This window comes from Hemibagrus wyckioides, linkage group LG03 (genome assembly GCF_019097595.1).
Source record: "Hemibagrus wyckioides isolate EC202008001 linkage group LG03, SWU_Hwy_1.0, whole genome shotgun sequence".
Lineage (NCBI taxonomy): Eukaryota > Metazoa > Chordata > Actinopteri > Siluriformes > Bagridae > Hemibagrus > Hemibagrus wyckioides.
The window spans coordinates 22,062,156-22,183,876 of record NC_080712.1 but is presented as its reverse complement, the minus strand read 5'-3'; the positions used below and the strand labels follow the sequence as shown (position 1 = coordinate 22,183,876).

The 121,721-nt window shown below is 38.3% G+C and overlaps 8 protein-coding genes and 1 long non-coding RNA gene across 16 annotated transcripts in view; 4 read left to right on the top strand and 5 right to left on the bottom strand.

Moving 5' to 3' along the window:
• Nucleotides 1-5,378: 5,378 nt before the first annotated feature.
• LOC131350929 (uncharacterized) lies at nt 5,379-7,444 on the bottom strand. Its single transcript, XR_009204319.1, has 3 exons — nt 7,325-7,444; nt 5,860-5,957; nt 5,379-5,606 (listed from the first exon to the last, which is right to left on the bottom strand). It is a non-coding gene; the product is annotated as an uncharacterized LOC131350929 (long non-coding RNA).
• Nucleotides 6,658-20,164, top strand: sufu (suppressor of fused homolog (Drosophila)). Of its 4 annotated transcripts, none has more exons than XM_058385942.1 (13): nt 6,658-7,024; nt 7,346-7,480; nt 7,711-7,847; nt 8,522-8,664; nt 9,743-9,828; nt 10,156-10,228; nt 13,099-13,252; nt 13,434-13,536; nt 16,561-16,599; nt 17,700-17,834; nt 18,291-18,429; nt 18,513-18,581; nt 18,681-20,164. In XM_058385942.1, exons 1-13 carry the CDS (start codon nt 6,873-6,875, stop codon nt 18,768-18,770), a joined length of 1,455 nt encoding a protein of 484 aa, XP_058241925.1. In that variant the 5' UTR covers nt 6,658-6,872; the 3' UTR covers nt 18,771-20,164. The 4 variants fall into 4 exon arrangements, with proteins under 4 accessions (XP_058241925.1, XP_058241928.1, XP_058241924.1 ...); XM_058385941.1 differs by having other exon boundaries at nt 6,659-7,024; nt 13,096-13,252; XM_058385945.1 differs by lacking the exon at nt 16,561-16,599.
• A 2,635-nt stretch (nt 20,165-22,799) lies between these two features.
• On the top strand, nt 22,800-35,457 carry trim8a (tripartite motif containing 8a). Its single transcript, XM_058385940.1, has 6 exons — nt 22,800-25,196; nt 31,949-32,044; nt 33,430-33,663; nt 33,967-33,998; nt 34,091-34,206; nt 34,290-35,457. The coding sequence occupies exons 1-6, from the start codon at nt 24,600-24,602 to the stop codon at nt 34,922-34,924; spliced, it is 1,710 nt and encodes a 569-aa protein (XP_058241923.1). The 5' UTR covers nt 22,800-24,599; the 3' UTR covers nt 34,925-35,457.
• Nucleotides 35,458-42,758: 7,301 nt separating this feature from the next.
• Nucleotides 42,759-48,241, bottom strand: arl3a (ADP ribosylation factor like GTPase 3a). The gene is made up of 6 exons (XM_058386227.1): nt 48,089-48,241; nt 46,864-47,007; nt 44,866-44,982; nt 44,634-44,684; nt 44,210-44,395; nt 42,759-44,092 (listed from the first exon to the last, which is right to left on the bottom strand). The coding sequence occupies exons 1-6, from the start codon at nt 48,089-48,091 to the stop codon at nt 44,045-44,047; spliced, it is 549 nt and encodes a 182-aa protein (XP_058242210.1). The 5' UTR covers nt 48,092-48,241; the 3' UTR covers nt 42,759-44,044.
• Nucleotides 48,242-49,257: 1,016 nt separating this feature from the next.
• Nucleotides 49,258-55,491, bottom strand: npm3 (nucleophosmin/nucleoplasmin, 3). The gene is made up of 5 exons (XM_058386228.1): nt 55,316-55,491; nt 54,852-54,937; nt 54,622-54,741; nt 54,146-54,239; nt 49,258-49,974 (listed from the first exon to the last, which is right to left on the bottom strand). The coding sequence occupies exons 1-5, from the start codon at nt 55,386-55,388 to the stop codon at nt 49,877-49,879; spliced, it is 471 nt and encodes a 156-aa protein (XP_058242211.1). The 5' UTR covers nt 55,389-55,491; the 3' UTR covers nt 49,258-49,876.
• Nucleotides 55,492-56,192: 701 nt separating this feature from the next.
• On the bottom strand, nt 56,193-67,750 carry oga (O-GlcNAcase). 4 transcript variants are annotated; one of them, XM_058386226.1, is made up of 17 exons: nt 67,034-67,750; nt 66,769-66,820; nt 66,029-66,126; nt 65,785-65,915; nt 65,506-65,677; nt 65,300-65,398; nt 64,904-65,188; nt 64,290-64,448; nt 63,529-64,163; nt 62,887-63,061; nt 61,276-61,329; nt 59,815-59,900; nt 58,712-58,816; nt 58,331-58,422; nt 58,014-58,134; nt 57,687-57,846; nt 56,193-57,501 (listed from the first exon to the last, which is right to left on the bottom strand). In XM_058386226.1, exons 1-17 carry the CDS (start codon nt 67,194-67,196, stop codon nt 57,365-57,367), a joined length of 2,724 nt encoding a protein of 907 aa, XP_058242209.1. In that variant the 5' UTR covers nt 67,197-67,750; the 3' UTR covers nt 56,193-57,364. The 4 variants fall into 4 exon arrangements, with proteins under 4 accessions (XP_058242209.1, XP_058242206.1, XP_058242205.1 ...); XM_058386223.1 differs by having other exon boundaries at nt 57,942-58,134; nt 64,290-64,445; XM_058386222.1 differs by having other exon boundaries at nt 57,942-58,134; nt 67,034-67,749.
• A 1,651-nt stretch (nt 67,751-69,401) lies between these two features.
• pprc1 (PPARG related coactivator 1) lies at nt 69,402-79,224 on the bottom strand. The gene is made up of 13 exons (XM_058386495.1): nt 79,074-79,224; nt 76,277-76,408; nt 76,008-76,169; nt 73,684-75,472; nt 73,532-73,585; nt 72,736-72,796; nt 72,400-72,467; nt 71,422-72,049; nt 71,117-71,299; nt 70,820-70,898; nt 70,615-70,736; nt 70,362-70,513; nt 69,402-69,874 (listed from the first exon to the last, which is right to left on the bottom strand). The coding sequence occupies exons 1-13, from the start codon at nt 79,152-79,154 to the stop codon at nt 69,783-69,785; spliced, it is 3,603 nt and encodes a 1,200-aa protein (XP_058242478.1). The 5' UTR covers nt 79,155-79,224; the 3' UTR covers nt 69,402-69,782.
• Nucleotides 79,225-85,844: 6,620 nt separating this feature from the next.
• On the top strand, nt 85,845-97,119 carry gng2 (guanine nucleotide binding protein (G protein), gamma 2). Of its 2 annotated transcripts, none has more exons than XM_058386719.1 (4): nt 85,845-86,064; nt 95,151-95,242; nt 96,032-96,152; nt 96,262-97,119. In XM_058386719.1, the coding sequence occupies exons 3-4, from the start codon at nt 96,066-96,068 to the stop codon at nt 96,388-96,390; spliced, it is 216 nt and encodes a 71-aa protein (XP_058242702.1). In that variant the 5' UTR covers nt 85,845-86,064; nt 95,151-95,242; nt 96,032-96,065; the 3' UTR covers nt 96,391-97,119. The 2 variants fall into 2 exon arrangements, with proteins under 2 accessions (XP_058242702.1, XP_058242701.1); XM_058386718.1 differs by lacking the exon at nt 85,845-86,064 and adding an exon at nt 86,197-86,382.
• Nucleotides 97,120-111,517: 14,398 nt separating this feature from the next.
• The window catches only part of gabra2a (gamma-aminobutyric acid type A receptor subunit alpha2a), a 14,919-nt gene continuing 4,715 nt past the window's right edge, over nt 111,518-121,721 (top strand). The window contains exons 1-5 of the mRNA XM_058379060.1: nt 111,518-111,677; nt 112,183-112,266; nt 112,643-112,734; nt 116,547-116,614; nt 121,498-121,718. Of these exons, the coding sequence (XP_058235043.1) occupies nt 112,196-112,266; nt 112,643-112,734; nt 116,547-116,614; nt 121,498-121,718 (452 nt within the window). The 5' untranslated portion in view covers nt 111,518-111,677; nt 112,183-112,195. The remainder of the gene's footprint in view (nt 111,678-112,182; nt 112,267-112,642; nt 112,735-116,546; nt 116,615-121,497; nt 121,719-121,721) is intronic.

Sequence of the window (121,721 nt, the reverse complement as noted above, 5' to 3'; positions counted from 1 at the left end):
AAGGAAATTTTGTCACAGACTCAAATAATTTTTTACATTAAAAATGTGTATAGCTTAGTGGTTAAGGTGTTAGACTACTGATTGGAAAGTTGTGAGTTTGAGTCCCAGGTCCACCAAGCTGCCCATGTTGGGCCCCTGAGCAAGGCCCTTAACCCTCAATTGTACAAAAAATAAATTGTATGTCACTCTTTGTAAGGTCGTCTGGTAAATGTGTATGTTCTAACCTTATTCTGTTTTCATACAATATATTTTAGTCCTGTTTTACCTGTTTCACCCTCTTACTATTTGTAAAAGCAGCCTACACCTGACATTAACACTAATCTTTAATCTACCCTCTTCTTGCTGTTACGCAGTAACTGTTCTAATACATCTGAGTCATCTGACCTGTTTAATTTTAGCCCTAAAATGAATCTGGAACGCTGAAAAACAAGCAAAGGAGAAACACGAGAGCGAATATGTATATGAAAGATAAGGCTATAATAAATCATGCTGACATTGCCTACACAAACTTGTGACCAAAAACTTGTGACCACAGATTACATTGAGAAATATCTATTTCCCCTAGAACTCTGAACAGAAATGAAGTCCACATGCTTGGCAACATTATGTCAGTAAGTTCAATAACTCAATCAAAGCACATTGTTATGGTACACCTTACTGCCACCAGCCTTTTACTCTCATAATATTTCATTATGAGAGTAATTATTTTCGGTGGTATGGACCTTCCATATTCCAGTATGTTCCATGTGGTAGACTGAGAGCCTGGGAAAGCTTGTTTAGTATCGGTAAAAAATAATCTTCCTGTTCTGTACTGGTCAGTTTCACACTGCTGGTGTTTTTTTTTTTTTACCTGAAATGATGGGAATTCATCTGAGCAACAGGAAGAGCATAGACTATTGAACAATTCAAATTTTTCAATACTGGAAATGTAAAGAATTGTCCCAAACATTGTAATAAACCTGTTATTTTTTATGTACTTGTTGAAAAGTATTTTGTTTAGAGTTATACTGTTGGCCTAGGTCTGTTTATGAGACTGTACTGTTCTTTTGCTTACTTTTTAAGAAATATGAGTAAAAAGTGTAATAACTACATATAACCTAATAAACAAACAGGCACAAAATACTTGTGTATGTGTATGGACCAGAAGTAACTCTACAACAGTGTAGTTGATGTGGTTGTGTAGGTTAAGGTTTATTAGTGTCTAATTTCTTCAACAATAAACTTTAATGCTTGCAGTCTAATTGTTTTAATGTTAAAGCATGAGCTAACCATGGTTGGTTTAAAAACAAAAGGGAGATTTTTTTTAAAGCTTAGTCATCCTTCTCAAAGCAAAAATCAAGGTTTTGGGAACGAGACTGATACCACAGAGGTCAGCTTAACAAACGAGCAAGGAAAATCCTTTTGTAACCCACACCCTTATGGACATATAGAGCATTTGAATATGGTGACTATTGGTTAAAGTGCACGTTAAAAAAAAAAAAGAATGGGTGCTGTAAAGGTCTATCTCAGCGAGCATAGGGGAAAGGAAATGGGCTCAGTGACCTTTGCAGCCAATTTCCCCCGTGTTCAAACAGCAGCATGAAAGCCGTTTCTGTTTCTGAAGTCCTGTTCAAAATGTCAGTTGCAACTTATCCTACCAGCAGAAGGATTTTCTCTGAAAGTAGATTCCCTTATTGTTGCCCTGGGCTTTTAAGTCACTGCACATGGATAGCTTGACCCCCAGCTTCTTCTAATACTCTGCACTTTCTAAGAACTGGGTAGAGGTTTCAGCTTCACCAAGCAAAAGTCAAAGTATGTAGCAAGATATATGACGAAATTGTCTACACTTATTGCCATGACAAACTTGCATGTCTTCCAGGATGACCAAACGGATATTGAGAAATTGCAATTTTCATGAATTTCTATCGACTTCTTGTTAGAATGGCGAAGTCGGTAATAACTGTAAATTACATGACATCTGAATGTAAAAAAAAAAAAAATTACACTGTGATTTATACTCATATTTTTAATTGTATCAGCAGCTTAGAGAAATATAAAAGCTGTAGTTATATGATATAAAAGAACAAAACCCATGCTGAGACTAAGAATGAAGAACCTCAGTTTGGTTAACAAAACGTTTTAATTTAATCATTTGGGACATTTCCTTATTTATTTACTTCTTTATTTGGAAACAGCTATCAGATTACCATTCTCAAAAAGCATGAAATCTCTCTGGTTTCTGCTTGTTGTGGTATAATAATGATCTTTTTCAAAACACACATATGACCTTAAATATCATGAGTAAGAGGCATTCTCAATTTGAGTATAGATGTCGTATGACTGAAATTAATCATATTCCACATTGCAATATCGGATTTATTTCGAGAACAGGGGAGTGTACACCACTCATATCTCTAATGCAATTTGAAAGGCAAACCATTTTTATAAATCGTAATTTTGTAGGTTGAATTTGCGAATTCTCCATGACTTCACCTTACAGTAAGTGTTAACATGGAAGTAGAGTGGGAAGGTGGAAGAACTGTATTCACGCTTTTAATACCACACCTCAGTATGATGCAACTTACATGTATTAATCAGCAGAAACTTCCATATGAGGAAACTTGAACTGATCGTTTCTTTTTGTTTTTTCTACCGAAGCACTAACAGTAAACATGACTCTAAAAATGAGTGTTCAACATGTAGGATTTCCATTTCCTTTTTGGAAATGTAAAAACAAACTTTCAGACAGTTAGTTTCTCTATGTATGTGCTGTGTCACCTATCCTCGCATGGAACCATGTTTTTGCAATAGGGGAATTCCTGGTTCCTACAGAGACAAGTATTTTTTTCCCTCCCTCTCCCCTTTTCCCTTTTTTTGTTTTATGGGAACTGAGGGCTGAACCAGTGAGATATTTTTCCTCGGAAGCGCTGTGTATTGATTCATTACGAGGGGGCGGGAGACTCCCTCCCACTGCTTCCTTCTTACTGGGAAGTGACTGCCAGGCTTACCGTACCATAAGTGAGTGAGTGTGTCCATGAGTGAGGCAGTAACACAGACGTACATAGGTATTTAAGCTGAAGATTTTACAGTTTATATATAAGTCCTCACAACTCTAATGGAGAGGATGGATGTGTGCTGCCTCTGGAAATTCATCACCTATGAGAAGATGGTGGATACTGAAGCAGGAACTTTCTTCAGGAATGAGACATGTTAAGAGTTGTATGTCAAACTGGGATAATTTTTTTCCCTCTCTCATAGGTGAGTATCAGGTACACAAAATTATTACTTGGAAACAGGTAAGGTAATAAAATATTAACAGGTTTTGTGTATTTAAGAGCTAAAGGAACAAGAGTGTATTGGAATTAATAGAGAATAAAGATTTGGCTAGAATTTAAATATAATATAGTTTTAGTTGATTTTTATTCATTTTTATGAATTGAGCCTTAAATTCTTTATGTGTAAATAATTTTTGGGATTTTTTTTTGGCAGTATTTCATGAATGGCATTTTATTTCATTAAGAAACATGTCATATAGTGTGCTCTGTACAATCTGTTGTAACATATACAATATATCATGTTTGGATTTGTATAGAGGCTTTTGACTGTGCGATCATTAAGGCCGTTTAACTGGTTTTGGTCCGATTTAATGGAAAGTAAATTTCCTGAAACTCTTCAGGTGTGGCCAGAACTGAGGACATGAAGTGCAATGTGCCTGTCTCAGGAATTCAGTAATGATCAAACATTAAACAAATATGAGAATGAGATAACATTGAGAAAATAAACGTAGCTAAGTCCTTTCACTTGTTTGGGCAGGTAGACCTTTATAAGGTTAAGCAGGAATTATTAACAGGTTGACATGGCTTTACTTAGTGCTGATGAGCCCTTGTGCTTTAAAACTGTTGAACTGTATTTGCCTGAACTCTTATAATATCTTATTTCAGCGAATGTGGTTCCGCTAATGGCTCTATCGAGCTGTGTCTTGGTGGAGCAGCCTCAATCTCATCGGCCATGTAAGCAGTCTCAGCATCCAGTTTCTTATAGAATAAGAAAAGTATATGGCTTTTCTGAGCACTTGGCCCTGAGAACTGAATTCCATAGATGGTGGTCATGAGGAGCTCATCTATGGACTCAGTTCTTTTGGCAATGTGTTCTTTATCAGCATTACAACCCAATCACTCTATAGATGGTGTATTGTTTTATTAATGGTTGAAATAAAGAAATCTTTTTTCCCCCAGTAATTTAATTCTTTTAAATGAAATTCAAATATTTTTTATAAATCAAGAGCGAACTATTCAGGTACTGTTTCTTTTTTTAATCTTATATGCACTGCATGTGAGATATATTCTCTTTGTGTTTATTTAGCAGCATGAGTGGGTGAACTAATTAAAAGGCTTTAGAAACATTTTCCCCTTGACTTGTATCACACCTTTTTATTTATCTATTTAGTGTTCACATTTAATTAGAAACTTCTTAAAGGTTTATTTGAAATACATACAGAGAATCATTCATACTATTTTATATGCTAGACTGTATGATGATGCTTTCACATGTGTGTTGAATTGTACTGTATGAACATGCTATGTATCTAGGATGTGTGACATATATGATTGTACAATAAGTCTACAGCGATGATGTGTGAGTTAAAGTATAAAAATGTGTGTCCACCCACACACTGACCACAAATATGCCTTATCTCCTGCTCCTGGTAAATGACTCAGGATCATTCCATGGAAACTGAAAGTCATGGACACCCTACCAAGAACAATTACCAAGCACAACCACAGCTGATATCCATTTCATTCTTTTAAAAGTTGTCTACAATAAAATACACTGCAAACATATAATGGGATAACACATTATTATATAAGTTGTAGTAGATTAAAATGGTTATGATTTCTCTGTTCAATGAAAGCCAAGTGCAGGCTGCTGTTAAAATGCTTGTATGTTAAAATGCATGCTGTATGGCTTAAAAAAGACATTAAAACAAGTACACACTTAGTATACACTGATCTTTCATTCCAGGTGTGCATTAGTGACTATGATGGCAAAATACAAATCATCAAACGAAATCCAATCACTTTTTTTTCTTTGTTTTCGTCTTTCCATTTTCTGTTTTGTCCTCAACGTGACAACCCTCAGTTTTTCGAACAAGCCTCCTCTCTATTCGATACTCCTGCTCCCCAACCCGTGGTTCTCCATGCACCAAAATTCCCCTCTGTGATAAGTGATGTTCACAGCAGTGCTTGGGTAGGTTCCATACACTCGGCGCAAATCTACATTAACAAAATCAGGAAGCTCCTGGCTGGCACCAAACACCCGCTCTAGCTTGCCCCAGCGTAGCTCACCTCTCAGGGTGAATCCTTCTGGCCATGAGCCACTACTGGGTTCAGAGTCGCTACGTGAAGGGTTTACCAGAGGGTCCGAAAGGGGTTGTGTATATAGATGGTGGTAATACCAGTCCCAAGGCGTAGCTAGAAGAAAAGGCAGAGAATGATAGTAGTGGTGGATCTCTGGCTGGATAGTTTGGTTCTGAAAGCTTGTATGTTGTGGAGAACAGTAGATGGGATATAAAAGGTGGACATACTCTCCCAGGCAGATCTGACAGTCTGGACATGAAGCAGGATTTGCTTGAAAGGAACGCAATCAAGATTAGAAATGTAAGCATGCATATGTGGAATAATATGCAAATTTCCAACAGCAGGCAGTATATAAGAGATGCCATCACTGATTTGATTACAACAGGCCAAGCCCAGCTGCTTTAAATCACTCAACATCTAAACCACTCAACAGATTCACAGCTAGATTTCAATGTATCACCATTAAACTCATGAATGAGTCACCAAAAAATAAAAAAAATAAACAAAATGCCAATGCAGTTACCCATTTCCATGTTATGTTTCCAAAGAACTTGTGTTTCATGTGTCTGTAGGCAGAATGTCCAAGCATGTCTCTTGTATCCAAGCACCAGGTAAACAAGCCTGTTAGTGATAAGATGAATGAGTTGCACCTCAAACTGCACACTAGTATTCTAAATATTAGGTCAACTGATTTCACTGACTAATGTCAGTAACAGGCAACATAAGCCTATGACTTATGATGTCTTGCACATTTGACTGTTTTCCCCAGAGCTAACGTGTGTTTTAGTCAGGTAATTAAATTAATAGCCCTTCCTGAGTTGAAGTAGGTTTATTAGAACAGAAATTTTTTATTTTTTTTATTTTTAAAGAAAAACCCTGTATGACAGAGGTAAGTCTAGCCCAGGACCGAAGCTGGGAACATGTGTGTTAGACAGGTTTATATGAATATAATGATATGTATATATACAGGTTTATATAAATAATAAGATATATACAGGTATATATAAATACTATATTAATATCCTGCACAGTTCATTACATTGTATTAATAAACAACAGGTGGCGCCTATCTGTGTCAAAGATAACCAGCTATCCTGTCAAACTCAAGAATGTTTAAAGTACAGCAATTGTTACTATTTCATTGCTTAAGGTGTAGTTAGTTTTAAACAGTTTAGCATTTCGTCACTCATTAAGAGACCTAAAAAGTCTAGGAAATTTTATATAATAGCTGAAAACTAGTCCGCCCACCCCATATAACTCTGTCCAATCACAGTGCATCCATTTCAAACAACGCTGCTCTGATTGAACAAAACACTTGTCAGTCAAAGTAAGAAGCCACGCCTCCCGCTGACCCCGCAAACCCTGGGGGAGACGAGTGTTCAGGGTTTTTAAAAGATAAATACGCTGGAAGTAAATTAACCTCTGGAGCGAGTTTTATCACTTTAGAGAGTCGTTCGCATTTTTGTGAAGAGGGCTTCGGGATTTCGGGATTTTTGGAGGACTTTTCCATTCTTTTTTTGGGTGTCGTAGTGAAGGATGGATAAAATGCGGCCTAGCGGCGGAGCGGCTGGCCACCTCGGGCTCGCCTCGCTCTTTCCGCCGGGTCTGCAAGCCATTTATGCGGAGTGTCGGCGCCTGTACCCCGATCAACCAAACCCGCTTCAAGTCACTGCCATCGTTAAGTACTGGTAAGACATGCAGATTTTACTGTCTACGGAAACATGCTTCAAAATAGAGTGTAATAAAAAAAATAAATATTCAAGCAGCAGCGTGATGTGGAAATCTTTCGACTCCTGATTAATAAAGTATTGATGTAGCTAAAGCGCTAAAGCAGGGCGAGCTCAGTCGAGAAGTTCAGTCGAGTTGGATTAAAAAAAAGTTGTTTATCTGCTTGTACAAGTGTAAGGAAAGCTCTGTGCTGTTCAGAACATTGTTACTGGATGTAACTAGCATTAAATACACGGCTGTTTGGTTAGCTTTGTTTTTACCCTTTCATTATGTAAACACAGGTTAGGGGGCCCAGATCCTCTAGACTACATAAGTATGTACAGAAACGTGGGATGTCCTGCTCTGGATGTTCAGGAACACTGGCATTATGTGAGTCTCGGCCTGAGTGATCTGTACGGAGACAACAGAGTTCATGAGTAAGTGTAGCTTCATCTTCTGAGCATGTATATTGAAAAGAAAAAAAAAACTACATTAAAGTTTCAGGGTCATCATACAGTCTGTATGTTGGCCCCCAGATAATGATCCATAAACATGTTTCAGTATAATAATAATAATAATAATAATAATAGTGTAAAAGTATACAGATACATTATCTTCTGTTCTGTGTCATTTTATTGCAAAACCACAAATGTTTTCATTTTCATAGATTCACTGGTCAAGATGGTCCAAGTGGATTTGGATTTGAGCTTACATTTCGGTTAAAGAGGGAGCCCGGGGAGACGGCTCCCCCCACCTGGCCAGCTGAGCTTATGCAAGGTTTGGCTCGATACGTCTTTCAATCAGGTATGAAACAGGTTTAGTATATAGGGCTTAGCACTGATTGCCTCACTTTCTTTGAAATGCTACCACTTCCAACTAATTGCACCGAATCTGGGGGATTGAGGGCTAAATCATAATGTTTGCTGCAACACATGTAGCCAATAACCTTTTGAAGGATAGCTGAAAGAGAAATTCCTATCCAGTCTAAACCTTGACTGTATTTGCTTCATTGCAAGTCATTCACAATGTTTTAATGGAAAAATGCATCATACTAGAGTGAGATTTCTTTAGAGATTTTCTTTTTGAATCCTTTGGAAGAACAGGCAGAGAAATCAAGTGTCCTTCAAACCTTTAAAATCTACCTAGAAGATATCAACAAAAACGAGCTGTGAAGGGAAATTAAGCAGACGAATTTCATATTCATGTGAGCTCGATTCACATCTGTGTAAATTATAGACTTCTTGTGTTCTGTTATTTAGGACTGGCCACTGAATTACTTTTTTTATATTAATATTTAATAAAAAAGCAGTTTTGTTGCCTTTAAACACGCTGTTGAAGTCAGTAATTTTGACCCTTATATACAAGATCGATTGTGTGTATTGTTCTTTTTGAAATCTTTTCTGAGGATGGTGTGATCTTCAGACACATTCGAGACAAATCCAGACCATTTATTGTGTTGTCCTTATTTTGGGATACAGAAAACACATTCTGCAGTGGTGACCACATTTCATGGCACAGCCCACTAGACAACAGTGAGTCCCGAATCCAGCACATGCTGCTCACAGAGGATCCCCAGATGCAACCTGTACAAACCCCATTTGGTCTGGTCAGCTTCCTTCAAGTAAGGCACAACAAATTAACATTGTCCCCTCATTGTTCTTACAGACTAGTGATATTGTGTTATGTTCAGTGCAAGAATATCATGCTTGATTTTATTTTCACTGGCTTGGTAAAATCTGATGGTTTAGTTTTGTATGTGTGTAAATTAATGTGGTTAGTTTTAACTAATACTATATAATCTGTTTACAGTACCTTTGATATCTACCTTCTGTGAAATTGAGTATGGGATTAATAAAGGAACTAATCTTGCATTAAGCCTAACATGACAGATGACCATGAAGATGTTTATTATATTCAAACAACCAACTTTATGACTATGGCTGTAGATTTATTTGATGTGCCACATTTTATTTATTCATTCATCTTTTGTAAACTTTTTATCCTGGCCAAGGACATGGTCAGTCCAGAGCTTATCGTAGTGCATAAGGAAGGAGTATATACACTACCAGTCAAAAGTTTGGACACACCTTTTAATTCAATGTTTTTTGTTTAGGGATTTATTTTCTACATTCTAGAACAATACTGGAGATTTCAAAACTATGAAATAACACACATGGACTTAAGTAATCCATATGTAATGACAACAAAAAACAGTCAGTTGTTATTTTAAGACATGAAGGTCAGGTGTTCTGCAATAGTTCTTGCAAGAACAGTATTGTCAAGTGCATTTGCAAAACCCATCAAGCACCATGATGAAACTGGCTCACATGAAGACCATCCCAGTAAAGCAAGACCAAAACTTACCTCTGCTGCAGAGGAGAAGTTCATTTAGAGTTACCAGCCTCAGAAATCACCAATTAACAGCACCTCAGATTAGAGCCGTTATGAAGGCTTTACAGAGCATCAGTAGCAGACATATCTCAATATCAACCGTTCAAAGGACGTTATTGTGTATTTCGGCCGCCTTCAGCATTGTTTTACAATGTAGAAAGAAATAAACATGGAATTAGAAGATGTCCAAACTTTTGACTGGTAGTGTATCCTGAAATGAAATGACACCAGTCAATGTACCTGTATGTTTAATGTAAATGTTTTGGTGTAGAAATATTAATTGTGTTTCCTTCTTTTGTGTTTTGAAGATTGTCGGGGTGTGCACCGAAGAGCTGCAGGCAGCACAGCAATGGAATGGTCAGGGCATTTTGGACCTGCTGCGTGGAGTGCATGTGTGAGTATTGTCGGGGGGGGGAAACAGACTCTGTGTAAAGTTAGGACAAACCTTGTTTTGGCATGTGTACCGGATTAGTGTTCGTAGGAGAAATGTGACTTCATCCCCTGAAATGTTGTTCAAGGCACTGTTATACCTGGTGGACAAGTGTTGCAAGTATTTTAGTTGTTGCTGGGTTGTTTTCAGACTTCAGTGTAGTGTTTAAAATGTTTGTTTAGTTTTTTCTCGGGTTAAATGGGTCACTGACCCTGAGAAATTTGGTTTGACCCTACGTTTTCATTAACCGTGTTTAAAATGGGCTTCTCCTGCCTCCTGCTCTGTTTGCAGTGCTGGAGGTCCGTGGTTAATCACTGACATGAGGAGAGGGGAGACTATATTTGACATTGATCCTCACTTACAAGTAAGGCTTTATTATTTATTTCTTCTTCTTCTGTGTTGTGTATAATTTGTTAGATTTTACATGTGGAATATTCTTCTGGAAAGAAAACACTTCACTGGCAATATAGTAAGATGATTTAGCAGCCTTTAAGAGCTTTTCTACTTTTCCATGCTGGTTAATTATAGTCAGGTATAAAACCTTGTTAAAACATAAATAACAGCGTGTTTATTTGCTTTGTGTGCAGTCTTTCAGAAAATTCCTTATTAAAATGAATAAAATATTATAATTTATGTGATGGTAAATAAGACTTTTTTTTTTTTTTTTCATTGGGCCATGAAAGGGGGGGTTTAAGGTCCAATCCTTGCTGCTTATGACCACATGGACCTGGATCAGCTAGGCTGCAAGATGAAATAAATTGTGGAATGCAACCTTAGTAATAATAAAGCAAACCATTTCACTCTGGTTGAATATAAAATGGACTTGACAAAAATTGGTTCTTACAGTGGCAGTACATCCAGATAGTGCCCTCAGGACAGGCTCTAAACATACTTCTAATATTTTGCCAACATACGATAACAGAAAAAAATACTATTTAAAACTCGTATTACATTAAAATGATTCTATTCAATCAACGAACACATCATCTGCATCTCCTTTGTAGCCACTCAGTTAATAGGGATATGTCACATTTGGGTGATTTGTAGGGATTGTGACACATCGGCACTGCCAGCAAGCATGACCTAAACAGTGCTATTAGTGTCTCAGTATGGCTTTTCGGTTCTAGTTGGTGTTGGGAGTACTCTCTGTATTCTGGCTATGACTAAACATTATTCTGAAAATTGTTTTATTTGTTGTTTTTCCCCTGATATCTTGCTTATTTATATATATATATATATTTTTAGCAGTATATATTACTACACAGCCCTTTAATTAAATAACAGGTCATTAACCCCAATATCATGCTATTCTGTGTTTTCTGGTGTGTCCTGCATTTGTTCCTTTACAAGTAGTCAAATTCAGTGTATTAACCAATGTCTATGTACAAGCAGCGATATCTGGAACATGTAACTGACAGGTATTTCTTGTTGCCCAATTGTGCCATGTTAGACTAATAGTTTAAACAATTAATATCTGTAAATGTCTTTGCCTGGATTGGGACCTGGTTTTAATCTGTGAGGACTGCATCTGTTGTTAAAAAGGATAAATCCACATGAAGACCAGGAAGCTATCTATTGGAGGAAAGTAAACTATTTTGAGCAATTGCACAAGCACTGGATAAAGCCATTTAAAAAACGTCCTGAAAAAGAACAAAACACTGGTGTGCTAACAACCAAACATCGAACAGGTCAGCCAAGAAAAACAACAGCAGTTGATGACGAACGTTGTGAAAGCTGTGAAGAAAAACAAGCATCAGTGACATCACCAGCAACCTGAACAGGTCAGGGGTTAAGGTATCACAATCCAACAACAGAAAAAGACTTTGAGAGCAGAAAGATAGAGGCTATACCACAAAATGCAAACCACTTACCAGAATTAATCAGAAAGCCAGATTGGAATTCACACAGAGATGAGCCACAACAGTTGTGAAACCAAGATTACCAAAGTAAGGGAAAGACTAAAATGTGGGGAAACAAAGGATCTGCTCCTGATCCAACACATAAAAGCTCATCAGTCAAGCACGGTGGAGGTAGCATTATGGATTAGGATTGCATGGCTGCTTCTGTTACAGACTCACAAATCTTTATTGATGATGTAACTCATGATAGGAGCAGAAGAATGAATTCAGAAGTCTACAGAAACATTCTGTCTGCCATTTTACAGAGAAATGCAACTAATCTAAATATGATCATGCAGCAAGATCATGCATGGCCCGGAACACATTGCCAACACAACAAAGCACTTTATCAGAGGAGTTTTAGACTGGCCATGTAAATCAGCAGACCTTAGCATTTCACGTCCTGAAGAGAATACACCCCCACCCTTAAACACACACAAAAAAATAACATACAACAATTAAAAAAGCAGAACTTTGTTTTGCAGTGTAAAATTTTGTTCTGATACTTCCTCAATTAAACCTCGTTGATTTACCACCAACGTACCATCCTGAGATTCTCTGATAATCTTTTGAGCTCAAACCCAAATGTCCTCACTCTATAGCAAAAAACAAAAATAATTGCTCTTCAAGTACTTGTGGAGGAGGAGGCCGTATTGTGTAGGTTAAGCAATGTTGTGTTTATCAACACAACTGGCTCGAAAGACAGGTTCAACTACTTGTTACTGGCTTAAATAAATTATTCAAATACATTTGCTTGTGGCAACACTACTGCTTGACATTGCCATAATAAACATTCTAATCCACATAAATGCATTAATATAGTATATTAATTAAGAATAAAATATGCAAAAACTAAATAAAAGAAACGGCCTAAATGACTTAAAATCATTCATTTTGGTCTTTTCAATTTCATTGGCCAAAGTAGCACAAGATAATGCTTTTCTAATAGCGAAGGTTTCATAAATGTCTGTTAAAGTTGGACAACTGAATAATATGGTTCAACTTTAGACACACCTTTCTTAAATTCCGCACATCAAAACACAAGATTTGTCATGACGCCAACTCTGAAGTCTAATGTAAAGTGTTTCTTTAACGTGCTCCTCAATTTTCCATCATTTTTTTCAATATAAATAAAGAGGCAGCTTGCAGCTCTACATTACAGTAGACCAAATTGTTGAATTAGAAAATTAATAACTACCTCAGTTTGAGTTGCTTTGAGGCTGAGTTGCTTTTCTTCAGTAGTCTATGTGTGTCAGTGTAGCCGTACACTTTTGCCCACGCATCTATGTTTGGTGTGTTGTTTTATGTGTACGTGTATTATTTTCGATCCAAGCAGGAGAGGGTGGATAAAGGCATCGAAACAGACGGCTCTAACCTGAGCGGAGTCAGTGCCAAGTGTGCATGGGATGACCTGAGCCGACCTCCTGAGGATGAGGACGACAGTCGCAGCATCTGCATTGGATCACAGCCACGCAGGCTGTCCGAGAAAGGTGAGCCATTTAATTTGGGGAATTAATGATCAAAATCTGATGATCGTCAAAAACCTTTTGTAATTGTAATATAATTTTTTTTTATTACTTCTAATGCATTGCTTCTTTTTTGTATTTGACTCTGTGACATCACACTTTTAAGAACGGTTAACAGATTTGTTTTTTCGTATTTCATCTGCAGACACTGAACAGATCAGGGAAGCCCTGAGGAAAGGACTGGAGATTAACAGCAAGTCAGTCTTACCTCCCATTAACAGTCAGAAACACAACCAAGACCGGCCACTGTAAGTATACTCTGGAATTTTTAACAGTGAATTCTGAGAAATTGGTACCAAATTGAGAAGCATTATGTATCTGCTGATTGAGGGGTGTGTGTGGGAGGGGGTTGTTTGTGTTCCATCAGTTAAGATATCAGATTGATGTAAAGCGAAGAAGTTGGTCTTGGGGTAGATGTACAGTGAAATTGTCAGGGGACTTTGCCCAGAGGTGACATGGATTGTATTTTAATACGAAAACATAATTGCATAATTTTATATTCAATGAAATATTTTCAGTTATTTACTAAAATTGTGCCCTGAAATGGAGATTTTAATGTAACTATTTAATTTAATTTTCTCCTTATGCCCAAATTGCTATTGATTACTGTATTATTCCTAAAGGTGCCTTTTTAGTGCAATGTTTGCATTTGCTAAAATCTATAACTATACAATTATAAGAAAACACATTTCAAACCAAATATTTGAACATAAAACAGATGTATCAATGCTAAAATGAGATGTTTAGCCCACATTGACAACAAATATCAGGAAAAATGAACATTCTGGAAGCAAACTGTGTTAGAGCCATTACTGGGTGCTAGTATTAGAATGAGCAAAAAAATAAATAAAATCAGTTTTGGCTCTTTGCCATTGCTGTTATCTCAAAACGGCTAATAGTCATAAAACTTGTCCTCAAGTTAATTAAAATCCTTGTATTATAATTAATGGGCAGCTTGACAGCATGGCTGGTGGCGTTTACATTTTGATTTAAAGCGAACCGGTGTGATGCAAGTTTGAACCTGTTTAGCATTTTCCAAGATAATATAGCTTCCTTATAGATTTACAGCAGTGTTAGCTAGCTGTTGTCATATGCTGAGTAAAGTATAAAGACTTTTGACGTTAAAAGAGAAGCCGCAAGAATACCTCCAGGTCCGTTTATGGCTTTGCGCAAAAACACCCTTCGTAGTATTCAGACATCGCTGCTTTCCATGGTGTATGCTTGCTTATTTAGTAATTTTGAATACTACAAAACTATTCATTGTTTAGTGTTAGCAGTTAAATCTGTTACTTTTTTGAAACACACATAATATACATTAGCGAATTCACAAAAATGGAGATGGCACAGGCCTGTGACACTGACTGCAGTTACATTTATATCTACAGGTGTTTCGTTGATATCAGAATCAATCTTTATCTGTATTGAAATTTGGACCATTTTCTTAACTAGAAAGTTTGCTTTTCAGTAAAGGTACTGATCGAGATGGTTTGAACTCAGGTCAGAAAGTGAATTGTAATAAAAATGATAAAGAGTGAATAGATTCAAGATGCTATAACTCACCAAGAGGTCCCTTTAACAGTATGCAGTTAAATGACATCTTGGTAAGTTATACCATCTTGAATCTATTTACTTTTACTATTTTATTATAAGATTAAACCAAGGTTATAAATACTATTTCTATGAACAGTTTAGTAGTTCTTATTTTCTTATGAATGCGTAAAACGAGCAAAAGAATCTGCCAACTGAACAACACAATTTTAAGCTTATAAATAGCAAAAATACACCTAGAAATGGGTTTCTTGGATTTTGTTTCTTGTAATTTTTTAATGGAAAATTTATATAATCAGAATGATCTAGCAAGTGTATGTTCACTGTCCTTTGTCTTAAAAAATATTAAACAATGCCAGTAACTTGGAAATACCTGATAAATTGAAAGAAGAGTATATATGAAGTATATAAGTGAATATTAGGTGCAGATTTTGGTTTTGAGTCTTTAGGAATGAGGGAATAGCTGCATGATAGAAAGGTTAATTATGCAAGGTTTCTTTATTTTTATAATTTATCCTTCCTTGTTTGGTGTAGTGCTAGCAGCGTTGTTAGTTCTGACCTTTTTCTGAGTTTTTCTGGTAAGCATTCACTTCTGGCTGTTACTCCGAAGGCTGTTATGAATATTTCTTCAAACCTTTTTCTAATATCTGTTTGTTCTGTGTGTTGATTCTCCTTGTGGGTGAGCTGAGGTGTTTGACAGTCTATTCTCATCTCATTGATCTCAATGCAGTCGTTCAATGCTCTGTTCAACACCCTACACAGCAGGGGGTTGGGGTAATCTCAGCCTCCTTTTGTGTCCTCCCCATCTCGTCCTGCTCACCTTGCCCCCTGGCCATAAGCAGAGATTCTGCTGTGTCTTTCATTAGCCATTCCAAGCAAACACGTCCTGCAGCTCACTGTTATTACTTAGCATTTAAAAAGAAGAGTAGCTAGAAGGATTTTTTTAGTCAGTATTGCCAGCAGGAACTTAAAAAAAAAAAAATCTAATACATACCCCATAGGGCTGTTATGGCATCTGTAATATACATATACAGAATCTATAATACCATGTAAAAAAAAAATACAAATACTTCTACATTTACTGTTTAGACATTTTGGATTATACTAGAGCTTTTGGTGGTGCTTGCACTAATCTGGCTTCGACACTGTTGATATTTTGGGGAGCTCTATATATTTATATAGAGGAGGTCTGCGGTAGTTGGCAGTTCCGGATAGACTGACATTTATTGTCTATCATAATAACCGGAAAAAATGCCTATGTAAGTTCTGCTGTTTCTTGCAGCAAGAATCATCAAGAAAACTGATGACTGAATGTTTAGGAGATTTTGAAATGCAGCAAAACTAACTCAAGAGTGTTCAGTGCCTGATGGCAAAAAGCAACTTTAGGGGAAAGCATCAGAGACCTGCAGTAGGTAGAGTGTTTTCCCCTTTAAAATTCATTCAGAAAGCATTACCTTGTTCACTGACTGACCAGATGTGACCCCTAAAGTATTATAATTTAATATTATAATGGTTTGTGAGGTGTTGAAAGCATTTGTTCCCCTGAAAGCAAAATATAGGGGATTGGTTGTCTGTTCTTAGTAGCTTTTTTCTTTCTTTCTCTCTTTCTTCTTTTTTTCTTTAAAAAAAATAAATAAGGGAAATTGATTTTCCTCACGACAGTAATGGTAAATGCATTAATTTCTCTTCGCTGTGGTACAAATTTACCCCTAATTTCTCTTTAGACAATCAGTCGGACATTTGCAGAGCAAGCAGAACTCAAGGTAAGAGGCAAACAATAGAGAGAGTAAAAAAAAATGCACTACTGAACAACATGTTCCTTAGTGGAGTTTTTCATTAATAAACGGTGATAAAATAAATGGTCAATATGCGCAGATTACTTTTTGTTCCAAAAAACCAAGGTACACACACTGTAGTGGTCTGTGACACAGTAGTCTTTACCTTTGCTGGTTGCCATGAACAAATATTTGAAATGCTAAAAGAGCAGTTCTATAGCAAGGCAGCAGTTCCCTTTGATTCCGCCTACCCTAAATCTGAATAATTAAACTCTTCTCTGCGCTAAAGACTATGTCTGAATTACTTAGGATAATGAATGTGCTACTATGGAACTGACTATGGAACTGGTTTCCCTACACCATGACACCTGAGGTGCTCTGAAGCTAGGTTTGCTTGGCTAACTGATGTTTATAAAGCAGTAAGGACAAAAAGTGATGTCCAAGCAGTAGAAATGATTCACTATTTCAAATGTAAAGTATATATATATGTGTATATATATATATATATATATATATATATATATATATATATATATATATATATATATATATATATATATATATATATATATATATATATATATATATATATATATATATAAATAAAATGTGTATATATAAAATGTATATATGTTGCTTTGTAGCCATTGTGATATTAGGGTTGTGTCACACACCTTATATATATATATATGGCATTTAATTTAACCTGAAAAGAACTTGGATCTTTGAAGTAACCTTGATTTTATAATGAAATTAAAGCTGTTTACATGAGCTGGGCTGCTTCTAATGTGGTGCCAAATATGCAGCTATTTTAATAATCTGCAGAATAAATGTGTGCATTCTGGCATGCTGGCAGATGATTGACTTGCTTCCATGCAAATATGTGAGTATTAATCAGTTTATCTTCTGGGTAAGTGGAAAAAAAGGGACTGTTGCTTTATGTCTAGGGATCTTTGGAGCAGTCTATCTTTGTGACAGCAGAAAATAGGAGCAAATTAAATATGCAAAATTATTCATTCCTTCTCCCTTCATCTCTCTTCCTCTCCCTGCTTTGCCCCCGCGCATGCCCCTCTTTCCACCCTCATCAGAAGCCGTAAGGACAGTCTGGAAAGTGAGAGCTCATCTGCTATTGTTCCCCATGAGCTGGTGAGGACACGACAGCTGGAGAGTGTGCACCTCAAGTTCAATCAGGAGTCTGGAACTCTGCTCCCACTGTGCCTTAGGTAATGTACAGACTTTCCAGTCTCTCTTGCTGGCATGCTTTCTTTCCAACCTCACACACCCAATGTGTTTGCTGCAGTCCAGTAAATTTGGGCCTTTCCTCCTTGGGAATGACTGATGTGTAAGGAAATGCACTACTTTATTTAATGTCCTGTTATTTTAAGAACAGATGTTCCTTTACCCCTACAGTGCTATTCTAAAAATAGCATAGCTGTTAACATGTTACTGCTGTCCTTAGCCAGCAAATCTTTTAGGCCGGTTCCAACAAGCCCAAGTGCTGGCATTACAAGGTTTTAGTATAAGATCAGAGGTTGAAGTGTAATCTCATTTTGTTTAGATGAAATCAAAGTCCTTTTTTTCTTTTAAAGCCTTAAAGGCAATCCATGAGCATTTCATCTCTAGACACTAGTGGCTCTCATTACTAAATGATATTTTTCATTCTTCTCTGTCTTTCATAGAGGTCGTCTCCTTCATGGGCGGCACTTCACATATAAAAGTATCAATGGTGACACGGCAATCACTTTTGTATCCACTGGAGTAGAGGGTGCCTTTGCAACAGAAGAGCACCCCTACGCTGCTCATGGGCCATGGCTACAGGTGATGTATAACCAGTACTACGGTACATATCCAAATGGCATGTTCACTGAACTGGTATAACGATGTCTGCTTCTTTTATTTAGATCCTTCTCACTGAAGAGTTTGTGGAGCACATGCTAGGTGACATTCAGGATCTAAGTATTCGTGACGAGGTAGGTGAGCCCCGAATGCCCAATGACCTGTTTTAAAAGGAATTCATGAACCGCTGTTCTTAAACGCATTCCTGCCCCCCCTCCCTTTTCTTTCTTTAGTTCAAGCTACCAAAGGAATACAGCTGGCCTGATAAGAAGCTAAAGATTTCCATCCTGCCAGATACAGTGTTTGACAGCCCGCTGCAATAAGACTGAGAAGCTGAATCTCCCCACACGTCTCTAGAGGAGTGCTGAGCCGCCGGGGCTCCATAGAGACTCGTGCTTATACACAGTTGGAGGAAATGGACACGTAGACACTTGACTCCCTCTCAGACAGCTGTTGGCACAAGACACTGAATATGCCTTTTTCACCAAGTATTAACTCCATCATAGCATTTAACCTTCAAATGTTTCTGTTGAATGCAATTTGCCAAAATTCCCTTATATAATATTCATTTTCAAAAGTCTGTGTGCCTACAGCCTGTACAGAAAGGGTTTTTGAATCCTTTTTTTGAATATTCAAGATGGGTTTTACTGTAAAAGGGCTTTCTGTAAAGCTATGATGTGCATTAACCAGACTGAGATTTGCATCAGGTTGAAGAATGACTTTTCCTAAATCTAAACAATGCCTGTTGAGTTTATGGGAGAACAAACATGGAAGAGCTACAAAAATTTTTATTATAATTATTGTTATTGGGGTCAGAGAATGATCATTTTGTATAAGAGGTTGGCTGAAACCATGTTTACACGTTTTAAAGGTTGGGCATAGCAAATTCATAGCCTTGCCAAATATCCCCAAACGCTTTCTCTGCCACAAGGAAGTACTGATGTAAATCTGCTTAACGGTTGCTTTGAGTATGAAAGCATTATTTGAAATGTTCATTGTGTACAAAAAGATTGATTATACCAAAGGTGTATTTCCTGGAAAAATCAAATCTTTTTTTTTTTTTTTAAGCTCTAGAAAGCTATACTGCCAATCTTAACATGATGAATGCCTTGTGAGTTATTAGTACTGCATTATAAAAAATGTGCACAGTCTTGTCAGGAAATCTTTAGTAGCTAGAGGAAACTTTTGACCAGCAAAACTATAACAAACTGCTTCTCATGCAGTCAACCTGGAACGAATCCACCTTTTGTATCATGAGCTAATGAAGTGTTTAGATAGCTCGCAAATTAAATACACTAGTGCCTGTTTAAAACTGTGATCAACACTATCTTTAGCAAGTTGCTAATGTATACCAAAGCCAGTATTTAATTTGCATTCTCGTGTATTGGATGTAGGAGATCAAAAGCCCATTTTATGTCCTCCTCCCCCTTGATTTCTTTAACCATTAAAGTGCAATGGTTAACACATTTCACTTGTTCCTGTTACACTCCATGTTATTTTATGGCTGTAAGTTAAAAGGTGTTTGTGAGAACAGAAGTATGTTAACAAACTGCATTAGTTCCCTTTTTTAATACCCAAATGCATAGTTTGTGTTTGTTTGTTTGTTGTTTTTTTGGAAGAGGTCTTTATGTAGTGTATTGTCTTTTTATATTCTTTCAAATCACTAAACTGCCTGTTTTTCTTACCATTAAAGTGCATTAAAGTTTATTTACATAAATATTGCACTGTATATTCCTCCTGCCATTTTAAACTGTATTTAAAACAATTCAGTGCAGCATAAAGAATTTTGTAATATTTTTGTGTGCTTAACAAATTTGATGATGTGATATTTATCAAGCCCTCATTTGTAAGCCAGACCTTTCCTTTTCGTTCCATTCTCTAGGACTCATGAACTTTTGTGGGTTTTTTTTTTTTTTTTTGTAACCAATCCATGTTTCAGTACATGTGGTGTTTGAACACAGACATACACTTCTATGCAAGATTGTAGTATATTTACATGAAAAATCTTCAGGACGATTGTCTCGGATATGTTGACTATGTTGAAATATCATCTTGGTAATAACTTCAAATGCAAAGCCTTCAACAGGATCTCGTAACTTTTATCTGACTTTGGGTGACAATTTCATTGATTGTCAAAAGCACCCATTTAAATAATGAAATATAACCCTTGGTAGGCAAGTTTATAGGGTACACTATAAAGCACAGATGTCCACTTAACAAGGGAGCACAGCGTCACTGATGCAAAACACCACTTACAGAGTAGCCTGTGCTTTCCCATAGCCCGGCTGCAGTCCACAGCCTTCGGTGATTATTAGCTAACTTGCCTAAAATATTTCCAGATTTAAATTATTCTCAGATATAAGTTGTAACATTAATAAAAGTTTAGTTGCAATAAAATAGTAACTTTCCCATTGGGATGAATAAAGTATCTATCTATCTATCTATCTATCTATCTATCTATCTATAGCAAGTTGATTAAATAAAGCCACTGATCTGTTTATAGATTATTGACAGTTCTACATCTAGAATGTGAAAAAAAGAAACCTAGTGTTTTGTTAAACAGGCCATTTGAACTGAAAAAAAATGAATATTCCAAAGATTTGGGCCCAGTCTTCAATACATAAGTATATAGTCAAATGTCTTTATCGTAAACCCTTGCACAGAGTGAGTGTGAGTGGCTTGACCGAAGCAGAATTGAATGCAGTATTTAACTGATGTGAGCTTTATGCCTTGTAGTTACACTCACTGGCCATTTTGGCAAGTACACCTACCATATAGCGGCACTTTGTAGGGGCACAAATTACTGACTGTCGCCTCTCTGCTGCTATGTATAATTTGTCAGGCCCTCTACCTTTCAATTCTAACCTTCTGGCAGGGGCAATCAGGTTTTAGGCAGGTTTTTGTTTATTTTAAATAGTCAATAATTTTGTCCCCTGTGTTTTAAAAGAAAATTGGTCCATTTGAAAATTATTTTTAGATGTAATTGTAATGAGTTTCTTCAATTTAGAGCAAACTGTAATTACGATATATTACTAATATGTAATTAATATGTACACTCATTGTCCACTTTATTTGTTTAATAGGCTTTATTATTTTATAGACCACCTCAATAGACCACTTGCTCATTTGAGTAGTTTTCAATCAGCTAATCATGTGGCAAAGCACAATGCACACAATCATGCAGATACTGGTCCAGAGCTTTAGTTAATGTTCGAACAAACATCAGAATGAAGAAAAAGCGTGATCTCTGAGACTTTATCCATGGCATGATGGTTAGTACCAGATGGGCTAGTGTGAGTATTTCAGAAACTACTGATCTGGGATTTTCACAGACTCTAGTTTACAGAGAATGATGAAATTAATAATATAAAAAAAACATGAAGTGAGTGAGAGTTCTGTGGGTGGAAACACTTTGTTTATAAAAGATGTCAGAGGAAAATGTCCAGATTAGTTTGAGCTGTCAGGAAGGATAAAGTCACTCAAACACTCTTTATAACCATGGTAAACAGAAAATCACAGGATGTACAAAACATCAAACCTTGAGGTGGTGGTCTACGACAGCAAAAAGACCACAGTGGGTTCTATACCAGTCACCAATAATAGAAACTAGAGACTATCATAGGTACAGACTCCCAAACTGGACAGTTGGACCAATGCTTTTCTGCTCCCCGTGGTTGTAAAGACTGCATATAAACAGTCAGCTCAGACCAGTCTGGTCATTTTCTTCTGACCAAAAAGATGTTCCTTCCAGTTTTTTACACCATCCTCTGTAAAATTCCCAGGAGATCAGCAGTTTATGAAATACTCAAACTGGGCCAGCTGGCACCAACAACAATGCCATGTTTAAAGTCACAGAAATCACACTTTGTCTTTATTCTGATGCCCAGTGTTCTGAAGCTCTATACTTTATCACGCATTGTGCTGCTGCCACTTGATTGACTGATCGGATAACTACATAACGTAGGGTTCCTATTAAAATGGACGGTATGTGTACATACACAAAGCTCCGTCAAAGCTGTTCAGCTGTGGTGGGGCCCACAGACAGTTTACAGCCACCATGGAATTTCCCCTTTATTTGACACCGTCCTTGTTATCGTTGCCAATGTTTTATGAAAGAGTTCAATGCCATCAGCTGAAAAATCTAAACACTAACTATTAGCAGGCGCGGAATTTAAAATAACTACTTCACAGTGTCCGTTTGCTGTGTCTACGACTTTTAATTCTTGAAAGGCCGGATGTTTGGGAACGGTCCGTAAAGTTATCAAGAGAAGGTTGCCCTTTTAAATAAGACTCCGCCTACCATTCGTTCGCCCCTCCCCTTTCTATGAATCAAGTCCGTGATGGGTCACGTGGCCACGGAAAGGAGGGGGTGTAAATGTGAACTGTATCCTGAGTTGCAGTCCTGTCCCTGCATTCCTCTCATCAAGGATTTGCTTGAAAGAAAAAAAAATCATAAATAATAACATGGACACAGACTGGAATACGGCGGAAATCCAGCGGATCGCTCACGGACTACTACTTTAAAGGCTGATTATGTTGTTTGCAGACCATCGCTGAATAATTGGGGTATTTCTGGTTTGGACGGCTTCAGCTTAATAAAGGAGTATACACATGAGAAGAAAAATAAACAGATACGCCGCTTTAAATGCGCTTTAAAAGCAGGAAAACAAGATGGCTGGTGACAGTAAACGATAACAAGGGCAAAACGCTATTGTCCCCTTTAAGAACAAGAACTGTATCTGTCTAAAATACATAAATATTTAAGCGAGATAGCTTGAACAAATAATGCTTGACGTTACGCTGTTCGCGATTTTTTAAGTAAAATGATCGCGAGACGCCGCAATCAACCACGAGAAGGTGAACGCTGTGACTAAACATGGACAGGCAGTACATTTCGGAAAACCCTTTAACATTTAACGACTATAGATAGCAAGAGAATAGCTTTACAGAGGCTCGAGAGCGGAGTTTGATCAAGAGATTTGCGCGCGCGCGCGCGCGCGTGAGCGAGAGACAGAGCGCGAGAGAGAGCGAGCGAGAGCGCACTAGCTCCATGGAAATGTTTCATAACGCACATTAATGTACTTAAACGCTTTTTTGTTGCTTGCTGTAAATTGTTACGTTTCGGAGCACGGAGGCGGTTTGTTCTCGCTTCACCGACCGACTTGTTCAAAATCACACACACACACCATACCCACACGACTGCTACTGTATTAGACAGAGTTAGATTTAAAAAGAAAGAAAAAAAACATTTTGCTTCTCGTTCTGATTTGTAAAAAGTGTTTCTCGACACCTTGTGCGACATTGACACTGTAGAGAGGCCTGTCCTGCTGCCAAGGTAAGTGTCATACACCGCAAATTAAATCTATAATTTATACTCGATTCACCGCACAGGACACAACCGGTGCCGCTTCGGGACTGGAGATATTTTGAGCTAGCTCGACTCACGTGTGGTTTAAACTTTGTCGATGATTGGATGCATGGCTTACATTTAAAGACCTGTTTTTAGAGAAACGTATTTATGGACTATGCAGCTATTTATCATCCGACTTTAACTTCCAGCGCACATCCGTGTGTACAACTCACACACCAGAGATGCAGCTTCTTCTCCCTGCGTCCTGAAGCGTAGTTCACTTAAAAGGTACAGGCTTCAGAGTGGTCTAGTGCGCTTTTAACAACTTTTAACTGTCTCTTTTTTTTGTAATTGAATGCAATCAGTGGACTAATCTGTGCACCTCCTCATTCTCACAAAACAAGCACTCGCATAGCCGAAATAATGTTTCTCGTTAGGACAGGGGCGTCTCAGACTATAGGACAGCTATAGGACTCCGGTTTGGTTTCTTATAATAAAGCCACCGCAGGTTTTCAGTAACATGTCCGTCGCGATCCGATTGCAACATTCAGATCCCTGATTTCTGGCTCAACTGCGGAATCTGACTGCTGACAACTTGAAGAGGGGCGGAAGAGGCGCTCCCTGGACCGTGCATGGAGACTTATCAACAGCTGTTTATGCAGACTTGTACGCCTGTGTGGACAAGCAGAGTCACACGCTTATTTTTATAAGAGGGGCACGAGAATGCCTGAAACGGCGCGTCGACTCACTGGCGACTTATTTTAAATAGTTTTAATAGGCTGTCAACTTAAAACTGGCCTGCATGTCTTCTGCCCAAGCAGCTGAGATGGCCGAGGCCTGGAAGAACTGTTTCGAGGAGGAGCTCATCTGCCCCATATGCCTGCATGTGTTCGTGGACCCCGTGCAGCTTCCGTGCAAGCACAACTTCTGCCACGGCTGCATCAGCGAGGCGTGGGCCAAAGACGTGGGCATTCTGCGGTGCCCGGAGTGCAATCAGCCCTACAAACAGAAGCCCAGCCTCGACAAGAACATCAAGCTAATCAACATCGTGGAGAAGTTCAACGCCCTGAACACAGAGAAGGAACCGGCCGTGCTGCAATGCATACTGTGCAGACGGGGACCCGCGCTTCCGGCGCAGAAAGTTTGCCTACGCTGCAACGCGCCCTGCTGCCAGTCGCACATTCAGACACACCTTCAGCAACCTTCTTCAAATGCCGGGCATCTGCTGGTAGATGTCGAAGACGTGCGGGCCTGGAGCTGCCCCCAACATGATGAATACAGACTTTATCACTGCGAGACCGAGCAGGTGGCCGTGTGTCGTTACTGCTGCTTCTCTAGATGTGCAGTCGGCCATGGACATGGCGTCTGCGACGTGGAACTGCGTCAGAATGATATACGGGTGAGTGGAAGTTGTCCGTCTCTCTTGTCTGAATAAGGTTTGGCTTAACACGCAGATATTTCCAAAATAGCTCAGTCAAACTGTTGGGTTGAGCTGTGAGTTCACGGGAAAAAAGGGCACATTTTCTGATTAAGCACCGCCAAGGCAAACACTTTCCTGCTTCTTTAGTCTTCTGAGAAATAAAAGAGAGAGAACTGTTTTAAAGTAAGCCAGGACAGTAGCTGTGCCTAGATCACGCGAGAACATGAGAACACCCAGAATAGGATGCCTATCCATCACAGGCCTTCATACACACACCCATTCACACTTTAGGGCAATTTAGTGTAGCCAATACACTTACTGTATTGGCTACACTAAATTGCAGGAGAAAAAAAAAACAGGAAGTACCAGGAAGAAACCTTTGTGGACACAGGTAGAGCATATACAGAAATTTACAGTTTTGGATTGAGTTGGGAAAACCTGGAGCTGTGAGGTAGCAAGTATAACCATTGCATTATGGTGGCACATGTGCAGTAATCTTTGATCCATTTTTATAATAATAAGAGAAATATAGTCCTTACACTTAAGCACAGGTATTTTTAAAACCTAAAAACATTGATGATCTAGTTGATCATAATCATTGTTGGCTTAATGTGACCTTCCATGCATTCTCTTTTTCAGCATGTCATCATTAACAACAACAACAACAACAACATTTAATGTTTCTATTTATGTCTGGATCTCCAATTACTCCTTACTCTATACCACCGTAGTGGCTCATATACCCTGTATATTGCATGGGCCTGCTTCTACTAATGTATTAAAAAAACAAGCATGAACACTGCTCTACATGCTAGCCCTATCTATCTCAGTGTTTTACAGTGAGTTACTGTTTTAGTGAATACTGAATAAGCTGGAGCTGACAAGCCAGTATCCTATGTAATGATACTCCTATACTGAATTGTGCCTTCAGTTGTCTAATCATATAGATCTAATTAAAATTTAAGTGTGGCCAAACATATGAAACTTCCCAGTGTTCACTTATCCAGTCATGTGACAGATGTGTAGTGGAGAAAAGTAGCTAAGACACACTAAGGTGTATGAGGAAGACTTCATGGTGGTTCAGCAGCTGCTTTACAAAGAATAATGAGCTATTGTGAGGTGAGCTGCTGCCGGACTTGGCAGGCGTGACTCCTGGATGTGTGGAGGAATGCTTTTCAGATGGGCAATGTGTCATGCGTCCTAAGGCAGCCAAGACTCAGCAAATTGGGGTGGGGTGAGTAGGGGGGCGAGCTTGTGCTACTCACAGCTGCTGTTGGAAGGCACACACATCCCTCTGTTCTGTCTTCAACAACCACACACAAACACACACACACATTATCTATCTATCTATCTATCTATCTATCTATCTATCTATCTATCTATCTATCTATCTATCTATCTATCTATCTATCTATCTATCTATCTATCTATCTATCTATCTATCTATCTATCTCTATCTATCTATCTATCTATCTATCTATCTATCTATCTATCTATCTATCTATCTATCTATCTCTATCTACCTATCTATCTATCTATCTATCTATCTATCTATCTATCTATCTATACATACATACATACATACATACATACATACAGTGTGTGTGTGTATAAGGAGAGAGAAACCCAAGTAGTTGTACAGTTGTGGGGGAAAAGAGTGTGAGTTCCAGTCATAGGCAGGAAGTTCCTCCCTCAAACACAAGTGCCTTCTCATTCCTGTTAAGGATGACATCACATGAGAGCCCCTGGAGGAAGTGGGGTTTATGTTGCTGAACCCTTGCCCTTGTCATATTTCTTTGTGCCCCATCTTCTTGTTTTTCACTTCTCCTTGTTTTGCATGTGGCTGCAGTAGGAAGTCTGCCAGGATAACAGGAAAAATGATTTGTGGAAGGTGTTGACTTTTTGCTTTTAACATAGGCAATTGAAGTACATGGTACTGTAAAACATTCCTAATACTGGGTGTGTAGCTAGTTTGGCATAAATTTGATCATTTGTCAACTGAGTCATTATCATATTTTAATAGGATTTCCAATAGCTTGAGAAACATGATTTATGCTTCACAGGATTGTTTCAGTGGAATTAATGAAATCTGCAGACAAACAAGTCCAAACAGCATTGTACTTGTCTTGGTAAGCACTATGCAATAATGAATAGATTTCAAATATCTCAAAATGTAAGATTCACAACTATTTAAGGAAGGGGCAACTGTGATTTAAAAATGAAAAGGTAGCGCTGAGGTGGTGGAGGTGTGAAGGTAGAGCATGCTGCACTTCCTTGCATTTCTTTGGTTGCTTTGCTGGAGTTTTTTGTGAATGTTTTGCATGCATGTTCACAGGTTCTTGGTAAAGTTTAACAATTCATTTGTTCAGCCATTTTAGAAATAACTATTGTACTTTTATTGCATGTTATGATTTTGAATCTATATTATACATGGATAAGCGTCATTCATTATCATTATATGTGGATAAGGATCAAGATTAAATTGCTTCCTTCTGTCATGTTTAATATAAACAACATTAGACCCAAAATGTCTAATGTTCAGGAAACCTGAAACCTTAGGCCATCATTATTGTAATTGATTATATTTAATTCATTGATGGTTCTAAAATTTCATCATGATTAAATACAACATGCATGCTATGAACCCCATTTGATTTGATTTACTGATAATATGCAGATTTTAGGGTCTTCATCATACCTAAGGGCAAGTGAGCTTTGTTGCTGAAAGTAATATGAATTCCTTCACCTTTGTATGAAATGTAAAACACAGAAGAAATAAGGATGATGCAGGAGAAATGAACATACACACACACAGGAAGTCTGAGTATGCAAGCTCATCAGCCATCAATATTTGTACAATGACAGTGACAAGTTATTGTCACACTGTCTACTGCAGGACATAGGAGTTGACCACTTTTTTAACGGATCAAAAGTAACTTGACAAAATAACAATCATAAGTCATTTTTAATACTTGGTTACTGATGATGACTAAAATCTGGAACCCATAGACATCACCAGATGCTGGGTTCTGCCCTGGTTGAAGCTCTGCTGGGAACTGCCTTCTGTTCCTGCTTGTTCTTGGGTCGTTTTTCCTTCAGCAGCTGAAATGCATGCTCAATTGGATTCAGTTGCTCAGGTGATTGACTTGCCATCACAGAACATTCCACTTCTTTGCCTTAAAATGTGTTTTTCCTTTTGAGGTATGCTTCAGCTCATTGTCCATCTGCACTGTCATGTACCTCCCAGTGAGTTTTGAAGCATTTGGCTGAATCTGAGTGCAGTTCAGACTATATCCTACTGTTTTTCTCTATCTGGTTTCCCTGTTTTTGAGGCATACCAATGGTCCACATTTTGGGATAAACCCCCTGTAATTACTCATGTAAAGCTTTCTCTTCACATGATCGTTGACTCTAACACAGATACACCTACTTCTGTTGTAAAAGGTGTTCACCATTGTTCTATCATCTATTTTTGTTGTTTTCCATGTTTCTGAGCTCACCAGTGCATCCTTTCTTTTAATATGTACCAAATAGTTGATTTGACCACACCTAATGTCTTTGCTATCTCTCTGATGGGATTTGTTTTGATTGTTCAGTCTAATGATGGTTTGCTTCACTGGCACTAACAGCTCTTTGGACTTCATATTTAACAGCAACAGATTCTAATTGCAGATACCACATTTGAAATCAGCTCTAGACCTTTCATCTGTGTACTTGTAAGTGAAATGAGGCAATGACACGTATCTGGCCTTGAAAAAGCTGAACAGTGAATTATCGAATTACTTTTGGTCCTTTTAAAAGGGTAAGACCAAGTATAAAAACTGCTATAATTCCTACAGCATTCACCTGATTCAGAAGTGAATACCTCAGAGCTAAGATTTTGAGCTCAGATTAATTATATTATACATATATGCTGTGGTAGACACTTAAAATAACAGTAACTTTGTCCAAATATGCATGGACCTGACTGTATATTTATGGTCTACACAACGGGACAGTAAGTGAAGAGAGCTTAGATATTCGTTGCTTAATCTACTCATTGGGCACATCCATTCTAATCTTATAAGAGTGTCAATCAGCGCTAAATGCAATGCCGTATTTTTAGCATGACCTATATTTTGTGGTTTAATTCATGTGGTCAGTTCTTTTGCCTGTTATCATGTCAAATTCATCTCAGTAGCCACATGTTGGTTCAGTTGCTTCAGTGTGATCTCATGGACAGGAACAACCTGATTGAAAATCCAATCAGTGATGATATAGTAGAACTTTCCATTTTGATTCTGCTCTAAAAGCTTTTGTAAAGCAATGAATACACAGCATGCCTGTCAGAGAATGTAGTCAGTTGAGCTCACTGATCGATGGGATTCTTCCCACAGGCCTGCTGTGAGGAGGAAGAGCCTGAAATGTGTTGACCTTTCCTTTAATTCTGCACTGGGCTCTGGACATGTTTTGAGCAGGGAGTCATGGTTACTATTCATTAGAGAACAGTCATGAAGTATCTAATTTTTCATGTCCAGAAACATCTTGTTATGACTGAATACAATATAGAGTGTACATTTACAGTGTTGGTTCCTACGGTAAAGTCGCACTCCTTCTTCAGAGCTTTGCATTGTATTGATGCATGACCTTTTGTCTTTGCCTGCAATGTAAGGGGGCTGTTTTGAGTCACAGGGCACTCTCTGACAAATTGCAGAAATAAATCAACTCTCTCTCTCTTTCTCTCTCTCTCTTTCTCTCTCTCTCTCTCTCTCTCTCTCTCTCTCTCTCAGCATTTAGCTGTGAAATTCACAGGCACCCCTCAAACACTCATAGCAACCAGATTATTCTGGTCTGTGCCTGAATTCCCATGTACTTCAGCTTTAAGAGCTTAAAAACACTACAAAAAGCCTTTTCATTGCATCACTGCAATTAAAAAGCTTATCTTTATCATAAAAAAAACGGCTTTTACTGTTGGTTGCGTTAAATAGTCTTTAGATGTTACCTTCAGCCCTGTGAACAAAAAGAGGGCATAGAGCATGTCTGCACATCTGTTAGGTTTTGAAACGGGAGAAAGTGGGACAGATGGAAATATGGTATATGGATACACTCATCTCAATACTCACAGCCTATTCTAACTGTAGAATAATATTCAGACTTCTTTTAGAAACACGCTGCTATGTGTGTTAGCAGGAGAGCAGTAATTTGCTGTACTTCCCGTCACAATCAGAGTGTATTTGTCATGTTCTGGGGTTTGGCCTTTGTTGAACTCTTGATATATGATTTCCTGTGCTCTTTTTATGGTTTTTGAGTAACCCTGTTGACTAATTCTAGTTCTGATACCATAGTCGGCACTAGGCTCAGCATGAGTGAAAGGACTACAGAGGTATAGTTTACAAAACGTTAAAATAATAAAATCATCAATAAAATGCTGCCTCATTTTCTTAAAAATATTTTTGTGATTGTTTTTGTGAAAAGTCTTTCTTAAGGACTGCTGAGGTTTTCACAGGCTCAGTTGCTGGAGGCCCCAAGAATTTGTGTTCTCTCACACTGCCTGGAAAAGCAGTGACCCTACAGCTATCACACACACACTATAGCACAGGGCCTGTACAGTCTGCACAACCAACAGTCTGTTACTGACACTGAGATGAGCCCAAACAAAAGACAACCTTTCTTTCTTTCTTTCTTTCTTTCTTTCTTTCTTTCTTTCTTTCTTTCTTTCTTTCTTTCTTTCTTTCTTTCTTTCTTTCTTTCTTTCTTTCTTTCTTTCTTTCTCTCTCTCTCTCTCTCTCTCTCGCTTTCTCTCTCGCTTTCTCTCTTGCTTTCTCTGTCTCTTTTTCTCTCTTTCTTTCTCTCTCTCTCTTTCTCTCTCTCTCTCTCTTTCTTTCTTTCTTTCTTTCTTTCTTTCTCTCTCTTTCTCTCTCTCTGTTCATGCTGATTAATGTAAACACACGTGAGCACAAGATTTGTTGTCATGACGGCTATCTTCCATTTTCTTGGCCATGGCTGCACAACTCCTGTACGGCGTATACTGTTATCAGATTAAAACTGAACTGAACATTTTGTGTAGTATATTGTGGATATTCTGTGTGGTTTTTAGGTGCTGTGTTTTCTCCCTCACTCATGCTGGCAAGAATGGAGAATGGAGGGGATTATAAAAGCCAGGCTTTGACATGCTTTGATTTGGCTGGGGGGATGGGGAATGTTTGGGGGTTAGTGCCTTCTTCCAGATCCAATTTAGAACTCGTCCAGACACCTAATGATAAGAGGCAGAATCTGATGGGCAAATGTGCTTGCATGCTCAAAAAACAGAGTATTTTGGCTTAATTAGTCTCATTGTTGGCAGCTTTTGTTTTCCTCATTTGCTTTAATATGCTTGCTTGGATTGGTTGTCATAGAGATGCTGAAATAGGCAGTAGGATATTGGAGGTTGCTCTGCAGAGGTGACTGAAAATACTGTGTTTATGTTTGGTTCATTCGGCAGGCCTTCTCTCGAGACCTGACCCTTATACACATTCTTATTTCCCTGCATGTTATTTCCACTTTAGATTCTACCCCATTAAAATGCCTTCAGACTTTATTATTAACCTAGACTAAATATGCTGTTTACCTCATCCCATATGAAGTCGTTTGCATCTTCTGGATGTAAATTGTAAATAAAATACTTTGAAATATAAGTGTTTGTTAATAATAACAGTTATCCAGGCTCTGTGTGACAGAGGAAGTAAAATGTTGGTTTTCTCATTGTCTTTCAGCACATGCTGATGAAGCAGCAGGATCGAATTGATGATCGAGTGCAGGACATCGAAGAGCTGTTGTACAAGCTGGAGTCAGACAAACGGCAGGTGGAGGTAATGATATAAAATATATATTTACACCCACACACAGTCTCTCTTTCCTTCTCCTTTTGTCCCCTCACATCTCACATATGTCTCATGCTATTCATTTTCTGTATATCATGGTCAGCTGGTGGTAAAGCTTGCTCCCTTTTGGGATTTGTCGTGTTTGTCTGTCGAGCTTCGGGAAAAAAATATCAGTATGTGCATGCTGCTTTTTTCTGATTTCAAATTCAAGTTCTAAATCTAACTACCTGTGCACACGAGAGGTATGACCATATCTGCATGTTTAAACAATGCCTTAGAACATGGCACCTATGTTGACAGACCACTAATTTTCTGTACTGGAACAGATAGTTTTACAGTAAATAACATTTTAATATTCAGTTATTTTTTTTATATATCCCTAACTGCATGGAGTTAGCGACCCACTGATATCACCATACTGTTGCATTCTTTTTTTTTGTGATGCTTGTACTGCAGCTTCTTGGCCAGTCTAAACATTTCCATTTTTTTCCTCCTGATAAAGTGCTGTCTTGTGTTGGCAGTGTGTTTTGGGTCATTGTCTTGCTGCACGTTGAGGTTGCTCCTGCAGTAATTAGATGGTCTAGAAGTCGTCAGACAGAATGTTTCTGAATTCATTCTGCTGCTACCATTGTGAGTTACATCATCAATAATATTAGAGTCTGTTCCAGAAGCACACATGCAAGCCCAAACCATGACGGTACTTTCACCATTTTCCACAGATGAGCTTGTATGTTTTGGATCATGAGCAAATCCTTTCTACGTATTTTTTTGGCCTTTCATCACTTTTCACCCTTCCATGATGTTGATGATGTCACTGACTGTTGGTTTTTCTTCAGAGCTCTCACACTGTTTCTGTCATCAACTGCTGTTGTTTTCCTTGGCTGGCTTGTTTGACGTCTGGTTGTTAGTACCCCAGTGGTTGCTTTCCAAATTGTCGTATTGGCTATGTCCAATGCTTGTGCAATGACTCTGACTGATTTTCCTTCTTTTCTCAGCTACAGAATGGTTTGCTCTCTGGTCTTCATTCTGATTTTTACTTTTGCAGTCAAATGCAGTCTTCACAGGGTGAAACCCAGGCCTCAAACCAAAAATATTCATTGTTTATCCAGTCAATCTAACATGGCACACCTGCATAATAACAAAACACCTGTCAGTTACATGTTCGAATATTTTTAGTCACAAAGTAAATGGGTGGGTTCAAATAAAAGGTGTCATATTCTAAGTTGCATGCATACAGATCTTCATAGAAGGTTTTTATGCGGTTTTATGAAGATATCATATAGACCTTCAGCAAAAAATGTGGTTGTCCAAAATTTTTGTATAGTACTGCATGTGTTTGTTTTGTTATAGCCTTTTGTGTATGTTGTGTGCAGGATAAGGTGGATCAGCTGAAACAAGAGGTGCGCTTGCAATATCAAAAAATGCAACAGCTCCTGGAGGAGGACCTGGGGAAGGCTCTGAATGTGTTGGAGAAGTCATGGTCAAAGTTCTGCCAGGAAAACTCCAGACAAGTCTTGCAGCTCAATGAGCGGCGTCAGGAGGCCAAGAAGATGCTCAGCTCTGTCCAGGTCTTGTTTGACAAGGCAGAGAATATCAACTTCATGAAGGTGAGGCATCTTTCTTCTCTTTCCCTCAACCCCCACCTTCTTTTTTTTTCCTTTATCTGTCTCTCTTGCTTGCTCTATGCTGTAAATCTCCCCCGCAGACGCCAACGCCCACATGCTCACATTTACTCACATAAATGCACAGTGTGAATGTGGCCATACCTGTGAGAAATACTTCAGTGCAGTGTGTTTGTCAAAATATCTGAGCTGCCAGATTGTTCCATGCTCACAGACAATGAGGCAGTAAGAAAACAGCTTACAGGCTATTTTCCTTTAATGTTTTTTTCTGTTTCTTTCTATTTCCAGAACACAAAACCTGTAAAAATCCTCCTAGATAGGTAAGATATGCAGTAGATGATGCGTTTTATAAAAGCTAAGATTCATGCGTTTAAAACATGAGGATAAATGTTTGAATGCTTTCTCTTCTCAGATCTCAGACATCTATAGACAGTGCACTACCTCCCTACAATGCAGGTCACCTTAACTCTAAAGTCTTTCTCGCTGAAATTTCTAAAAAGGAGAAGAACCTACGCAAAATGCTGGAAGGTATATCGCTGCTGCAAGTCAACTATTTTAGAAACCCCTTTGAGCTGTGAGTTCTGTTCTGACCTTGTATGTCCTGTGTCCAGCACCCTTCGCCGCTCCTGCACACTTTTTCCAGAGTGTTCCTGTCTACCAATGCAGAGTGAGCAGCTCAGGATCAGAAAAGCGCAAGCACTCGACTGCATTTCCTGAGAGCGGTGCAAACTTCATGGAATCCGCGTCAGGTCCTGTGAACAAGCAGCAGTTCCTGGCTCCGAGTACCAGCGCCGATGAAGGGCCATCTGTGGCTTCCTGCAGCTCTGCTCGACACATTGTGAGCCTCAACAGTGGCGGCGTAGAAGTGAGCGATGCTCAGCCTGTCCATCATTCCAGCTCGGTGTTCAGTCCCGCCCACTACCCCAACGCTGGCTCCACCCAACAGGCTATGCTGCCACAGTACAATGGCCGTAAGATCCTCATGTGTACAGTGGACAACTGCTACTGCTCCAGCATGCCCTCTGTGTCCGGACACCATGGCCACCCTTCCTACTCGCGCTCACCCTCTTTCGCCTGGGCGCAGGATTTTTCCCACCCAATGCCCCCCCCAGCTCCCTCCATGTCCCAGCCAATGCAGAACATCTCAGTGCGGGGCAACTGGATTGGCACTTCACAGAGCCATAGGCACCCCGACTTCTACAGCCTCTATGGAGAACCTTCTACTAAACACTATGTCACCAGTTAACCATTTTTTTCCCCCATTCCCTTTTTCTTTCTCTTGCTTCTTTTCCTTTTGCTTTCTCTCTGTTTATTTTGTCATCACGTAAAACAACCATTGCATTCTGAAGGCACTTTGTCTCATTTTATATTAGTCAAGGTAAGGCTTGTGGCCCTCCCAGCCACATATCTTCCTTCTCAAGTCTATTAAAATCCCTGTCCGCCACTGTACGGTCTTTTGAAAAAAGGGAATTTGTGGCTGTCCTTTTAAAATTGAAAACAGGCCATGGATAATTGCAGATTCTGCTGACCCAAAGCAGGTAATATTAAGCTTTCCATAGGGCCAGCTTCAAGTCCTTCCTCTGCCCCATCTTCCAGCCTTTAGTATGTTTGGGGGGAAGGAGGTGGCATCTTTTTATAATAAATTTGGTCTGTAATTCTCTGTGTAATTAGGGGAAACAACCATTTATTGCATCTCTATGATGCCTAATCTTCCTTTTATTTTTGTTGGTTGGAAAGGGTTTGCTATCTATTATAGGAAAAAGGTAAAAAGTTTAAAAATGCAATTGTTTTCTTTTAATCATGTCAACCACACCATGACCATGTGGCTAACTGCCCATGGTTTAAACCATGTTTAACATGGGACGAGCTGGGATTGAGCTCTTATGTAAATGCCTAAAAGGCAACAGGATCTAGTATCATGTTTACAAATACATATTAGTATTTCTTATGGTTTGACTGGCGTTAGTGTCTTAATCTTAGTGGAAGAATAGTGGAAGAATCACCCCAAAACAAATTCGAATCCTGGAAGCCTCCAGGAGAACCTCTCACATATTCCACATGTCTTTCCTAGACTTCTCTGAAACTTGATTAATTACTGCACCTAAACTAATCTTTCCTGGATTCTGCTTTCTGTTGAGTATGGAAACTTCCTGAATCAAAGCACAAGAAAGGCATGTTCACGACGATCAGCAAACGCACTCAATATTTAATCTCAGATCAATTATATAGATGTTGTATCCTTCCTCTTTAAAACTCTTGTCAGCTCCAGTGGATCCCAGTGGGTTTGTGTGATCACTGCACAGTGCTGATTGTCAGGAACATGCTGAAAATCTGTTGACTTCCTGTTTGGGATTTGAAGCAGTCCAGAAAGATTTTCCATGAACTCCAAGGGTCTATGTTGAGCCTGAATAGAAAATGGTTATTGACATTTATTTTCCACATATTTTTTACCCAAAAAATGGACTACTGAACCTCTATAATTTGCTTCATTGTGCTTCAAAAGAGTATTAAATGTTGGTTTTAAAACACATACAGTACAGTCTTTTTGTACATATTTTGTGCAACACAAAAGTGTGGCTCTAATCTAAAAAAAAATAAAAAAAATAAACAGCAGTTAATGGAGCCAGATTTGTGTTTTTCTCATGGGTCTGATGTCAGCATTCAAAAATAAATACAATTTCTAGCTCTGATATAATGATAGAATAGATAAGTACACACACACAGGATGTATATGGACTAAAAATCTTTGTGTCATATATTAATTAGGATAAACATAATATACTCCACTCACTGTTAATAACAGCTGCAGTATTGTCTGGAAGGAAGTAACTTTTGTCTTGAGATCCTGTAAGTTCCTGTGAAATTTGTCCCACCCTTCTATGGGTTGGTTGCACAATTCAAAGCTGATGCGTAACTATTTCACTTCCTGTTCCAAATAATTCCAAATTTCTATTTTCTATAGGATCTCAGTGTTCTATCTTGCTCATTGAACAAGTCACACACACAGATTTGGCCCTGTGCCTCGTATAGTTATCATCCTGGATGGTGGGAGTGACCGTGGTGTTCTGCTTGGACATGAAGCATAAAATGCAGAGTCTGGGAAACAAGCTGATCCTTTGCTATGATCTGAAAGTTACCTTCATCCAGATGCTCAACCTACTGGCATTGTCCAAAAAGTTACTACTATTGTTGGATGTGGCAAATTTTTTGTTGGGGGAGCTTTAATACTCTCAGTGATACTGCAGTGAGAACTGATTGTTTTGTTAATTGTCCTATAAGTCAGTATTCTATCTACCTCAAGAAAGCTTTTTTCCAGAATAATGTCTTTATCTGTCTACCTGCACTTTAGACTCATTAGACTCACTTTAATCTTGAGGTATCTCCTTGACTACAACACAGTACTTTATGTGCTCTGAGAAATTCATAGGTCAACTTATATTAACTCTTTCAGAATAGACAATGAAATGTTTACTGGCTAAAAGAAGAATCATCTCATGCACTGACGAATTATGCATTTTAAAGGCAATGGATTGTCTATACAGATGCAAGATATATTTCGACTACATTTAAGTATAAAATGAACCATATGTCATACTCAGTGAGTTGCTGAGCTCTCCAAAGCCTTGATTCATTACAACAGGTTGGGGGGTTATGTTTGAGAAACAGTTAATCATTTGCCAAGCAGTTTAATCATTTGTTTATGGCTTTGAGAATATATAGTTAGTGTTTGTTGAGCTTTATGAGGTGTGACTAGAATATCTGGCCTTCCTCTACAACAAAACTCCAGAGCTCTTCCTTGACATCATACCTACAACATACTGGGTCAAGATGCACCACGATGATGGGTCATCTCAAATCTTACAGTCCTGTTTAGCTAACCTGTGTTTCTAGTTCCAGTTTTGGAAGCAGCAATGACGGTTACAGGTTGTGATATGTCACGTCATGGAACACAGCCCTGTTACAGCACGGTGGAATTTTGGGGGTGGGAGAGAGGCAGCACTAGGAGGATGGAGAAAGGGAAAGTCATCAGTCTCCAAGAGAAGCTCATCATTTATTTATGGAGTGTAACGTTCCTGCCCTTCTCCTCCCACTGCCCTTCGCATCTGCACTCATTACACACACACACACACACACACACACACACACAATACCGCCAACACATTGTGACCAATTAGAGATCTGAACAAAAATTCATCGTCTTTCTTCTTTTTGTCTCCTCTCTGCTTGCTGTGGGTGGACACGCCATATGCTCTAAGTATTCCACAATGGGTTTGTTTTTCATAGCTCCACTGTCCCATGATGCTAATCGTGCTGGCTGCTCAAGCAGACCGACTACAGCCCGTGGGAGGACTCTGGCCTCCAGAAGGATTGATTGCAAAACACAGCAAGGCTCCTCTTTGCATGTGATTGCTGGTCATATTTCACAAGGGCTGGAGAGAACAGATAATGTCCGTTAGGACTTCTAAAACCTCTCCTACCCTGAGTCCGTATCAAACTATATAAATTGTTGCCTGTTTCTTGTGTTCTTTCCAGGCTTGGGTATAGATGTACTATGGAGAGCATGAGAGAAAGATAAATGTGTAGATGTATTGGTAGAACAGCTGCAGGGCCTTTTGTCCTGTTTCTGCCATCACAGGCAGTGGATGTCTCTTTGCTGTCCGGTACACTGTAGCCCAAATTTACACAATAAGCAAGTCCTGCTTCAGAGTTCTAGTCCTGCTCTGGGCTGGATGAAGTGTCACATGTGACGGCTGATCAGATTAAAGAGAATTTGCTATGAGCTCTCCCCTCCTTTAACATGCATTATTAAACCATGTCTGCAACTGTATGCAACCTTCTTTTCCGACTCAGATAGCTGTTTGGGGGGAGGGCTATTGTTTTTTTAATGGTAGCTCTCTGGAATGGATGGATTGTTGCAAGCATTTTTATATAGTAGTTCAAGAGCTGTTGGTTATCTGATGGACCTGTGGGTGATTGGAAGATGACAGGCTGTGGTGAATGTGGTGTAAGCTGACATTGTTGCCAGTCTTTTCTTTGTCATTGAGTATTCACACAATGCATATGGCAGACAGGAGCATTGACACATTATTATTATTATTTGTATCACTGGATTTGTGAATGTTAAGATGTTGTACTTCTCTCTGGAGAATCCAGAAGTATCAGTTCTGTTTTATACACATTCCACCACAACTGCCTCCTGTTCACGATCACACATCTTTTTTCTTTTTTTTTTAGTCATAGTTCATAGTCATAGTTGTTGATCATTATAACTGAGCTTTAAGTCATGTATAATAAAATATGACCTAGTAACAGAAAACACCTGCTGTTTCCATTTCTACTCCACTTTGACCCCTGAATTATTATTCAGTATCTGCTATGAATTATTCAGTAACTATACTTAAGAAAGAAATGCAGTTACTGGTCCTGTGAGTTTAAATGGATAAAAAAAAACTTTTGATGCTTTCTACAGGAAAGAATGAATCCCCAGAAAGTTCGCCAGGAATCAGTTTGAAACAGAGATGGCCAAAGGCACTGGCTTCTAACAGCAAGCAAACACAAGAGCACTATGCTGCTAGCATGCTGGTTAATGCCTTCTTTTTTCTCCTGTCTCTTCTTTCTACCTTCAGTCTTACTCCCTCAGTGTGACTAAGCAAAGAGGAAAAAGAAACATATGCAAACACACCCACCCATCCCAATTCACTCACATGCTGTTAGCTTCTTACATGGCCAGTAATATATTTACCATGTAGAATTATAATTTTTTGCCATCCAGCACAATATGACTCCAATCCCTAAATCCAGGCAGGATAATCCAAAATCCCTTCTTGAGCCCTTGAGACAGGAAGCTGCAGGGGAATGTGGGTAATTTCTTGGACATGGGAGCTGCGTTCCTGACTTCTAAGTAAAAAGGGTGGTCACGGTGGGACAGTCAAATTAGTTTATAACCAATGTCATGGTTTCATGTCATTTATTAGCAATTTTTTTGTCTCCCTTTAAATGTATTTATTATTCAACTTTAATAAAGGTCATTAAGAATTGAGTTAGACAGAATTTAGTTTAATATCAGATCAATTTTGGACACAATGGTACTCAAAGATAAACTCTTTGGGTGTTTTCATAATCAACAAACATTTGTTCACTATGTCAAACCATTGACAAATATGTCTACCCTGCATTAATAAAGCTCATAAGTAACATTGCATCTTTGTTTCAAAGAGGGAGAATCATTAAATATCACTCCTGGATACATATCGCTAAATTCCCCAGATATCTACATTAATAATTTTGGAGGGTGGTGAGAAGAGCTCAGGTAACAAATAGGGCAGCCAGAGCAGCAGTTTTCCCCAATCTCTAGTTGCTCATTACAGGAATATGAAACCAGCAGTTCTGCGCAATATTTGGAGGCCTGACTCATCCCACACTCTTTATGTGTCTTTGATTAGACTGGGGCTTTTGGAAACAGAAGTGTGACGTGACATAGTGTGGTGCGGGTAAATGTGTAGAGCTCTGAGGCAGCTAATGCAAACAGCAGCTGCACAACAGCTGAGAGGCTGTCTCCCAGCGGAGCAGCAGTGGTAAAACACACCTTCATGGGGGCCCTTGCGTCGGGGCATGTGCGCTTACACACACACACACACACACACAGCTGTCATAGAAACACAGCTGTCAAATGCATCTAGCTGCACATCAAATACACAACAATGTGGTGACGCACTGACAAGTTGACACCAAAGCATGCTCGCACACACACACACGCATACACAAACAGGATGTGAATCTTGCATTAAGCTGACCCCAGTAAAATGTAAATAACTAAACCAAATCTTATAAATTAATTTAAATAGAACATCTGCCAAAACAGAAATACCTAAGAAAATCCTAGGCTCACTATTATGCTGCATGTGTAGGTTTTGCTGTAACCTTTTCCAGGCAGTCTTCCCTTCACAGTGTTTCCCGGATACATCATCATGACTCAGTCCAGGTCAGTAAGTTAACACTGCATGACTACACAAAATGAGCTGTAAACCAGACACCAAATGCAATTATTCACATTCTATCCTGTGTTAAATTTATTTACAAGTGGAAATGGTGAACTTATTCATACAGATGAATCAGAACAAGATATACAGATGTAAAGATTTATTATGTGGTCATACGCTGAGAAGGCTGAGTGTGAGTCTCAGTAGATTAATTATCTTTCCTGTTCCCTGATGTTTGATTCTGGAAAGTCGGCAAAGGTTTCCATGGCTACACAAACTTTATTTCAATTCCTTGTACAGGCTTTGACCTTTGACAACCTGACACAGAGTTAGCAGTTTTTTCCTTTTGCATCATGTCGATGTCCGGGTGCATGAGAATCGCTTACCGCTTGGCACCAGAATGTGCTATGGCTAGAAAGCAAGCTGGCAAAGGCAGTGTGATACTCTGTGTAACATTCTACTGGGACCTGGATCCTGGCATTCATGTGGATGTGGAACTTACCTAAACAACAGTATTCTGCAATATATGAGAAACATGACAAAGAGCTCAAGGTGTGGAAAGGATTTGGCCTACAAATTCCTCTGATCTCACCCTAATCGAGCATCTGTGGGATGTGCTGGACAAGTCCTATCTACAGAGGCCCCACCTCATAACTTACAGGACTTAAAGGAACTCTTGATGATGTCTGGCTGCCAAATATCACAGCCTACCTTCAGAGGTCTTGTGCAGTCCATGTCTTAACAGATCAGAGCTGTTTTATTAGCACAATATTAGGTATATTAAAGTTATTGTGGATCAGTGGATGTGTGTGGTGAAACATGTATTTATAACATGAGATGAGTTTAATGGTAATTAGAACAAAACAACCAGCCAATCAAGTAGTATATCTATCTATATAGAGCAACCAGGGAGAAAACTAGCTCTGGGGTTTGAAAATGACTGATGAAAAATAATCAATGAATATTATTTTAAAATTTGTGTTTAAAGTAAGAATATGTTTAATATTCTTGTCCACAATTGATGATTAAGTGACTGCAGAATTATCAAGCAAATGTTCTTCATATTGTGTCCTAGCAGAACCTTTACACAGCACTCAGAAGGAGCAGGTCATCAGCCATGCTTCAAGCATCACAGCAGTGCAAGATGTTTCCATGGTAACATAAGTTTCGATCGTGGTGATATTGGGCTCAACCTTCTGAGTGAAGGAGGACACTTCTTATTAAATGAGTTGCACTGCCTACCATACCAAATTAAGACATTTTTTTTCACTTTGTGCACTACAGTATATGGCCAGAAGATATAGTTCTTCTCCAGACTGTTGCCACAAAGTTGGAAGCACACAGTTGTCCAGGATGTCTCTGTATGAAGTTGTATTTAAATGTCCCTTCACTGGAACTAAGGGGCCCAAACCCATTTCAGCATGACAATGCCCCTGTGCACAAAGCAAGGTACATGAAGACATGGTTTGCTAATTTGGAGTGGGACAACTCAAGTGATCTGGACCTCAACCCCACTGAACACCGCTGCCTATGAGCCAAACATCAGCACCTTACCTCATACGGTGACTAAATCTGGAAGGGGATGTTCAATAAGCACAATGGGTACGATGGTCTGGTCATATAGTGTATCTTGGGGTGAAAAAAAATAAAAGAAAACCCAATTGTTTTGGCACCATAAAAATAAATTGAAATCTGAATTATAAAACGAATTGTGGAAAACAAAGGTGTGGTTCTGGTATTGCTTCTGTTCAGGCTAAAGCTATCAGATGGGTGGCTGCTAATAATTCAGCTATGTGTGAATCTTTTGTTTAGAGGAGGTAAATGTTTTTTTTCATGTCAGGCCCACCTTACATCAAGCATGTGGGTTGCATTCAATTTTACCAGCCTCCTACACTTTCCTAAAACTAACACAAGCCCACATTTGGTACAATACAATATCTAACACAGAAAGAAAGAAGCACTTGCATTCTAACTCTTAACTGCTGCAAAACAAATAGATATTTACAGAAAAATAATATACTGAGCGAAGGATAGGATAGGATATATCACCCTATTTAAAGTAACTGCCTTTTTGTAATAGAAAATGCCCAAGTCATGGTATGTTGGTGTTTCAATCTGTTTATTATGCTGACATGACTATCCTCTAGAAAGTGTTTCATAAAATATTCTGTAAAATCATCAGCAATCATAATCATTTACAATGGATTTTCATTACAATCATTTACAATGGAGTATTTGAAAGAATAAAGGAAAACAATGTACAGTAACAGGATATGTATGTTTGTACCGTCATAAACCTTTACCAGGTTCTGATGTACTGAGGCCTGATGAATGGAATGTTAAAGTACACAAAGTAAAACACTCACTGATCCCTGTCCCAAAACACAAACAGACAAACTAAAAAAAAAACCCCACCAACATGTCAGTTCCTTCCTTTTCTCTGGTGGTTATCAGACTGGACACACTCACACACAAAGCACCTCTCCACTGCCACAACCAGATGCTTAAGCCTGCTAAACCTGTTACAAGGGCACCTGTCAGTTTCATTCAAGTCCTGTCCTAAATGAGAGGGGACTGTCCTTCCCACATTCTGGCTTATCCTGATGCTTGCCATTAACCAAATTAAAAGATGAGTACAGATTTGTTTTTGGTACTATGGTACAAACCAGCAAAATGCTCTTTGGAAGTCAACACAACAGACACATTACAAACAGAAATAAGCAGGATTTAATATAAAGAACTAACAAACTTCTAAAAGGACATAAAAAAAACAAAACAGTGTATGGATAAACTCAAGTGTGTGCCCTCTGACAGGGCAAATAAGTACGTATGCCAAACAACATCCCGTTGACATCAGTTCAGAAACACTCCTGCAGTCTATAAAACTAGTTTTCACTCATTCTACGTGCACACATACATGTACACACAAGCACATACATTTCTGATAGCTCATAGCACATCATCAATCCGCAATACATGAAGTAACAAGCCTCTGCTCAGACAACACAGAGTGTCTAGGAAACAATGAGGATCTCAGTGTAAATCCATGATGAGCCTGTCAAAACCTAATGCTGGGAGTGCTGGGTTTTATTAGCTGCAGTGTGTTGGGTTAAATGTAGTGGTTATTTTAGGTGCACTGGTTAGTCTTCAGACTCAACGGTAAAGTGACAGTAGATCAGATGTTCCAGGAGGACTGCGGCAAAGAATCTGCAGCGCAATGGTGGTGGATGTTTACTAGCGTCAGGGAGGTTAAAAGGTCTTGTCCTAGGCATCCTCAGCTGCCTACAATACAGAGATCATTCCTCGACAACCTGGTCCAGCTTGTGAAGATTCCACAGGTTCCACAGTGTTTGCTTTTTCACGCAGTGCCTGGATGGCTTAAACTCCTATTTCTTCTTTGCCGTGACATTCTTGCACACCCAATTCATGCCATCCTAAACAAATCAAATTGTGCAGAAATAACTGTGCAAATGTTTTTTTCTTTTTGAAAAGTACTGGTATCTACAGTATGAAAAGTGGAATGCTTATGCATAACAGAGATTTTCGTGTACCTGGACTCCCTCGCCTGTGAGAGCAGAGCAGGACTGGATCTGCCACATGCGATCTCGAATGGTGTGCAGGTTCAGACCCTCTGCAATCTCTGAAGCCGGAGCAGCGGTGAGCAAGTCTTGCTTATTTGCAAAGATAAGGACAGGGACACCGCTAAGTTTCTCCTCATCCAGCAACTCGGCTAGTTCCTGCAAAATAAAACCCCAACGAAACACATATACACATAGTAACTGTTGCTGATTTTTATTAACCTTAAATTACATTTTACAATTCCTTTTTTATAAAAATGTAAAGCGTTCATACTTTATACATACAGGCTGTGATTTTCTTATCCATAACCTCCCATAACACTCTACCCTGAACTCAAGCTTCAACTAAATATTTGTGCAGACACCTGATTTCACCAATATTTACTGATATGCTCACCTGTCCTGTTTCTTCGAACCTCTTCCGATCCGCGCTGTCTATGACGTAAATCTAAAAGAGACAAAGCTCTATTAAGGAAGTGTTCACAGCGACAAGCACAAACATGACCAACTTTAGTTGAGCATATTAAAATTCAGATCATATTCATTAATTACATTCTGTGAAGCAAACTAATGTAACATCCATTGAGATTAAAAACAGTGACAGGTAACAGGCTTTTAAAAACACTCACAAGCACATCAGTGTTTTCAAAGTAGTTTCTCCAGTATGGTCTGATCTTTCTCTGGCCTCCGATGTCCCATACATTTAACTTGAAACCCTGGGATTGTACACTCTTAATGTTGAAGCCCTGGAGGGAAAAAAAAAGATGAAAGAGAAACATGCAGATTTCCTTAAAAGGAAAAGTTCTTCCATATGGCAGGAGAAATGAAAAGGAGGCACAGAATGTTTTCCTTGCATTCTTACACCAAATAAAACCATTAAACTCCCCACACTGCATATAAATGGGTTCCGTGTGCCTCACTTAGAAAAGTTAGCTGTGAGCAGATTTATTCATAAATCATTTGTGTGAGCATTTACACAGGAAAATCACAATATCAGAAAATACTCTTGTATCCTACTTGTGCTCCTGAATGTTTGTAAATTTACACATAAAAAGACTAGATATATAAACCTTGATTCTTTGGCTTCATCACATATAAATCGAGATGAGTAACTGCTCTATTATATGGAAATTACAACTGTCAATTTCTATAACTTATAGTTCAATAAATAATTTTTAAATAAATAAATTTATGTACACACAAACTTAATGAGCATTTGGCAAAACCCAGTCTTTTCATATTAATGTCGCATTAACTTGAAAAAACAGAAATATAAAAAACAAATAAAGAAAGCAATCAAATATAAATCCATAAAAAAGCATTTAAAAAAAATATAATTCAATTAAGAACGATGTATAAAAGGAGGGTGTGTAAGTAGTTTCCATTTTCCCCAAACATCTTTCTTTAATGCTGTGCAGCACTTTATTAGACTAAGTGACCAATAAGCCTGGCATGTCTCATCTGACTGCAATGTATCTGATGCAATCAATGGACTTCCTATGACACTTCCTGTTCCTCCAATATGACATTTGTGATGGTCCTCTGGTGCAGTCACAAAGACAATTTGCTTGTGTTTTTGCATTGTGTAGCAATTTTCCCCTTCGTTTTCATGTTAAACCAATTTCTTTTCATCTTATTAAATTCATATTTACACCTTTTACAAACGCAAATGATCCGCGTCAGACACAGGCCTGGTAATTTACATCATTCTCACACGAGTATTATTTGTACAGCGCTTTTAACCACAGACATTGTCTCAAAGCAGCTTTACAGAAGTATAGGAACACACAATAAAAATTATGAAGTTTGAAGTTACCATTTATCCCTAATGAGCAAGCCTGAGGTGACGATGACAAGGGAAAAACTTCCTGAGATGATACAAAACACTTTACTCATATATTGTAAATGAGGACCAATGTCACAGAAACTTGCCATTTAATAAATGTAACCTTGATCTGTACATATATAGCAAAGTGAATGTAAGGTAATGCTTTTCTGACAGCCCTGTCACCTGTGGGGGTGTTCAAAATCTAAATTTAATACTTACCATGAAACATTTGTGTGGTTGTCCTATTCAAACACACCTGACCTGGTTTATGATGAGTTTATTTACCAAACCAGAACACAACTGTTTGAGCAGAAAAAACACGATTTATTTTTTTGTACAGGCACATTAGTAGCCTAGTTCAGAGGTTTTCAAACCCTGGGTCAGGACCCCTGGGTGGGTCGTGAGAGAAAAAAAAAATGGGTCACCAATATGATTTAAGGAAAATGTTCTAAAATTAATGAATGCAATTTTAATAATAATAAAACAACAATAATAATAATAATAACTTCGATTAGAAACACACTTTTTAAAACACTGATGATGCAAAGGCTTTAGTAGTTATATTAGTAGCCTGTCTTTAATTTATTTTATGCTGAATATGAGCAGGTGGAAGTCGAAAAGTACCATTTATGATTTTTTTAGGAACGTAAATTAGCCTCTCCACTGAATATCCAATGCTAAGCAAAGCAAGCATTTCATTGCTACTGCCTTTTACAATATGTGTATATTTTTTTAAAAAAAGTTAAAAAGGTCACATTTAAAAAAGTCTGAAAACCACTGCCCTAATTAAACCTTGTACCTGTGTAGGAGTGATGTGACTGATGTCCTCAGAAGCCAGCTGCTTGAGCAGTGTTGTCTTTCCTCCATTGTCCAGTCCCAGGAGCAGGATGCGCACCTCCTGGTCTGGAGCACTCTTCAGCTTTCGGAGAATTGATAATAAACCCTGAAGTACAAAAAACACAAGTTTATCAAATCCTGGTCCAGAAGAAACCTGACAGATTTCATAAATGAAACAAAATGGACTTCAAGTTAAATGCAGGATCAATTTCATTTAAACATTACAGACTGAAAACTGTTCGCTGAACCTTCCAGTAGTCAAAAACGGCATGTACATAGGAATAAAATGTAAAAAATGGAATAGATCCAACATTTTATCTCCTGCTTGTAAGTAAAGTTAAATCACAAATAATAAAGAATGAATGATCTGTATGATCTAATGATGAAAAACAAGTGTGAAGAGGATGCTGAATGCAATATGTATAGCACAGCATTTGTTCTAATGTTCATGTGACAGCTTTTCCAATCACATAACCAAAATGAGAATATACTGAAAAAAGGTTTATAAAGTCTTAGTTACTCTTCTGAATGCTTATAACAACTCTTAACTGAGAAAATGTTCACTGAAATGTTCAATGGCGACGCAGATGCTTATTTAATTTCATTGATATATTTTATATAAAATGCATTAAAGTAATTCAACACAATCCCTGCATTTCCCAACATACATAAAACTGATTCATTAATAATAGTTTTAAATGTTAAATATATTTAAATGTTTTATTGAAAATGACGTCAGCGTGTGAAGACAGTTAGTTAGAGTTCTTGCCATTCAAGCGACTACATAAGTGACTATTAACTAGTTTTATTTGGCGGATTAGCAGGAGGGCAATGCGGTCAGTTTTCGACTGAAATCAGATTCAGACTGCGTGAACAGACCTAAAACACAATAAACACTCTCAATAACATTTTACAGTATTTCCTACTGATAACTAATAAAGACAGAAACGTCTCCATCTTCCGCTAGCTGGTTACAGTTACGTACACAATCCGTTAGCTAGCTGATTAGCTAGCGACCTAATTTTGGCACGTTAGCTAGCCGGGCCCTTAAAACATCAATTTTAATCTGTCCTTCAGTTTCCCATACATTCGTGTCGAATAAACGGGTCACCGTGAAGTGTGCGTGGGATGATTTCCACCCAGTCTGTTACACATTAAACTAATAAACAAATGAATTCGCTACGCACCATGTTGATGGTTTTCCTCCGAAGACGCCGAGGAGGGTTACTAGGGAAGGCGGTGACGTCACGAGCTTAGTCGGTTCAGAGATCACCGAGGAGATCCGGTGAGAGGGCGCGAGGAGTCTGGGAGATAATCCACACACACGCTCACCGAGCAGTTTATTAGGAACACTGCCTTTGCTCCAAAAGCAGCCTCACTTTTTCGTGGTCATTCTACAATACGCTGGACACATTTCTTTGAGATTCTTGACATGTGCATCACACAATTGCCGCAGATTTGTTTTTCAGCTGCTCTTTCATGCAGTGAATCTCCTGCTACACCACATCCCAAAGGTGTTCCTACTGGATTCAGATCTGGTTATTAAGAAGGCTGGTGAAAAACATTGGCATGTTCATGAATCCTGTTTGAGACAACTTTTGACATGGTGTATTATCATGCTGGAAGGAGCCATTATAAGATAGTAGATAAGTAAATTGTGACCATGATTGACATTCTGCATTTTTTCCCCCCCCCAGTCAAACGTCTAGTCTTGTTGATCCTGTGGACGCTGCAGCCTCAGTTTTCTGTTCTTGGCCGACAGAAGTGGACCCTGACGTGGTCTTCCGCTGTCGCTGTTGTGTTTTCTAGGTTTGTTTCACCACAATTGTACTGTGCCATAATTTTTTGTTGGCTTAAACCAGTCTGGCCATTCTCTGTTGACCTCTATCATCAACAAGACCGAACTTTCTTTTTTACCATTCTTAGTAAACTCTAGAGACTTGTGCATGGAGATCAGCAGTTACAGAAATACTCAAACCAGCCCATCTGGCACCAATCATGCCACAGTCAAAATTACTGAAAATACCCCCCCAATTTGATGGTTGATATGAACATTAACCAAAGCTGCTGGCCTGTATAATGTTATTGTTCTAGCAAAACCACACATCATAATGAAACCTCAGCACATAGGTCTATGTGCAACCTCCCTTTGCCAACAAAACGGCACGGACTCTTAATATATTTGAAAAATACAGAGCGAGGACTATAAGACCACCCCACAAAACAATCACCCCAGTCCTGTTTGCTTTCTCTAGGTAAAACAATCCTCTTTTTCTTTTAATTAATGTATCTGTAATTTGCCGATTACAGAGAACAGAGAAATATGGTACTGTAAAAGAACAGAAAAGCCAATTCGTAATGAGAAGTGGTAAACATTGTTCGTTTTTAAACAGAGCATGAAAAGTAATCTGTTGCTACAGACTTCAGAAAACCTATAAATGTACAAATAAGTCAACCATGGCAGTCCTTTGTGTTTCAACAAAACACTAATACGCACCATGAAAACCACATTCAAAAAAATAATTATATATATATATAAAAACAAAAATCACGCATGCACAGCTATAGGAAACAGTGCTGGTGAATGTCCTTAAGGCTAATTAATAATCCAACAATATGAAAGCATATTCCTTTAGTGAACCATTAACTGTCCCTCACCAAATGAAAAACAGTAAACATTTTAACACAATGAAATACAGTTTTGTTCCAAAATGCCATGTATCTTAAAAAGACAAGCACAAACCGCTTGTATTACACAAACAAAGCATTTCAGACGGTAACGGGTTAACTGTTAAAACACTTCACATTATGCACAAAATGTACATGGAGCTGGCCCACACAATTCTTTTAAAAAATATTCAAGCTTCACAATTTTTTTTTTTTTTTGCTCTGCAGTCCATTGTAGTTGTATTGAAAACAATTTATAGAACATTAAATTGTATAAAATTTACTGAAAAATTCATACACTGTTGACTCTACAGTTTCTGCTTCTTTTTAGCCGGCTTAATGGGGGGCATTTCTTCCTCAGACTCATCATCTTCATCAGATGCTTCTGGCTCTTCGTTGTCTGAAGCTGAATATGAAAAGAGATATTAGTGTGAGTTATTCATACAGAAAACAGTGCATTAATAGTTCATTTATCAAAACCTATTGAAAACAGCTAGCATCTCTGTACATATCACATCTGCAAAGCTTCTCAGTAGGTGTTTTTACACAATGAAATCACCCAATAATGGGTATCTACACTGATCAGGCATAACATTATGACCAGCTGCCTAATATTGTGTTGGTCCTCATTTTGCTGCCAAAACAGCCCTGACCCGTCCATGCACTGTGTATTCTAACACTTGTCTATCAGAACCAGCATTAACTTCTTCAGCAATTTGAGCAACAGTAGCTAATTTTTTGGATTGGACCACACAGGCCAGCCTTCACTCCCCAAGTGCAATGAGCCTTGGCCGTCCATGACCCTGTTGCCGGTTGAGCACTGTTCCTTCCTTGGACCACTTTTGATAGATACTGACCACTGCAGACCGGGAACACCCCACAAGAGCTGCAGTTTTGGAGATGCTCTGATCCAGTCGTCTAGCCATCACAATTTGGCCCTTGTCAAACTCGCTCAAATCCTTACGCTTGCCCATTTGTGCTCCTTCTAACTCATCAACTTTGAGGACAAAATGTTCACTTGCTGCCTAATATATCCCACCCACTAACAGGTGCCACGATGAGGAGATAATCATTTATTCACTTCACCCGTCAGTGCTCATAATGTTATGCCTGATCGGGGTATCAGTTCTCTAACTGATGCCTTCTTGACTCCTCGATCTTTTACTCTTCAGCCTATAAATCAGTTAAAGCATGCACACACAACAGCACGATGCCTACAAAAAAACAAAACAATAAAAGGCGTAGTGGCTGAACTGGTACTTAACGGCAGCCTGCAGAAATATTTAGATTTATAAACAGCTTGGTGTTTAGTTTATATAAATATTACCAAATGAATATGAACAACTGTAGTATTTTCTGTTCATCGAGTGACTTATTTGTAAAACTGAACACCACAAACATCCTCTCTGCTCAAATAAGAAATAATAACGAGAAGTGAAAATTATTTGCAATACGATATAAAGCTGCAACAAATAAATTGGTAAATTCAATAAAATGTGATAAAAACGTGACAATAAATTTCATTAGTGTTTAGTTTTATAGTAGATTAGGTCTATGTTATGAAGACTGCTGAGCACCAGTTGATTTTATCTGCAGTAAAAACATTTAGTGGAAAAAATTGCCGACGGGAAACACGTTACATTACACCGTGGTGTTGGTGTCATGGCAGAACTTGTTTTGATGTGAGGAATAATTTGATATGTAATTGTTCCTTTGTGGCCAATGTGAGACGTATGCATAACGTCTCAGGTTGAACCTTACAAACTGCTGGGTAATCAGCTGAGTTGTTCTTCCATACCCTCAGAAACACATTATCAGAATATTATCTTGGACTGCTTTACTTTCTACAAGATGAAGTCAGTAGGCTGTATGGCACTGAAAATGACTGACAGCTGTCTAAAATGAGTGATCATGAGAATGTCCATTATGTAAAATTAGGCTTTAGTATTTGAATCGATGAGATTTGTAACTATTTTTATTTTGACCCAAGTACTGCTGACAGATGCGACATTGGTTTATTCATGTACGTTACGTTTCCAGTCATCAGCAGCAATATTAACTGCAGCGAGACAGCTAGCTGATATTTTCCTTTACTTTGAACTTGACTGAATGGAACTGAGGTTAGAGCATGAAACAAACAAACAAAAGAAATAATAACAGCCCTTTCTTTGCGACTGAGCACACTGGTTACACAGTCATACTGCATAGTTGCAAACAGTGTGTAGAATCATTAATAAAGAAAAATTGTACAGAATGGGTGATCTTACATTAGTAATATTCTCAAGTCATGTCAACTGTTTGCTGCAACACATGAATTTCCCTCATGGTGTCAGAAAGACAGACAGAAAGACAGACAGGCAGAAAGGGAGGCAGGCATGTCTTTCTGTCTGTCTGTCTTTCTGCCTGTAAGGAAGGAAGGGCGAGAGGGAGGGAGGGAGAGGAAGAGAGGGAGGAGGGAACTAAGGTCAGTCAATCCGTCTGTAATAAGTGACTTATTTAATTAAGCCTAGTTCTGCACTAGCAGTCATTTCAAAAATAATATAATATAATATAATAGCTACAACTAAACAAGAGGTGGTACAATATCAACATGTAAACACGTACATTCAGGTCCATAAGTATTTGGACAGCAATGTAATTGTCATAACTTTGCATTTCAAATCCACTTTGGTGGTGCATAAAGGCAATCGAAAAAAAAATATTAAAGTGAAGACTTTAATTCAAGGAGTAAAATAAACAATATTGCATTACCTGTTTAGGAATTGTAGCCATTTTTTTTTTTTTTTTTTTTTACACAGTCCTTACATTTTCACAAGCTCAAAAGGAACTGGACAAACTAACATTATTATAAATTTAAGGATGATTTTTTTTTATTACATATTTTTATGCTGGGATGAAATCCTTTGCAGTTAATAAATGACTGCCTAAAGTCTGGAATCCATACACATGACCAAATAATGTTTTTACCCGTGAGATACTCTGGCTTCATTTACTGTTTGTTTGTGGGTTTTTTCTGCCTTTGGGTGTCATCAGTAAGTGAGAAGCTCTTGGGTGCCTTTTTGGAGTACATTTTGGATCATTATCTATCTGTAATGTGAAGTGCTGTTTAATCAGCTTTGCAGCATACATTCCATATGCTTCAGAATTGATCCTGCTGTTTCTATCAGCAGTCACAGCATCAACAAACACCAGTGTCCCAATATCACTGGCAGCCATATTTGCCCATGCCATAACCCTACATCCACCATGTTTGACAGATGATATGGTATGCTTTGGATCATTCCTTCTCCACACTCTTCTCTTCCTGTCATTCTGCAGGTTCATCTTGGTTTCATCTGATCAAAGAATCTTGAGTAGGAATTTTCAGATGCATTCAGAAGTCCACTCTGGCCTTTCTGTTCTTGACTGTTCCCTGTGGTTTGCATCTTGAGGTAAAACCTGTATTTACATTACTGAAAATGTCTTTGATTGTAGAGCTAGAAAAAGACACGCCAACCATCCTTGAGTGTGTTCTTGACTCGGCTAGATGTTGTAAATGGGATTTTCTTCAAGGAAAGAATTCATCCACAGCTTTCCAGGCGTTTTGTGTTCCTGAGCTCGTCAGCACATTCTTTATGCAAATATCCAAAATTGTGGATTTGGCCACTTGTAAAGGGCCTGCCAGCTCTCTAATATATTTGTTTAGTTTTTGGGGGTTTTTTTGCCCAATAATGACTTCCTTCCCTTGCATCGACAGCTCATCAAACCAAATATTCAAAGATCCCACAAACCAAATGCAAATTTAACACTTGGAATCAATTCCAGGCCTTATATCTCCTTAATCTTTCATGAAATAGTGAAAAAAACAGGATATAACTGGCCATGAAACTGCTTATCAGTCAACTGCCCAATTATATTGGAGCAAGTGAAAATAGAGGGAGAATGAAAAATGTTTGTAATTCCCAAATAGTCCATTTTTGTTAAACCTCTGGAATTAAAGATGAAAATCTGCACTTCAAATCACATCTTCATTTCAAATCCATTGTGGTTGTGTACAAATGCCAAAATATGAAAATTCTGTCACCATCAAAATACCTATGGACTTGACTGTACATACACAGTAATGTTTAACTAAAATTTATTTAGTATGCACCCTGACTGTGTGTATAAGGTGCATTAGGTATGTGCATATTGGTTATGTTTAGTACTGGCATTATAGCTGGGGGATATGGAAGCTTAGTGGTCAAGGTGTTTGAATCCCAGGTCTACTAAGCTGCCATCGCTGGGCCCCTGAGCAAGGCCCTTAACCCTCAATTGCTAAGTTGTATAAAAATGAGAGAAACTGTAAGTTGCTCTGGATAAGAGCATCTGCCAAATGCCAGAAATGTAAATGTAAACAAATCATCAATTCAATGAAATTGCACTGAAGTGACACTACATAAGCTTGGACATTTCATTTGGAAAATATTCTTGTATTTAATGACTCCTCTTTCCATCCCTTTCATACAAACTAAGAAAAAAGGAATGAAAAAGGAAAACAACAACCTCCTAATTTAAGAAATAAAAAGCACCAAGAGTTGGACTTGAACTCAACTTACCAACTAGATGTAATCCACTAACCGTCACTGGCCCAGTTCCCGATTTGAGGCGTAGTGTTACAGGTGCCATCAACTCAAATTCTCCCAGGCTTACCTGATACAGATATTACAACAAAATCCAAAATGTAAATACCGCAAGTAGTGGAGTTTTACACCACCTGACCTTCGACAAAAAATATGCTTATTATGAATAGCGGTCATACGGTCATATGTGGTGTAAGGACAAACAAAGAATGCAAGAAAGCAAGGTTACTGGATGCACAATATTGTGGCTGGAACTATATGTTACAGTATACAAGTTTATCTGCCTAAAGAGTTGCCAAATGGACTGAAAAGCTGCCAAAACACAAACTAGAGCTGCTCTGTGATTATTAGTTTGTATACGGCAGCCTTTTTGACATTGAAATGGCGACAGTGAGCGTTTATCCGTAAACAAACATATTAAATAAAATCACTATAAAAACAAATTACATTACCATGGGAAGACAAGATATGTGGAGATTTGCTACAGGCACTGAAATCTTCTTCCCTCTGTGATTCATGGCGGTCACCTCCACTACATTGTTCTCCTCTTTAGCTCCTTCGCCAAGGCAGATCTACAGCAGGTGAGAAGAGATGTTAAGAGAGAACATTTATATTATTTGCACATAGTTAATCCTTTAATATTTAAGATAAAAAAAATGAAGTAAAGTGTACCGCTACGCACCGTACGAAGTTCTAAAAAATGCTCCAAGTCCTCTTCCTCGTCGCCTTGAAAGGTGTAGAAGGGCACTTCAGAGGATAATTCACAGCCTTCAGGAGAACACAACACACTTTATTGTAAATAGAAAACCTAATTATTATTATAAAATCTGACTGTATTTTCTTGCTGCCGCACTGAAAGTTATTAACTACAGCACAAATGATGCACAAAATGACCTGTAATACAGCTTCAGTAATACAGTTAGAAATGTCTCATTCGAGCTCATATATTTAAACCTTTATTAGCCGATCATACTTCTTCTTGTTAAAACTTTTAACAGTTTTGTTTCCTAATTCTGAGAGTTTCTCTCCACCAAAACTTGACTTTCAGCCCAGGCGCTCATGTAAGCGCTATATATCAGTAGTCCACGTGTTCGCTAGCAAGCTAACACTTAACTACCCAATAAAAACGATGGACATTCCACTTACTAAAAACATAACTTTCCAGTCGTGAATGTGCACCGGTCAGACTGCTTAGGCTCTCGTCCTCTAAAAACGCCATGATTTTTCAGTAAACCAACAATTCGACTGGACTGTGCCTTAAGAAATCTTCAAATTTTTCAAGCGAGCTTCAAAACATGTGACGAGTACACTAATCCCGTCGCAGGAAATATGACGTAATCAGCAGAAAGAATTTTACTTTTATTATTTTAGTTTTGTTTTTACAAGTTATTTGCTCGTTTCTTGTTCTGTTAATATGGATGCATATGTTTTTTTTTTATTTTGAAAATGTATGTTTGTTCCTTTATCGTAGGTCATATAAGTAAGGAACACTAACAATAATAATAATAAGGTAACACTGACCTAAGATACGACTCTGGGTGAAAGAGTGGGTAAATCCTCCATGACAATAAAAACTTGAAATAATTTTCTATCCCCCCCCTCCTTGGATATTTGTTGCATACAACCTTTTCTTTTAACAAGAAATTAAATTATGTACCATTATATGGGAATTAACCAATTATGTCAATCACCATATTACCGCAAATAAAACAAACATCTACTGTACTTTTTTCTAAACATACTTTATTGTAACGAACCATCTTAGTTACATACAAACCTTACAGAAAGTACAACTATGTTACATACATATTCATTATTAGAACTTGAATTACAGAAATTTCTTAAATGTATTTATACCTTTGAATGAAGCCCTTTCCACATGAATGTAATCGCAATCTCCTTACAACTGAATATTGAAATAAAGCAATGAAAAGCAAAGCTCTATTCAAGACTTTTGTGTACAGGGTATAAGGGAGTGCAAAAAAAAAAAAAAAAGTCATATCAGATGTTACTCGACTATATCTGTATTTAGACAGTCTATTAATTGTGAGAATTTTTCCTGTATGTAGAACTGGCTCAAATCAGACAAAAACAAAGATGAGTGCTTGCTACTAATAAACCCAATCAATCAGATAGAGGGAACAAAACCCACACTTTCTCTATGATCATCCCTCTCCTTCATAGCTGAAATTCTGTTTCGACACCGTAAGCATTGACTTACAAGCAACTCGAATCAACCATCAAAATATCACCAAATTTGGCTGTCTTTGCAGACCTCTCACTTTCATACAACTCACTGCCTTTTTATACTAAAGGTTCCAATCTCATTTAGACACATACTTTATGACTAATTCACGTTCTTGTTGAGACTGGAGAATATATATGTGACATAACCTCTGACCGTGTATGAATTGGGGGTGTTCTGCAAAAAATACTGGTGAAACTGGCGAAACACAACTTAATCATCAAGATACACAAGCCTTGCACCGAAGCAAAAAGGAAATGTCCCATGCAGTTATAAAGGACATACAAGCTCCTTATATGTGCATTCCTAGAAATTCCAATGAATTACTTCTCTGAAAACATCCCAAGTTAGATGCTTTGCAAATTCTAATGTTGCTTTAACAGTTTGAAACTGGAAAATGGAGAAATAAAGTAGCAGCTTAACTTGCTTGTAGAGTACAGCTGAATAGTCAGTTGAGTGTGAAAAATAAAAGTAAAAAAAAAAATGTAAATTTTCCTCTGCTCAATAGTTTTAGTTTAAATCAGCACTTTAATCTGCCTGATTGTGTAGCACTTAAATACACTCAGTAAAACCTGCAATATAGTGAATGTGTCTTGAATGCAACCATCCACATGTGTAATGGGCTAAATGGTATCGGGCCAGCTCAAGCTGTTTTTTAAGACCAGAAGAGGGTCTCATTGAAAAAAAATAAAGACACACACACACCCTTCTGATTTGCAAAGTATCGCAACCATCAGATGCACTTTAAGTTCTGCAAACACTTTCAGATGTTTCTGAAGAGCACACTTTATAATATAAACTATAATAACAGGCCACATTGAGCGCAACCAAATGGTACCAATGTGTAAATCGTTACAGGTAGTAAGACACACCCCAGGTCTTTCATGCAGACCACTGTAGCTTTGTACAAGTTCTTTCAAGGGCAGTAGAGGCTTCCACATAGCTCCCTTTCACAAACTCCTTCCCATTATAATTACATCTTTTGGAAAGCCCTCCATTTTGGCTACTTCAAAGCAGCCAAGTTTGCCATAGAAGTCCAACATCCGTTTGTCTATCTGCCGGACCTCACAAAAGGCACCATGAGAACCTAAAAAAGGAAACAGTATAAAAGACGGAAGAAGACCTTCAGAAGAAGACATTTCACATGGTTACTTTTTTTTAACCTTTAAATCTCTATAAGAGGTTTAGGGTAGCTGTATACTGCTTAATAGTGTAAGGATGGCAAATAAGATTCTACTTGGAAAACGGGCACAAAAAAATAACGGCCCATACCATTGGCCTTCAAGGATGAAAGGAGACAGCCCATCATGCTTTTGGCCACACTGGGATCTGTCACTTTGGCATGAATGTCCACCTTTATGAGCGAGGGGAAGTTACTAAGAAATGAGTCTGGCAAATTCTCCTCTTCCTCATGAAAGCTTAGCATCATTTTCTGCAGGGAAAAATACAGAAAATCAATCACTATGCTGTGCACATAAGGTGACTGCCTGTACATGTGTGAAAGGTGTGTGGTGGACCATGTCTTACCTCTGCCTCAGACAGATCCTTCTCTGAATCAGGCTTGTTATACTTTTCTTGCATGAATGGAATCCAGCTCACCTTGCATTTCTTAACAAAGGGCTTGACATCCACTGTGCCTAAAGCATAGCCACAGATCCCCTCCTCATCCTCCAGGACAAAGCCGTAGTCTGGGCTGAGTGTCAAAAACCCTCCCACTAACCTGAAGGACACACAATTGCTATAATTCGTAACACAATCCACATGCAGTATATGAGATACAGCTAGTTAATACAGCTAAAGATACAGCTAAAAAGCAGACACATTGATTTACGAACTGTGAATTGTACTATTGGGGTACTATTTTTAATATCAAATGATTCAGGTAAAGATTATTATATAAATTATCCATGTGTTACCTGTCCCCAATCAGGTCTGGTTCCTGGTCAGAGAAAGGAATACCCTCACATGCCTCTGTGTATATTTCCCTGCAGATCTTATAGACAGCAGCCTAAGAAGACAATCACACACGCGCGCACACACACAGTGTATAAGGTTTTTGAAGGCTAACACAAAAAGAGTATATTGATGTAGCACAATGAATTAACAGCACTGCAAATGAAATGAACGACACTGTGTAAACTGTGAATACAAACATATTCAACAAGTTTAATAACACAAGAGACAATTTATTCACAATTATTGTGGGATGGATTCCATTTAGGTAATTCAATACTGTGAATAGAGTGTGAATAGGGATGCTTTTCAAAATATATAAAAGACTGGAATTCAACACTTACCTCATCTTTAGGAAAGTAAGGCCTTATGGAATAGATTTTGGAAGTTGGCAATGATGGTGGTGGCTGAAAGAAAAGGTCGTTTGCCCCATCTATTGGCAAGAGTCGCTGTGAAGATCAATGCAAAAACATTCAGTACTTGATCAGCTTTAAGTGCATGACTGAGCAGATTTTCAATCAGACTTATTGTTCTGAGTTCCTCTGCCCCTGCTGAACCAACCTGACACGTAAGAGTGCAACAATAACCAAATGCTGGCATGATGAAAATGTTTAAAATTAGAATTTTATTGGCTCTTTTGGTTGGTCAGTGATCAGCAAGAGCAGGTAAACAGCATAAGGTAAATACCTTTCTGTGCATTTTCATATGTTTTTTGAAAGAAACCAAAAACAAATACACAAGGGAACATATGGCTGCAGGCTTGGTCTGAGAAAGGCTTAACTGGCTAAAGGAGATGCCCCTTTCCCACAGTAAGGCATCGCAACTTTTCGCTGCGCATTTCCTGTTGAAAAAATTAATGATGTGGGCACACATCAAGCAAAAACTCCATGACCAAATATCAGAGCAAAATGTCAATTATACCTCACACTATAGCTGTAAATGTGAAACCACTTTAAAATGACTAACCTTAGCGTTATAGTTAAAGAGTTTTAATTATTTGGATTTGCTCATGGAGCTTTCCGCAGGCGAACTCGCAAGCGCACACCTGAGCGCGGTATTGCAGATGCAGGCGCAGCAGATAACATTTGCGCTTCCTGCAAAGGAATAAGGTGTCATGAAAATAAACCCTAGCCATGCTGCGCAGTCGCAGGCGCATAGGGAAAAGCCACATCTCTTTTGGGCAGTTGCTGAAAGAAACCCAAATTTAGGTTGTGTCAGAAAACACTACCATCTGTAAAACTGTCTGTGAAGGTATTCATAATTCATTTATATCACAGTTCAGCACAAGTGCATAATTCTTCTGGTCAACACAAGTGATTTAACTCAACTATTTTGTTGTATCCGTCAGCACACCTTCAACAGACCAACCCTTAACATTCTGCAAGCACACCAGAAACAAAATAAAACTCCATTTTTAACATTTGGCTGTGAATTCAATATAGGATACCTGGAACTCTCCCGCTAGACCGCCCCTAAAGGCCCAGGGCTCTTGGTCTCCACTTAAGAACTGTGCTGAGGACTGACTACGACACCCTGTTGAGATCAGATCCAAGCGGAAAATGTTATGTGAGGGGCTTTCTGCCAAAATGAGGAGGAAGGGGGGTATGGGGTATAGTGGTGTCTATTTCCATATCACTCCATTGAAAAGTAAATGATTATACTTTCGCGTACTAAAATTACATATTATATCGAAATATAAACAAAAGTAAAACACTTAAACCTGGGTCTTTTGGGCTCAAGCAGCTAAAGCTTAGATTGATAACGGGACAATCTCTGATGTAAACATAATATGCACGGCCAAATTATCAAAGGAATTAGGATCTGTGCCACAGGATAGTCTGTACGATCATGTACTATAAAATAAAGTAACTTGCGTTCACAATTAGATTTATTACGTCATTTTAACATGCTAAAATAAAGTAACTATTTATTTACAACAATGCAGAAGGAAAGTATTTTGTGAATGATGAGCTGTCTAATAAGCTCCCCCTCTAATTAACGGCAGTTGGTTTAGAGATTTTGTTAGTTCTACATCAGTGGCTTGCTAGTAATTAATTAAGCTTCAGCTGTTGAAGCCCCTCTGAATTCTACAACTGGTCTGAAGTCACATTTACATCTGCCTTGTCACATGACTGACAAGTGCTATTCATCAGCTCAAGCAATACAGACATTGAGCCCAAGTTTTTAATACACTTACAGTTATACAGGCAGACCAGAACCCTTTAAGAGGAGCAGAACTGCTGGAAGAGCGAACCCCCACTATGAGAAACGTTTGACAACTAATCCTTATCCCTTTATCCCGTTCTGATGAAATGGTGATTAAATACAAATGTCAACAACTGTTACCACTGTTTACTGACCACCAAATGCAAGAAGACTGAAACTCAAAGTCATGTAACAAGACAAATGCAGCAAGTATACAGGAGACAACATGCTCCCATTTAAACTGCATTTCATACAAATACTTAAGCACACATCCTCTGAAGAAATGGCAGGACACAGCACAAACATGCACCATCTGAGGGGAATTCAGATGGTCAAAATTATGTTAATTAGTCCAAACAATATATTAAGAACTGCAATTCAATTTACATTTAAATAAAAAGAATAAGGAGAAGGAACACAAGAACTTTAAGACATAATGTTTCCCCTAAGGTGGTGCTTTATGGCTGGTCATGAAGCCATCTCAATTAGGCCTACTGATAGAAACAAAAATCACGTTAGAGCTGGCAGAAAAAAAAATCTGGGGGTTAACACTTATGCCTTCATCTATCGCTGCGCAAATGTGACTTCATTCAAAATCCTTCTTTTTTCAAAACATAAGCAAATGTTACTTAATATAAAACAGTAAGAAATGAAAAGCCTTCCCGCCCCAAAAACCGTCTAATAACGCTAACACAGTGCATACATAGTCCACTGTCCATCCAATAGCAGTAGAAACTTGTGCTGAGGATTCTTCCATCTGTACATAATGAAGGGAAAAGACAATAGAAGAGCTCGTTAGTATGTAATTTTAGCACAACAGCAGTGAGGCGCTGACTGACTGCCATCTGCACTGCTTTGGACCAGGCAGCTAAGGATAAAGTAAGGTAAGGTTGTAGGCATACTTAATTTGGTTGGTTGTGCAGGGAAGCTGAGATGCAGTCAGGATAGCACACTCTTATACCACACATACCTAAGCCTATGGCTTTCAGTGGTACAAACTGACATCTCTTTTTAAATGAGACGCATACTTTTAAAGCTGCAGTGGTTTAAAAAGTCATTTTTTGTTTTGTATTAAATGCTTGAGACATTTTTGAGCTGCAGCATACATTAACTTGTTTATTTCCTCCATTCTTTTGGACTAAGATGAGGCTTGACCAGTTTTTGGTTGCTGCCTGCTGTGCTGCTTTGTCATATAGCTGGACAGAAACCTGTGAATGAAATGTGGTTACCAAGGTAACCCAGGCCATGCTGGTGCTATAATTATTCAATCACCATTTTATAAACACAAAAAAATTGGAACTGAATCCAGTACTCTAACCATACTGCTCCATAATGGAGATCATAGATATTAGATCATATTACATATGAACATGGTTCCCAAAGTAAATGACTATAAAAGGCAAAGAATAAAATGCAAAAAGGTATTTTCTGAATTCAAACCAACTGTAGAATTAAATATGGACACACTTGGTAAGGTGTACTGTCCCAGTTCAGATTAGTACAGTTAGAGTAAAGCATTCATCAATTTTGTGTAGATATTACATTGTAATGATTTGACCAATGTCTTGCTCCAATTATCTTGTTTGTTTTAACTTTATTTTAACAAATTAAATCAGCACCAGAATAGCCTTACACCCCTGTCTCGCTTTTCAAGCTCGCATGCGCGGCGCGCTACGGCGTAAAAGGATCAACTTTCCATCACGATCAGGTCCTTGATCGAAAAAATGCCAGCAGGTGTTGCTGAGTTAACGCACAATCATACCGAACACACAGCAAGCAGCATGACCCACACTGGCAACCCAAACCATGGCCAAATAAATTATATTCTCTATTTTTATACAGGTAAGCCCACTGAGGTTCATCTATTGTTTAGCTTACTTTATTAAACTGGCAAACAAATGGAGAGCAGCCTAGCATTGAAGACAGCATTCAGTCAGTGGGGAAAAACATATTTACAAAACAATGAAACAATGGGGGGAAAAAAAGAGTAAAGCAACATAGTCATAAACTTGTTTAAAGGTGCTAACCTATGAAAACTGATGTAGATGTATATAATTTGATATAAAATATGAGTCATGTTTGTGTCCCATAAACTAAATGACAAGTTGATGTAAATTTACAAGTCATATTATACCATGTTACATCTAAAAATATGTTCTGCCATATGTTCTATATATATATATTCCTGATTTTCTATATTCTTGATTCGACACAAAATGTCACACTATGGAAGCTAAACCACAGCTTACGGTTTATTTGTGTGTACTAAATGTATGATCCCCACCAGTCCCATTTAAGAAAAAGTCAAACCTACCTAACCACTGGACAAATGATTTCACCATAGAGATGATACTTTTTATATCCCAGATATAGGGATACAAGTCATACAAAATGGTTCGATTGGCCGAGTTGGAGAGTCGGGTGAACATCTGCATGACAGCACAGCACATCTTCTCGAAATTTTCTGCTCTGGTGTGCCACTCAGCCACCTGACGGAAGCACAAAGCTCAAATCAACACAGAGCAAACATTTTATTAACAGTTAAAAAAAGAACAATTACTCTCTACAATGGGATCTTTTTTGGTTCTAAAAGCACCACCAAGTGGTTAGAACAGAGGCTGCATTGCCTCCATTTTGATTCACTGTACTTCCTGGTTCTATGCCATTTCCATTCACTTTATACAAAAAAATTATGCTCAGGTAATGACCCCAAATGTAAAAGAAAACTGATAAATTGTGACAACACAACAATGAATGACTGAAAAGCTTAAAATTGCTGAGTAATAAAATTGTGTTCATTATAGAAAAGCAATAATAATAATACATTTGGGAAATTATAAAAGCTTACACAGTGATTTGTGCTCTAAATATGACCAAGAGATGAAATGGATTAGGTTATGCAAAATAAACTTATGAGACAGGACCATTTACGATACTGTTTGAAAATAACACTTACTTTCTCAGAGTCCTTGCATTTGGAGTTTACACTAACAATGCTGGTGTTGGCCCTGAGCCAGTTGAACTCTTTGAGCATCTGCACTGACTTAGGACCATGTTCGTATGGCAAGTAGAACAGTTCTGCCAGCAGAGACAGGTCTTCAAGTGTGAGTGCCTCGGCTGTGAACAGCGGTTTCTCATCTGGTCCTGGAACAAACATTTCTTTATTGAGCTGCTCATCAGTCTGCATGGGTGCAATGTCACTACTGGAGTCTTCCTGAACTGACATCTCTGGAGTCTTTGATATGCTCTCCTTATCAGTGTCCATGGGTTTGAGCTCCTCAGTCATTGCTGCTTTAACAATTTTTGTGAGGATCTGATTGACATTCTTGGCATCCTCTACTTCATCTTGTTTTTCTAACACCATCTCCATTGGCTCCTCATCTGAATCCTTCTTCTCTACTTCCACCTCCACCTCCTCCTCCTCCTCCTCTTTGTGCAGGGTGTGTGGTTCCTCACTGAGAGGAGCCGCAGGGCTCATAATGGGCTGCTGAAAAACTGTGGTTACTGTAGTAGAGGATCCTAAAGTGGGAGTAGTCATGGAAGGCACATCAGTGGTGGCACTCTTCGGACCACTGTGAGTTCCCTGACGGCCTGCCAAAATAGATGGAGTGAGCAACATATGGATTAACTCTAAAACCACTGTATTTCTCACTGTAGACCAAATATTCAATATTGAATACAACTGAAATCTAACTACAATCAAATAATCGCAATTACTGTTGTACTGATGAGGCACTCCAAACTCGCTGAGCCACTCAGTAAGAGCCAGCTTAAGGGCAATCTGTGGACTATACAGAACGTCTGTCTCCAACTCCTCATCACTTCCCTCATTCTCCAACTTTATTTGAATGGACACTGTACTGTCTTCACTGTCTGCTGCAGAAACACATGATGAAGAGATAATGTGCATGTTCCTTTTAATCAGCCAGATCAAAACATTTTACATATAAGCAATTATGTACAAACATCACAATTTCTTAAAATGATATTTAATTAAAATATTTCGTTTGAAATAAAAATACAAGTTAGGAAATGCAAAGTGGCTATTGCTATTATTTTTTGCAAACTGGTGGCCTCTGGTTAAAAGTTTTAAAATGTCTGTTAGTGTACACATACAAAATACCTACTTATACTGATTAAGTCATGCAAGACCACACAGCTGAAAGTCAACTAACCAACTGTCCAATGTAATTCCAGCAATGCCTGTGTTGCCAGCAACATAATCTTTCAGTAGTATTTTACAAAAAAATCCCACATAATCCAAACTTATGTCAGACTACAATACATCCCTGAATTAGGGGGTCAAATAACGTGGTTATAATGATACTTACTCATGACAACATCCTTTCTCACTCCATTCATATTAGACTTATACCATGTTGCTAATGTGTGAATTGCCACAAAGTTGGTCTCAAATTCACAGTTGGGGTTGGTGAGGACTCCTTTCAGCCGAGGAATTAGTTCTGTGGACCTGCCTTTATAAGGGCCAAGAAACAACCTCTTCTGATCATAGTCATTGGCATGAATATTGTCCCAGATGACAGGAGGTCTCCTCAGGATTTTTGTCACCTCTTCAATAGACTCTACCGTTATGTCTTTAGAAACTACTTTTGGACCTTAAAACAAACAAACAGGACTCTAAGGTTAGCAATGAAACACAAATTATTACATACTATAAATGTACACTACTTATCAGTAAAAAAAACAAACAAACAAAAAAAACATACCTGTCCACAAAATGTCAATGCCAGGCAGCAGCTTTTCACCAACGGTACGCAGGTAAGGAGACTGGGCCACATTTGGATAACAAAATGTTCCACAATATTCTAAAAAAGTTCCAGTTAAAAAAAGGTAAGCAAACAGAACAGAGATAACGAAACTGGCTCTTTCAAAGACAATAAAGACTAAAAATAAAAGAAATCTTTTATTTTACCTGTGGGGCAAAACAGAAATGTTTCAGGCTCTCCTAAATACTGGTAGATCTCATTAGTAATAGAAACTTGTGCATGTGCAAATGAACTAAATACTTCTTTGTCGGCTGGACACATGTTGTGATCAATATCATCGAAAAGTACAGCAAACGATTTGCATCCAAAATGAGAAACCTGTAAGAACAATAGAGGATTAGTGAGACCTGGGGGAAAAAAAAGTTTTACTGTATAAAAATAAATGCGTTTCATTTTATAGATGTGTATATATAAAACTACATTACTTGGTCTAATTTTCTTTTCAGTGTAGAAACCTCCTTCTGGTTGGAGAACGTTATGTCCAGGCCAGGTGAAATGGCATAAATGAACTCAATTCCATGCTCTTTTGCAGAACCTATCAGTGTCATGAGTTGTTCTTTAAAAGAAAGATGACAAAGTTATAACCAGTACCTAATTAAAATTTAACGGCACTAATCTTTCAGGCAACATGCCTAAGTTTACACGGTAACCTCCAAAAATAGGTTTTACCTGCTTCCTCCACAGAGTACATCTCTCTCCAGAACATTCTGTGTTTGTAGTCGTCTTTAGGCGCATACAGATATGTGTTTAATTCCCATTTCTGCTGTCTGGAAATGAGAAAAAGGGCCTTGTATACACCACTGTTCAAACCATCCAATAAATATCAAGTATATACACCAATCAGGCATAACATTATGAGTACTGACAGGTGAAGTAAATAACACTGGTTATCTGCTCATCATGGCACCTGTTAGTGGGTGGGATATATTAGGCAGCAAGTCAACATTTTGTCCTCAAAGTTGACGTGTTAGAAGCAGAAAAAATAGGCAACTGTAAGGATTTGAGCGAGTTTGACAAGGGCCAAATTGTGATGGCTAGACGACTAGATCAGAGCATCTCCAAAACTGCAGCTCTTGTGGGGTGTTCCCGGTCTGCAGTGGTCAGTATCTATCAAAAGTGGTCCAAGGAAGGAACAGTGGTGAACCGGCGACAGGGTCACGGGTAGCCATGGCTTATTGATACACACTGGGAGTGAAAGCTGGCCCGTGTGATCCGATCCAACAGACGAACTACTGTTGCTCAAATTGCTGAAGAAGTTAATGCTGGTTCTGATAGAAAGGTGTCAGAATACACAGTGCATAACGGATCAGGGCTGTTTTGGCAGCAAAATAGAAACGAACACAATGTTAGATCATAATGTCATGCCTGATCGGTGTATTACTGTAATTGCAATAGTCGATGGACATTACCTCCGAAATAGCTCTTTTCTTTGTTCCATTGTCCATGGTCGACCATAAAAGCCTAGTAGGAAAAAGGATAGGAGATTTTCACACACACTTAACACATTCCAACCTCGTAACCGTACTGGCAAAGAATTACAAACCCGTTCATAACACTAGTACTCTGCATAACATCCAGACTAATAACACAAAGCATTGCTCGACAAAAATGATGACTTAGATTTAGCTGTCTGAAACACATTTCACGCGCGCTGAATGTTAACTGTGAACTTACCCTCAACTACACCGCTGATGAATTTCCTGCGGCCTGCTCTCTCAGTCACAACCCTGTGCTCTTCCACCGAGCTCTGGACCTCCACCACACCGACCTCTGTCCCTCCCGGGCACGGCTCAGGGTCCGGCTGGACCAATTCCACTAATTTATCTTTCTGAACCATTTCTAGGTGCAGCTAATGAAGTTAAACAAAACGTCGCTAATGCTGAGGAAGTCCTCTTTTTGAGAAGTGGCTAACTTAGCTAGATAAATATTGCGTTAGCCAGTTAGGTTAGTGGGCCATGGCGTCGGCTGAGAAGATATACAGATTTAAAGCGTCACTATTTAGCTATGACAATCTAGCATTATTTATAGAGTGCAGTTTCAATAACAATTCTTCAGCAAAAACTTTTATCCACTCATGCGACTGTTTATGTAGCCATTTAGCTGAACGAGATTCTCCAAAGCGTCAAAATCCTGTCAGAGCTGTTGTTAGCTAGCTGGGTAACCGGACATTAACGCTATCTCTTTCCTCTAGCAGACCTTGTTGTCACGGTTCTGCAGTATGACACATATTTCGTAACAAATACGCAAGCACGAATAAATAATCTTTCGTGTACAGAATGGAAAATGAGCTTAATTACTAAAAACAGTCGCAACCTATTAATTCTCACGTCTCGCTCCTTAACAGTCTAATTCTTCTCTTCCTGTTTACACTCACTGCGCAGACTCACTGGGCCAGTTCGAACCAGTCACAGCCGGTTTAACAAGTCAAAAACAGAAAGCTTTATCAAAGACGCTAAAAAGCGGCAAGATGCTACACTTTCTGGTTATGTTAAAGACATTAAACTGGTTATTGACGCGTGCTTAAATCTGCACGTGCGAGCAGAATTCATTCAAACAAACAATTTTCTTCTCTAAATAATATTTTGCTACTGTCAAGTATGAAATTGATCATTTGTTCAAACCGGAAACTGAACTATGTGCACATCTTCTGCATGCTAATATCTCTGCGCTGAGCGCGTGCATTCATAAAAGTCTCACTGGGGAAAAAATGTAGATAATACGAAAAGCCAAGAATTATGTGCAATTGGTGTCTTTTTTTAAATAGCAGCATGTACATTATATATTAAGATTCAGTTATGTAGTAATTAACCAACTGGTTGGGTTCTGAAAATATAAGCAAGCAATAATTCCTTAATTTAATTTGAAGCCTTAATCCGCTCAGTGTTAAAGGAGTGGTTCATGACACGCGCCACAGTTCAAATTCAAAAGACTGAAAGGAGTGTGTGTGTATTATACTGTAATATAGCAGTGTGCTGCTTGAACACTTCACATTTAAATCAGCTTATAGTCAACTGGCTACAATGATACACTATATTGCCAAATGTTTTGGGACGCCTGCCTTTACATGCACATGAATTTAACATGGAATTGGTTCGTCCTTTGCAGCTATCACAGCTTCAACTTTTCTGGGAAGGCTTTCCACAAGGATTAGGAGTGTGTTTATGGGAATTTTTGACTATTCCACTAGAAGCGCATTTGTGAAGTCAGGCACTGATGTTGCATGAGAAGGTCTGGCTCACAGTCTCTGCTCTAATTCATCCCAAAGATGTTCTATCAGGTTGAGGTCAGGACTCTGTGCAGACAAGTCAAGTTCCTCCACACCAAACTCACTTATCCATGTCTTTATGGACCTTGCTTTGTGCACTGGTACACAGTCATGTTGGAACAGGAACCATCCCTAAACTGTTCCTACAAAGTGGTTTTGTCCACAAGGCCAGCTGACATTCTATAATCTTGTCAAGAAATTATAGGAGATTTAGTGCTGATATGTTGTGTAAGGGAGGTATTAATCACACAGTTTGGTTGAATAAAACACGTTGTTTTACTCTAAGGTGATTTCATACTTTGTGAGTTTACATGCATAACCATACATATTTTAAATCCTTAAGTGTGGAGATGATTTATGATAAATGTGCTTTATTTCAATGCTACTAATAAGCACAGTTGACAAAAGCTGCAACATTGGTCCAAATCCAATCCTCTTCAGATTTCTTTTTTACTTGCATGGCTGGAACACGCACTGGGTACACTTAGCATGTGCACTTTGTTGGTCTAAAATTTGTTTCTAACAATGTTACACAAATGAAAAGAAACCTCAGAAATGATTCTTCTTGAACTGAAGTGCAGTGTATACATAATTTCCTCTTCCTCTCATACTCATGGAAATCCACTGTCAAAATCTCACCTTCACAGCATCCCACCACACTAAATCAGCTGTACGTCTCTTGACATTACTGACTGGATTCATTAGTCAAACATTACAAAAGCTTCTGGCACAGTACACAAAAGCAAAGCATGATATCACTAATAAACAAACACACACATGAAAGTTCTTGTATGGGTTTATTTGGACTGAGCTACATTTCAGCAATGTAAATCCATCTCCTCAGCATTAGGCTTGTTCAACTCAGTTCTTAAAATGCATCTAACATTTTAGCTTAAACATTTAAATAAATTCTTTATTTTAAAAAATCATGATATTTCATTACATACTTATGTTATTCCATTTTTTTCCACTTTTAATTTTTCATACAAATCTTCACTTCAATAGAAGGTGTAAGCTTGTAGAAGGAAAAAAACAAACAAACAATATACAAATGAGAAAAAACAAAGAAAATGACTAACTAAATGGCAGCACTTGGAAGGTTTGTGCGTAGCACTGAGGTAATACATGTGATTGCAGTCTTCCTCTTTTCCTCAAGTGTTACCTTTTCAAGTTTCTCTGAGCTTGCTTAAGTAAAGTGTCAAAGTCTAGTGCATTAACCCTGGCTTTCGCAGGCATTGGATCATTTGAATCTGGACAAAAAAGAAAAAAGATCAGCTTATTGTTAGTAAGTAAACAGAAATGCATTAACAGGGATGAAGACTTATGTTTGTTTCCCCTACAATGAAATGCAAGCTTAATTCTGGAAATTTAAAGTAGTATGTGCAATTCTTGTAGAAAGTCTCACATATGGGCAATTTAGTTGGTATAGCTCAAAAACCAGAATTTGGAATGTGTTGCATGTAAACAAGAGGTTTAAAAGGGCTGAAATACACCAACAAAAACAGATCAACCTATGACTTATGTCTTTATTTTGAACAGGGTGTGAAAGAGGGTTTTGGCCTATTTCATTGTTTCTAATATAGCCAGATCATTATGCCTGTACAAATGATCTTTTATTTAACCCCCAGTGGAATATTTTTGACCTGTAATCTAGCGTCAAACTCAATTAATCCAAAATCAAGTGCTTACAAGTTAATTAAGTAGTGAATAATAGTAAAGAGGCAATTAAACACTCACCCAGATCAGCATAACTTGTCCTACAAAACTGTCTCCTGCCTCCAAAGCACAAGTCGAATGGAAGTTCATTTGGCTGCCGCAGCTTGCTTCCATTCTCAATAGCATTAAACGCATCCTTTTTGTTGTAGTATGTGACAAAGCCGTAGTTATCTCTACAATGAAAAGATCATTTATTATAAATCCTGTTAGTTTCATTTATTTCCAAAAGTATTTATCAGCAATCATTGGAAAATAAATGCCCTTTTTGCCTCACCCATGCTCTCTAAAGTGTACAGTGCATTCCTCAATCTCCCCAAAGTAAGAGAAGCGCTCCTTCAGCTCCTTACGGGTCATGCTTCCATGAATGCGTCCAATATAAACTACTCTGCGCTCCTCCTGAAAACAGAAAAGAAATTTTTTACTGAATATTCCATAAGCTCAGTTCAGTATTAGTTCTTGTTTTTCATTCATCTACTTACAATAGCTTTCTCCTTGCGTTTTCTTACTTCTTCATTATGGTGTCTTACATCATAGCAGTAGTTAGATCTATGGTTAGGGCTGTAAGAGGAAAGATGATGCAACAGTAAATTGATATTCTGACTTCAGATCATAAGGTTTGTATATTTTAGGTAAATGTGAGCTATTTATTAATGTAATATTAAAACAAAGTATATACTATAGGTACCTAAACATTATGTAGTTTGTAGCACATTTTGACCACCTGCCAAAAAATATATTATGATAAAGTAATTCAAACAATGCACAATGCTTCTCACCTGCGACGTGTCCCCCAATGGTGAGACCTGTGAGAGGGAGACCGAGAATGTGATCGGGAGCGAGAACGACTTCGACTCCAAGAATCAGAGCTGGAATACGAGTATCTGCGCTGACGAGGAGATGGTGAGCGGGAGTGGGTGCGATAACTTGAAGGAGATCTAGATGTGCTGCGAGATCGATATCTAGGAAAAAGAGAAACTTTTGAGTTACAAAAGAGGAGACATTGATGTATACACAAAGGTATCAGTAGCTTAAAGTCATTTACAAGAATTAATGCCATCTGATTAAATAAAATCCAGCTAACCTTTTCCTGGGTGGAGAGCTTGATACAGAAGATCCTGAACTGCTTGATGTGGATCTAGATCTGCTAGGTAACCGGGTTCTGTATTTTCTCTGTGTGCGTCCTCTCTTTTGGTGGCATGGGCTGGGGGAACGATCTGAATATCTCTCTGAATCCAGTCTGTCTGGAGAAGCATCCGGAGTCACTATGCCTGTGGTGGTCAAGGCCTTCCTCTCGCATACAACGGTCTGAGATTTGACATTTTCCTGAAAGCTTTCTTTAGTGGAGGTGGTAGAAGGGAGTTTAGATACAGTCTCTGAAGAGGTCTTGCTATTTGCAGATGGCAACTCGGTAGACTTTATGATGCTCGGTTGTTGCTTGGCAGAACAGAGATTGCCCAGCTCATTCTGGGAAGGTTCCTTTGAATGGAGACAGTAATCATGGTCTAGAGAAAAAGGCTGGATCTGTCCAAGAGTAACAGAAGTCTGGGGCTTGCTTTGGATCTTGCTTGCACGTAAAGGCAGTGGTTCTATTTGAATGGCCTTAGTTGGAGTTGATTTGGCCATTTCTGACTTGCTTGGCTTTCCTAATAGCGCAACTGGTGCCAAGGGCTTCCACATCTGGTGAGGAGGTGTGGCTGGTGGAGTAAGGCCTACATAGCAAGGAATAGGGGGGAAGAGGATTAAAAAAGACAGATACAGCAGTGTTTGTGCAGTTAAGTAATAAAAAAGTATTAATAGTAATAAAAGCCTTTTATAGTAAATGATTGTTAGAGCAGGGGTGTCAGATTTTATCTGTTAAGGGTTGGTGTAGGTGCAGGTTTTCATTCCAAACCAGAAGCCACACCTGAGTCTACTGACAGCCAAGGACAGTTGATTAAACAGGGGGAATCAGGTGTGGCTGCTGCTCGCTTGAAATGAAAACCTGCACCCACACCGGCCCTTTGCGAGTAGGGTTTGACACTCCTGTGTTAGAGAATTGACTATGACATTGATTGTTTACCTGCTGTGCTACCCAGATCAGGACTGCAAGCTTTTTTGAGCACTGTGGTTTCTGTATGTTTCTCCGCACTGCAAAGGCAACAGACGTACCATCACAATGAGATTCAAAACTCAATCACATGAATTAAGAGCAAATTCTCTAACTAAAATGTAGACTGTTTCAGTGGCGGCACTGAATTTTCAATGTCACCCACTTCTGTAGTCCAGGGCCATTTTGGCTGTTCTTTGTAAAAACTAAACGCAACCGTGCACACACAAACAGAGATGGTTTGGTGTGGGAGCAGCGTTAGGGCTGTAGGGTAACTCCTGCTTTTGTCCAAAACTGCACCATACTCACCTGGAGTTTCCTACAGCAGCTGCTCTACCACAGACCTCTGGCACATTCTGTTCCTCTTTGGCTGGAAAGGAAATGGAAGGTGGTAAATGTCAAAGGTCAGAGCAGACTCTCTGGTCCTTGCCCTCATGTTACATTCATGTCACATGTAGCTGGTTGCTATGGATGATTTCTTCAGGTTCATTGTACTTTGGTGTTACGTGCTTCTAAGAAATAGGATTCCTGATTCAGAAGACAATGGTATTGTACTGTATCCTGGGAAGCAAGCACATACATGTGGATCTCATGTGCTGGCACATTCATTCAGACAAAAAGACAGCTCACTCAGAGTGAAACTGGTTTTGCAAACACTGCAGAATTCCAGCAGCACAGTGACCATTAGGTCATAGCAGCTGTTCCAGCCATACAGGGGGTTCTCTTAGAGGCACAGCCCCTGCCAACAACTACATTATATCCTCATTTAGAATGGCAAAAAGTAGCTCCTCTACATGCAAGCACAATTTCCTCATGCAATGAGAAATATCTATATTTGACCATTCTGAGAAGGTTATTTACATAAAACCAGCAGCCTGCGGAAAGTATATCTGTGCTGGCCAAAGACAGCTAAAGGCTCAGACAAGTTATCTTCAATTTATTATAAATTTATAACACTTACAATTGTTGAGACAATCAATAGTTGAGAATGTTTTTGCTATCAGGATACTGGCAAGGTAATGATAAGCATAACCAAAAGTGAGTGAGTTGTTGGCATGCATTAAAATCTGGTTTAACATGCCAAGGTAGTGATAAAGTCACTTACTCTGAGTCTCTTCAAAGCGCTCCAAAAGGCTGGTGAGGTCAGAGGCCTCAATACCTGGAGGGGTGAGAGACAACCATGTTGATTTCTAGTCTATGATGCAATAAGGAAGATATAATTACTGTTTACATGTTTTACTCTATAACTATGCTTACCAATTTCACTGGTGAAGGACTCTATAAGCTCTGTAGTAGGGTTCTTTGCTTTAGATGCTGCTGCAGAAGCCATCCTCATCTGCTCTGCCAGCTTCATAATTCTGGCCTGAATTGGAGCGGATGAGAAAGGCTGAAGCGCTATGGGTGCAACGTGACGCTGGGACCCGGTTGTAGGCTTGGTAGCGCTGACTGACTGAGTGGGCTTTGCTGGTTTAGGCTCAGAAGCATTAGGGGCATCAGGTTTTGTAGTGATCGTGATTTCAGGCACAACTTGAGTTTGGGAGATTTCTTGATCCTTAGAGAGGGTTGATAATTGACTCACTGTGGCCTGATGAGAAGTAGAGGGGGTATTTTGTAAACATTTTGCCTGCTCAGCTGCATGGTGATGCTGAGTTTCTCTAACTGTAGTGGCCATTGATAGTGGTGGAGTAATTTCAGCTGAAGCCAGCTTAGCAGCCCAAGATTCCTTGTTGGGAATAGTGTTCTCTGGTACATGGGATGGAACAGGTGGTTTGAAGGGAGAAGTCTGGGTGGAGGAGCTTGTGGACGTGGCTAAATTTTCTGCGGGTCTTGTGGGAGCTGAAGAAACGGACTTACAGGACTCTGTTTTTTTAGATGCAGCCAACATGGATGCTGGTGGAACCAACAAAGCCTGAGGAGTTGGGGGTGCCCCAGGGCCCCTGGGCTGCCAGGCAGGCATGACTTCAGGGACAAACTCCTTTTTCACAGGAGAGGGGGCTGCACGACGTGGGTCTTTAGCACTGGGGTCAGGTAGGCAGGGGATTGGAGGAAGTTCCTTGGGTGCTTCGGGTAAACTAGGCCATTTAGTGCTGTTGTCACATACCTTCTCCGGAGGAGACAGTTTCTTCTGCTGGCGAAGACGACGGTACTGTTCTAAACTCAGTGATTTCTGCTTGGGTTCACTTGACTGGCTGACTCCAGGCTGCTGCTCTAAAGGCAGAGCAGTTTCTCTACATTCATCACTAAGTGATTCACTAGGTGTGGCTTTTTCCACAGGGACATGCAAGTGTTGTGATTTTTTGACATCTGTACAGACTTGATTTAATGCCTGATTTGCTGTGGTAGTTACAGTGGAAGAAGGAATTTCCTGTACCTCACTTGTCTTAACTTCTGATTTAACTTGACACTTCTTATTCTCATCTACAGTAAGTGCAGGTGCAAATGTAACCTTTTTCTTCCTCTTCTGTTCTTCCACTTCCTTATTCAGTTCCTCAACTGCTTCCTTAGGCGACATGCTCCTTAACACTCTTCCTTCAACAGGTTTAGGTTTTTCAGTTTTCCATTTCTTTTTCTTTTTTGAGAGTCTTTTTTCAGATGACTCTTTCCGAGAGTGTTTAATTTTCACATTCTCCACTTTGTTATCACTGACTAGTAAAACCTTAGAGAGGGCTGCCTCTGATGGAGTGCCCTCATGTTTACTCGTAACCTTTTCTGGGCTGCTTTCTGGAACACTCTGTTCATCTTCTAAACTATCCAGAGATAGGGGAAAGCTCAGGTCTGGGATAGCAAGAATAGGTTCTCCGTGTTCTCCTTTATCCATTACCTCTAAAATGATTCCTTCTTCAGGCAGGAGCTGCTCCTCCCCTTCTACACACAAAGTCATGGCATACGGGTGCATGTGCTTGACCAAATCACTCAGAGTAACAGACACAGTCTCACCATCCTGCTCCAGGGAAATGGGAAGGCACCAGTCTAATTCAGATGAAACATCCAATTCTTGTACAAGTTCAGAAAAAAAAGCAGCATCATCTTCACCACCATCATGTCTCTGCAGGGACCCCACACACATACAAAAATATAGCTTTAAAGATTTGAAACAAGGTACAATAATGTTCATGTTAAAAAGTGGAAGGACATGAAAGGGCTGTGATATAGGATTAAATCACTTCAAAAAATATTAGACTGAGCTAACTTCCTAGGAATTTCTCTTGAGTTACACATAGATTATGATGCTGGTGTAGTGTATTAGAAGCTCAGGAAATTAGCTACAGGAAACAACAACAACAAAAAAAAAAAAACAATCTCCCTGATGACTGAGCCACTACGCAAACCCCTAGATTTGACTTCAATGCATACAAGCTGGCAGTATTCTTCAAACAAAAGATGTATTTTTTTAGAACAATATATGAGCTGTGCCAAACTGCTACACACACACACACATCTCTTTCGTTGTTCATGATTTGGTTCAGTTTATCACATAACTGCTCTGGGAGTTCTTTTTTGAGTACTGATATCCAAGCGTTGGGTTATATTTCTTTGCTGTTTAGTGTACCACCAGCTTTAGAAAAGAGCTGTATACTCACAGGTAAGTGCTCATGGTCTTTATGGGCCTTCTGTCCTTGCAAAAGTTCCATGTCAGGTAGAGTGTCAAAAGGAGATAAGTTTTCATCATCTACATTGTCAAGTATTTCCGTGAGAGCTGTGAGCAGTGTTGCCTCACTTTCTTCATCAACACCAGTTTTAACCTAAAAAAGAAGAGTAAACATAAGGTTAAATCATATACAACATTCTGCGTAATTCAAAGTGCTACCCATTTTTCCACCTTAGTATATGAAATAAAACATGGCTTTACCTCTCCGTTTGTAGCATCTTCAAATATTGACAGAATGGTTGGATCCAAACAGCCATGTAGAGCTTCAAGTGCATCTCCAGTGTCCAGACCATGGTGCTGCAGACTGCACAGACCTTCCTGTAGTAGTTCTGACTGTGGAGAAAAAACAAAGCCTGCTGTAAAAAGCAGTTTCAACCGTAAATGTTTACGGCCAACAGTAAAACGAACAAAAGGGGGAAATACCCAAGTGGATGTAGCAAATACAACAGTGACTTAATCACTGTGATTGGGCTCAATTTGTCTTTTATATTTCAGTTGTTAATGTTTGCTCTTAACATAAGGATTCAGCAAGAGACAGAAAAGCAACAATTTACAACTGTGAACAAACAACTGTATAGTTAATTGAAATTGTCTTTCCGTCTAATGTACATTAAACACATGCTCAAGGCATGCATGTTGTACATGAAGAAACGTACATGTATTTTCCTCAAGACACTGTAAATTGTCCACCGAAAATAAATCCAATACCATTTGTGACGGAACTTTCTATTTATCATGCTTCAACATTTCATCTGGACTTTCTCAATCAACAAGGTATGCCAGGCAATCCACTGCTTATAAAGACTCTTGAGAAAAGACATTAAAAATACGTTTCCCCATGTTTTAGCACATCGGTTCAGAATAGCCCTATAGTTGGTGGCTGCGACTGTCCAATAAAAATCCCCTGCATGAACTTCAAAAATTAATTTAAGCGGCCGAAATTCAGAGACGATTTGTTGTAATGTGATACTTGCTAAAGTTTTGGGAAGCCTCACATAGTAAGTGTTGTGACTGGCCAGTGTTCAATGCTCAACACAGCTGAATGCTTGACTATAGAATGACTTCGAACCCAAAATTCAATGAAATACAGATGAAAGGAAAAAAAAGGAAATCTGTTCTTGCTTACTGTTTTAGTTACAAGCTTAAGATGGCCAGCCAATGATGGAAACTATCCAATACCAAATTATAGAATTAGAGAATAAAATCATCAGTATTTACTCAAGTTCCCTTTTTTTTATTTTGGTGTTTTCTAACATTATTCTCAGGGAAGTTTTCCTGGTCTGCTAAGGAGATTTGTCTTAGTTTCATACTTTGTGCTGGAGATCATTACATTTAATAGCAGGAGCTTGAAATGCTGAAGACTGTGTGCTTATTTATTTATTTTTCCCCCTCTTAATTTGTTCTTATTTTCCTCCTGATTTGGTATAGTGAACTGAATTATTTTTCCAGTGTTTGTAACCTTAGTAAACATGCAACCGAAAGAAAGAAAGAAAACATGCACTCTTGCAGCACGCGGAGAGGAAAACATGCGGTCGCCTCAGCAGTGACGTAGTTTCTACATCCGCGTGTTGTAGCGCTCCAGTGCAGAGCAACCAATCACGACTCGTGGAATATTCCATCCAGCTAGGATGTTCCGTCCGTAGAGCGGCGTCCAAAATAACGCGAGATTTGGCTGGGAGGTTTGCCGACGTGAACTGTCATATTTTATTGGTTTGTAACAAGACACGTGTTCTGAGCCGGGCGTTGCAGTTTTTTTCCCCCTAAAGATACAGCCGAACTCTATATGTTATTTGAACCGTGCATATGACATTCCTGGCAAAGTACAATTTGTTTTTTGCATATAGCACACTACACTATTATTTTATGCCCTACATAGTGCACTTATAAAAGGATTTAGGATACGGACACAGTTAGGTCGCCGGCCGGCTCTATACAAACACGCGCTGCATTACAACAAGCGCACTATTTAAAGTTTACTCACATAGCTGTTTTAATTCACATCACACTTCTTATGCAAATAATGCCAAGAGGCACTGACCCACTTAATTACCACGTGGAATATAAACAACGACTATAATAAAAGTTCAAACAAAGTAAGAGTTTATTGCACCACCTCGTTCTTGGAAAGCCAGATCAACATTTAAAACAGGACCTACTTTACACATGTACATCCACTACAAACAGACGTCTAATGTAAACTTCACTGTAATAATAATAATAAAAAAAAAACATGAAAAGTAAAGGATGGCAAAAAAAGAGAAATGCATAAGAAATCTGTAAACTATTATTTTAAATAAATGTTGTATTGGAGAAATAACACACTACACATCCATGTGATTCACCCTACGACGCACGTGGGGCGTTTGTTAGGAAAGATGTGAAGTCATATTTAAGGCTGGAATCCCATCATAAAAAAGGACTATTTAAAAAGAAAGTAACTTGCTATCCAGCTCGTATAAAATGAATGAAATGGCACACTTTGGTGCATTACAACGACTGGCCTATGAACTCGTGCTAGACACGTTTACACCAAGCAGTCACACTACTCATACAGTGAGCCCACACCTCTGCACTCCTGATCTGTATTATATGAAAATAATAGCTTAAAGTGCAATGGAAGAAAATGCACAATTAAACCATTTCTAGGCAACACTAATTAAAAACCACAAATAACTTGGAGTGTAAATATGTATATATATTTAAACAGCATGGCCATATCTATGTCAAATAGCCACAGCTTGCTGTTACTATATGCTTGACAAACAAGATTTACATAAATCCTATCAATCAGGTTTAGAAACCATCACTGCAAATATCCACTGGATCATGTAACCAACATTATGAATCTAGTTTACTAAAGGCCATCTTGGCATAACAACCCACGTGTCATTTCTCCAGCACATCGACTGCTTAAGCTTGGATTGTAAGCGATGCTAAGAATGACAACAGTTCAAAGTTTATTATAGAACAACCAAGTAAATAATATACGGAATCTTACCTCGTCAAGAGTCGTTGATGAGAAATATTCTAGTTTACAGGCTGTTAACATCTCCTCACCGGTTCCCCAGCGGGCCGCCATCTTGCAACTCCACTCTGTGAAAATGTGAATCAAACTGCTGTGACTCACGCGCCGGCCCGGACACACGTGGTGCGGCTGTTCCCGGCAAAACGACTCACACGATTTAACCCCGCCCCCAAGCCGCGTTTTAAAAGACGCATTGGAAATTTAAAGAGATAGTCCGAAACAGTTGTCCAAAGTGTATTCCCTAAATGCAGAAGAGGGGCAGCTGTCTAGAAGTTCAAATATCCAAATGCTAATATTAATCCCGTTTAAAGGAACAGTTCGGCTAAAATAAAACAAGTTGAGGCATGTTTAGACGTGTACGATGCTAATGCTTGTTGTTTAACAGTTTAGCATCAAGTTAACTCGTTTGCCTCAAAGGACAAGGTTCAGTTGAGAAATGTTAGTTCTTGTCAATATGCACACTGTGCTTGTCTACCTGACAATAGTCAGAAAGAACCGTATGAAAAATCATGCCTCATACTGAAGGGGTCTTTACAGCTCAAGAAATATAATACAGTCAAATATTGCTTGAATAGAAGGGGAGAGCCCTTGTAACCACTAGCATAGCCAGGAATCACAACGTGGGTGGGCCCAGAGAAAATTGGGTGGGCCTAGCCTAAAATGCATCTTTTATCAAAATAAGCCAACACAACTACACCTGCTTGAATGCAAACCACCATTTAATCAGAGCATAAGCCTGTATGTTATCGTAAGCAGTGTTAAGAACATAATAATAAGAACATCATGAGCATGGCGGCCAGACCACACACACACGCATGTGCACGCATCGGACAGACACGCCGCAACACCATTATCAAATCAGCAGGACAGTATATGTAAACTGTCCTATATATGGCTCAATGGCCATATAAACCACATGAAATGAACAAGAATGACTATACAACTGCATAGCAGGAAAATGTAGATCAGTTTTTCTTTTACACTGGCATGTAGGGGAGGTACACGCTGGAGAACAAAGTGCTGCTGGTGATGGAGTAATAGGTGAATGAACACTAGCAGAGCTCCTTACTTCTCGAGATTGATGGCTCCTGAACATCGGAATCATCTTCCAACTCCGACTGCAAACAAAGTCTGTTTGAAACAAACTTTAGTAAGTTGCACTGTTTCGTTTTAGTTTAACATGCAACTAAACTTTGGTGACCCTCTGTGAAATGTCCTCGGTGTGGAGGGATAGGGGCAGCATGAGCGTACAGACATTTCATTCCTCAAAGCCGGAGAGCACTCTTGTGTAGAAAGTACAAGAAAGTCTCATAGAAGTAACGTATGCCAAAAAAACCTAATATGGACAAAGGCATGTATAAATTCATCCAGCGATCACTGTAGTCAAAGCAATCTTTTCTGTAGCAAGCAAGTGACTGGGTGGGTCTGACTGACAGGCTCACCCATAGCTACACGACTGCTTGTAACACTTTTTTTCTGGTTTGAATCAACTTGCATAAGAATGACATTTAAAGTACAGTATAATTCAATTCAATGTTTATTCTAGGGAACATTTAAATGCTTTACAGCTGAGAGGAATGGATATTTAATAAGGCATATCACCATTACAGCACAATACAGGGTAACAAAACAAAAAAACACAAAAGGATCATGGACAGCCAAGCTCAGTAATGCACACGGGGAGCAAAGGTTATCCTGTCCGGTCTGATCTGACAGAAGGGATACTGTATCACAAAATGTTGACAACGTTAATGCTGGCTACGATAGAAAGGTGTCAGAAGACACAACTGTTATGTAAGGAGCTGCCAGGCCGCAGACTGGTCAGAGCGACCATGCTGTCTACTGTCCACTGCTGAAAGTTCAAACAGTGGGCAACTGAGCATCAGAACTGGACCAATGGAAGAAGGTGGGCTGATCTGATGAAACATGCTTTCTTTTCTTTTTTTTCCAACTCTTTTTATTGAACAATTTTAACAAGCAGACATACAGTGTGAGGATAACAAGAGACATATATAGATAAAGGTGCAGCTGTATGTCAACCCATGTTCCACCCACCCTTCCCGTCGCAGGCCTTCCCCCAATGAACAAAGACACGCAGACATACACTCATGGCATAACATGACATGACATGATTTCTTTTACATTATGGGTGCTTGTAGGTTGCTTACCTGGAGAAGAGTTGGCACCAGGATGCACTATGAGAAGAGCAGAGGCAGTGTAATCCTCTGGGCAATGTTCGCTTGGGAAAACTTGGCTCCTGGCATTCATGTGGATGTTAGAGTGACCATCCATACCACCTACTCAACTTTGTTCACCACTTCATGGCAACAGTACTCCCTAATGGTAGTGACATTTTTAAGTTTTCCAATATTGAAAAACTCAAAAACCTGTATAAGGGTGCTACTTTCAGTGCTGAAACTCTTTTAGTGAATTTCAGGTTGCAAAATTCAATGTGTTTGACATCTGGAGTAGGCAAAGGCAATGGAGCCTGTGGTGTGTTGTTCCAACCTGAAACCTTTGCCACTGAATGCCTTTTTTTCTTGGCAACATTCGACTATCTCACTATGTCAACAGAACAATGCAGAGTCAATCATGAATTAGAATAATTGCAGACCCACTGCATACAGGTCTGAGGAAAATTAGTTAAGTTTAATCATTATGGAAGGGAATGTTTTGTAATATTTTGGTAAAGTTTTCTTACTTTACCCTCTTTCCAGTCTCACACTAGGACTGACCGGAAGGGTGGTGTGTTATGAAGGGTGATGTAAACCTTGTAGAATTTGGAGAATGTTATTCCTTCAGGTGGCTTTACCATAGATCTATTTAAATGACACACGACTTGTAGTGCCCAAAGGAAGAAACACTCCTCATGATGGGACTATTTTATGCTGTGGTGATGACCTTTCCCCCTGTGGACCAGGGGTGCACCCTGTGTCTTTGTACCATGTACCATGACAGATAAATTACAGGTCAAATTAATGAATATGAATATGTTGCTGTGCTCCAAATAATAATGGAAAGTATGTCCTGGACACAGCAGCAAATGTTGCCACTGACTGGTTCACAAATTTGGGATTCATACATCGGTCATGTCATAAAATGCCCTCAAAATTATGTCAGTAGTGTGTGTGTGTGTATGTGTGTGTGTGTGTGTGTGTGTGTACTGTGTAGCAAATGCACATTGGATATTTATGGCTTTTTTTGGCCGGTTAGCGTGTGGATGAGTAACTCTGTATTTGCATTTTAATTTTGGAATCCACTGTATTTTGCAATGCACTGCAAACATGTTTCACAATTGAATTAGAATTATGTGAGCTCATAAAGGCAAGCACAAATAGGCCTAAATGTTTGAATTAGCACTTTCTAATTAGTGAAACTGAATAAAGTCCGGAGAGTGGTTACTTCAATGTTTCTGTTGTCAGGTTTGTGCTGCATATTTGCCTTCAAATATTTAACTATTTGAACACTGGCTTACTGTCAGGCATTTTGCATAGACTATGGTATTTACTCTTAGATGAAAATACACTGACCATGCAAAACATTATAACCACCTGCCTAATATTGTGTTGGTCCCCCTTTTGCTGCCAAAACAGCCCTGACCTGTCAATTACTGTGTAATCTGACACCTTTTTATCAGAACCAGCATTGACTTCTTCAGCAATTTGAGCAACAGTAGCTCATTTTTTGGATTGGACCACACGGGCCAACCTTCGCTCCCCAAGTGCAATGAGCCTTGGCTGCCCATGACCCTGTCGCCGGTTCACCACTGTTCCTTCCTTGGACCACTTTTGATAGATACTGACCACTGCAGACCGGGAACACCCCACAAGAGCTGCAGTTTTGGAGATGCACTGATCCAGTCGTCTAGCCATCACAATTTGGCCCTTGTCAAACTCGCTCAAATCCTTACACTTGCCAATTTTTCCTGCTTCTAACACATCAACTTTGAGGACAAAATGTTCACTTGCTGCCTAATATATCCCACCCATTAACAGGTGCCATGATGAGGAGATAATCAGTGTCAAACTGGACTCAAGTTAACCATAAACACACTATAGAAACACAGAATTTTAAAAATCTCACAGAATTTATATATATATAATCTGAGCTATTTCAGTATCAACCGATACGGCCTTTTGTCACAAGGTGGCGGTGTTGGATATATTGTTGTTCATTTGTGTTCATTAGTGAAAACGGCCCTATATACATAGTGTACTGGACCTGATAGCTGGTCTCTAATTCTCACAGATCTTCAGATAAAAACATCCTATTTTGTATTAGTTAATTGAATCACACGTTTAGTAGCATGCCTGTGAGTTGTACATGCATGTTGCTATTAGGGGAGAATGGACAGGTTTCAGTCAACCATTGCAGCAAGAGGTAGTATAAAAAAACCTGGCAAAGTTTTTACCTTAACCCAATCACAACCTTACTCACAAACACAAATTAAAGACAGATGCAACAAAAACGTAAGAAGATAGGGATTTAGTTAAATGAATGTGATTTAAAATGAATAGAGCAAGCAGATGATGCAAAATATTTTTTCCACACTAGTCAGGATTCAGAGTTCAGATTCAGAGTTGAATTAGATGACATGGTATTGTTACCAGTGCAAATATGGCAGAGCAGCTCAACAGGTCGTACCCTGAACAGAATGCAACTGTACTCCTTCAAACATGTACACATTCTCCCACTGTTGCCGTCTTTCCTCAGCTGGCTCTATGTATGTAGGTGTCCATATCAGATTTAATACACTGATGGTTGCATACAAACCCAGCTCCCAGCTCCCACCGCCTGCTCTACACGAGATTCCCTCAGAGCCACTAGCATGGCCCAACATGACCCACCATCCCTCAAGACACAAGACCGACGTGCATCGAGATTCCTCTCTGTACTGGAACCAAGATAATTGAATAAACTTGCTGACCGAACAGCTGATGTCACTGTAATCGAATACTAAAAACACACCTTGTCATTACATATGCTAATAAGCCCTTGAAGTGGAACTGCCTGATAGAAATAAAACAATTTCATTCATGTGACATGATATAAGTGGGTGTGGTCAACATCACACAGGAAGTTGACTGAAAAAACATATCATGTTTGGTATTTTGTGTTGTTAATTCTAGCCAATATGGAAATCCAAACAATGGTCCCATATATCTGAATTCACCTTTAAAATAATAAAACGAATATCTTAATGTTTGCACTGACAGTGAAATTAAGCAGCCCAGAGAAACGGCATTTAAAATCTAGATCTGCTAAATGTAGATGGCAAATGAGTGAAGATATATTCTTAAAAAACATAGAATTATTAAAGAAGCCGCACTAAAAATTGAATCTTTCGTAATGATCTCAGAGGCTATTGGTGCTATTTACTGTGTATCTGTCTTAAAAAGATAGTGGAACAGAAACATAGGGAAATATTAGGTTTGGGTCTGATTCTTCATTTGTTGATATAAAAAATGGTAGTTAAACATGTGATGGGATAAAATATTGGATTAGATAATATTAATACTGTCTTGTACGCTTAGATTTTGTTCCGAAGGAGAATATGTTGTTCTTGTAATTCTATTGCTTACAGCTACCCAGCTGTACAGGAAATCGTTCATCTACCACTACTGTTGCCATGGTGACTACAGGGGAAATCCATTTCATCAGCTGTCTTCGTCATACTGCCCTCCTCCTGCTTTTCTCCTTCTCTTTCCCTCCCCCACCTAATTTTTCATTCTTCTACCCTAATTTCTTTGCTTTCTGTCTCATTTACTTATGTTTCATGAAGCACCGTCAATCAGGCCACATGAATTAACACCAAAAACATTACTATTACATCCAGAAGAGTAAAGACATCCTGGTGTGTCAATTTTTCATAGTGGGTTTTTTTTTGTTCACTGGCTCATTGAATCTGTGTGTGATTAAGCTTAGCAAAAATAAAACTGGTCTAAAATTGGAAGGATGTAAATAAAAGCCTTATTCAATGCAAAAAAAACACCTACAAGCTAAGCATCTGTATGTGTGCATGCTGTTGTGTCTATGGCTGACTGGAGGCTTTGTTCAGTGGGCATGTGTGAAGCTCTGGGTGACAGTACCTACACTGATGACCTTGTAGTAATTCCACAGGGCATTGGTGCAGGACCGCAGCTGCTACTGACATCAGATAACACCACCACCAATTATATATATATATATATATATATATATATATATATATATATATATATATATATATTATAGATAAAATAAAATAAAAAATAAAAAATCATGTCATCAATGTCATTTAAAGATGTTTGGCTTAACATGCACTTAACTACTCTGATAGACTAAATCCCTTTTTGTGTCCCATATCATTCCTTATAATCATAATTATTATTCTACTCCATCCAGCCATCCAAACCTCTATTCAATCCCAAACCTTTTGCTTGTTTAGCTTTTGTGTGTGTGTGTGTGTGTATGTGTGTGTGTGTGTGTGTATGTGTGTGCAGCCTTTGTCTGTGGGGTGCCACCTGGAATTTTTTTAATCTTCTCTGGCTGTAATATTGTCAATCTGAAGATTAAAGGGGCTTGGACATTTGGATTATTACAAGCTGTGTATGTGAGGGTGTAAGTTTGCACATGCAAAAGATGCATAGAGAAAGAGAATGAGTTTAGAGTTTAAGAAAAAAGGATAAATCACCCTCCCTCTCTCCCAGTCACGCTCTTTGGGGGAGGGGCAATTGGGCACATTTATCTATTCTTGCTGTCAACACTGTACCAGAGCCACAGCACAGGACTGGCTGCCCTGTGCATGCTGTGAACGACAGAGGTTGTGTAGGGGAGTAACTGAACTAGGCAGAACCGCACCACATCACATGCATTACAGTTAAAGCTTCAGGTGCAAAAGTAAGACGTGCCTGGCAGACCAAGATAAAGGGGCATGAAAGCAACAGTGTGACTGTAGGATGAACCATCTGTAGGAGGAAAGCAGGTAGGAGCCTTTGTATTCCTTTGGACAATATCTGGTTATGTGCAAGTGTGTGCTCCCAGAGAGAGGGGGAAGTGGGTTTGAGTTGGCTTCCAGAGTGATTCCACTAGCTTGTTGGGCGGAGCATGAGAAGGGCTGTCAGCCAGAGTGGTGTAGCCGACAGTTTGTGTGCGCGTGTGTGTTTGTGCGTGTGTGTGTGTGTTGCAAAAGTGTGAGGAAGAGGGACAGTGTGTGAGAGAACCTTTGGCTACTACTACTGCATCCTGTGTAATATTGGAGTCTCTGAGAAGAAATAAACAGATACCTAATCTCTCTGAGAAGGTAAGCTGCTGACTTTTACATCAGCTCACTGTGGAAAAGGAAGAAGCTTCAGATGTGTACTTGTGCATGTAAGAGAGAGAGGGAGATCTGTCTGTGAGATAGGTGGGCGTTACAGCAGAACCCAACAAAATCGACTGTGACAAAATGTGGCATTGCCTGTGTTTTTGGATTTTTCTGAATGTACGTGTCTGGGTTTGGTTAAATGTACATGTGTATTTGATTAATGTAGTTTGTGAGCTGTGTCTTTGTATGTGAGTGTGTGCCTGTGTGTAGAAGGTTCCATCAGGGCGGTGTTGTGTGGAGACACCACTCATCCATAGCTATTGCATGTGTGTCGGTACACATCATCGATAACATGGACAGAAGAAGGCTTCCAGAAGAGCTTGGAGGCTTATCATTAAATAAAAAATATGGCATGAATTCACTCCCACAATGTGCCATGTGTAGAAAATGGCTTTTGGATCAGTTTGTACTTCCTCTGTGTATGGGTTAGAAAAAGGGATTCATGAAAAATTGGGGGAGGGGATAAAGAAGATACTGGAGAAAGAACGATGGCTGAGGGAGGAAAAAAGTAGCCTATTTGCAAGGAATCCCCAAGGAGTCCCTGGCGAATTCTCATAACGGTCAAATAGTTTTGGTTCCTTCTAAGATGATTATTTAGAGATATTTGGGTGTGTAAAGGAAGGCTGATGATTCAGTGCTATTTACTATACAGCAATGCTGCTCATCATTCAATTCACTGGGCCCTATAACACATTATATACTAAAGCAACATAGATCACAGTTTGGCTGAAATAAATAGTATGTGAGTTTTATCTGGCCCTCTGTTGCTTGCCATTTTGTTTCTACTGTGTTAACCACAGCTACATGCCATGTTATGTAACAGTGAGCGTCTCGCTACATTCAGGCGTTGCGGTATATGTGCACAGATGTCTAATATTTTATATATATACATATATATATATATAATGTTTGTAGATAGAAAGATAGATAGATAGATAGATAGTAATATGCGAAATGAATAAATTATGAAGGAAAAAGGCACAATAAAGACAGATTTATGTATGTATGTGTGTGTGTGTGAGTGATTGAGAGAGAGATTGAGAGAGAGATTGAGAGAGATAGAGAAGAGAAAGATGGGTGTATGTGTCATTTCTGGGCCCTATTTTTTTTAAAAAAGTTTTTCTTTATTCATTGATGTTGGAGATGCATATATGTTAACATCACACAAAAACAACCACTTAAAGAGAAACAGAAGACATTATCATGTTTTCCCCCCAGGCTTTTCTGCCAGTGCTTAGGGAAAAAACATGATTATGATTAAGCCTTGTCAAATGTCAAACCAGTCATCACAGAATTGGAATGAGTTAGCAGCTTTCGTCCACCCTGGGCCTCAGATAATCAGTCTGCACACACACAACACAATGTGCTCCGTCTCACAGTGAACAACTATTAGCCACGTGGGTCTGACAATGCTTTGATTTTAAATTGGTGTATAGTGTAACTTCTCTTAAACCTCTTTACAAAGTACTTTAGAATGTTTATCATCACATTAAATTGAGTTAGGACAGCATAACACTTTGATCACTACATACATGCAGTATATTAACCTCTTGAACCCCTTGAAACTTTATTATTTAGTTATTAATCTTTAAGCAAATAGTGCAGTTTCTGCTATGAATTATTCAGTAACTGAAGGGAAAATAATCAGAAAGTTCTATAGTTACAAGAAAAAGGAATTCAAGGCTTGATCTGCAAATGTGTAGTGGAAGATTAACTTAACTTTGCATGGTTAAACATTTACCTACATTATTATGACTAAAATGGTATGAATGAATTGAATCATCTGATGATTCATCCATACCTAGAAACTTTCAATGTGAATATCAGTGAGATCCAAAACATGTGGTGAGTTTAAATAGTGACTTGATGATGTCATATGCAGCCTGCTGTGAAGTCAATACTGTACAACATTTTGACAGTGGATTGGTTTACAAGCAATACATTTTGCAGCATTTTCAATGCTGAGCACTAACAGGGATACAATCGAGATAAAAGATCTAATGAGCTGTTGCCAGGAATAAATATGTTTCTCAAGAATAAGTCTGGAGAAAATCTTAATAGGATGTGTTTTAGAAAAGCTGCAGTGGTTCATTGATATAATAAAAAACTAATCAGTACCTGATTATTAACACCCGGGAAAAACCACGTCTAAATTATGACGTCTGTTATACTGACTTATGTCAGCACTAATAATTCTGTGATTGCACTGTTAAACGCAGCTAGTGTGTGGGCAAATGGACTAGTTTGTCTGTCTTTCATTCTACACATATCCTGCTGTAGAATGTGCAGAATGCATTGGTCTGAATGTTTGGAATATTATTAACTTCTCAGGAGTCTTGGGAGTTCTTGGCATGTGGTCCATTTTGCAGGAAACCATGTTTATACCAGTCCTTCGGCTACACACACACACACACACACACACACACACACACACACACACACACACACACAAACCCTCCCTATCTTCCACTAACACACACACACACACACACAAACCACCCTATCTTTCGCTGACACACACTCACACACACACACACACACAAGCACAAACCCTCCCTATCGTTCACTGACACACACACACACACACACTCAGACACTTGCTCCTGTTTCCCTGGAAACAAAGTGTTCTCTGGAACTGGTATCATTAAAGCCTTTTCAAGCCCTAATTCAGGTGAAAGACCTGCAATTTGTCTCATCACATTTTTACTGTAAGCCATGTGCAAATTATGATTGTGGTCAACATGCGCAAACGAGGAGAAAAAATCATATAAGAACATAATACATCCTAGGGTACAATATAGCTAAGATTTCTCAAAGAATATTCTGTTGCATATGTTTTTTCTAATGATATGTTAATCAAATACATATGGAAGCATAATTTAAATATCAGCCTAAACAAGACTGTGCTTGTTTTAGTATTGAACATTTTTAATGTCATCCAGATTGATCTCTTAGTCCTCAAGGGTGGACTGGGCGTGAAATAGTGCTGGGACTTGTTGCTGTATGCTCTTCATCTGCAGCTGTGAAGAGCTGAAACCAGGTCAGGAGGGGTTGCATGTTTTAAAAGCTTTATGCTCAGAGAATAAACAGTTCACAGCCCATTTGAGCAGTTAGTTTATGAGAAATGTGCAAGCAGGACAACCTGGAATCATGCTTCTTGCACATGCTGCTCAGGAATATAATAGTATATAATTGACACAAAGGTTTATGACTGATGTAGCTCCAGAAGGACACTGCACATGCTGGTGTACTTTCTGAGATACTTTAAATGCTTGTATGACTGAAGACATAAGTCTGGAGAATAGCATGATTAAAAAATCTCTTTTTCTCTACTTATGGGGCATTGAACATGAAATATTTAATCTTCTGTCTGCTGGGAGCTGACAAGGAACATGGGTGTCTGTTTTTGTACCAATGCAAGTGCAATTTACTAGATTGCAATGGCATCTTGTTATTTTGGCTAAAATTAATGAACTGGCTGGTTGGTTGGTTGGTCATAAATTAATGCACTGTGCTGACGTGGATGGAGTGTCATTCTCTGCGTCATTCTGTCCTTTTCTATTATTATTACACTACCACTAAATTATCAACATAAAATCTATTTGCTGCAAAAATTGAAATACAGAAATATACAGTATTTGTTGTACTTCCTCTCAGTTAGTTGGTTTTTGTTACCAGTAAAAGTTATATATAAACAAGATATAATATTAGTCTACTCATATGTTATTACAAAAACAACATAGTGCTACACTTCACACATTCTATTCTTAAAGGGAATTGATTTGATTAGCTTCGATTTGATCAGAGCAGCATGCTTATAACCACACTTCTTAATGATGTATTCACTCGAACCCATTCCAACTCATTAATATATGCACTGATGGTCTTGACGGTTTCACACATATGCAATGTGTCGCTCTTAAACCTTGTTTTGAGTGCACTATGATCCCATGCACATTCCTGTACATTTATCTTTTGTTACCTTCTTTTTGCAATTCACTGATTATGACAGATGAAGAACAAAAAAATGCTGAAAAGATGTTTGCAAGTTTTCCAGTGAAGTGGAGTTCTTGAACTTCCTGTCTTCGGTTTGCAGTGCAGTTTACAGTTTCAATATAGAAAGTTGACTTCTGTTATGTATTATTATTATTTTCCTTACTAATATTAATTCTCAGTTAATTTTCACCAAAGGATGGGATGAAATGTATGCTACACATTTCAGTCTATCACCTGGCGAAAATGAACTTAGATGCACAGACATGCACATAGGCACGGTGTTAATGAACTGAAGTGTGTGAAACTGTTTGCTATAATCAAACCTTTAGGGAACTATGCACACTAACAGAGACCATGTTGATGAGAAACAAATGGGCAGTCTAACAGCTGAGTCACTCACCCCAGGAAATAACAGGCTTGTGTCCTAGGGTTGGGTTCAATGGAGTGTGTACATGACTATAAGTTGCTGGAGGAAAGGGCTTTATTTTGCATCTATATCACAACCCTGTTGAATTTTCAAATATATCAGGTGTTTATTAATTTAAAAACAAAAAAACAAAAACAGTATGGCTATGACGGTACGGCAGTGCTGGTTTATGTGTTTTTATTTATTGTAGTTTATATATGAACATTTATTTCACTGGGACATGTATAGAGGAGACTCCATATAAATGGTTAATAAACTGTTGCTATGGTGAAGTTTTCTGAGAGATACTTGTTTAGCATTTTTTGGAAGGAGTATCTAACGTCATTATGTTTTCTAACATGGTAAGTGAGAATCTGAGGAGGAACAACTGTTCAAAGCTATACTATTCTGTAAGTCAGTCCATCCAAGATTTTGCAATTTTGTAATTACAGAAATTAAAGCAAAATCAAGCAAATGCTGCAATATTTGGTGGAGCTAGTAATTTTTCTAAAATTGCCACAAATTTTCCGCAGACTTTGGTCATTACAACATGCATTCACCCAAATCCATCTCCAATTCATATGGGTTATACATGAGTATATCTATCATGGAAATCTATATGTAATTACATGTGTCTTCAGTGGTAAGACCTGTGAAGAATCCTGTATTTACAATTCAGTTACTCCCAAAACTTATGAATCCCCATCCACCCAAAAAAATAAGTGATTAACAAGTATAAAATTTTGTCCTTTAATCCAAAACTCAGTCAGTCAGTCAGTTTTGGCAAATTGCTGTGGTGTAAAAGAAATAAAACCCTCTAGGAAACGTTGTGGTGGTTACTCATTACACCACATTGCAGTGCATTGTTGATCATTTTCCTAAAACAACACAACCCCAGTGTGTTAATCCTTACATATGTTATTTCATGTGGAAGGATTGCACTTGTGTGTGACTTACCTCAGAAGTTTGTATAAGCAGATTGCTTCCAGCAGCCATGCTCAGAACATTTTTGATCCTTAAAGCTTGTTCAGTTGTTTCACTGGAACCCTTAAAGATTCCAAGTAGAACCCTTTTTACTAGAGTGTAGAAAATTAAGTTATAGTGATGAGTCGGATGATCTAGTTATCAAAATGTGTTCAAAATATCTATTGATTTAGGGAATTTATGGAAAGATTAAATACTGTATGGAAGCAATTCATGAATGTGGAATGTGGGATTCCCTGGTGCTGCAAAGCTCCTCTGGAAGGGAAACTGGTCCATTTATCAGGTTGAGAGAGACAGCAACGAAATATTTAACATTCCTTTGTTGTATTGTACTTGCAAAAGTATCAGAATGAAAAACTGAAAAACATAAATAAAACTTAAATATTTATTTCCATTTTCATATTTTGTCATACAGAAATGTTTGGCATATTCACTTAAACAAGAAACACAAGAAACAATCAACAATGTTTCAAAGATAAATTATTTTCTTAAGTAGTTATTATTATTTTTTAAATAAATTAAGTATTCTCTTTAACAGCGCTCTCACTGATCCTCTAATGACTAACAAGACCACACTTAATGATTAAGACCACATTAATTGCTTGAGGTTTTAGATTTTAAAGATGCCATGTCTTAAAGATGTCATTGTTTTATACCAGAAGGGTGCTGTGATCTTTTTAACTGCATATTTTAATACTGCAGAAGTTAGCTGCCTGTGCCAGGAGGTTGTTTCATCAAAATGAATGACCAAGTGCTATATCACATTTAGTTTAGAATATATATGTCTTTATAGAAAATTATTGGAGTGGTCTCTTCCTTTAGGCACGAGAGCTCAATGATTTGAATTAATTTATACTTAAAAACAAGTCTTGCATTTGTTTCATAGTGAATTTTGAGACTCATGAGTTGTTTTCTTTCTCTACAGCAGTTGAAGTAGAAATAGGGAAGAGAAAGACAGAGGTTTAAGATGAGTAAAAAAAAAAGAGCAACATATGGAAAGAGGAAGAGATGTTGCCAATTCTTCAAACATGCACACAAAAACACAAAATCTTATCGCAATAGAGAGACTATAGGACTAGTCACCATAATGGCTATTCTTTTTACATTTTGGCAAATCCTCACTGCAGCTACATGTGAAAGTTCTCTTTGTGAGCTGCTTCACACCTTTTAAAGAGGCTTTACAGCTGCATTAAAGTAGCCCGGCATACGTTATTATTAGAGGGTGATTGTGATTGTGAGTGTACATGTGGGTGGATGGGTGTTTGGGAGCTTTTTACAGATTTGACGATTTTGATGGTAAAAACAGCAGCAGTCATTAATTCACACCAGAGAAAGAGTATCCAATGTAGTCTGTAAAATGACAATTTTAAGTTTATGTTTCATAATGTTGAATACTTCATCCCTGTTTATCAGTAGGGGACAGAGCTGAATAACGAGTAGGCATATGGTTCCATTTCCAGAAGTTCAGATTAAACAATGCTCTCCCCCTTCCCTCCTTAACACATCCTCTGATACTGATCATTTGCTCAAGGAAACACAGAAAGAATATAAATTCACCGCAAAGATATGTACACCTTAGGATCACTGAGATACACCAACCACTGCACAGGAATGCTCCCACTTCCTGTACCTCACACCTCACATACCACAGTAAGCACATCGTTGAGTCTGGCAAAACTCTTTGGTTAACATACCAGTTCACTTCCCCATTCATGCAGTTGCTCTCTCTCTCTCTCTCTCTCTCTTTTCCCTGCATGGCTGTTCACAGACTGAACCCCTATAAGGTAAAACAGCACACAGAATGATGTGAGGACAAATAGGAACTGAGATCCAAAGGTTCACTGTCCCCAATGTATGCTGATGTTTTTAGTTTCTATAAGCTGGTTTAGTTTTGATTTAGCAAGGCTGGGCTGGTTCTAAAAATCCTCTCTCAGCTTTTTAAATGTGAGTTCCTGTATGCTTAGCCTGGATCTGGCCTCAGTGTTGATTTCATAGTGGAACATTTCACCTCTCCTGGATGCTTTGCCGTCTTGGTTGCCTAGCAACTGATGTTCATTGCAAAAGAGGGGTTACTGGTTTCAGTGTGACATTTTTTCCCCAAGTCTTAATGATGGGCACTAATGAAAAATTGTCCAAACTACTGACTTGTCATGTTTAAAAGAGGATAATGGTTTTGACAAGGTTTACTTCTCTTTTTTAGTAATCAGCTTCAGGATGAAAATGAGACCAGCACCAGCAGTTGGTCAATTTAGATCTGAGCTATTCTGGGGAGTACAAATACCGTTTTAGGCTGAATTCCCAGTGGGGCTCTGCTTCCTGCTTGCAACAATAATGTTGTTAACTGTGGCTTAGAAAATGACACAGTGACTTCAGTGAATTAATGCAATAAGTCCAGGAAATGTGATTGGATGTAATCTGGTAAGAAAGAGAACATCATAAATAATTATATGGACAACAGGAGACTCACTTTATTAAAGAGTTTTATTAGTACAAGATAATATAATACAGTGAATCTATGTTCCTTGATGAATTGAAGTTGTGTCAACATGTGTTTTACTAGAAGCAGAACAGAGCATACACTTGTGATGAATCATCGAAGAATTGATGCAATATTGTAAAGAAAATAATAGTTCAGTGCTATTAAAGGCTGCTTGGCTACTTCCTCTCTCTCTCTCTCTCTCTCTCTCTCTCTCTCTCTCTCTCTCTCTCTCTCTCTCTCTCTCTCTCTGGATATATTTAAGCCAGCAGGCTGAGCTGGACTCATTAGTGAGACTGGGGTCAGTGACAGCTGACACATTGGCGCCCCCTGCTGCTCTCTCTCATTAGTAGGCCTTTGTGGTTAACCTTTCTGCAGATGGGCCTACTGAGATTAAAAACTCTAATACACCACACACCCTTTGAGCTCACAGTCCTGACAGGTGTGTCACAGCATGCTATCAATATCCATGTAGGGGAACAAACAACACAAAGCCTAAATGCACACTCGCATACTCTTTGACACAGCATGTCGTTGTTATCCATGTGGCAATATTACACAACAGTGACACACACAGACACACACACACACACAAACACACACACACCCTACGATATCACATTAATAACTGGGAAATATCATGCAGAGATCAGTCTGTGATGCAGACACCCAGTAGAGCTAACCCAGTAGTCTGCACTACTGAGGGGATTGTGAGGGGATTGTCTGTTGTTGCTCTTTAGATAAGCCCGTGTTTATGTGTGTTTGTATGTGTGTGTATGTGTGTGTGCACACATTTTTGTAGATATTTTCACAAAAAATTTTTTTTTTTTATCTTTCCTATAGATCAACATCTGAACATAGGGACACAAGACTAGACCTTGAGCAGTGACATTCAAGGCATAGAGTGAGCTGAAAAGACTGAAGAACGTCTTAAGGTACAGTATCCACAAAGATTAAATATCAAGTACATACGCAACCTTCACACAAATTGTTCGGTTCAACAAGTCTTACATCACATGCCAATCTGGAGGATCCAGATACAATTCAAATAACACTGGGTTGCAAGGTATTTGGACCCCAAATAGGATGCCTAATCCATCCCAGGGCACGCACACACACACACACATATACAATGTTTAGCATTTTTTCTACTGATATGTATTAGTGAGCTAGTCATATAATTGTAAATGTAAATGTGCCAACATGACACCTGATTCCATTCCATATTTACACATTAACATTTTTAATGCCTCACAGTCCTCAAACCTTGACCCTATTGAACATCTTTGGCATGATGTGGGCTGTTTGCAGCAAGTCTGTGCAGCTGTCCAATTTATAGCCACTGTGCAATGTGATCATTTGCACATGGTAAACAGTTGCGAAACACATCCAGGATCTTGTAGAATCCATGTGCAACCTTTTCTAAATAAGCAAAGAAAAAGCAACACTGCCAGATAGCACAACTAGATAGTAAAACCTGTGATTTCTAGTAGTACATATCATATTAGTATTATTTGTTTCTTTTAGCCTGTGTCAGGAAAACAATTCAGCACAAAGGCGGTGAAATCCGTGCTTCCTATCTCATGGTGTTGCTAGGCAGCATGAGAGGCAGTTTTACACAGTGACGCAGTGGTATTAAAAGGAAATGTTCAACCATGTGATTTTGTGGCACATGAATCAGTGTACAAACATAATTAATATTGCTGTGTGTCCTTGTGCGGTAGTGTTCGTGTTTAAGCCTCCCTGTCCAGCAGACTCATGGCTAGCAACAACACTGCCAGCATCGCCCAGGCACGTAAACTGGTGGAACAGCTCAAGATGGAGGCTAACATTGACCGTATAAAGGTGAGGGGGAAAAAAACTGTGTGTCGAAAACCACGCTATCTAAAGTATTAATCAGACAGATGTGTGAAAACTTATCACCTACGATATTTAACAAGTTTGCTACTGGCAGGTGTCTAAAGCGGCTGCAGACCTGATGTCATACTGCGAAGCTCACGCTAAGGAGGACCCTCTGCTGTCACCTGTGCCTGCTTCTGAGAATCCCTTCAGGGAGAAGAAGTTCTTCTGCGCCATCCTGTAAGCAGTGATGGCTGGCCTTGGGCATGCCTGCTCCATCTGGGACCCACACACATTGATGTTAAGAACGTAAACCTTTTAGCGAGGGCTGAGGGGCAGGCGTGCGGTGACTCCTCAACCTCACCTGGTTCTCCATGCACCCCGTGCAAAACCCCAGCATGGAGGGAGTGCCAGAGCTGTGCATGTTTACAAGGGAAAGCACAGCCAACATGAGCAACTGGCATTACAGCAGCTCAAGCTGGATATGATGTGTAAATTGCAGTATTAATGCGGTATTTTGTGGTCCCTATGAGGTATTCAAATGTTTTGTTTGATTCAATTAAGTTGATCGTGATTTTGAAGCTGATCACTGAGCAGAGAACCATGGATTGTCATGGAAATGTTCTGATTTCTTCTTTGTTTGCTCTATTTCAATAATCATTATTTCTCTTAAATGAATTTGGTATATATGACTTAGGTAGCTTTCTACGTATGTACTTTTTTTTTTATTTAATAACAATAGATAGGTAAAAGCATTTTTTTATGAAAGATTTGCACACATACAGATATTCCTAACAGATACGTATCTTTATGAAACTGATTACAACATTTGAATATGTATAGCAGGCAGTTTAATTTTTGTCTCCTTCAAAAAGATAGGTCTTTTTACTATTTGTAAAAATCAACTGTGTTGTGCTGTATGGTTTGAATGTCTGTGGTGATTCCAATAATAACTGCATGAAAACATACAAATTGGTCCAGTCTTTTGTTAGTTTGTTTTGTTGTTTTTGAAATTAATTTTTGTAAATTCAGTTCATTCAGATAATGACACTTTAGTATGTATACTTAAAATAAGTAACTTTAGAGATACTTTAAAAATACTTATTCTTTAACCAAAATTAGTTTCAAAACTAGTTTTAGAATTACCTGTAAGATTTTTATGAGAATTCCATACCTGTATATTTTACAGTGGATAGACTACTATAAAAGACTAGACTTCTTGGTCTAAAATCCTGTCCGTTACAGAAAGTGCTTTCACACATATATCACATAACATCTTTATAATATATAATACTATCCTCTTTAAGATGGCATATCAAATTGCTGTCTACATAAAAATACTGTTGTTATTTGCTTACTTAGAAACTCAAAAGCAGAATAAATATTAGAAAGGTGGTAATTATCAAATTTCCCCTTGGGGATTAATAAAGTCCTCTGTTCTTAATAAGGAGCCCATATCCAAAGCTGTGACAGGGAAGATTAAAAAACAAACAAACAGACAGTGTTTCTGTAAGTAATGTAATGAATAATTACACTGCTCATACAGATGGATGCCCAGCTATTTACTGATTTGTTTTTTGAAAGTTAAAGGCAGTGTGCAAATGACAGGAATTCCAGCTACATAATATTACACAGATGTGTACTCTACTGAACTGCTGTACCTCATTTATTAGATTTTCTTGCTTATATAATATAATCTATAAGGACAGCAAGTAGTCCATTACATCAGTTGATACACAGTACAGCTTCAGCAGCACCTATCAGATTTTTTTCTTAAACATAACTGCCTTTTGATAAACCTCACATGATAAACAGGACAAAACCACATTTCTGGTTGGGCTACTGATGGGAAGGATGTGAGTTCAAATCCCAGGATGACCCAGGAAGTTGCCATTGCCGGGCCCTTCAGCTTAACCCTCAACTACTTAGGTGTCACTCTGGATAAGAGAGTCTGCCATAAGTGTAAATGTAAAATTTCACAATTCTCCTCAACAATAATAAACCAAGCTCCTCTCTTTGAAACTACATGCCACTGATTACACATCTGCAGTTACTATCCAGCAGTATGTATGTGAAGAAGATGGATACAGTTACAACCATATTCAAAATATATTTGGTGGTTTTCAATCTGAAAAATGATGTGCTGCCTAGCACAATAAATTCATCTGCTATCTGATGGTGGTGGGCAAATACACATCTCCTGAACTTAAGTGAAAGTGGAGATACCCTAGTTAAAATGTTACTCTGGTAAAAGTAGAAGAAGTAGAAGAGTTAAAGTACAAAAATAATTGTATTCAAATGTATTTAAGGAAAAATATACTACATTTGTCCTAGCTCTAATGTTGCACACATGCCTGTTAATAAAAGGTCTGAGAAATGATCATGATACAGATTAACATTATTCTAAGGTAAGGGGCACAAGGGAAACATGGGGGGCTGTAAAATAGCAGAACTTGAGATCTATGAGATCTAAGATTTATGTTATACTTAATATAGTAACAAATTAAAACCTGATAAAACACTTACATAGCTGTTGAAATGACACATTTGTTTGTGTGTGTGTATGTGTGTGTCATTGTTTACAGGGCACAGGTATTTGTGCATGGACACTACATAAGAAAAATTATATATAGACAGGGTCTGTAGCCTGTCAACTGATTCCTACATAAAGTGTTTAAAAATAAAAATATATATATATCACAGCAGAAGAAAATAGTAAGTACTACAGCGTGACAGTCTGACTTGGTAACTCTTCGACACTCGGACTTGGTGTCTTGAGGAATCAGTTTTAACAAATGACAAGCGAGAATATAAGCAGATTCACTTTAACAGAAACTTGCTGCTCTATAGATTTAGAAGAAAAAAAGTTCAAATTCACCACAGTCAATATTTCAGTATTTAGTAACTAATGCGTTGGTGTGTGATGTTCAACTACAGTGTTTGTGCACTAATCCTATTCTGCTTTACATAAAAAAAACTATGAAAAAGACATTTTACTTGGTGACTAGTCAAATATTAGCAGTAAAAGTTGAGCTATTGGGTTATTGGGATGCTGTATAATATCGGTAAGGTTGATATAGACTGCTGCTGAAGACTTACTGATTACGTTAGCTTACTTAGCTAAGTAAAGCATAATTAGCCATACACGACATAATTAATATAATGACAGATTTATTCACATACGCAAGAAAATCCTTCATTACTGCAACATTGCAATTAGATTCATACTAAACAAAATCATCATTATGATTATCTCAGGACGTGCTCAACTCTACATTTTCGTAAATATGTTGTTGAATTCTTGAAAGACGAAATCGTATGTTACTGAGGCAGAGCAGGAATCTGAATATGAAAGACTTTCATCTGTTCTACTTAAAACAAATCCTGCAGGTCAAACCACAGGCCATGGGCGTGCAGGTAGTGGGATGGGGTCAGGGTTTTCTTCCATCATAGGCTACAGTATTTCAGGCTGTGACACTGCAGTTTTAATGTTCTGCCCAACCGTTTGCGCTCGCTGCATTTAATGAAACCAAAAAGATATGTTGGTTTTGCTGTGCTGTAATTGGGCAAAAGCATTATTTTAATACAAGTATGGAGAGATGTGGGATAATGTAGTGGAGTGAAAAAGTATGATATGTTACTCCAAAAAGAAGTAGAGTTAAAGTAAAAAAAAAAAAAAAAAGTCTAAAAAATGTTTATACTTTAGTAAAGTACAGATACTGGAAAAAGATACTTTACATGTACTTCCTTACTGCCCACCACTGCTATCTGATCACAGTTAGCAGCTAAATGTTAGCAGCTTACTGAAGGTAAGTCTTCAGTAAGAATGTGTTTTAACAACTTATTTTCCTTCCTTGCTGTGTATTTTAGGCAATCTACATTGAGTTGCTAAAGCAATAAAAAAATATGTATGCTAGCTAACTACCAAGCTAAGTCTCTTAAATTTACTGAAAATATTTAACATGCCTACTTCACTGATAGGCTGCATAACAACTTATCTGAGATGAAATTGGCACTGCAAAGACTGCTTTTTATAATCATCACTCTTTTTTGCATGGAAAAGCATTAGATTCAATAGTACGCAATAAAAATGCATGTGTTTATGAAGAATTCCAATTCTTACACCCAGCACCAAAAAGCAACACTAAATGTTTTGTCATTAAAAATCATTGTAATGGCTAGAAAAAGTTTATACACCCCTATTATACTCATAATCAACTAATCACATTTAAGCCCATGTTCAAAAGTAATTATCATACACCTGACATCAGTGAATTGATTCTGAGTAACCCCAAATAAAGATGATTTCATCAGAATATTGAAGTCATGATCTGCATGCTTACTGTTGAAAAATATCGATCTAGCGCAAGTTACAAAAGAGTTTATAGAATATTAACTGTCCCAGGGAAGACTGTGAAGGCCATCTTCAACAAGTGTAGAAAATGGGGCACTACAGTGACATAAACAGGACGTTCCTCCAAAATTGAAAATAGGAGGCCGCAAAGAGACCTACAGCAACATAAGAGATGTTCAAATGGGATGAGGTCAGGGCTTTGTGCAGCCTATTGTTATTCTCCCACTCCAACACTGAGTAAAACATGTTCATGGTTCATGCTTGTGTACAGGGTTTGGGTCTCTTAGTTCCTGTGAACATAATTTGTAATGCTTCAGCTTACAAAGACATTTTATACAGTTATGTTCTTTGTGGTAAATAGTTTGGGGAAGAACCACACGTGTGATGGTCAGGTGTTCACAAACTTTTGGTCATATTCTGTATTTTTGGCCCAAAAACAAGACACTATTTTACTCAAGGAACACTGATGGTCAATAACTTTACAAATTAAGATATGCTATGTCAGTAGACTCTCACTCAAAGTAAAAAAAACAATGCTATCATAAAAGCAAAAGTGCTTTAACAATGTATTACAGTTTTGTAACCAGGTTATTATAGATAACCCTGAGTTGAACTCTGCTGCTATATCACATTAAAGCTGGAAAAAGTTGTAATAAAATGCTTAATTTGAATTTCTGTTTTGTTACATCACAAAGATCTGCAATGTTTAGACTTTGTAGATCCACTGTATATTCTTTCAAAGATGTCTATGACTGATGTATCTCACTCAGGGTTGTATGTGCATATTAGAATTTGCAAATTACAACAGCTTCATAAATGAACTAGTGTGGCAACTAAACTAATTTGGTCATTTAAAATAGATGACAGGACTGAGCTAGTTAAATACAAGATACTTACAATTTCTCTTCTCAGTGAAGAGATAATACAGGAAACTACCAGCAGAGGGCAGTAGAGGATCAGCAATGTGCTGATCTTGCTACCAGTGAGTGAATTTTGGGGCCTTGAACAAAACCCATAACAAGCACTATGCTTGCACAGGATTTTGTGTCACTTGGGATGAATAACTGTATATTTTTGTGTGCATTTGTACATTTTTAAAGAGACATTTGCACCCAGATTTGAACGATAAGGAACATTGATCAGCATCAGAAAGGATTAATACTCCAGTAAGCACAATTTATGCACCAGTTTCATGTTTCATTAACAATAGCACCCTTTCATGGACAGCAAATAATTCACCACTACTACTATTTTACAAACAAAAACGTTTTCATATTGAAGTAGAGGGTTTCACAAGCTCACATACACCAATCAGGCATAACATTATGACCATCTGCCTAATATTGTGTTGGTCCCCATTTTGCTGCCAAAACACCCCTGACCCATCGAGGCATGGACTCCACTAGATCCCTGAAGGTGTGCTGTGGTATCTGGCACCAAGATGTTAGCAGCAGATCCTTTAAGTCCTGTAAGTTGCAAGGTGGGGGCTCCATGAATTTATTTATCCAGCACATCCCACAGATGCTCGATTGGATTGAGATCTGGGGAATTTGGAGGACGAGTCAACACCTCAAACTCGTTGTTGTGCTTATCAAATCATTCCTGAACCATTTTTGCTTTGTGGCACGGCGCATTATCCTGCTGAAAGAGGCCAGAGCCATCAGGGAATACCATTTCCATGAAAGGGTGTACATGGTCTGCAACAGTGCTTAGGTCGGTGGTATGTGTCAAAGTAACATCCACATGGATGGCAGGACCCATGGTTTCCCAGCAGACCAGGCCACCTTCTTCCAATGCTCTATGGTTCAGTTCTTATGCTCACATGCCCATTGTTGGTGCTTTCGGGGGTGCACAGGGGTCAGCATGGGCACCCTGACATGGTCTGTGGCTATGCAACCCCATATGCAACAAACTGTAATGGACTGTGTATTCTGACACCTTTCTATCAGAACTAGCATTAACTTCTTCAGCAATTTGAGCAACAGTAGCTCGTCTGTTGGATCGGAACACATGGGCCAGCCTTTGCTCCCCACGTGCATCAATGACACCACTTTTGATAGATACTGACCACTGCAGACCAGGAACAACCCACAAGAGCTGCAGTTTTGGAGATGCTCTGATCCAGTTGTCTAGCCATCACAATTTGGCCCTTGTCAAACTCGTTCAGATTCTTACACTTGCCCATTTTTCCTGCTTCTAACACATCAACTTTAAGGATAAAATATTCACTTGCTACCTAATATATCCCACCCACTAACAGGTGCCATGATGAGGAGATAACCAGTGTTATTCACTTCACCTGTCAGTGCTCAAAATGTTATGCCTGATCGGGGTATGTTTCCAATTCCCCATTCGCAGAGGTCACATTAAATATTCTAATTAATATTGAAATATGCTATATTTTTGGAGGACATTGGATGACATTGCTAGAGCAGTTACAAATGTGTTTATTTGGAGAAAATATTCAATAATCTCAAGTATAAGGGATAATGATCAAGTTTTGCTGTTAGCTCCTAAAACATAATCTTCTTTTGTCACTCACCATTTTCCAGCAATGTTCAATTTCATATTAATGAGAAAGCCAATGTAGAATAGACTGAAAATATTGAACTCATTGTTCAATAATGCAAAGTAGCTATATGATGCAGTTGTGCTGGGTTTTCTCCAAAGGTTAGTTAATCATCTACATGATGACGGTTTCTTTAAGCATGATGGTTTTATTACCTTGAATGTTGGCATGTTTCCTCAGGTTGAGCAGAGGCTACAGCTGAGGAAGTGAGAGACCTGGAAAGAGTAAAAAATTAAGTGCTGTCGCATCACTTCCTTTCGGCTGAAATGTGATTATATCTCACTGGCATCACTACCAAATGTGGGTTATATGGCATTGTGAGTAATGGAGTAATGAAGCAAAGTAAGAACTACATATCCATGGATAAGGTATGTGGTGTTAATGGAGATATTGTAGTATTATAGCACCGACATTAGAGGGCGATCATAACCTTCCTGTGAGCATAGGATGCTGAAAAAAGGATGCTGTTTCATACTGAGATAAATTCCGCAAGCAAATTATTAGGAACACCTGCTTATTTATTCAGTTATTCAGTCAGCAAATCATGCATGTCAGTTAATGCTCATATTAAACATAAGAATCAGAAAAAAATCTGATCTGGCATGGCTGTTGATTCCAGATAGACTGATTCGAGTATTTCAGAAATCTGGAATTTTCACTCACAACAGTCTCAAGAGTTTACACAGACTGGTGAGAAAAACGAAAAACATCCAGTGAGCAGCAGCGATGAGTAACATTAACTGTTAGTAAGCACTGACACTGGAGACTTCCTCCAAAGAGGAAAAATAGAAAGCTTCACAATAACAGCACTTCATTATATCAAATATACAAATTTCATTTCTGTGCAGTTTCTGTGAAATAGCAGTCACTATAAAAAACAATAAAGTATGAGAACAAGTACATTAATATTATACACTGATTTGCCTAGCAGCTAGCACTATTTTCAGAGCTGTGCTGCAATAGGTAATAATCAACACTTTCTGAACAATCTCATTTGAGAAACCAACAGCAGATGTAGCAGATGTGGTAGAAATACGTACATAGGTAATATGTCTCATTTGAAAGTTGTTAGTGTAGACAAAAAGTCTGCTACTATAGAATTTCTATTGATATTACTATTTATTCAGTTTGTTAAACCCTAACCCTAACCCTAACCCAGACAATGCTCACAAAATTCAGCATACTGTCCCATCACAGCTGGAACAGATAAGGAGTTACACATGCAAAGAACCATACAAAGACATACAATGCATACAAGCCCATATGCCAACCTCAAAGCCCATATTTTAGTGAAATAACAGACTCATCATGACAACCCTCTGCAGATTCCTTGCACATTGTGTAGCACGTTTCCATGGAGATCAGTAATGTGTGAGTCACTGCAGCAGACTCTCTCTTTCTCTCTCTCTCACTCTCTATCTATCTCTCTCTGTACCTTCCCGACATCCACTCATGGTCATGCGTCCACATACACATTTATATCACATGCACTGAAGCTTTCATATAATCACACAAACCAGTGGAAATAATCACACATTGAGAATTTGTGCTAAAATTAATAAAGTATGAGTCAGCTTTACTTACTCATTAGCCTGAGATGAGTCAGCCTACATTTCCACTGTGCTTTTAACTTAAGTTAAAAGAAATTATTATTATTTTATTATTATAATTATTAACAGAATAAATAATATGTATGTATGTATGTATGTATGTATGTATGTATGTGTGTAGTAGTGAAACCCACACATTTTACATAGGCTAAAGCAGGAACGGGTTGATGGAGAAAACACTGAAGAACAGGACATTCAGTTATTATAATTCATTCATTCATTCATTCATTCATTCATTCATCCATTAATTAATTAATTCATTCATTCATCTTTAGTAACCATTTTAATCTGGTCAGGAACCTGAAGCCTGGGAACTATATAGGCATGAGGTAGGAATACACACTGGATGGGATGCTAGTCCATTGCAGTGCACAATACACACACACACACACACTACTGGTTTGGGCAGAAAAACAAAAAACAAGGATGAAACCCATGCAAGCACGTTGAGAACATGAACAGAATCTCCACCCAGATTGTAACTCAAGCTCCAGATCAAACTGGGTGTCCTGGAGCTGTGAGGCAGTAACACTATCCACAAAAACCGAACATTGTTTTGTTAAATAAAACAATAAAATGTCATTACCTTTACTATGATTGTCTTGGATTCAGAATGGGTAGATATGTATGTGTATAAATAAACTTCATTGTGGGCTCAGCTTCATCATCGGTCGATTACTTCTTCAGAGGAGCTAAGAAACGTATATAGACAATGCATGCAAGAAAAAATACTGCTCCCTGTCAGGACAGCATGTTAGCTAGTTCAAATGTAGCTGCTGGAACAGATTCTGTCAATCTTAAATTCTAAAATAAATATTACTAAAAATGTATAAATATATATATTATTTACAACTCAGGCTTTTATAGAATTCTTGATTGTTGAATGGATTTATGTTAATAGTCAAATAAAATAAATTTGTGCTTGAACGTTGCAGTGTATGTGTTTATGAACAAATTATTGGATAATGACTTTTGTATCTATCTTGCCAAGCATTCCTTCAGGAAGTTAATATGGACAAGCCAGTATGTGGTTTGAAATATAGTCTATGTTTGTCTTTATGGTGTCTCTGCCTGGAGGATTGTTCAGCAAGAAATATTAAAGCAAATTAAAAAGGATAATATATAATTCAACTTGATGTATCTTGGTGTGTGCTCTGATTAGGAATGCATAATTTCCAGTTTCATATTGCTTAAATTATGCATGCCCAAAATCATTAGTGCAAAAACAATTTCATTATAACTTGGTTACAGGAATAAGTGCATAGTATACACTGGGGACCTCTTTAACACCGTAGGTGTTATGGTTTCTGTGTCTGTGTTAATGCAGGCATGAAAACAAGCTGAGCTAAGAACGTATTAGTAAGCCATATCTCTGATCTTGAAAATATAATCCATTAGAGATTATTACACATAAAACCACAAAATGATGGTGTAACTAAATTGGCAACCAATACTTTATTATAATGTTTGTAAAAGCATATGCAATCAGCGTAGGCTTTTCATTTTTCCTTTCAAGGAAACAGCGTAGGCATTTAATTTTTTTTTCCTTGTTTCCTCTGAAAATGCAATCCTAAACTGCATTTATTCACATTCTTGCACCAGGACTGTGTCTGGAATTGAGAGTGTTTCTCATTATTATATACCAAAAATGTTAGAAAATGTCAACGCATGCCAGAAGGAATCTTAGTATTAATATATACTTTAAACAATAGCAGTACCAAAACATAGTTGAACAACTATCTTAGAGGTGGGTCCATGATACACTGGCAGCAAATTAACTAATCAATAATAACAAATATGTTTTACATTATTTGCGGGTTATTCAGTCTGTTGTGTCATTTATTCTAAAAATCAATTGTTTTCCTGTTTCAATGCATTTTCCATTCTCCAGTGTGCATCAGGCTACAAACTGGAGACCTCAGTGTGACCAGAGGGGCTGGCTGAAGAGGAGTTAGTACTCACTATGAGAGCTCTGTCCTATGCTTTTTGGTGTAATGAGACTTGACATGTGCTGTGCAGTGTGAACACTATATCTGAAGAGAATATGTGTGAGGCTAAGGGCATGTGTGATGTGTTGCAGGTGTCAGGGTTTAACATCCATTTGAAAACAATGACGTTGTCTGACCTACTGTCTGTAAATAGCAAAGATGAAAAATATGAAATATGTCTTATATTTATCATGGTTATTAACAGTAGAAACAATACTTATGAGAATAAATACACAAATACACATATTTAAATACCTTGCATATTTTAATCCCTTTATTTTACCTTTGCTTGTTATCTGTACTTCTAAATGACCTAAAGGAAAGCACATATCGATACCTGTTAGAGCCACATAGTAACAAGGTAAAATATGTTTGACATGGCTCAGTCATGAATTACATCAGGCCTTTAATATTTAATTAATCTGTGACAATCATTTAGTGCTGTAAGACATCCTTCTCGGATTTGCATCTCTTCTTTATTCTTATGAGTAGTATGAGAAGTATGAGGAGTATGGAAAAAAATATTTTTGTAAAGATATATTTTTGAGGGGACAGGATTTTATTAAGATGAGAAAAAAAAAACAGTGAACATCAGCAATAAAAATCCTAAAAGAGCAAAAGGTTTCTTTTTGGTTAGTGCCTGGATATTGCAAAAGAATATTGATACAACAATGATTTATGGATTTCTGCACTTAAAAAGATTCAGTGGCCTCACTTTCCATGCTGGTAAATGGGAAAAAATGCCTTGAGTTCATTAATATGAAACAAAACTTTGCATGTATGTTAGCTCACATTAGACAAACAGGGACAGCACCTGATCCAATTTACTAGGAAACATTGCTTGATATTGGAATATTGATTTCATTTTTAAGAAACAACAACCTGCTGTTTTATAGACACATTTAGGCCTGGTTTATACTTGAAGAATTGTTCATCTGGAGAAAGTGTCATAAACTGTAGCATAACTTTCTTAAACATTCAATGTACATCAGGATACAGCACTATCAACACAGACTCTCTGTCTGTCTTTAAATATTTGTGCCATCAATGTGATTGTTGTTATTAGCTGCATCGGTGAGACACTGGTAGTAGGTCTAATAAAATATTAAAATAGCCTCATGGGGGACAAAGGTTTGACGAAGTCTGTTATACACTCAAGGAGCACTTTATCAGGAACACAATACTAATACTGAATAGGGCCTCTCTTTGCTCTCAAAGCAGCCTCAATTTTTTATGACATGGATTCCACAAGATGTTAGAAACATTCTTTTGAGATTCTGGTCCATCCCAAAGCTGTTCTATTAAATTTAGATCTGGTGACTGTGAAAGCCACTGAATTCATTGTCATGTTTATGAAACCTCTCTCACCAACAATCACATTTTATTTGCAGTATTGCTGCTCACTGAACATTTTTTCTTTATTGCAGCTTTCTGAGTAAACTCTAGAGACTGTTATGTGTGAAAATCCTAGGAGGTCAACAGTTTTAGAAATACTCAAACCAGCCAATCTGGCACCATCAATTATGCCATGGTCAAAATCACTGAGATCATAAATCACTTTTCCCCTGACCTGATGGTTGATGTGAACATTAGTTGTTGCTAATCTGTATCTGCATATTATTATGCATTGCGCTGCTGTCACAAGATTGCGGAGGAAAACATGACTGAGATACTTGAATTTTATGCTATTCTCTCTCTCTGTCTCTCTCTCTCTCTCTCTCTCTCTCTGTGTATTGTAGATAAGTCAGTCATGACAGAGTTGCTGTAAAGAAAACTCCCAAGCCAAGCAAACATTCTCAAATAACACAACAGGGATTTGATCCTTTCAAGTGGTTGAATGAGAGATTTTTATTTCTCCTGTATATTGTTTTTTGGTTTATTGGTTTGCCATCCAAGCTAAATTTGATTGTACTTTCAAGTACAAACAAAACAACTTGTGAAATAAATGGTTCTTAAGTGTTCCTAAGTTAGTCGCTGGTTGAGAAGCTGAGAAAAGACAACATGAATCATCTTTTCGCAATGATATAACCTACTGTTTATTGCTGGAAAGTAAACAGTACAAGTTACTTGTTATAACCACATAGTGTGTTTTATTTTATTTATTTTTATTTTTGACATTTTCTGGTTTAAACTTCTTTCAATATGCAGGTCTATTTTATTGTGGTTTTCTGTATTACCCAAAAAACCATTCGTCAACCTGCTGATAGTGGTACCTGTGGGATCTGCCACTCACTTCATCTCTACTTAGACTGATGCAGCAATGCTTTAGTCTTTTATTCTGTCCAGCTCTCTCATCTTCACATCTAAAAACTCTGCTCAAACAGATCAGCTTTCAAAGCATCAACTTCCAAGCTAATACCAGCATCAGCACCATCATTCTTGTCATTATGTAGACTGATACAAAGTCTCTGCTGCAACTCAGTACACATGTGTCATATAGCTGGAAAGCATTGTGAAACTTTTAATCCTTGGTGTTTCCACTACTTCTACAATGGATTTCTCATTAACATGCCATTAAATGTTGCTGTTGCTGGAAAATGGTGAAGTGAAAAAAACATGTTTGAGATCTCAGAATTATCGTCTACTGCATTGCACTTGCACTAGCAAGGGTGGTGCGTCAGCAAATTGCTGTTTCAAAGTTTTGGGTTTTTTTGCACCTATCCCATAGTGCAGATATTGTATTTTAATTTTTATAGTTCATCACTTCCAGGAAAATGACTACATTTTTTTGATGACTCTGTACTAGTCCTGACCCCAGGTGAAGATACTGTTCTACATTAGTAGCTCATTTGCAGAGAAACATATATACTTTCCATCCTTTGGCTGAGAACATAAGGTGTGAGCTTATTAATTTCTAAAGTGTGGGCAATCACATTTATGGCTTTTCTAACACCAGTTAATTTGACACATCTAGCACAAGCTAGCTAAGAACAGTCAACACATCAACAAACTTCGAAAAGACTGCATGTGTGTGTGTGTGTGTGTGTATATATATATATATATATATATATATATATATATATATACATTTAAAAAATCATGCAGTATTTGCAGAGCTTTAATAACTCAAATAAAAGAAAATGCAAATAACATAAAGAAATCAGTATTTAGTGGAATAACCCCGACTTGCATGCGTTTTAGTCCATGCTCTTCACCAGTTATTCACATTGCTGTTGGGTAACTTTATACCACTCTTTTTGCAAAAAAGCAAACAGCTCAGTGGTCTCTTATATTATATATATATATATATATATATATATATATATATATATATATGAAAAAAATTGCTCTGCTTTAGCTATCCCAACATATATTTTTATGTCGAAACAATTCTAATGTAGATATTGTTATTTTTCCTTTTTCCTTTTTAGTCAAGATACCAGTGCAGCTGATTCAGAAAAGTACAATTTTGGAACAAGCAGAACTCATCAGTAAAATGTTAATGTTCAGTAAAACTACAGATCAGATAGAGTTTATTTTAATGACAATTTATTTTAACAGTGAAGACTAAATGAGGAGAAAATGAGTGGGAGAATAAAAAAGCCCTTTTTAGAGCATTTAATGTGACATTCTCATACAAATCTGATTTGGTACAACTGTGACTAATATATATATATATATATATATATATATATATATATATATATATATATATATATATATATATATATATATATATGACTATAGTGAAATGCCCTAATGGACAGAAAATACATGCACAATTTGGTTACTTGTGCATTTGTCTAAAACAAAAAAGCCCATGTGTATATGGAGTTGATGGCTTATTAAGTACTGTAGTCACATCATGCTGAACTGTGCATGTCTTACTGCATTATGCACAAATAATAAACAATGAAGTGGGGCTTCATTTTAGCCAATTACTTCAAATATAGTACAGTCAACAGTCTTGAAACAACAGTCGATGTTTCAAGACTTTTCCTCATGGGATCAATAAAGTCTGTCTATCTATCTATCTATCTATCTATCTATCTATCTATCTATCTATCTATCTATCTATCTAAATAATTATTTGATTGGTCTGAGGTAACGAGGCTGGATGAGGATAAGATAAAATATTACAGGGGTCTGAGAAATTTTGTGACGTTTTTTTTTTGTCTTCACTTTTTAGTAATGGGGTGCTATGGCATAAACAAATGGCTTAGAAGTTGAAAGTGTTTTAGGTCACATTACTCATTTTCATGAAGAATATGAGGTAATCCTTCTAATGTCTAATAAAACGACTGACAGGAGGTGCATTTAAACATAAGTATTCTGAATAGGACGTCTGGACATATACGTAGAGGTTATTTGTACAAGTAAATATTTAAAAAAAAAAACACCTTTAAATATCTGGATAATTATATTATAATGAAACCAGAGACATATTTCAGGTGCTTGCCTGAGTAGGCAGCATATACAGTTAGAACGCTGTGTTACTACGTTTGGAAAGCAGTCACTAGACGTTGTTTCATATCCAAAAATATCTCAGATCCGATTTCAACAAGCACACCCTTTACACACAAATTAGAAGTTTCGAAATGTGTACATAAACGAATGATTGCTATTTCGACGACTTAGTAGACTAAATAAGTATAATAGTATAGATAATGGTAATAAAAGTGCACTTTCAGCCATGTTTTCAGCACTAATTTGACGGCAAAGGGTATGGGCATTTTGACGCTGAGGTAAAGGGTTAGGGTTAGCTTTAGGTGTATTATAACGTTAATGAGCTTTAGCAATAGTAGAAAAAAACGCACTTTGGTGTGTGTGTGTGTGTGTGTGTGTGTGTATATGGGAGAGGGGTTTAGGACCCGGCGTTCCTCTCGTGGCTCTCGAGCGCGAGCACTCTGCATGCTTCCCGCTTCTGCGCGCGACTGTTGCTTACAGGTGGGCTCTGTGGGAAAGCCGGAGTACACAGGAAGGCTGTGAAACACTTGCGTCCGTGCGCATCTTCCCTCATCAGATTCTCCTGGGCAGAAGTGAGGAGAGGCACTCCTCAGTCCTCGGCAGGTAAAACCCCTTTTTCAGCATTGTGAGAGTTGAGTCAGTATTGTAGACTGGTGATAATTCAACACTGCAGGAGTTCAGCATTACGTATTTCAACTTAGCGCTGCTCTAAACCCCATGTGAATCCTCTTCGCACTTTTACTGTCTAGTAAACAAACGTCGACAGTGAAGGGAATAGGAGGAATCCGATTAAATCCCTGGATGCGAGTGAGATTTTGTACATCACATTGGAAGAGAAGTTAAATGCATAACTAAGACCACTGGAAGCTGAGAACAGTGGACACTATGGGTTTGACGTCATCACAAGCAGTGCCTTCAACTAAATTAATTATTTTTAAAACATGTATTACCGACAGTCTGTATTAACTGTAAGTCATACTGGTTTATAGCTTTTAGGAGTTTATTTTGCACCCTTTTGTTGTGTGTGTGTGTGTGTGTGTGTGCCTTTACATATCTACTTCCTATGCATGCCTCTTTAAACTCATTGTATTTTGTTCAATAATTACAGGGCTCGTTCAGAAATGCATGGCCGATATGCTCGATCCTATGGATTCTTTATCTTCCTGATGTTAAATGGAATCTGGCAGACAAGGTGAGTGCAGTCTTTTTGGATCTTTGTAGTCTTGAGGGACTGGCATAATGACTAATTAATAAATGTATATATAATTAAATATGACTTGATATCAGGTTAAGATTTAAGTATCCTTCTGTTCTGTAATATAGGACCCTGGCCCATCGTTGGGTTTAAAGCAGTTGTATAGTCTGTTAAATCAAATCATTTGTTTCTAAATTGTATTCCATCAGTCTGTCTGTACATCATGTAATGGAGAAACTGAGAACAGATCGCCCATGTTAGTGCTTCTGACATATTTTTGGTCCTTAATTACTTATATAAGAAGGTCTGAGAGACAGTGCTGTAGAGGATGTATCAATGTTTAATAGTGTGTTGTTCTTGGCAATATATGAAGGACGAGATCAGAGGGGTCTATCACACTTTTCACAAAGATTCTGGACAGACTGTTGGATGGCTATGATAACAGGCTGAGACCAGGTCTTGGAGGTGAGTGACATTGCACTTAAAGTGAGTACTCCTAGACTGGTGGCTCAACTCATGTCTGTAGAATTCAGGTCAAACTGTTTAGGCCAAGGGCTTTGTGATATTGTGCAAGCCATATGCCTATAGAGATCCCATATATATACTGTGTGACCTGTTATACTGTGTTTTTATACTATGCATTTTATATGACTTACCACCTTTAATGTTTGTACAAATACTGAAGACTTGATGATGCACCTAATAAATGTTTGAGGATAAGGTGGCAAATTAAAGAAACAACTTGAATAAATAAGTTGAAAAACAAGTGCTTACGCACCCAGACAGGTTTACCACATTATATAATTAACCCCAAATAGCAAATTACCTCCCCTGTTCTGTTACATGTATAAAAATGCTGAATCAGTGAATTTAACCTTGATTTTGGATTAAGATGGCAAGAGAAAAAGTGATATTGCATTCATTATTGGGATATTTTATTTCATTCAGTGTGTACAGTGACATCTGTATTTAAATCTATAGGAAAGATATCAGTAAATAGGGTTTGGTGGAAAGGAACGCAATGCTTATGCACAGAAGAGCAACTGATAAGAAATAAAAGCTGTTCTTCAAGGGACTTGATCAGACTGAGCAATAACTAAGTAACAGAGGGGGGGGGTATTATAGTTTGCAGTACATAAGCCCCTCATTATGAAGAGAAATGCATATTTGAGAGTTCAGTGGTGCACAAAACACAAGAGTCATCCTTCATCATTACTGACATCCTGCACTGTGAATGCATGTGTATTACACAACAACAGAAACAGCACAGGAATGAATGAGTGACTTACAATGAGGGGGATGTTATGCCTTGCCCTCATTTTGCGTTCCTGGTTTGGGTTCACTTGCGATCTAATAAGGGAAAGGTCACTGCAAATCAATAGAAATTATTCTAATAGATTTATCCTATGCTGAATCACTTCTATCCTTATGGGAGTGGTCACATCCATGATAACAATACCCCCACTGGCAGGACACAAAGGCTCAGTGAATGGTTTGAAAAGAATGAAAATGGTGTAAATTATATAATAACAATCTTCAGATCTCAAACCCGATGGAGGATCATAACAGGTTTGGTCTAATTTGTTAGACAGCGCTAGACATCACTATTAAAACACCAACCAATCATCTTTCAAGTACTGTTATTGACATACATTAGTTACTCACAAAAAGTTAAGGATATTCGGCTTTCGGGTGAAATTTCAGGATGCACCTAAAATGCACTATAACCTTTACAGGTGAACTTAATTTGACCTTCTCTACACTTTTGAATGCACATGTCCAACTGTTCAGTGTTTCAGTACTTTTTGCATAACTTGCTGTTCTCTAGCAAGGTGTTTAACGGCAAAATTCACAACTGGTGTTTGATCCATGAATCGACCAATAAATTTTCTGGTTCAATTAGAATTGGTATTTAAACAGTCCTCTTCATCATGCTGTTCACATTTTGACATCATGAGACCAAGACCACACCTAACAGTTGATCAACAGGACCTCGCCATTGCGAGGCTTCAAACAGGATGTTCTCAGAGGGAAGTGGCCACTGAGCTTAGAGTGTCACAGAGTATCATCAGCAGGTTGCGACAGAGATACAGAGAGACTGGAAGAGTCACAAAAAGGCATAGAAGTGGACGTCCTTTGGCCACATCCCACGTTGATGACCGCTTCATTGTGAACAGTGCCCTGCGGAACCGGATGATGAATGCCACTCAACTCCAGGCACATTTAAGGGAGGTGAGAGGCACCCAAGTGTCACGTCAGACCATTCGAAACCGTTTACATCAGCATGGTCTCCATGCTAGACGACCTGCAAGGGTACCTGACCACACCACCAGGCACAGGCGTCATCGTCTTGCATGGGCCAGGGAGCATTTATGCTGGATGAGGGACCAGTGGGCCTCAGTGCTGTTCTCTGATTAAAGTCGATTCACGTTGAGCAGAAATGGCCGCATCAGCCACTGTTGTGGTGGTGCTACAGTCTGGGCAGGTGTGTCTACTCAATACAGAACTGCCCTACATCTTGTGAATGATACAGTGACAAGCCGATACTACCTGAATAACATCATTAATCCAGTCATTGTGCCCCTGCATGAACAACACAGGCCTAATTTCATCTTCATGGACGACAATGCTCCAGCTCATCGAGGTCGCATCGTTAGGGAACGGCTGCTGGAGGCTGGGTTACCTCAAATAGAGTGGCCCGCACTTTCTCCAGACCTGAATCCCATAGAAAACCTATGGGATCAGCTGAGTCGCCGTGTAGAGGCTCGTAACACTGCACCCCAGAACCTCAGTGACCTGAGGGCCGCCCTTTAAGAAGAGTGGAACGCCATGCCTCAGCAGACAATAAGTCGACTCGTGAACAGCATGAGACGTCGTTGTCAAGCTGTGATTGATGGTCAAGGGCACATGACAAATTATTGAGACATTGACATTTGTTGTGGTATACCCACCACTGTTTTTGGCTTTTGTTTCAATAAATTGTTTGAGATGAGGAAATCACCATTGCATGCTTCTACTTAAATGCCCTACTTTCATGATATAATATCAATGTAGCATGAACTTTTTACATTTTCCATAAATTTCACTCAAAAGCCAAATATCCTTAACTTCCTCTACTTTTTGTGAGTAGTATATATATATATATATATATATATATATATATATATATATATATATATATATATATATATATATATATATATTCTTATATATATATATATATATATATATATATACATATATATATATATATATATATATATATATATATATATATATATATATATATATATATATATATATATATATATATATATATATATATATATATATATATATTTTTTTTTTTTTTTTTTTTTTTTTTTCCTTTCATACAGTTTAGTGGGTAGTACATTCTGTAGAATCTACAGTGTCATTCACTGGACTCAAGCTTAATCCAACATATTTATTAATATCTTGAATTTATTGTAATACCTATGCAAAGCTTTAATGTGTTGTCAGGGTATCCAGAAAAAAAACCCTCAGTTGTCATTATTAACACTGACTTGGTTTTGAAGTTCTTCCTACAATTAGATAGACATAGGAATTTATGTGATGTTTGCTGTGACTACACTTCAAAACATGCTCATCAGCATTGATTGCAATCACTGTAGCAGTCCAAAATAATTGGGTGAGTTTTTTTTATTACAAATGCAAACATTTGCATGCATAGTCACATGTATACACACACACACACACACACACACACACAATCAATACAGAGGTAGAGGTGGCTCTAAAAAGTGGCGGCTCTCTTATGCTTTGAGGGGCAATTGATGGCCCTGATACTGCAGTCAATGCAGCATGATTCTGATGGATTTTTTTTCCTATGATGAAACATTTCTATCTGAATGAAAGTAGTCATTTCCAGAGTGACAGTGTACCCATCGACAAGGCATGAGGGCTCACTGAATGATTAGCTGAGGATGGAAATGCTGAAAATCCTGTGCTTTTGAAGTCACCAGATCAAAACACCAACTGAGGGAATTTTTTTTTTTCAATGAGTGATGTTCCATCCTCGTCTAATCAATGCCAAGGAATACTAAAGCTGTTGCGGTGGCATGTGGTGACCAGAACTGAGGCACTAAGACAATTTACTGTTGGTTTTTCTTTTAATTATCATGACTTAGTTGGTGCTTTGTGCTCCAGGTTAATTATGGTACAACGTTGCTGTGCTTCATAGTTTCCCAGCTTCCCATTGGCACCAATTATAAGTGTATTGCTCATTTTTATTGTAGATCGAGTGACAGAGGTGAAGACTGATATTTACGTGACCAGTTTTGGGCCAGTATCGGATGCAGACATGGTAAAATATTCTTGTTTTATCAGTAATGTTATGTCTTGATATTGTGAGTGTCTTTCTGTATTATTCCAGTTTTTCACACCCTGTTCTCCTTTGTCTGTCTCACTACCCTGCTCTCTGTTGCCTGGTCATAGCACTGATTTCTGTTATCTGCTTAAAAGCTTTTCCAAAACCCCATTTCACTCTGTTTCACACACTCTCTCTGCTTTCAAATATTTAGAACATATAGAGCTGAATAGAGGTTACTATAAAAACGAGACATTCACCGTATTATCCACTTGCTTTCTGTTTTATCTGTGCTGTTACTCCATGACCCCTTTATACTTTGACATAAACTGAAAAGAGGGAGGGCATAAGACCTCTAAGACCTCCATTATTCCCGTTCCTCTTTATTCAGTGGTGGTTTGAATCTCCTTGTTGAATTGCTAAATAGTATTTAGTGATAATATTACTGTGATTTTACAATATTGTGAGTTAGTTAATAGTAGGACTCAGAATCATGTAATTGCACATATAACAGAGCATTTTATAATGTGTTAAATATAAGCTGTTATAAAAGAGGATGCAAGGGGTGGAAGGATGACAGTGCATCATTATTTTTATCTACATTAAATGTATCATGTCAGACAGTAGTAAGTGGTGATGACACAAATGTAATCATTGAAGACAAGTAATCTTTTCATATTAATAACATTGTTATAAAATTCCCGTGTGACAGTTCCACCAAAAAGCATTAAAATACTTGATGCTAGTAATAGAAAGGAAATTGCATTTCATCTTATAAAACCAGTTCTGAAGCTGTCCTGCAGTAAATCTCCAGTACTTCACAGGCTGTTACTTATCTCTCTCTGTACTCTAAGTGTAGCTAGCTTGGGGAAATTGTACAGTTCCAGTCAGGTAATCCTGTTTATCAGCATAACCACTCTCACTCCATGAGATGTTAGATCAGAATTTCAGCTTTTCTTTTCCGATATTTGCATTTAGATGTGACCTTTTTCTTCACAGCTTTTACAGGGTTTCCATTATCAACTGGTGTTGTTTCCCATGGTCCTCTTGCTTGATGTCTGGTTGTTAATTCACCATTGTTTTTTTTAGGCCATTCCATTTTAGGGGATTTTGAAATCTGATCCATCCCCTAGCCATGCCTCTGTTAAAACATGTCATTGCCTATCCAGAATATTCAGAGGCTGTCCATTTTTTTGGCAGTTGTTTAGTTGCTTCTAGATTCAACATGACAAAGGGATGCTATTTAAGTGGCCATTTTAAGCCAGTATTAGATGAAAATGTGAAAATGTAGTAAAATATTTATCTTTATCTTTTTCTTTCTTGTCAGCAGTCATGTGTGTGTCTTGATACTGCATGTCTTTCTGTTTTATTTTCTTTATCTTTTGTCTGCTCTCTCACCCTCTGTTGTCTATTCATAGCACTGATTTCTGCTGCATGCCTAAAAGCTTTTCCAGAAATCCATTTCACTCTGATTCAGACTCTCTGCTTTTAAAAATTTCTAATAAATAATTTAAAAACAAGCATTTCCCTTTAAGCTTAGAATTGGGATAGAAAATGCGAACTTAAAAAGCATTTATTCATTTTTCTTTTAGTTACAATAAGATGTAGCATTAAAGCAAAGACTATAAAATAAATACAGTTTTTAGAAAATGATTATATGCAAATGGTGAAGGCACAGGCTTGAAATAATAGTCTAATATATTGTGAACATATTCAGGCTGATTATCATAAAAAGGACACAGAAATCATCTAAGTCATGATCACTGTCTTTATTTGGCCTGCCTTTAAAATGCATCACTAGTTTCAGGTAGACGTCACATAGTTCTATAAGAATACTGGCTGGCCACCTTGCCACACTTCTTCTGAAAAACATTTCTGCCACATTTCTGAAAAATTGCCTATTATGTATTGTTACGTTCGTCACTGTAACACTTTCATTGGAGGGTTTTTGCACAGTACTTTTTTTCTTTTCTTTTCTTTTTTTTACCTCAGAAGGTATGCCATTGTGCATTTCAGAGATCAATTTCAGAACTTCAGAAATATGTTGGGTTTGTACATAATGTGACACCAGAATCATGGGTATTCATGATTCATGATTTAATTTAGTTTTGGAGGATTCATGCCTACATGAGTGAAGCCTGGCAACCAATCTTTACAGATTTTACATTCCATAAGTAAGAGCACAGCGTGAAGGTTCATTTAGCAGAGCAATAGCACAGCTCTACTACTACAATACACACAACAGAAAGAGGACATATTGCGGGTGCACATTTCTCTGGTGCATCTGCTCTGTAACCAGGAGAGCAAATCTGGTGGTGTATCGAGAGCCATGGTGTCCAGGGTAATGTCGACATGCCACTATGAAGGATTAACCACATTCATCAGGAGTAACTGTCGCAGCAAGAGGAAGATGTCTGAAAGAAAAGGGATGTCCGGGTACTAATCTGGATTGTATCCAAAAACCACAGCTACCCAACTCAATGTAGAATTAAACCTAATTTGAGCAGAATTCTTGCTCGAGCTGCTATATCCAAACCTTTGGTCACTCATAAAACACTCACGTAAAACATTGATTTTAATGGTGCCAGCAGAGGAAATCTTGGGCAGTAGACAATGTGAAACATGTATTGTTCACTGATGAGTCCACTTTCACTGTCTTTCCCACATCCAAGAGAGTTACGGTTCCTTAAAGATGCTTACCATCTCCATGTCTGGGTGACAGTTGTGTGCCCAGAGTGAATCATGGGGATGAACCAGTGTTGGTTTGGGCTGCAATATCACAGCATTTCCTAGGCCCACTACTTATGCTAGATGGCATATGACTGCCAAGGACTATCAAACCATTCTGGAGACCACATGCACCCAATGGTTTAAACATTGTACCCTGTCTTTAACATTGTCTTTCTTTAGACGAATTGATGCAGTATTGAGTGCAAAAGGAGGCCATACACCATACTAATAAATTATTGTCTATATCCAGGTGTTTTAGTCGCATTGTCCAACAGAATATAAGCACAACATGGGCTTGCTTCTCATAGTACAGAAACTCTATTTAAATGGACAACCTTCTCCTGCAATTGATCTTTGCTTATTCAGTTCGACTAGGGCAATGAACCAGACATGCAACCAATAGAAATTATACACTATAAACACCATGGCAGTGAAGTGTAATCAAGAGGATGTCTCTTTTAACAAACAAGGTTTGAAAAATGGTCTAGAATCACACAACTGGATGAGCATTAGCCACTTCTCAATGGCGCAAATCCACCTCTCAACAATGCAATTCTATGTGGAGGTTGCTGGATTTTGCGAAGGAAGCCTGAAATCAGCTCTTGTCCCTATTTAGGTTTGGTTGCAAAACAAATTACAGTAGCCAGAAACCCAGTCAACTAGCCAGTGAGTGGAGCTGAGAATATAGCTGTCAGCTGTGATTTGCCAGGACAAATTAGGACCTGATATCAGGAATGGTTCTCCAGCAGAGGACTTATCACGGAACTGTGACCAAGGGATAATATTTGTCAAGCAGATTTTTATTGTCAGCAGAGCCATAAACAATGTGCAGTACACAGTGAGAAGAAATAACATTTCCTCCAGATCCAGGTGAAAGATACATGTATGGCATGAACAGTGCTGACAGGACATAATTGTATACATAAATGGGAAACAGTGGTGTGAATACACAGCGGGCAGTAGAGCCGAAAATATCTAATCACGAAACATTTAAAACTACAGGATGGCATAACAGTAAATACAACAAGGTTACAACATACAACAAAATACAACAAAGTTGAAAGGATGAAATTTAAAAGTGAAGGTGTGTATTGTGATTGTGAGTCAGTATAAGGTGTCAGTATGCTATAAACAGTATGGCAGTGCTGTACTAAATGAGCAGTAAGTAACAGACAAACAGATTGAACCAAAACCCTTAACATGACTTGTACATTGTTATTGATTTAAGGTGTCCGTACAGTTGGTGTCAGTTGAATCCCAGAATGATGTTTGTTGTGGGGGCCGGAATAATCTTCAGGAGTCTGGCAGTCTGGGGTAGAGGAAACTGGGGGTACCCAGTACCCTGGGAGTCCTTGACTGAGTGCATAACCTTCTACCAGATGGGATGTGCAAATAGAGTAGAAGAAAAAGAAGCCTTTATTTTTGTAACATATACTTTACAGCACGATGAAATACTTTCTTCACATATCCCAGCTTTTGGAAGTTGGGGTCAGTGCACATTTACAGCCATGAAGCAGGGAGGGCTAAGGGCCTTGCTCAGGGGGCCAAGAGTAGCAGCTTGACATTGCATGGACTTAAACCCTGACCTGATCACCAACTCAGAGCATTAAGTACTTGAACTACCACCAAACTGCTCAGACTGTTTGAGGGATGGGATCATTTAGGATTGTCCACGATGCCGGAGGCCTGCATGAGTAGAAAATGTCTTCACAAGGGGGTAGAGACATGTTTGACAAGCTGTTGCTGAAGGTGGAACCAGAAGTCACCAGATTTATAAGCAGCATTACTGTAATCCAGTGGACTATTTGGTGGTGATTGGTAATATTCATATCACCAAATTGGTGGTATTCATATCACCAAATTGGAAAAAAACCTTAATTTTTAATGGCACAAAATTTTTAATGGCACAAAAACTGCTCTGGTTCTGGTCTCTGGTTAGGTTGCAGTGTTAAAATGATCACATGTATGTGGTAACCATCCTGTAAAAGAATTCTCTGCAATGCTGAACAGGATTTTTAACTCTGGGAATAAGTCAGTACATCATGTGGAAGACACTCTAGTATAATGAATCTTCAAACAACTCTTGTGTCTTTTTTCTGTTTAATGCATTGTCCATTGTTTAACACTAACTGTGTGTGTTCTACTGTCAGGAGTACACAGTGGACATTTTCTTCCGCCAGTGCTGGACAGACGAGCGGCTGAAGTTCCATGGGCCAATGAACATCCTGCGTCTAAATAATCTGATGGCCAGTAAGATCTGGACCCCCGACACCTTCTTCCACAATGGCAAGAAGTCTGTGGCTCACAACATGACCATGCCAAACAAATTACTGCGGATCATGGAGGATGGGACACTGCTTTACACCATGAGGTA

Excerpts from the sequence above, each read along its gene's own strand:
- sufu (XM_058385941.1), top strand. The coding sequence starts at position 6,873 with ATGGATAAAATGCGGCCTAGCGGCGGAGCGGCTGGCCACCTCGGGCTC. Across the intron at positions 7,025-7,345 it reads ACTGCCATCGTTAAGTACTG|GTTAGGGGGCCCAGATCCTC; the intron begins GTAAGACATGCA and ends ATGTAAACACAG. Across the intron at positions 7,481-7,710 it reads GGAGACAACAGAGTTCATGA|ATTCACTGGTCAAGATGGTC; the intron begins GTAAGTGTAGCT and ends TCATTTTCATAG.
- trim8a (XM_058385940.1), top strand. The coding sequence starts at position 24,600 with ATGTCTTCTGCCCAAGCAGCTGAGATGGCCGAGGCCTGGAAGAACTGT. Across the intron at positions 32,045-33,429 it reads CAGACAAACGGCAGGTGGAG|GATAAGGTGGATCAGCTGAA; the intron begins GTAATGATATAA and ends TGTTGTGTGCAG. Across the intron at positions 33,664-33,966 it reads AGAATATCAACTTCATGAAG|AACACAAAACCTGTAAAAAT; the intron begins GTGAGGCATCTT and ends TTCTATTTCCAG.
- arl3a (XM_058386227.1), bottom strand. Across the intron at positions 44,396-44,633 it reads GGTTCGAAGAAACAGGACAG|GAACTAGCCGAGTTGCTGGA; the intron begins GTGAGCATATCA and ends TTTATTTTGCAG. Across the intron at positions 44,093-44,209 it reads TCACAGGCGAGGGAGTCCAG|GATGGCATGAATTGGGTGTG; the intron begins GTACACGAAAAT and ends TGATTTGTTTAG.
- npm3 (XM_058386228.1), bottom strand. The coding sequence starts at position 55,388 with ATGGCGTTTTTAGAGGACGAGAGCCTAAGCAGTCTGACCGGTGCACAT. Across the intron at positions 54,742-54,851 it reads ATTTTTTAGAACTTCGTACG|ATCTGCCTTGGCGAAGGAGC; the intron begins GTGCGTAGCGGT and ends CACCTGCTGTAG. Across the intron at positions 54,240-54,621 it reads ACATATCTTGTCTTCCCATG|GTAAGCCTGGGAGAATTTGA; the intron begins GTAATGTAATTT and ends TATCTGTATCAG.
- oga (XM_058386222.1), bottom strand. The coding sequence starts at position 67,196 with ATGGTTCAGAAAGATAAATTAGTGGAATTGGTCCAGCCGGACCCTGAG. Across the intron at positions 65,399-65,505 it reads ATTTCTGTTTTGCCCCACAG|AATATTGTGGAACATTTTGT; the intron begins GTAAAATAAAAG and ends GAACTTTTTTAG. Across the intron at positions 58,135-58,330 it reads CCAGACCTGATTGGGGACAG|GTTAGTGGGAGGGTTTTTGA; the intron begins GTAACACATGGA and ends TGTGTCCTTCAG.
- pprc1 (XM_058386495.1), bottom strand. The coding sequence starts at position 79,154 with ATGGCGGCCCGCTGGGGAACCGGTGAGGAGATGTTAACAGCCTGTAAA. Across the intron at positions 75,473-76,007 it reads AAGACCATGAGCACTTACCT|AGACATGATGGTGGTGAAGA; the intron begins GTGAGTATACAG and ends GGGTCCCTGCAG. Across the intron at positions 69,875-70,361 it reads GACAAGTTATGCTGATCTGG|ATTCAAATGATCCAATGCCT; the intron begins GTGAGTGTTTAA and ends TTTTTTGTCCAG.
- gng2 (XM_058386719.1), top strand. The coding sequence starts at position 96,066 with ATGGCTAGCAACAACACTGCCAGCATCGCCCAGGCACGTAAACTGGTG. Across the intron at positions 96,153-96,261 it reads CTAACATTGACCGTATAAAG|GTGTCTAAAGCGGCTGCAGA; the intron begins GTGAGGGGGAAA and ends TGCTACTGGCAG.